The sequence below is a fragment of the Nomascus leucogenys genome, chromosome 22a, assembly GCF_006542625.1.
Source record: "Nomascus leucogenys isolate Asia chromosome 22a, Asia_NLE_v1, whole genome shotgun sequence".
Classification (NCBI taxonomy): Eukaryota; Metazoa; Chordata; class Mammalia; order Primates; family Hylobatidae; genus Nomascus; species Nomascus leucogenys.
Window position 1 is genome coordinate 71,521,539 of NC_044402.1, and position 107,194 is coordinate 71,628,732.

The 107,194-nt window shown below is 41.1% G+C and overlaps 1 pseudogene; it reads left to right on the forward strand.

The window, feature by feature from the left end:
• Positions 1-8,711: 8,711 nt before the first annotated feature.
• On the forward strand, positions 8,712-86,760 carry LOC115832284 (annotated as a pseudogene).
• Positions 86,761-107,194: the final 20,434 nt, after the last annotated feature.

Here is a 107,194-nt window from a genome sequence, read left to right on the forward strand (position 1 = left end):
GGAGTGGTGGCTCATGCCTTTAATCCCAACACTTTGAGAGGCCAAGGTGGAAGGTTCACTTGAGGCCAAGAGTTCGAGACCAACCTGGGCAACATGGTGAGACCCGCCCCCCCCCCCCCCCACATCTCTAAAAAAATAAAAATAAAATTAGCTGGGCATGGTAGTGTGTGCTACAGTCCCAGCTACTGCAGGGACTGGGGCAGTAGGATTGGTTGCCCCCAGGAGTCTCTCTCAAGTCAGAATCAGAACTGGCCAGATATACCCACCCCTTTCTCCTGAGCCACACCCTGAATTCATTTTCTTCCTCAATGAAGGTCATCTTTAGGCATCTCACATCAGCCAGGAGAGGGCCTTGGGAGGAAGCAAAGGGAAACTGAGTTTTAAATCATCTTACTTCTGCCACTGAAAACTAAAATCCCTGGTCCCACTGCCTTCCTAAGAACTCCTCTTTTTGTCATTGACCTATATTAGCAGTCTTTCTACCAAGACATAAGAAAGGGTTTACCCAGCAAGGCCAATACACTTTCCTAAATGTGTCCTGTAAACTGTGATCAGTTTAAAAACTCTGATCCTTTGATGTAATAAATTGAGGAGATGCTGAATACTGGAATCTTCTCTGAAGATTCCCAGTGCATAATAGCATCTTCAAGGCTTTGAGAGGTCCAGGTTTAATTCAGCATTTCCCAATCTAATTTGACCACACAATCCTTTTTACCTCAGAATACATTTTGAAAATTTTTGCTCTAAATAGATGAACACACATTTATTATTATTATTATTTTGGAGAAAGAGTCTCACTCTGTTGCCTAGGCTAGAGTACAGTAGTGCAATCTTGTCTCACTGCAGCTTTGACCTCCCGGGCCTAGGTGATCCTCGTACCTCAGCCACTGGGGTAACTGAAACTACAGGTGCACACCACCATGTTGGCTAATTTTTTTGTATTTTTTGTCAGACGGGGTTTTGCCATGTTGCCCAAGCTGGTCTCGAACTCCTGGGCTCAAGTGATCCACAGGCCTCGGCCTCCTAAAGAGCTGGAATTACTGGCGTGAGCCACCGGGACTGACGATTATTATTTTCATAATACAAGTGGCAACCTTCCAAAGGGCATTTGGATTTAGAAGTTATTGGTAACAGAGCCAGGCACAGTGGCTCATGCCCGTAATCCCAGCACTCTGGGAGGCCGAGGCGGCTGGATCACGAGGTCAGGAGATCAAGATCATCCTGGCTAACACAGTGAAACCCCATCTCTACTAAAAATAAAAAAAAAATTAGCCGGGCATGGTGGCACGTGCCTGTAGTCCCAGCTACTCGGGAGGCTGAGGCAGGAGAATGGCTTGAACCTGGAAGGCAGAGGTTGCAGTGAGCCGAGATCACACCACTGGATTCCAGCCTGGGTGACAGAGCCAGACTCTGTCAAAAAAAAAAAAAAAAAAAGAAGAAGAAGAAGAAGTATTGGTAACAAAAGAAATCAGTCTGAACCACTGGACTTTAAGGTGTCATGGCCAAAAGGTTAGAGATAGTTTAAGAGTTGGGGCCATCTGTACATGCTTCAAATTCCAACATCTTGATGATTGTTCTAGTCATTCATAAGAAGGGTCTTGAACCTGTTCACAAGAGAGTATTATTCTGGAAAATGTTGTTACTTGATCATGTTTCCACGCTATTATTCTCAGATTTGGAATTAGCTGCCTAATAGATCAATATACTTTAACGTAAGTACATTTTAGTTTTTAGTTACAGAATCTATTAAACGAGTATGCTGTAAAACCTGCTAATTTTCCTTGGTTAACAATAAAGCTGGTGTAAATCACTACAAGAAATCTTGTTGAAATTAGCTCTTTAAAACCTTCTGCTCAGGTACAGACTTATATAGTATTGGTAACCACACATTTGGTAAAAGAAAGCAATCTGTGAGCTCAACCATATGCTGACATAAATCAAATACATGAGGCCAGCAGCCACACTTAGAAATATCAATACTGGGAGAGAATGAAAAGTCTACTTTAGGAGGAGAGAAAATCACTTCCCCCAGGACTTCATAAACCTCACCAAAGCTGTTGTTTCTTAGATGACATAAATATGTCTCCATAGTGACTGTTAATTTTGTTTGTTTGTTTTTTGTTTTCTTTTATCACTTAGTTTTTTTGTTTTTTTGTTTTTTTGGTTTTTTTTTTTGAGATGGAGTCTTGCTCTGTCGCCCAGGCTGGAGTGCAGTGGCACGAACTCGGCTCACTGCAACCTCCGCCTCCCAGGTTCACGCCATTCTCCTGCCTCAGCCTCTCCGAGTAGCTGGGACTACAGGCGGCCGCCACCACGCCCAGCTAATTTTTTTATTTTTTCTTTAGTAGAGACGGGGTCTCACTGTGTTAGCCAGGATGGCCTCGATCTCCTAACCTCATGATCCGCTGGCCTCGGCCTCCCAAAGTGCTGGGATTATAGGCGTGAGCCACAGCACCTGGCATTTTTGTTGTTGTTGTTGTTGTTCTTGAGACAGGGTTTCGCTCTTGTTGCCCAGGCTGGAATGCAGTGGCGCAATCAAGGCTCATTGCAACCTCCACCTCCTGAGTTCAAGCGATTCTCATGCCTCAGCCTCCCAGGTAGCTGGGATTACAGGCACCCGCCACCTCATGCCCAGCTAATTTTTGTATTTATAGTAAAGACAGGGTTTCACCATGTTGGCCAGGCTGATCTCAAACTCCTGACCTCAGGTGATCACCTGCCTTGGCCTCCCAAAGTGCTGGGATTACAGGTGTGAGCCACCGCGCCCGGCCGTTTTTGTTTTAATAATGGGATTGCCCTTGTGTTAGCATGTCTAGTTCAAAAAATTTTTCCCTCTTAGGCTAAAAGCAAATGGCTTACACACCAGTACACGGAGGGCATAGTTGGGGCTTGCCATTGAAGAAATGTATTTCTTTAATCCTCATTCACATTAATCTGTGAACACAACACTTAGGAAGTGTAGAAAAATGAGCCTCAGCAATCAGGGTTGCTACATATAATTGTGCCGTTTGTGGACTGCACAACCCAAACAACTATAAACAGTCTTCAATGGGGACTGTAATTCCATTTTCCATACCTTCAGAAATAAATTGACTGAAGAAGAGAGGAATGCAAAGAAATCTTATGAAATCCTGTGATGTTTTTTCTCATACATGAGCAAGGTTGATCATTTATTATGTATCTTTAACTTCCCCACCATTTCTTATGAAACAAAGTAAAGTTTTGGGGTTGAGAAAAAGTTCCGTGAAATAAAATTTGAATAAAAATTAAAAGTAAAAGCCACTGTGAGCCGGGCGCAGTGGCTCATGCCTGTAATCCCAGCACTTTGGGAGGCCGAGGCGGGCAGATCACGAGGTCAGGAGATCGAGACATCCTGGCTAACACGGTGAAACGCCATCTCTACTAAAAATGCAAAAAACTAGCCGGGCGTGGTGGCAGGTGCCTGTAGTCCCAGTTACTCGGGAAGCTGAGGCAGGAGAATGGCGTGAACCCAGGAGGCGGAGCTTGCAGTGAGCTGAGATCCTGCCACTGCACTCCAGCCTGGGCGACAGAGCGAGACTCCGTCTCAAAAAAAAAAAAAAAAAAAGTAAAAGGCATTGTAATTATTTTTCATTAAGAGAAAAATTCATTTGGTTACATTAGAAAAAAGAGGGAGGATTGAAATACAAGGTTCTTGGCAATCACTGCACGAATCATTACTCTGCTCATTCACTGCTCCTTTTCTAACACAGCCCTTTCCTCAATCAGTTCAAAATGCAGAATGTCTGTGGCTGGCAAGTTGAGGTCAGCAGCAAAATTTCTCTGATATGCATTTTCATATACTTGCTGTCAGTAAAGATTCAACTAGTGAAATCCTTCAAGCCCTCAACCTTAAAGATGTGAAACACTCTTCACAACTGAAAACACCCTTTTCCTAACAAGATGTCAGACACTAAGAAGAATACAGTACTTGTATAAAACATAATCTGGCCGGGCGCGGTGGCTCACGCCTGTAATCCCAGCACTTTGGGAGGCCAAGGCGGGCGGATCACGAGGTCAGGAGATCGAGACCATCCTGGCTAACACGGTGAAACCCCGTCTCTACTAAAAATACAAAAAATTAGCCGGGCATGGTGGTGGGCGCCTGTAGTCCCAGCTACTCGGGAGGCTGAGGCAGGAGAATGGCGTGACCCCGGGAGGCGGAGCTTGCCATGAGCCCAGATCGCGCCACTGCACTCCAGCCTGGGTGACAGAGAAAGACTCTGTCTCAAAAAAAATAAAAAAAACAAAAACATAATCCACCATGGATAAGCTCTATATTTGAATATATATTATTTTCTACTGGGAAATAATGAAATATGTCCTTGTCTTTTGTTCCTGAAATTAAGTGTATTGATCCTAAATAATCAACGCTGTTCATTTTGTAAAATATTGTCTTCTTACATCTCATTTTGGTGGAGCATGTGGGTAAACACCTAAAATGATTACATTTATAAGATTTTCTGTTGAGATCCCAATGAGCTAAAAGGCATTGTAGGCCAGAAGCAGTGGCTCACGCCTGTAATCCCAACACTTTGGGAGGTGGAGGCTGGCAGACCACCTGAGGTCAGGAGTTCGAGACCAGCCTGGCCAACATGGCAAAACCCCATCTTGCCATGTTCGTGTACGCCTGTAGTCCCAGCTACTTGGGAGGCTGAGGTGGGAGACTCACTTGAACCTGGAAGGTGGAGGCTGCAGTGGGCTGAGATTGCACCAGTGCACTCCAGCCTGGGTAACAGAGTGAGACTCTGTATCAAAAAAAAAAGAAAGAAAGAAAAAGGAAGGAAAGAAGGAAGGAAGGAAGGAAGGAAGTAAAGGAGGGACATTGTAGCTGGTTTTTTTTTTTTTTTTTGAGATGGAGTCTCACTCTGCCTACCAGGCTGGAGTGCAGTGGTATGATCTCGGCTCACTGCAACCTCTACCTCCTGGGTTCAAGTGATTCTCCTGCCTCAGCCTCCCGAGTAGCTGAGACTATAGGTGCCCACCACTATGCTCGGCATATTTTTGTATTTTTAATAGAGATGGAGTTTCACCATGTTGACCAGGCTGGTCTCAAACTCCTGACCTCAGGTGATCCGCCTGCCTCGGCCTCCCAAAGTGTTGGGATTACAGGCGTGAGCCACCACACCAGGCCTTGTAGCCAGAAGTGGTGTGACCTTTTCATTTTATTTAAGTGTAATGTGGATAATTGTCTCCTGGTAATTAGAAAACATCAAACCCATGGGGATTTTTTTAAAATGTTCTCAAAAAATTGACATGGTTACTTGGCTTGCCATATATCTATGCTTTTCCTTTGTCTGCTCTCGCAACCCTTTCCCAGCTACATGGACGGAGGTTACAGAGAAGTCAGTGCAGAAGGATGGTGAGCTTGGGCATCCCTTCAATGGGCTCTAAAAACTAAGCAGTTTGCAAGGGAAATACAAAAAATGGTATGGTATCTGAAGGCAGCAGTCTGGAGGTCAATGTCAGCCTGGTTCTATGAGAGACTTCACAGTGAGTTAGCAAAGAAAGTTGAAGACAGATTGGGAGAACTATTCCATCAAACTTAAGCATTAGTTAGAAAAGTAACTATGCCTATATGAATATAGCTCTAAAAACTTAGTAAGGTTATTTTATATTTTGCTTTGCTTAAACTTACTTTCATAGTCTTTTTCAAAGTAATGGGCATATAGCTAGAAGCTACATTTCACGTAAGTCATAATTTGGGCCTTTAGTTGGACCAGAAAAACGAAATGTTTCTTTCCTCCTGGAAGCAGGAGAACCCTAAGTGTGGAGAAAGTACAAAGAAAAAAAATATTCAGTAGCAAACTTTGAAATCTAAACTTTTGTAAAGTAATAATATTATTGCAACAGTGTTATGTTTTGTGTTATGGTCTAATGGTGGTGAAAAAAATAAGGAAAATAGATGATAAACTTCTAGGTTTTTAGAAAAGCACTCATACATTAAATCTTCTTATACTTGACTGATAATCTCTGAATATGAAAAGATTTCTTATTTAAAAATGAAAGAGAAAAAAGCATTTGAGGAAAAGGAAACTGGTTAAATAACATTTTCTTTTATATAGCTTTTTACAAAAAACCCCGAAAATACCCCCCAAAAGATAAAATACAGAACTATAGGCACAAATATAAAACATTCAATAGTATTCAATGTGATGTTTTGAAAGTCTTATCAAGGGACTACCTGCATCAGAATCACTTGGAGCATCAGGTCGGGCACAGTGGCTCACGTCTGCAATCCCAGCACTATGAGAGGCGGAGGTGGGCAGATCACCTGAGGTCAGGAGTTTGAGACCAGCCTGGCCAACATGGTGAAACACTGTATCTACTAAAAGTACAAAAATTAGCTGCGCATGGTGGTGCACGTTTGTAATCCCAGCTACTCAGGAGGCTGAGGCAAGAGAATGGCTTGAACCCGGGAGGCAGAAGTCGTAGGGAGCCAAGATCACACCACTGTACTCCAGCCGGGGTGACAGAGTGAGACTCTGTCTCAAAAACAAAAACAAAAACAAACAAAAAACAATAAAGAATCACTTGGAGGACTTGCTAAAATGCAGATGCTTGGGCTCTACTCCAAACTTCTAAAATTAAAATGTGGGGTAACTAAGGGTTCCAGAATCTGCATTTTTGGCTAGTACCCTTATATGACTCTCATAAGAACACTAAATTATGAAACAACTGCACCAGACAACGTCTCTTGTGGGTAGACATGATGTGTCCATTTTTGTAACCTCAGTACCTACCCTGGTTTCTGGCCTAGAGTAGATGGTCAATAAATGTTTACATGAACAACTTGCATAGGGGAGATGGTCTTTCTCCTCTTAATCATAGTTTAAATCCAAGTATTTACTAAGGAAAGTATTCATCTACATTCTGTAGTTACCAGAGGTAAGCAAGAACAGAGAAAAAAATGATAAAGGCAAAGAAATGTGGGCTGGCCAGCTGGAAATACATTATAAATGTATTTGACGTGCATATTTAATGTGTGATATAAATGTGTAAGCGCATTTAATATTCTATAAATGTGTCAGCTCAATTAATTAGAGCATGAAGCTTTTCTGCTTAGAGGCATCATTTAAGAAATAGCAATGGTTCAACATGGCCACTATATCTCAATTGGAAAAATAATGTAAAATATTTGCGTCTTATGGATGAGTAGAACAATTTTCAATAGAAATATTAGCCCATTCAAAACTGCAACAAAAAAAATCCAGGAATGAATGTGACAAAGTAGAGGATTGGAGTGGATTTGGACAGATATATAAAAGAGCCATTAAAACTATTCAATTAGCAGGTTGTAAGAGCAGCTGGGACTAGATAGAGTTGGTGGTTGGGTTGGCAGTGATGAGAGTGGGAAGTTAGACAAGCATCCAAAGACGTGTTAGAAAAGAGGCCTGATTGACTAAAGGATGGAGATGAGGAATAATTATAAACGGCCTTTAAACTCTGCATGGTGAGGAAAATCTGACTCTGATAAATTTATCCTCCAATCTAGAAAAGCAAATGTTTGCTTGTTTTAGTTCTTTACTGATGATTATTTAAGACCTTTCCTATCTATTTACCTGTTGATCAATTTTAAAGTAAGTTTTATTTCTCATATAAGTACTTTATTTAATAGATTCAAATGAACAAAGCATGACTTTGACATCACCAGAATCACATTTTTGGTAATATATAACATGAATTATTAAAAGTAAAATTCAAGTCCTGTCCATCCAATAAGTTTCTAATGAAAGAACCATGTACCCAAAATTTGTTTTTCAAAAAAGTGAAAGGATTGTTTTCCAAAGAGCCATCTGTAACTAAGTTGTTTGCGGCTTGGAAGTAATTTATTTTAAAAGTAGTATTATATTAGGAATGTGTATGTGTATCTGCCAGATCAGTTTTCTAGGCTAGCCCATAAAATCATGCCAAGGTCATTCTGAACTCAAAACTCCCCAAAAGTATCAGGTGCAGTGGCTCATACCTATAATCCCAGCCTTTGCAAGGCTAAGGTGAAAGGATTGCTTGAGCCCAGCAATTACAGACCAGCCTGGGAAACATATGGAGACCCTATCTCTACAAATAATTTAAAAATTAGCTGGGTATGGTGGCATGCACCTGTAATCCCAGCACTTTTAGAGAAGCTGAGGCAAGAGGATCACCTAAGCCTGGGAGATGGAGGCTGCGGTGAGCCATGATCACATCACTGCACTCTGTCCTGGGTGACAGAGTGAGAACTGGTTAAAAAAAAAAAAAAATCAGAAACAAACCACAAAGCACGGAGTCTGTCTGAGCCTCTGAGCCTTGAGTCCTAAAGCCCAGAATCAGACTGAAGTTCGAGGGATCCCTCAGCCAGTGGATCTTCCTGTAAGTGTGTGTTTGGGATGGGGCACAGTCAAAGTAGTAAATCCAGTGGTCCCTTTTGCTGGGGAAAAACTTTTCAATTATGGAGGAGGTTCATATTACAAATTCAAATAGAATCTGAAAATTTCAGAGCCTAATTTACTGAAAAGTTTCTGCAAGGTAGAAATCAAGGAATATGATGTTTGATGTTTTCATGTCTTTGTCATACGGAATACTGGTGAGCAAATAAACTCAGATTTTGTTAGTATTTTCAACAGAGCAAGTGTAAGGTAAAAAAACAAGCTATCCCACAATAGATCATTAGTAACTGCTGAGCAGAGCGCACACCTTTGACATGGCTTACAATAATGGCCAATGACTCAAGAATTCCCTTTTCTGGAAAACAGGGAACCACTAGCATAAATGTGAGAGACTGGAAGGTGAGGCCAAGCAAGAGTTTTTTCCCCTGATTAAATCATAACCCATACTATTAGAAAATAAAGCCCTGTTTACATATAAACATAAGCAAATTGTGTCTTTGGAAAACACGGTAGAAATAGAAATCGTGGGGTTTCCACTTTCCCCTCCCATCAAGATACTATTTGTCAGCACTCCACAGTTATATTACATTATTTAAAGTGTGCTTTGCTTGTTTTTGCTACCCCCCCATCCTGTGTTGTTAAATTTCAGTTGCGTGATATCATTACTTAAAGGAGTTTAAAATTTTGGTCTGTGCAACAACAATGGTTTGGAATTATTTTTATCATATAACTATCTGGAAGCCATGGTTCCTTTCTTTGAACTGTTAGAATGACTTGCACAGCCCACATTTTACAGTCTTGCCGAAATGTATTGGGATCCATTAAGGTAGGCCTAAGTTTAGGAATTTAAAATTCAGGCAAGCTAAATAAAATTGGATCAAAATCAAAATTGTTTGGAATCTGGGGATGGTGGTGCATGCCTGTAATCCCATTTGCTCATGAGGAGGAGGAGGGAGGATCAAGCCCAGGAGTTCAAGGCTACAATGTGCCACGATAGTACTTGTGAATAGCACTGCACTGGGCAATATAGTGAGACCCCATCTGTATTTTTACAAATTATTTAGGAGATTCATATCAGGTCCTTTTAAGTCTTAATTAACATCAGAAATATATTAGGATCAATCAGATTTTAGTTTGTATTATTTTTATTCATCTAAATCATTTTAAAATTGCTCCTGACAAGTCAAATTAGGCACTTGGCTCAAATCCCTTCTTCTTTTTTTTTTTCTGGGACAGAGTCTCTCTCTGCAGCCCAGGCTGGAGTGCAGTGGCGCAATCTCGGCTCACTGCAACCTCCGTCTCCCAGGTTCAAACCATTCTCCTGCCTCAGCCTCCCGAGTAGCTGGGACTTCAGGTGCATGCCAACATGCCCGGCTAATTTTTTTGTATTTTTAGTAGAGAGGGGGTTTCACCATGTTAGCCAGGATGGTCTCGATCTCCTGACCTCGTGATCCACCCACCTCGGCCTCCCAAAGTGCTGGGATTACAGGTGTGAGCCACTGCACCCGGCCTCAAATCCCATTTTTTATATTATCTGTCTTCCTTACCCTAAGTTCATCACAAAAGTTTTTACACTCACAGAATATGTTTGAGATTAATTTTAAATTCATTTTATCAATGCTTGTTAATTAATTATTATTGAAATGCTATCTCATTATTTACAGATTTACACTTAATATTTTGTCATCAATCATTATGAAGCATCTTTGAAATTACTGGCTAGAGAGCTGCCATTTAGTAAGAGCCACACTATCAACTTGAACCCTGCCCGACCTCACTTCAGAGCATTTTTGAGGACATGTATCCAGCCACTCAACTAGGAAATCCCATTCATGACACATTCGATAGGTGATCATCCAGCCTCAATTGGCAAGAAGCTCACTACTATTTAGGTTTTCATTTACTGGCTCTATAGACTGCTCTAACCATTGAGAATTTTCCTCATATTGTGCTGAAAGCTGCTTCTAAGGAACTGTTCCACCTGGTTCCCATCTAATGCTCTGGTACAACTCTGAAGAAATCTCAGTGATTCTTTCACTTAAAGTTTTCTGTTCTTTAAAGGGAGCTGTTCCATCACCCTGAAGTCGTATCTCTTCACGCACGGTCTCTGCAGGTCTTTACTACAGCTCGAGGTGACCAACTGGAGAGGGCAGTGAGAACCTCAGCTCTGTGGGTCTAGACACCACTATGACTATGAACTTAGCCTAAGACCACTTTATCAGCTATCATCTATCTATCTATCTATCATCAGTCATATCTATTACCTATCTATCTAGGCAATTTGCCTTGCACAGGGAAGAGGGGCTCATGTAGAAACTGGAGTTGGGGACTGTTACTGGATTTTGTTAATGTTTATTGAGTTCTTACTATGCCTAAAACACACAGTTGACAGATGAAATACAGGATGCCCAGTTAAATTTTAATTTCAGGCAAACAACAAATAATATTTGGCTATAAGAATTTCCTGGCTCAGGCCGGACGCGGTAGCTCACACCTCTAACCCCAGCACTTTGGGAGGCCGAGGAGGACGGATCACCTGAGGTCAGGAGTTTGAGACCAGCCTCAACATGGAGAAACTCCATCTCTACCAAATATACAAAATTAGCTGGGCGTGGTGGTGCATGCCTGTAATCCCAGCTACTTGGGAGGCTGAGGCGGAAGAATTGCTTGAACCTGGGAGGCAGAGGTTGCAGTGAGCCGAGATCGCGCCATTGCACTCCAGCCTGGGCAACAAGAGCAAAATTCCGAATCAAAAAAAAAAAAAAAGAATTTCGCAGCCAGGCACAGCAGTGGCTCATGCCTGTAATCCCGGCACTTTGGGAGGCTGACACGGGCAGATCACGAGGTCAGGAGTTCAAGACCAGCCTGCCCAATACAGCAAAACCCTGTCTCTACTAAAAATACAAAAATTAGCTGGGCATGGTGGCATGTGCCAGTAGTCCCAGCTACTTGGGAGGCTGAGGCAGGATAATGGCTTGAACCGGGGAGGCAGAAGTTGCAGTGAGCTGAGATTGCACCACTGCACTCCAGCCTGAATGACAGAGCAAGACTCCATCTCAAACAAAACAAAACAAAACAAAAAAACAGAACTTTATATTTATCTGTTAAATTGTTAGATCTGGACTACTTAACAATATTTTTAGTTATTTCAAATCTTAATTCTGGCACATATAAATATCATTCTCATAGTTTTATTGGACAAAATATTGATCTAATTTCCAAAGTCCTTCTTGAAAATTTCCATTTCTGTAGAAGAATGGTTTTTAGCATCTTTTAGGGTCAGATATGTTTTTGAAAATTTGATGTAAACAATGGATTCTCTCTCAGTGGTGGGGGAACATACACTATATTAATATATTGTTAAGTATTGTTAATTCTTCCAATTAATTTCTTTAAAATTAAAAAAATAAAGCTAGTTGTTTTTTCTACTGCAAATGTAATTTTAGGAGAAATAAGTACCCCAGCCCTCTTGGTGAGAGCATAATTTTTAAAAAATGTTTAATTGTGGTTTAAAAAAAACCCACAATATAAAATTTACCATCTTTTTTTTTTTTTTTTTGAGACGGAGTCTCGCTGTGTCGCCCAGGCTGGAGTGCAGTGGCGCAATCTCGGCTCACTGCAAGCTCCGCCTCTCGGGTTCACGCCATTCTCCTGCCTCAGCCTCTCCGAGTAGTTGGGACTACAGGTGCCCGCCACCACGCCCGGCTAATTTTTTTGTATTTTTAGTAGAGACGGGGTTTCACCGTGGTCTCAATCTCCTGACCTCGTGATCTGCCCGCCTCGGCCTCCCAAAGTGCTGGGATTACAACCGTGAGCCACTGCGCCTGGCCTAAAATTTACCATCTTAGCCATTTTTATGGTATACAGAATGTATACTTCAGTAGTGTTAAGTATATTCATATTTTGTGTAAATAGTCTTCAGAATTCATCTTGTAAAACTAAAACTCTATACTCATTAAACAACAACTCTCCATACCCTTTATCCCCAGCCCCTAGCAACCATCTACTTTTTGTCTGTATGAATTTGACTACTCTAGGCACTCTATATAAGTGGAATAACATTGTATTTGTCTTTTTGTAACTGGCTTATGTAATGTGTCATGTCCTTCAGATTCATCCACATTGTAGAATATGTCAAAATTTCCTTCCTTTTTAAGGCTGGATAATATTCCATTACATGTATAAACCACATTTTGTTTATCCATTCATTCATTGATGGGCACTTGGGTGGCTAACACATTTCGGCTACTGTAAATAATGCTGCTAGGAGCATGAGCATTGAGACTGTTAATTTATACAAAATACATTGGAGGAAATTTGACAGTGTTAATACAGTTACTACAGGTTGGTGATCAATGAGACATATAAGAATTATAAAAGAAAAGATGGGCCGTGTGCAGTGGCTCATGACTGTAATCTCAGCACTTTGGGAGGCTGTAGCTGGTGGATCACCTGAGGTCAGAATTTCAAGACCAGCCTGGCCAACATGGCAAAACCCTGTCTCTACTAAAAAAATACAAAAATTTGCCAGGTGTGGTGGTGCACGCCTGTAGTCCTACCTACTTGGGAGGCTGAGGCAGGAGAATCGCTTGAACCCGGGAGGCAGAGGTTGCGGTGAGCTGAGATCACGCCACTGTACTCCAGCCTGGGTAACAGAGCAAGACTCCATCTCACAAAAAAAAAAGAAAAGATGATAAACTTATGGATATGTGAAAGGTTAAACATTTAAGTAAGCATTTTGTATAGAAAACAAATTTAAAACTTGTGATTAGATCAGAATTTAAAGGGATTTACAGTTCGATTAGAATATTTCTCCATTACACATGGAGAAATTGACATGAACTCAAGATTTTCAAGAGAAATGCCTTTTCCAGCTCTGCCATTAAATTGGCACCTAGCAGTGCTATCGTCCTGGCTACACTGATACTAAAATGGAACCATCTAAGTTGGAACCCCAGTGTGTGCCCAGATTTGGTCTTAAATTCTAGTAACCATTAAAAGTAGCTAATGCCATATCCTATGATAGGGAGAAAAATAAAGACAGACTTAGAAGATCTTAATGTTTTCAGGAAGCAAAGATGTTTTTAAAATGTCAGAGTAATGTTGAAAGGACAAAAGAGCCAGCTTAAAGGCAGGCCTGGTCAACTTGTGTCATTTTGTGTCATTTGAGCATCCCAAAAAACAAAACAAAACAAAAGATAGTTATGGCTAATTGAAATTATTTACATATCTGAAAATCTGTGAGTCTGTAAGCCACTCCAAAAAGGAAAAATCTACATGTTTTATATAAAAAGGAAATTGTGGGCTGGGCATGGTGGTTCACGCCTGTAATCCCAACACTTTGGGAGGCTGAGGTGGGTAGATCAGTTGTGGTCAGGAGTTTGAGACCAGCCTGGCCAACATGGTGAAACCCCATTTCTACTAAAATACAAAAATTAGCTGGGCGTGGTGGCTGGTGCCTGTAATCCCAGCTACTTGGGAGGCTGAGGCAGGAGAATCACTTGAACCCGGGATTCGGAGGTTGCAGTCAGAGCGTGCCACTGCACCCCAGCCTGGGTGATAGAGTGAGACTCCATCTCAAAAAAAAAAAAAAAAAAAAAGATTTTAAGTAAATAAAAAACAAAAGGAAATTATGATGTTAAATAAGGGTGAATGCAATGGAATATGCTATATTCTTTAAATGTATTTTTAATAGGTAGGTGTGGTGGCTCATGCCTGTAATATCAGCACTTTGGGAGGCTGAGGTGAGAGGATTGCTTGAGCCCAGGAGTTAGAAGTTACGGTAGGCCATGATCATATGACTGCACACCAGCCTGGGAGACAGAGCAAGACCCTGTCTCTAAAAATAGGAGAATGTTGACATTCATAGGTGTTCCATCTATCATCTATTAAATATATGACAGTTAAATTATAGAAATTATAAGATACACACTTATTGATTCTAAGACAGCTTTTTTTTTTATTTTTTTTATTTTTCCCAACAGGGTCTTGCTCCGTTATCAGGACTGGAGTGCGGTGGCACAATCTGAGCTTACTGCAGCCTTGACTACCCAGGCTCAAGCGATCCTCTCACTTCAACCTTCTGAATAGCTGGGACTACAGGCACATGCCACTACACCCGGCTAATTTTTGTATTTTTTTGTACAAATGAGGTTTTGCCATGTTGCCCAGGCTGGTCTCCAACTCCTGGGCTCAAGCGATCCTCCCACCTTGGCCTCCCAAAGTGTTGGGATTACAGGCGTGAGCCATGGCACCAGGCCAAGACAGCTGTTTTTCATATTTTAACACCTCTGAAATTCAGGTGGTTCTACAGTAGATGGCCTTTTAATTGCTGTTGGGTGGAGAGCAGCATGTTCACATTTGGTAACAGCTGTCCATTCTCTTCACTTAAGCTGAGTAATCTGCTTTGTTGTTTGTTATTTTACAGACGAGTTAAACCACTGTTTGAAATGTCTAAAAATAAAGGTTTCCTCTATAACTTTGGGATTGAAATGAAATATTATATACACAGAAAGGCAATAAAACAGAGCAGCGGAATGTACATTTGCTATTAGTGAGGCAAATCTTCATCTTTAGAGGAATGTCAACATATCTCCCATATTTTTTTCCAATGCAACAACTAAGTGCTTTATGGGACTTAGAAAGAAAGCTACCTGCAGTAAATGAAACTATGTTATATTTTGTTACTGAGATACATGCAAAAAGATTCTTATCACATGTCAAGAAATACAACTGAAGATGGGAAAAACAGCCAAGTCCCTCATAGAAAGAAATTTCAGAGCAATGAGAGGCTATTTTAACTGATTCCTCAACTATGTAAGATTATCAGTAAGACATTGTGTCATAGTTTAATTAGTTTTTGTTCTTTCCTAGAGGCACATAAAATAATGAAGCAGCTGACAATCAATAGCATCTTACATTTAATAAAATACAGCATGCATTTGTCTCTATTTGATTAAGAAAGAAAAGAGAAAGTTGTGAAATGGCGAGATAGCCAAATTATAATGAAAAACGGTAAGAACCCTACCAACTTTAGGATGGATGAGAGAGGAGAGGTAGAAAGGTGATGTATTAGCCAAATGTTCTAAAGAGGGAGGCTGGGCAATACAATCTCTACCCCTTGTCTGCATGGAGTTGAAACCTTTAAGGGGCCTATCACTTCTAGGGCCTAGAAAGGCATATACGGGTTCCAATAGTGCTAGACCAGGTCAATATTTAATGGGGACATGATACTGGTTTATGTAATGCTGACCAAGCAAATAAAAAGAATGCATTATTTTAGGAAAAGAGACCAGCTTGCTAGAAACTAAAATCTATGTAAAAGTGTGGACTGGACATGAAAAGTCCCCTTGACATGAGGAAAACCTAACTATAAAAAGGGACCTATCTCACCAAAGAAGATCTACAGATGGCAAATAAGCATATGAAAAGACGTTCAACATCATATGTCATTAGGGAACTGCAAACTACAACAACAATGAGATACCACTACACACCTATTAGAATGGGCAAAATTCAAAACACTGACAACACCAAGTGCTGACAAGGATGAGGAGCAACAGGAATGTTCGTTCATTGCTGGTGGGAAGGAAAAACAGTACAACTACTTTGAAACGGTTTGGCAGTTTCTTATAAAATTAAACATACTCTTACCATACAGTCTAGCAATCATGCTCCTTGGTATTTATCCAAATGAATTGAAATCTATGTCTACAAAAAACCTGCACATGGATGTTTATAGAAACTTTATTCATAATTGCCCAAATTTGGAAGCAACCAAGATGTCCTTCAGTAGATGAATGGATAAATAGTGGGACATCCTACAAGGGAATATTCTTCAGAACTAAAAATAAAATGAGTTATCAAGCCATGAAAAGACATGGAGAAAACTAAAATACATATCACTAAGCGAAAGAAGGCAAATTGAAAAGGTTACACACCGTATGATTCCAACTATATGACATTCTGGAAAAGTCAAAACGAGGGAGACATTTAAAAGATCAGTAAGTGCATTAGTGGGAAGGAGGGATGATTAAGCAGATCATGGAGAATTTTTAGGGCAGTAAAACCACTCTGTATGATTCTATAACAGTGGATATATGTCACCATAAATTTGTTCAAACGCATAGAATGTACAACACCAAGCGTGAACCCGAATACAAACTATGGACTTTGGGTGATCATGATACATCCATGTTGGCTCATCCATTGTAACAAATGTACCACTGTGGTGTGGGATGTTGACAGTAGGGGAGGTTGGGCATGTTTGGGGATGGGGGGATTAGGAACTCTTTGTACTTTTTTTTTTTTTTTTTTTTTTTGAGACAGAGGAACTCTATGTACTTTCTGTTTGATTTTGCTGTGATCCTAAAACGGCTCTAACAATAAAATCTATTTTTAAAAGGGAGGGGGGTCCAGACTAGTCCATGATACAGGATTGAATCACTTTCTTTTTGTCACCCAGGCTGGAGTGCAGTGGCATGATCTCGGCTCACTGCAACCTCCACCTCCCAGATCCAAGTGATTCTCTTCTCGGACCTCAGCCTCCCAAGTAGCTGGGATTACAGGCGTCTGCCACCACAGCCAACTAATTTTTTTGTATTTTTAGTAGAGATGGAGTTTCACCATGCTGGTCAGGCTGGTCTCGAACTCCTGACTTCAAGTGATCTGCCTGCTTCAGCCTCCCAAAGTGCTGGGATTACAGGCGTGAGCCACTGCGCCTGGCCAGGTTTGAATCACTTTCAAAGATACAAGCCTATCTCAACTAAATTAACAACCCAGGCTCTCTAACCTAAATTAGTCTGATTTAGTCTTCTTTTTTCTTTTTCTTTTTTTACTTTTAGATTTAGTAAAATTAATGTAATCCTGGGAAAGTATAGAAATTAGTATTATTGCAACCTTAGGAATGTATAAGAATAGGCTTTTTATAAAATAAATTGAATTCATGGTGTTGCTATTTTTAAATTGTAAGTATAAGTTTTATTCTCACTGTTGTTTAAGGCATTTGAAGAATTCTAAATAATCCTTCAAATTAAATTTGTAATTAAATTTTAAATCATTGAAGGGATTTTAATTAATTATGTTTAGGATCAATGTTTAAATGCTCAAGGAAACTGATTTTCTGAGTTTTGTTTATTAGCTATACAAACTTAGAGCATTAATTACATTATAAGAATGGAGAGTTCTCCTCTCCGTGCTTAAAAACCCCTGAGACTTCAAGAATCCTCAAAATAGTACAGATCAAAAGCCCTAAAAATGCATGTACTCCCAGAACAACATAATCAACTTTAAGAAATTTATTTTAAGGCTACAATTAAAATGAGCAAAGGTGTAGCTCTAAGGATATTAATCCTAGTGCTGCTAAGTGTAACAAAAGTACAAACAACTTAAACATTCAAAAATGAGGCATTTGATATTGACAACTATCCCAAAGTTTACAACTCATCCTCTTGGGGAAGCTGTGAAAAATTAGTTACTGTTCCCTGCAGGTGGGACTGCAAAATGATGCAAGCCCAGTGCAAAGTATTTTAGCAGTGTCTATCAAAATAATAAATGCACTTTGACTCAACAATCCCACTCCTAGGAATTTATCTTAGCAATACATCTGTACTTGTAGGAAATGACATGTATGAGTTTATTCTTTGCCCCTCTGTTTGTAACAGAAGAAAAATTAGAGACAGCCTTGTATAGAAGACATTGGTTAAGTAAACCGTGGTTCAGCTACACAACTGTATATTTTCTGGCTATAGGAGAGAATGGGGAAGCTCTTTACATACCGATAATGGAGAAGCTTCAGAAATATGTTGCTTTTTAGAAAAAGTAAGCTGCAGCACAGTGTAAATAGTGTGTTCCCTTTGTGTAAGAAAGTAGGGGAAATAAGAGCATGTATTTGCATTTGCTTTTATTTGCATAAGGAAACATTGGAAGAATACACGAGAAACTAATAAAAGGAGTTACTTATATGGAACAGGGGCGGGAAGGAAGTATTTACCTTTCTATATTTTTTTGATTTTGAACCATTTGAATGTTTTTCTTATTCAAAAAATTAAGTTTAAGTTAGGACTGCTAAATAAATTATTAGGTGTCTATGTGATAGAATGCTAGATAGTGATGAAAATTTATATTGTAAGTGTTTAAATATACACAGAAATGTTCAAATATATATTGGGTAAGGAAAGCAGGTTATAAGAAAGTAATATATATTCCTATAACCTAAGAAATTATATTTATTTCTTTAGTATAGTTTACAAAATCTGACTCAGTAATGTGTCCTTTTGTAAATCTATTTGTTGAAGTCCTACTTCCCATATCTCATAATGTGACTGTATTTGAAGATATGATCTTTAAGGAGGTAATTATAATGAGTTACAGTGAGGTCATTAGGTGAGCCGTAATCCAATATGACTGGAGTCCTTATAAGAAGAGGAAATTTGGACACAGATATGTACAAAGTGAAGACCATATGAAGACAGAGAGAAAATGGTCATCTACAAGCCAGGAAGAGAGATCTTGAAAGAAACTAACCTTGCCTACACCTTGGTCTTGGACTTCTAGCCTCCAGAATTGCGAGAAAATAAACTTTTGTCATTTCAGCTACCCAATCCATGGAACTTTGTTATCGCAGCCCTAGCAAACTAATGACAATACTGATACACGTTCTCAAAATTTCTAGGAGCTTGTAGAAACAGGCAGTGTATGGGAATGCCTGTTTTTTACCTCCTACTAGCTAACTAGGTAAATCAAAATATGGTGTCGTGTCTTCATTTATGTTTATTTACATTTTCCTTATGTTAAAAAGTTGTATTACTGTTCTGAATTTGAATGTCATTATAGTATCATGATCAGCGAAGCAACTGATTATTTTTAGATGAATGGAGCTGAACTGGAATGTGGCAACCAAGGTGTGTATTATAGCGGCGCCTCTGAAAGAGAAATAAGGTTATAATGCCACTCACACCTTCACGGTCTTTTTTATTATTATTTTTTTTTATAGGAGACAAGGGTTTCCCTATGTTGCTTAGGCTAGAATGTGGCTATAGGAGAGAATGAACTCCTGGGCTCAAGCAATCCTCCTGAGTAGCTGGGACTACAGGCACATACCACCACACCCAGCCATGGTCAGTATCTTCCGTTTAAGTGTAATAGCCCTGGCTGGGGCTGCTCCCCACCAAGACCGCATCTAGGCAAGTATTTGCGAAAGAAAAGAATTTCGGTTTCAGACATAATCAGAAAAATCTCGGACTAGTATATCCAATTAATACATCCAATGGGCTAAGCACCACAGTAAACAAAAACAATGCCCTGTGCAAAAATAAAGTCAAACAAAAAACAAACAAACACCCAGTCTTAATGTTCACGGACACTTCGGACTCTGACTCTTTTGCATTGTATTGCAACATCCTTATATCTGAACCATCTAGAGACTAAACTAAACTAGGACAATTTACAAGGGAGAATTTGCCGGCTAATTAAATTAGGGCAAGGTTAATTCATTGAGAGAATGCCGTGAAATGTTGAGAAGAAATCTAGGAACTGCTAACAGGATCTAGGCTTCTCTGACTGTTACCAGGAGGGAGAAAGGAAGCTGCATTTGAAGCTGAATATATCCAGGAGGCTGAGAGAGTAACTTCAGCCAGCAGGTATATACAGCTGGCTGTGCCAGGGACAGCAGTCATAAGCAGCCAGCCCAGAAGGCACTTCTTCAGATATGTCTACATTATCTCCTATGATCTTTGTGGTGACATCCTTTGGGCACATGAAAACCTTACTTCTGGTTGATTTCTCTGCTTCCTGCCCCATGTTACATTCTTAGAAACTAAAAATTGCTCTGAAGACAGATGCTCAACAATTCAGAGACCTTGAATCCTGCAAGATTGTTAGTGCCTGTAACACAGTTTACATTGCTGTAGAGCCTTTCATGCGACAAAAATTTAAACAAGCATTGTTTTATTACTTACTTTTACTGGCTCCCTTTCTATAACCGGTTTGGGTTGTAGGAAGCCTTTTGGTTTTCACCACGAATTATATCAAACCGTTTGTCATGGTAAGTTCACTTCCTCTTTCTTTTCTTGTGTAGTTGAACCCACCTAAGATGCATAGGTTACCCTATACTTATTTAATACACCAGAAATATAATATACAAAGATACTTCATTGAGGTGCACACAAAAGTTTAATTGTTCAATGCTATTGTGCACTGACTACACTCAGTCATAAATGTATCTAGTGATATCTGAGTTAAATGGATGCTTTTTTTTTTTTTGAGATAGAGTCTTGCTCTGTCGCCCAGGCTGGAGTGCAATGGCACGATGTCGGTTCACTGCAACCTCCGCCTCCCGGGTTCAAGTGATTCTCCTGCCTCAGCCCCCTGAATAGCTGGGATTACAGGTGGGCCCCACCACGCCAGGCTAATTTTTGTATTTTTAGTAGAGATGGAGTTTCACCGTGTTGGTCAGACTGGTCTCGAACTCCTGACCTCGTGATCTGCCCACCTCGGCCTCCCAAAGTGCTGGGATTACAGGCGTGAGCCACCGCACCCGGCCTCTTTTATTCTTTCGAGACAGGGTCTCACTCTGTCGCCCAGGCTGGAGTGCAGTGGCACAATCTCAGCTCACTGCAACCTCTGCCTCCCAGGTTCAAGCGATTCTCCTGCCTCAGCCACCCCAGTAGCTGGAATTACAGGCATGTGCCACTACGCCCAGCTAATTTTTTGTATTTTTGGTAGAGACAGGGTTTCATCATTTTGGCTAGGCTGGTCTCGAACTCCTGACCTCAGGTGATCCACCTACCTCCCAAAGTGCTGGGATTACAGGTGTGAGCCACCATGCCTGGCCTCCTCTCATTTTAAAGCTTGTCTAACAAGCCTTTCTGGACCTACAGAAATCAATTAGCATCTGCATAAGCTCAGCCTGGCCACTCCAGCAGTTGTTTTTTCATAGAGAAACATTCTTGGCTCCCCTGTCCCCACCATCACCCCTCGCCGCCCCCTCCTTCACCTCCCCCTCACCCCCAAGCTTCACTCCCTGTTATACTGCCTTTTTGCCACTTTAACCTGACACCCCCAATTTTCCCAACATCTCTTCAGTTAATGTTATCTTTATATCTGGTAATAGGTCCTTGATACTTGATTTCATTATACCTTTGCCTGGGTAAATAAACATGTTCCCCCTAAGGAAATAAGAGACATCCTTTAGACTTCCTTTATCAATGTCAGTGTAGTCTAAGGGAAAAGGATTTGGAACCAGGAGATAGAAGACTTCAGTTCCAGCACCGGCTCCTTTTAAAACTGGTTGTGTGACTTTGGAAAAGCAATTTAAGTCCTCTCTACCTCTAGCATGTAATTTCTTAACTGTAAAAAAAATTATAAACCCACTCTGTCCTCATAATTTTTATTATCAAAGGACATTTATTAAATGCCTACTTGGTGATGAGAGCTTGCATTTGGGGTAAGGCAGGCAGTCAGAGCCCCTGTTAATCAGGGGTCTTTAGCAGGACATTTGAGCTTCCTATGATTGTACACAGCGTTTTAGTTTTAGTGCTCTGTGCACATGAAGAAATAAGAGGAAAACAGCAAAAAGCATTTTGGGTTTTTTTTTTTTTTAAACAAGCAAAATGTATTTAACATAAAAAAAACTTGTCTGTTGTCCTAATTTCATATCTGATCTACATCTTTGCTGTAAAAAAAAGTCATCTCTTTTATGAAATTATGGCCAGAGTAGACGTTACTTTGTAAAATTGTCCTTCTTACCAAAATGAAAAGTTATAAAGCCTTTTCTAAAAAAATTTTTTTTTAGAAAAAATATTTTTATCTCCAAAAGGTTTTGCTAATGGGTGAATTCCATGTCTGGCTCCACTAGACTACAGGGCTCTATATCAGGTCATATCTTTCTTTTTCTTTCTTTTTTTTTTTTGAGACAGGGTCTTTTGCCCAGGGTGGAGTACAGTGGCATGACGATCATGGCTCACGGCAGCCTCAACCTCCTGGGCTCAGGTGATCCTCCCAACCTCAGCCTGCCAGATAGCTGGGACTACAGGCATGCACCACCGTGCCCAGCTAATTTATGTATTTTTTGTAGAGACAGTGTTTCACCGTATTGCCCAGGTGGATCTTGAATTCCTGGGCTCAAGCAATCCTCTCATCTCGACCTCCCAAAGTGCTAGGATTACAGTTATGATCCACCACGCCAGGCCTATATCTTTTAAAAAAAAAAAAAATGTTATTTTAGGTTGGGCCCAGTGGCTCATTCCTAAATCTCAACACTTTGGGAGGCTGAGGCAGGAGGGCAATATAGTAACAATTACTTTCTACAAAAACATGTAAAAAACATTAGCTGGGCATGATGGCATGTACCTGTAGTCCCAGTTAGTTGGGAGGCTGAGGTGGGAGGATCACTTGAGCCCTGGAGTTTGAGGCTTATATTTTTTTAGAGACAAGGTCTAGTTCTGTCACCCACGCTAGAATGCTATGGCATGATCATGGCTCACTGTAGCCTCAAACTCCTGGGCTCAAATGATCCTCGCACCTCAGCCTCCCAAGTAGCTGGGACTACAGGCACATGCCACCATGCCCAGCAATTAAATAAAATTTTTTTTTAGAGAAGGGGTCTTGTTATGTTGCCCAGGCTGGTCTCAAACCATAGCCATATCTTTCTTGAGGAGTTAGGAGCCCACCTCTGGCAGCCATCATCTTCTTTCAGAGTCTGGTGAATAGTTGTAGAAAATTTTTAATGAAAAAAAAAATTAACCAGGCATGGTGGCACATGCCTGTAGTTGCAGCTACTCAGGAGGCTGAGGAAGGAAGATTGCTTGAGCCCAGGAGCTCAAGGCTGCAGTGAGCTTTATCAAGCCACTGCACTCCAGCCTGGGCAACAGAGTGAGATCCTGTCTCAAGAAAAAAGACAAAAGAAAATTCTGAGCTGGTGGTCTCTGGGCAAGGTGGGACCTAGTGTCTTCTCTGCCTCTTAGTATCCACGTGGCTTGGGTAAGTCGCATAACCCTTCTGCACCTCAGCTTCTTAATCTGTACAATGGGGTCTAGATAAGGTCACTAACTGTCTATCTTTATCCTAATGGGACATCTGAGAATGACATGTGCACATGCATGGCTCTCTGTGCCCCAGTCCCCAGGCACTAGTTGTATACAACTTCACCCATTCATACTCCCTTCATAAAGCACACCTGAATGCCAGGTGTGTTAAATTGATACAATTTTAACAGTGGTTCTCAAACTGGAGTGGGCATCAGAGTCGCCTTGAGGGCTTGTTAATCATTGGTTGCCAGGCCCCACCCTACAATTTCTGATTCAGTTAAGTCTGCAGTGAGGCTGAAAAATTTGCATTTCTATTAAGTTCCCAGGTGATACGAAGTTGCTGGTCTTGGAAGAACCATACTTTGAGGACCAAGGTATGATAAGAACTTAGAATCCCCTGGAATTTAGTAATTAATCAATCAGTCATAAGCTGCACTTTTATTATTTCTAACAAATTACTTTCTACACTTTGGTTCAACTCCTGAATTATTAACCCCTCAAGGTCTTCCAGCTAAAGAATTCTGTGATGTTTAAGTGAGTCAAGACAATGGGCCTTGATTCAGCAACTGAAGCCTGACTCCGCCTGCAATCATGTTCTCTTTCAACTCTTTTCTTTTTTTTTGAGACAGGGCCTTGCTCTGTCTCCCAGGCTGGTGTGCAGTCATATGATCATGGCCCATTGTAACCTCTAACTCCCGGCTTCAAGCAATCCTCCCACCTTAGTCTCCCGAGTAGCTGGGACTACAGGTTGGCAACACCACGCCTGGCTAACTTTTGTATTTTTTGTAGAGGCAGGCACTTGCTATGTTGCCCAGGCTAGTCTCAAATGCCTGGGCTCAAGTAATCTGCCCACCTCAGCCTCCCAAAACGCTGGGATTACAGGTGTGAGCCGCTGCGCCCACTCTCTCTCTCAACTCTTTCAGTATCCCCTCCACCTCACCTTCCACTCCACCTACATAAAGACGTTAACGTTCAGTTTCATAGGAAACGAGGATGGCTTATTGTGTTTAGTTTTCAACACAAATACAGAACAGAGTGCTCTTCTCCAAGTCTTGTCAGTTGTGATGAGAATTTTCTCTTTTTCCTCAGGGATCTGAGGGAATCAAGTCTGCATCCAGGCTCTGCTGTGGCTGGAGTTAGGTCACACTAGGCAGAGCAAATCTGCTTTAAGAATGTCCAAGACAGGCATGGTGATAGATAGAGCCTTACAGGTCTTACTCTGATAGAGCCTACAGGTCATTTTAAGTTGAAATCCAAAAGGAACCAAAGGAAATTTAAATTATATATATAGGCTTCCCTAATAGTGATATATTTTCCATGAAAACATTTCAATCAATTGTTTTTCAGAGGTTGGTTGTCCAAAAGAAGAAATATTTCTCTGGGGGCTTTGGAAGTCTCTTGACTTTATAGTCTGTCAGAGGCCAAGAAAGGCAATTTAGTAGCATACGCAGTGAGCAGCTGCCCACTCCTTGGAAGTCCGGCTCCTCTTAGAAGGAGGCCCCAGTGGGTACATGCACAGAGTGGAACGCTTTATTCCCTTTAACAATATGCGCACCACCACCCCTTTTTAGTGGGAATTGATTACAAGAATAATCAACTCATGGTTACTCATTTTTAATAAAATTAGCTAACACATATCAAGATTCTCTTTGTGCCAGGCATTGTTCTAAGGACTTTCCTGGCATGAATTCACTTAATCCTTATAACAATTCCATAAGTTCTGTTATTATCTCCATTTTACAGACAGCAAACTGAGGCACTAGGAATTAGTTAACTTGCCCAAGGTCATACCAGTTAGTAAGAGGTAAAGATACTATTCAAACTAATTCTGACTCCAGAGTTGCACACTAACTACTACGCTGCCTTAAAAAACAAAACAAGGGCCGGGCATGGTGGCTCACGCCTGTAATCCCAACGCTTTGGGAAGCCGAGGCGGGCAGATCACGAGGTCAGGAGATTGAGACCATCCTGGCTAACACAGTGAAACCCCGTCTCTACTAAAAATACAAAAAATTAGCTGGGTGTGGTGGCGGGCGCCTGTAGTCCCAGCTACTCGGGAGGCTGAGGCAGGAGAATGGCATGAACCTGGGAGGTGGATCTTGCAGTGAGCCAAGATCACGCCACTGCACTCCAGCCTGGGCGACAGAGCAAGACTCCGTCTCAAAAAAAAAAAACAACAAAAAACAGAAACGAAACAAAAATGAAACAAAAAAACAGAGAACAACAACTTACTAGATTAATGAAATCCAGAATTCCAAGGTCTTATTTGACTTGTCTATTTGACAAGTAGAAACTATTATGGGTTGAATTGTGTCCCTCCTCACCCCCTAAAACATATGTTGAAGTCCTAACCCCTAGTACCTCAAAATATGACCTTATTTAGAAGTAGGGTCATTACAGATGTAATTAGTTAAGATGAGCTCATACCGGAGTACTGTGGGCCCCCAATCCAATGTAACTGATGTTCTTAAAAGACAGCCATGTAAAGACAAAGATACACAGGGAAAACCTCATGTAACAACAAAGGCAGAGATTGGAGTTATGCAGTTGCAAGACAAGGCATGCCAAAGACGGCCAGCAAACCACCAGAAGCTGGAAGAGCCAAGGAAGAATTTTCCTATAAGATTCAGAGGGAATGCGGCCCTGCCTTGATTTCAGACTTCTAACCCACAGAAGTATAAGGCGACACATTTCTGTTATTTTAAGCCACTCAGTGTGTAACAGTTTTTTATGGCAGCCCTAGGAAACTGATACCGAACTGATGCATTTATCCTCCCTACTTTTTCACTGTTACCTCCTACCTTCCAACAGCAGTGCTACAGAACAGGAGTCCCACTTGTTAGGGAAAGAAACAAAAACCCGAGTTGTTCATTCATTCAGAGCCTGGCATAATTGCTGCCACATTATAGATGCTTAATAAGTGTTTGTTGATTGAATGAATTCTTCCAACATTTATGAAGGGATTGCTTTTTGCCATGATTATATAAAAATGGGACAAACAAACTTACAAATCAAGAGTAGATAGTAGATACCATTCTCCCTCTCAAATCCACAGATAACTTGGTAGGTATTATTACTGAAGTTTCTTCCAGCATCCCTAACATAAGGAAAAATGACCATTTTAAGAACTGGTTTCTGGACCCTCCTGTTCCATTGATCTCTGTCAGTTTTGGAGTTGTATTTCACCTCTTTTCCATTTCCTTGCCCCCCTCTGGTGGAGGCACTAATGAATGGAGACGGGTATGAAAAGCAGACAGCAGGAGGCAGGAACACAACTCCCAAAGCTGATCATGAGGGCTTGGATAATTGAGAGGACACCACTGTCAGATGGCAGAGAAAGCACTCTGAACATGCTTCAGACATTAACATCTAATGAAAGCTTATAAAGGTCCTTTGAAACAGGTTTGCCCAAAGTCAAAGAGTGAAATGATTATTCTGAACACAAATTCAATAAACATGTTGAGTGAAAAGAGAGAACAAAGAAGAGTACGTGTAATATGGTCTTATTTTTATAAAGCAATAATAAAAATTCCTGCATAGATATGCATGAGTAAAATTGTTTGTGTACATTTATGAATATTTAAAGTTGTATGAACATGGACAAAGATGGGGAAGAATACTGTATTAGTTTCCTATGGCTGCTATAACAAATTGCTACAAACTTGGTGTATTAATATACCAAGTTTAATACACCGAGTTTGTAGCAATACAAACTCGGTGTATTAAAACAACAGAGTAAGGCCGGGCATGGTGGTTCATGCCTGTAATCCCAGCACTTTGGGAGGCGGAGGCGGGCAGATCACAAGGTCAGGAGATCAAGACCATCCTGGCCAACATGGTGAAACCCTGTCTATACTAAAAATACAAAAAAATTAGCCAGGTGTGGTGGCACACGCCTGTAGTTCCAGCTACTTGGGAGGCTGAGGCAGGAGAATTGCTTAAACCCAGAGGCAGAGGTTGCAGTGAGCCAAGATTGCGTCACTGCACTCCAGCCTGGTGACAGAGGGAGACTCCATCTCATAACAAACAAACAACAACAACAACAAAAAAACAGAGTAGTCAAATTCATAGAGACGGAAAGTAGAATGGTGGTTGCCCATGGGCTAGAGATGGAGGGGAATAGAATGTCGTTTAATGGGTATAAAGTTTCAGTTTTGCCAGATGAAAAGAGTTCTGGAAGACACTGGTTGTACAACAATGAAAATGTACTTAACACTACTGTACTATACACTTAAAAAGGTGGCGTCTTAGTTTGTTTATGCTGCTATAACACAATACCTGAGACTGGGTAATTTATAAACAATGGAAATTTATTTCTCGCAGTTCTGGGGTCTGGGAAGTCCAAGATCAAGGTGCCAGCAGGTTTGATGTCTGGCGAGGGCTGCTCTCTGCTTCCAAGATGGCACCTTGTTGCTGCATCCTCGGGGGGGACTAACCCTCATGTTAGTGTCCTCATGTGGAGAGGCAAAAGTGCAAAAAGGGGGCAAATACTGTGTGAAGTTCTTTTGAAGGAGCCTTAATCCCATTCATGACAGAGGAGTCCTCATTAACTAATCACCTCCTAAAGGCCCTACCTCTTAATACCTTGCATTAGACATTAAATTTCAACCTAAATTTTGGAGGGAACACAAACATTCAAACTGTAGCACATAGTAAATTTTATATTTTGTGTATTTTGCCAAAAAACCCACAATTTTTTAAAGCTTTACCTTTGAGGTAGGTACTGTTTTCCAGCCCCATTTTGGAGAAAAATAAGGTGCAAGAATATGCCCAAGATCACAATGATAGATTCAAATCCAGGACGATTTGACTCTAAAGGCCTTGCTCCTAACCATATCAAAAGTAAAATAAACAGTCTCCAATTATTAAAATAAAACAAAACCCCATAAAATTGTTTTCTTTCAGTTCTGGAGACCAAAAGTTTGAAATCAGCTTCACTAGGCCAAAAACAAGATATTGGCAGGGCTGCACTCCCTCTGTAGTCTCCAGGAATGTTCATTCCTTGCCTCTTTCAAATTATGGAGGCTGCTGGCATTCCTTGGCTTGTATTTGCATCACTCTAATCTCTGCCTCTGTGGTCACATTGCCTTCTCTTCTGTGTGAATCAAGTCTCTCTCTGTCTCTCTCTGTCTTAGTTCAGGCTGCTATAACAAAATACCATAGGCTGGTTGCTTATAAGCAACAGAAATGTATTTCTCATAGTTGTGGAGGCTGGGAGTCCAGCATTAGGGTGACAGCATGGTCACATTCTGGTGAGGGCCCTCTTTTGGGTTGCAGACTGCCAATGTCTTGTATTTTCACATGGCATAAAGAGTCAAGAGAGCTTTCTGGGGTCCCTCCCTCTACCTTTTTTTTTTTTTTTTTTTTTGAGACAGGGTCTTGCTTTATCACCCAGGCTGGAGTGCAGTGGTACCATCTTGGCTTCCTGCAACCTCCATCTCCTGGGTTCAAGCAATTCTCGTGCCTCAGCCTCCTGAGTAGCTGGAATTACAGGCACGTGCCACCACATCTGGCTAATTCTTGTATTTTTAGTAGAAATAGGGTTTTGCCATGTTGGCCAGGCTAGTCTCAAACTCCAGACCTCAAGTGATCTGCCCACCTCGGCTTCCCAAATTGCTGGGATTACAGGTGTGAGCCACCACTCCCAGCCTCTGGGGTCCTTTTTTAAGGGCACTAATTTAATTCATGAGTGTTCTAACCTCATGACCTAATTACTCCCCAAGGTCTCTAGCCCCCAACATTATCACTTTGGGGGTTAGGGTTTCAACATAGGAATTTTGGGAGGACACAAGCATTCTGTCCATTGTACTCTTTTTGAAAGACTCTGATTGCATTTAAGGCATACCTGGACAACTCAGAATAATATTTCCATTGCAATATCCTTAATTTAGTTAAATCTGCAAAGACCCTTTTTCCATATAAGATAACATTTCCATGTAAGATAACATTTACAGGTTCTGGGAATTAGGTCCTGCTATCTTTTGGGGACCATTCTTCAGCCTCCCAAAGATGTGTACTACATCATCAATATGAAGAGAGCAGCATGGCAGCCAGCCTTCAAGATGAGCCCTGGTGATTTGCCTCTTGATATTCACGCCTTTTTGAAGTCAGCTCCCACAATGAATGAGAGCTGTCTGTGTGACCAACATAATGTGGCAGAAGTGACAGTGTATGATTTCCAGACAAAGTCATAAAGGATGTTATGGCTTCTGCCTTGCTGTCTTTGGTAGCTTGCTCTGAGAGTAAGCCATCCTGTGGGGACACTCAAGCAGCCTCATAGAGAGACCCACATGGGGAGGACTATCGCCTCCCACCAACAACCAGCACCAACTTGCCAGTTATGTGAGTGTGACACCTTGGAAGTAGATCCTTGATCGTCAAGCAAGCCTTTAGAGGACTGCAGACTTAGAACTGCTCAACTATCCAGCCAAGCTTCCCCTCACCCATACAACTATGAAGATAGTGTTTGTTTTTGTTTTGAGTCATTAAGTTGGGAAGGTGATTCGTAATACAGGTAGTGATGTGGGAGAAGGAGAAACCAAGCCTCCTTCATTGCCCCTCTCACCCCCTAAAAACCCTATCCTAAACAAATAAATAAAACCTCCTCATCCTACCCACATATTTAAATAAAATTATATATTTCTAAAATTTCCACAGAGAGGCCAGGCTCACGTCTGTAATCCCAGCACTTTGGGAAGCTGAGGTGGGAGGATCGCTTGAGCCCAGGAGTTTGAGACCAGGTTGGGCAAGATGGTGAGTCCCTGTCTCTACAAAAAATTTAAGAAACAAATTTCCACAGAGAAAAATTGGGGCTTATATGTTAATAATCTCTGGGAATAAGTAATGGACTTGAGTGGCACACAGCATTCCACATTTCTGGGAGCAGAGAGCACATTTCTGGTTTTGTCATAGTTACCCTTTATTTTCTTTTACCAGGAAGTGTAATGAATATCTGTTATCATTACTTAGACACTGTCCATTTGCTTTTCTTCTGGTAACAGTGGCCCACTTTTCATGTGGGGAACTATCCTGAAAGGACAGCGTAAGGAACAAAAAAATGAAAAAGAACTAGATTTGGGGTCAGAGCTGGATGCTCGGCGTGTGACTTCAATAATCCTTATGAATCAAACATTTACAGGAGTGCCTATTGTGGTACCGCCCTGTGCCTCACCGAAACTTCATGAACACCTTGGAGGAAAGAAGATGATGCATTGCTTTATAAGCTGTGTTCTAAAAATCCAAAGCTTTCCATTGCCTAAAAATTAAACATAGATTAATTTAAAGCATTCTACAATATGGTCCAATCTATTTTTCTAGTCTTCCCTTCCTCTTCGTGGCTGACACGTATTACTCAGCTCGGGCTGCCTTAACGAGATACCTCAGACTGAGTGACTTAAACAACAGACATTTATTTTCTCACAGTTCTAGGGGCTGGAAACCAAGATCAAAGTGCCAGTCGGGTTGGTTTTCGTTAGGACCTTTCCTCCTGATTTGGAAACAGCCACCTTCTCACTGTGTCCTCACATGACCTTTCCTCTGTACACATGCAAAAAACACATTTCTGGGGTCTCTGTCTCTTTTTATAAGAGCACTAGTCCTGTCCGGTTAGGGGCCTACCCTTATTGGGCCTTATTTAACCATTATTACCTCCTTAAAGTCACCATATCCAAATACAGTCACATGGGGGGTTAGGGCGTCAGCATATGAATTTTTTGGAGGACACATTTACTGCTCACCAAATACCCATGCGTTCCTCAACATTTCCCAAGCCTCTTATAGTCAGTCAGGATTATGTGACTGGTTCTGGCCAATTAGCTGTTGACAAAAAATACATATGTCCCTTTGAGGGAAGCTTTTAAATGCTGATGCATGATCCTTCAGTTCTCCCTTCTTTTCTCATGGCAACCTACAAGCCAGCTATAAAATGCTGTAGACTCCCTTATCCTGAGTCTGTGAATGGCTATGTGGGAACACAACCCCAGTCCACTTGCATTGGACATGCATCACAAATTAGAAAGAAACCTTTGTGGTGTTAAGTCTTTGGGATTTCAGGGTAAATTTGTAATTAAGCAAAACCTACTATTTCCTAATTCTTATTTATTTATTTATTTATTTATTTATTTTTGAGACAGGATCTTGCTCTGTTGCCTAGGCTGGAGTGGAGTGGCACGATCACAGCTCCCTGCAGCCTTGACATCCCCAGGCTCAAGCCATCCTCCCATCTCAGCCTGCCCAGTAGCTGGAACCAAAGGCGCACATCACCATGCCTGCCTAATTTTTTTTTGTATTTTGTAGAGACAGGGTTTTGCCATGTTGCTCAGGCTAGTCTTGAACTCCTGGGCTCAAGTGATCCACCCGCCTCTGCCTCCCAAAGTGGTCTTTTTAAATTTTTACGTCTACATAATAGTTTACATATGTATGGGGGACATATGAAATTTTGATACAACCATATAATGTGTAATGATCAAATGAAGATAATTGGATATCCATCACCTCAAGCATTTATCATTTCTTTGTGTTAGAAACATTCCAATTCTACTCTTCTAGTTATTTTGAGATATACAATATGAATTATTAACTATAGTCTATTTATTTATTTATTTGAGATGGAGTCTCGCTGTGTCGCCCAGGCTGGAGTACAGTGGTGCAATCTCGGCTCACTGCAACCTCTGCTTCCCAGGTTCAAGTGATTCTCTTGCCTCAGCCTCCTGAGTAACTGGGATTACAGGCATGCATCACCACGCCCAACTAATTTGTGTATTTTTAGTAGAGACGGGGTTTCACCATATTAGCCAGGCTCATTTCGAACTCCTGACCTCAAATGATCTGCCCGCCTCGGCCTCCCAAAGTGCTGAAATTACAGGCATGAGCCACTGTGTCTGGCCTAAGATATCTCTTTGATATTCTGATTTCCTTTCTTTTGGCTATATACCCAGAAGTGGGATTGCTGGATCATATGGTAGTTCTATTTTTAGTTTTTAGAGGAACCTCCATACTGTTTGCCATAGTGATTGTACTAATTTACATTCCCACCAACAGTGTACAAGGATTCCTCTTTCTCTTCATCCTCACCAGCATCCATTATTTTTTGTCTTTTTGCTAAAAGCCATTTTAACTGGGGTGAGATGATATCTTATTGTAATTTTGATTTGCATTTATCTGATGATTAGTGATGTTGAGCATTTTTCTTTCACATACCTGTTGGCCATTTTATGTCTTCTTTTGATAAATGTCTATTCAGATATTTTGCAGGTTTTTTTTTTTTGGAAGAACTCTCACTCTGTTGCCCAGGCTGGAGTGCAGTGGCGTGATCTCAGCTCGCTGCAACCTCCACTTCCCAAGTTCAAGTGATTCTCCTGCCTCAGACCCCTGAGTAGCTGGGATTATAGGCGCTCACCACCATACCCAGCTAATTTTTGTATTTTTAGTAGAGACGGGGTTTTGCCATGTTGGCCAGGGTGGTCTTGAACTTCTGACCTCAGGTGATCCGCTTGCCTTAGCCTCCCAAAGTGCTGGGATTATAGGCATGAGCCACCGCTCCCAGCAGTGCACATTTTAAAATCTTTTTTTTTTTTTTTTTGCTGTTGAGTTGTTTGAGCTCCTTGTATATTCTGGTTATTCATCGCTTGTTAGATGGGTAGTTATATCTTTTCCCATTCTGTGTTGTCTCTTCACTTTGTGGATTTTTTTCTTTGCCGTGCAAAAGCTTTTTAGTTTGATGTGATCTTATCTGTCTATTTTTGCTTTTGTTGTCTGTGCTTTTGAGGTCTTACTCAAGAAGTCTTTGCCCAGACCAATGTTATGGGGCATTTCCCCATTTTTTTCTAGTAGTTTTATACTTTGAGGTCTTAGATTTAAGTCTTTACTCCATTTTGATTTGATTTTTTTATATATGAGAGATAGGGGCTTGGTTTCATTCTTCCACATATGGCTATCCAGTTTTTCTAGCAATATTTTTTGAACAGACTGTCTTTTCCTCAATATATGATCTTGGCACTGTTGTAAAAAATCAATTGGCTATACATGTGTAGACTTATTTCTGGGTTATCTATTCTGTTCCATTGGTTGATGTTTTTATGTCAGCCCTGTGCTGTTTGTGTTACTATAGCTTTGTAGTATAATTTAAGTCAGGTAATGTGATGCCTAAAGTTTTGTTCTTTTTGCTCAGGGTTGCTTTGATAATTCTGGGTCTTTAAATTTTAGAATTTTTGTTTTCTCCAAGCAAAATGCCACTGGTATTTTGATAGGGATTGCATTGAAACTTTAGACTGCTTTGTATAGTCCTAATTCTTAAACCTTATCCTTCTATTATAGTAAACTACTAAATAAATGGACAGATATCCCATGTTCATGGATCTGAAGTCTTAATATCATTGAGGTGGCAATATTCCCCAAGTTGATCTACAGATTCAACAAAATCCCTATAAAAACCCCAGCTACTTTTTTAATTTTTGCAAAATTTGACAAACTCATCCTAAAATTTATATGGAAATGCAAGAGACCCAGAAGAGTCAAAATGATCTTAAAGAACAAAACTGTGGAAGAGTCACATTTCTCAATTTCAAAACTCACTACAAAGCTATAGCAATCAAGACAGTGATACTGGCTTAGTGATAGACGTATGTGTATATCAATGAAATATAATTGATAATTCAGAAATAAATCCTCACATTTACAGTTAATTGATTTTTCAACAAGGGTTTCATGACAATTCAATGAGGAAAGAATAGTCTTTAAAAAAATGTTTCTGGAACAACTGGATATTCATATACAAAGGAATTAATTTATTATAGACCCCCACCTCACATCATATATAAAAATTAACTCAAAATGAATCAAGTATCTAAGGCAGGCACTAAATATGACCCTAAAGGCACAGGTAATGAGAAAAAATACATTGGATATCATCACAATCAAAAACTTTTCTGCTTCAAAGGACATCAGTAAGAAAGTGAGAAGCAACCCACAAATTGGGAGAAAATACTTGCAAATCATATGTCTAATAAGGGTCTTGTATGCAGAATATATAATAACTCTTACAATTCAACAATGTAAAGAAAACCCAATTTAAAAACAGGCAAAGGATCTGCACAAACATTTCCCCAAAGAAGACACACAAATGGCCAATAAGCATACTAAAGATGCCTAACATCATTAGTCATTAGGGACTCAAAACCACAATGAGATAGCCACCCACCAGGATGACTATAAGGGGAAAAAAAAGGAAAAAGGCAAGTGTCAGCAAGGATGTGGAGAAGTTGGAACCTTTGTACACTGCTGGTAGGAAGGTACAATGGCATGACTGCTTTGGAAAACAGTCTTGTAGTTCTTTAAAAACTTAAACACAGAGTTACTGCGACCCAGATTTTCCACTCCATACATAAAAGAGAACCGAAAAGTATGTCCACAAAAAAGACCCCTAATGTTTATACATTATTATTTATGAATGGATGTTCATACATCATTACTTATAATAGCAAAAAAAGTGAAAACAATCCAAATGTCCATCAATTGTTGAGTGCATACACACATCATTTTCAGTTCCTTAATGTGTCTTTATTTTCTGAAACAATCTTTCCCTGACCTAAACTGAGAATAAGCCATTTTTCCAAGGTGCCCTGATTTCTTTCATCGTTGCTGAATGGAATTTAGAAACCAACATCTAGGTGTGCTTATTGTCATGGGCTGTAGTTGCTTCTAGGAACTATCAGTAGACAGAGCTAGATTTTCTGGTATTAGGTTTGTTTTTTTTTAAGCATCCTAAATTATAAATTGATATAATACTCTCTCACCACCCCCCTAATATTCTCCTGTGAGTATTAATGGATTTCCCTTGGTGGAGTCCCATGTACTAGAGCCCCAAGGAAATAAATTGCATGTTAATCTATGGAAAATGGTGAAACATGTAGTGAGAATGAGAAATAAGGCTTTATTGTAAACCACTGATATTCAGGGGCCTTTGTTACAACCACATAATCTAACCTATTCTGACTGTTATAGCATAAAGCACTGGGGTAGGTACAAAGAGACATTTTAATATAAATAGCAAGTAGTATTAGGAAATTAAAATCTTGTTTGCCTTCACATAAATCAGTAAAGCATCAAAAGAGCAGAAGACCTATTGGAAATTTCAAACTGGCCAAATTTCCTAAAAGGCATCTGGTACTCAATCCTGACATAATAAGGGCCAGTCTCCACAAAACAGAGGCTGAAAACCCCATAAGAAACAGGGTAATGAGGGCCATGTTTTCCATCTAAAAATCACTTCATGAGAATATGAGGACTCCATGTCACTGTACAGATTTATGAAGAAAACAGAATTCTTAATAGAGCCTTGGGCATCTGCTCCTATCATGGAGGGAAAGCACTTCCAGAAGCAAGTAGACAACATTTGCCTAGAACCTGCTATTATTACACTCTGTGCATATGGTAGCTAAAAACTCATTAGTTTTATAATTCTGGCTGAAGTTGGCAAGCCACCTCCAGAAATATTTCATACAAGCAAAGTGACAGATGGCAATTTCCTTTGTTATAATAGGATGGTTAGGGTAGTGGTCATGCATACAAAAATCATCCAGCTAGAATGAAACTACTCTTATGTAAAATAATCAATTTATTTGCAGCTTCTGATAAGTTAATTTTCATGTAGTTGGCCTCATTTTTGTCATCCTAGAATACATTCTCAAACAGATTTACATAATTTTTTTAAATGGAATTAGAAAATAAATTTCAGCGGCTACCATGAGGTAGATACAAAATCATTTTGTAGCAGCAAAACAATCATAGAATAGTCATTTTGTTTTAACTTTTCCCCTACAGCTGCAGTTCCTTCTGCAGGGACTGTTTGTTTAATGCCTCTCTGGCATATCATCCCCACCCTCTTTCTATTGGTAAAAGTGTCCCAATCAAGCTTTGAGACTCCCTACTACCCCTCCATGTAGTTCAGGTAGAGCTGACCCTTACCCTAGCCCCAAGCTCTAATGATAAATAGATGACCCAGCCCTGGCTAATCAGAATAGCATATCTCCTGACCTCATGATTGGTTCAGAGATGGGCATGTGACTCAACTTGGACCAATGAGAAACTTCCTCCAGTTTTTTGCTGAAACTATTAAGAAAGAGATGATCTCTTTTCAGTGAATAGAATGAGAGCCTGGAGTTCCTTCTGGAATATTTGCTACAACTGCAGGAGAGCTTGTCTAATAATGCATCCATGCAGGAGAAAGCATGACCAAAAGCTTTCTGGTTTTGACTTATGTGTACCTGAATCCAAATAATCTGGAAGTCACCATAACCCTGGGCTTTTTCATTTACATCAGTTAGTAAATCTCCATTTTTTTTTTTTTTTTTTTTGTTTAAGCCAGTTGGAGTTCTTTCACTTGCAACTTGTAAAATTCTGACTAATTCACTCCCCATTTTAGAACAGTCAAACAGCCAGAAAAATATTACAGCCCTCCCTGGTCTTACCTCTACAACTTAGTAAACCAGAAACACAACACAAATAAACTTTCTTTCCAGTATAGTACATTTTCCCAAAGAATCTGAAAGCACTTACAAATTTCAGATAACAATACCCTGGAGTATATTAGACACCTTGGAAGAACACTGCTAACTCTTGTTGGTATAGTTAAAAATAGCATTGAAGTCAAGGCGCGGTGGCTCACACCTGCAATCCCAGCACTTTGGGAAGCTGAGGCAGGTGGATCACTTGAGGTCAGGAGTTCAAGACCAACCTGGCCAACATGGAGAAACCCCATCTCTACTAAAAATACAAAAATTAGCGAGGTGTGGTGGCACACACCTGTTATCCCCGCTACTTGGGAGGCTGAGACAGGAGAATCACTTGAACCCAGGAGGTGGAGGTTGCAGTGAGCTGAGATTGTGCCACTCCACTCTCGCCTGGGTGACAGAACAAGACTCCATCTCAAAAAATAGACAAATAAATAAAAGAACATTGACCTTTTCCTGAGAATAGGCTATAGGCCAGGGACAAGGCATTTTGTAGATGTTACTGTATTTAATATTCACAACCTGTTAGGCATGCCTGTAATCCCAGCTACTCTGGAGTCTGAGGCGGGAGGATCACCTAAGGCTAGGAATTAGAGACCAGCCTGAGCAACATTGAAAGACCTCATCTCTGAAATAATTTTTTTAATTAGCTAAGCATGGTGCACACCTATAGCCCCAGTTACTTGGGAGGCTGAGATGGGAGGACAGCTTGGGCCCAGGAGTTCGAGGCTGCAGTGAGCTATGGTTGTGCTACTGCACTCCAGCTTGGACGACAGAGTAAGACCTTGTCTCTAAAAAAACCCAAAAATAAATAATATTTAGAACTCTTTTATTAAGTAGGTATTATTATGGTCACTTTACAGATGGGAGAGTTGAGGTTCAGATTGATTAATTTTTCCCAAGTGATTCAGTTCAGTTGACAGCATTTAAACTCATGTCTTTCTGGAGTTGTCTGTGTTGTTCTGAGCAATACTGACTGTCTCTTTTTTAGCCTATGTTATTAGATAATGGTTGTTTGGATCTGTGAAGGTAGCATTTTGTACTCTGGAGATATATTTTACTAAGCTAGTGGTTGAACTGTAATTAAAAAAAAAATTCTGTGTTGCATGCAGGATAACCTTTCTGTCAATGCCTGCCTACTCTCCTCTGCCAATTGGCCTCCCTGCTCAGGAGGTCCCAGCTGCATGGACCAGAATTGGACATCTGACCTGGTCAAGCTAATTAGATTCATGCACTTGGGAATTTCCACTCAGTGGTAGATTCTTGAACTGAAAGGGCATATGCATGTCCTATAAGACACCTCCATCTTAGGGAACAATATGGTCTTACATCTTTTGTTTTCCAATATTTTACTCAAGTCATCACATGTTCTTTTCCAGGACCTGCCCAGTGAGGCCTTCCCACTTAATTGTCCAAAACTGTCAGGGGCTTTCTTGGTGCAAAAGAATTGACCCTATCAAACCTCAAAAAGGAAGGAACTGGAAATCTCATGAGCTCACAGCAGTATGAGTCTGATCCCTGCCACACAGCCTCAACATTCAGTACCAGTCTTGTGCAGGCTAATGGATATTTGCCTGTCTTCCTCAGCCCAGAGTCTAATACTTGGCCTCCAAGATCAGAACTTTTTTGACTTGCACTCACATATTCAACTCAATGCCAGGAGAGCTGGGCCTCAGAGAATCCAACTGTTGGCATTTTGTGTTTAGTCCAAGCTGCCAGCTTAAACTCACTCTTCCCTCTGGGTGCCATCCCTTTTGGAAGCTGTGGTATCCTGTTCTGCCAGAGGACAGAACCACTTTGGTTGACCTGATGAGCTACTGGACTTCAATTCTAAGGAAAAATGGGTAGAATCTCTGTTCTTCAGTCCTAGGCAGTCCTTTCCTCAAGAGAAAGGGTGAAAACTTTGCATTTGCACAACTAAGTAGGAGCATTCAAGAGAGCCCTCTCATAAAAACAAATCCTTCCTCCTGGCTTAGGTATTGTCTCCACCTAAGAACACAGACACCTCTCAATCAATTTTTAAAAATCGTACCTCACCAAGCATGCTGTGCCATCTTGGGCCATTGGCATAGCGAGTTGGCAGACGAAGGTGATTGAAAGAGAGAAAGACTTTCTGATTTTGCACAAAGCTCCAGGTTCTACCATGCACAAGGCCTTGCTGTTCTTGCCCTTCCTTAGGTTCCACCCATGTTAGTAAGGTACTAGCTCTGTAGGAGGAGTTCCCATTGCAAGTCAAAGGTACTAGCTCTGTAGTAGGAGTTCCCATTGCAAGTCAAATTTATATTCCAGGAAAATGCAGATTACAGTAAAAAAAAAAGACTAATAAAAAGTGATTACTTCCAAAATTATTCATTTGAAAAGCTAATACTTATTTCCAGAAGCCCACCATCTAACTCTTTTTATCCATTAACTGCTACAAAATACATTAAATGACACTTCGTTGCTTTGCACAAATAACAAAGAAATAATAAAAGACTTTGCAACTGAAGCCATCCTCACAGAGTTAACAAGAATCCTGGGCAGAAATATAGTTACAATTAAGCATTAGTCAGACCATACTTTGACCCACTTCCTTGCAACCAAAAGCTATGTAGCTCCAGATACTGCCCATTTGCATCCCCGCTGTCCCCCAAGATAAGATCTGTGACATTCGAGTCATAAGACTTTTAAGACTTGCTTAAGATGTTTTCCAAATTCCAAATTCCAGTGAAATAGCTGACACCACCCAGTCTGAAGGCCCCTATAGAGGAATGGAATCCGCAAGAGAATACAGTTTCTTCATCCCCCTGTCCCGACACCACCCTGCACTCTTCCACCAATCAACGATCTCCACACTTTGGACCACTCTAAAACCCTTAAACACCCTAGCCCCAGACTCCTCAGGGAGATAGATTTGAGATTTCCTCCCATCTCCTTGTTCAGCAGCTGTACAATTAAACTGCTTTCTTTTCTGCAACCTGGTGTCTTGGCATATTGACCTGCCCTATTCAACGGGCAACAGACCTACTACAGTAACATAATCATTCTGGAAAATGTTGATTCTGGGCTTGATGTCAGAACTTTTGAACATGCTATAGAGAACACCAAAAGCCAAGACTCTAGCAACTCTTTGGTAAATGGCCAGAGTTAGGCAAAGGAGAAAATGGAACAGAGAACTGACTTCACTTTCCACTATCAAGTGTACCTGTGTATCTGGAGCCAAAAGCAGCTGAGAGACGTTAAAGGGCATTTTACTGCAGGTTTACACCTGCAAACCTCCTCCTCGGGTATTTCAAATATGGAGAGAAATACAGAAAACAACACACATAAACCTCCCAGGTTTGACATATATTAACTTTTGTTACAGCAGCTCCAGGAAAGAAATACAATATTGCAAATTACCCCAAATTTGATGGCTTAAAAATAACAGAAATTTATTCTCTCACAGTTCTGATTCCAGAAGTCCAAAATCAAGATGTCACCGGGGTTGGTTCTTCCTGGAGGCTCGGAGGGAGAGTCTGTCTGTTCTGTGCCTCTCTCCTAGCTTCTGGTGGCTGCTGGCAGTCCTTGGCATTCCTCAGTGTGCCTTCTCCCTCTCTTCTCTTCTAGGACACTGATCATTGCATTGAGAGCCCGCCCTAACCCAGTATGATCTCATCTCAAAACCCTTAACTTGATTATATCTGCAAAGACCCTTTTTCCAAATAGGGTCATATTCACAGGCTTTTGGTGGACATAGCTTTTGGAGGACCACCATTCCACCCACTACAAGTATTTACTTTAACCCTCACAAATAAACAGTGACAGATATTGAAATTCCCTCCTCAAGCCCCTCCCATCTACTTCCCTTCATCCCCAGATATAGTAACTATCCTCAGTGTCACTGTCATGCATGTTTCATACTTTTACTACCTCTATATCCACAAGGAACTTGTAGTTATTTTTATACAAATACCACCTTTATAAGATGAAAATATTTTTATAAGTGATATCACCTTGTACATTTTCTTTTGCGACTTGTTTTTTAACTGATCTTTAATAGTTAAAGATTTTTCAGGCCGGGTGCAGTGGCTCACGCCTTTAATCCCAGCACTTTAGGAGGCCAAGGCGGGTGGATCACCTGGGGTCAGGAGTTTGAGACCAGCCTGACAACAGGGAGAAACCCTGTCTCTAGTGAAAATACAAAATTAGCTGGGCATGGTGGTACATACCTGTAATCCCAGCTACTTGGGAGGCTGAGGCAGGAGAATCGCTTGAACCCGGGAGGTGGAGGTTGCAGTGAGCCGAGATGGTGCCATTGCACTCTAGCCTGGGCAACAAGAGCAAGACTCCAAAAAAAAAGAAAAAAAAAAAGAAAAAAGATTTTTCTATGCTGATACATATACCTCTGATTTATTTATTTTGACTATGATATGAATATCCCATAATTTACTTATACGTTTCTTTATTGAAGGACATTTAGTTATTTATGATTTTGGATATTATAAACTTTCTGTTTATGAACATCCTTGGATATTATCTTCCTATCCTTATATACATGTGTGAGAATTTCTGTAAGATTGATACTTTGAAATGAACCAATAATTTCTTTTCTCTATCTTTCTATTCTTTGGAAGACAATAAGGTAGGTATAAACTGTTATTTCTTGAAGGTTTGCTAACACTGGGTTGTAAACTGAGTGATGCTGTTTGGGGAAACTTTTTTTACTATAATTCAATTTCTTTAATGATTATAAGTATATTAAAGTTTTAAAATTTCCTCTTTGGTAAATTTTTGTCATTTATCTGAGAAATTATTCACTTTATGTTTTCAAATGTTAGGACTTATGATTTTTCATATTAACATCAAATTGCAGTTTTGTGAAGTCAAAAGGTTGACTATCAGCAATTTAATGTTATTCAACATAACAATTTCTGTGGTTTAAATTTTCCTTCTTTATCTGTAATTATGAGCTTCTTTCATTCCTAATATGATTAATTGTGCCTCCTGTATATTTTGGTTTGTCACCAGACACTTCTCTATTTTATTAGTCTTTCAAAACATAAGATTTATCTTTATTGTTTATTTTTTATTTTGTTAATTTCTACTTTTGTTTTTCTTTCTTCTTCCTGCTACCATTTTTGAATGCACTCTGTTGCTCCTTTTCTAACTTTCTTAGCTGAATATTGATCTTATAGATTTTTAATACTTTTAAATTCTGATGTACCTACATTTAAGGCTTTAACTCTCCTAGCTGTATCCAAATTTTAATAAGTAGTCATTTTACTGTCATTTAGTTCAACATGTTTTTATTTCCATCTGATTTTATTTGAAAAGTAAATTATTTAAAAGTGTACCTTTTAGTTTTTATAAACAGGGTTTTATTTAGCATCTTTTCAATAATTCATTTTTAATTATATTACATTTTGTTCAGAGATAATATACCAATTTTTGGTATTTCTCTTCTTTTATGGCCTAGTATGTAATTCATTTTTAAAAAAATTCATGCATGCTTAAAAAGTGAACATACTATTGCATATTATATTATTGGTGGTAGGGTACTATTTATATATGAAATTGATAATTGTGTGGTTAGAATTTTCTAGAAGCTTACTGATTTTTTGACCCTTTAATCTATCAGTTTTGGATAGAGGCACTAAAATCTTCTACTATGACTCTGGATTTGTAAAATTTTCTCATGTTCCCATTTGCTTTTGCTTTCTATATTTTAATGTTTGCTTATTAGGCATATAGAAGGATGACAGTGATTTTTTCCTAGTACTTTTAAGGTGTTCATTGCTTTTGTGCTTCACCTCTATTTTGTTGCCTGTTGATCCAGTATAGACAATCTGCCTTTCCCTTGTTTGTTTTAAGATTTTTTCCGCTTATCTTTAATGTTATGTTATTCATTACGATGTTCTAGGTAGATCTATATTTATTGACCCTGGACTTGAGATTCTTGCAGAGTCCCAGGGCTGTGTGGAGGCTGCCACTCAGCACCCATCTCATAGGGCCGACATCTGGGTTTGGTCTTCCCCTGAGCTATTGGTAACTCCTGAATCTTACTACTTTGGCTGTGAGTTTTTGCTTCATTTCTAGAATGGATTGCTTTATTTCTCTTACCTTTTTCTTTCTTCATTTCTTCCACTTAAAAAATGATGTAGTAATATTTTATCTAGCATTTGTATGTGTTTATATTGGGAAGAGGTTCTGTGTCAGCTCTGTCCTCCATAGTGACGAATCAGAAGGTCCTGAATCCTCTTTACTCTTCTGTGAGATCATGAAGAAGAAATGAAGAGCCAACTGCTTTCCACCGAGAACCTAGCACTAAGAATCAAGGAATAACATTCTCTTCCAGTCAAAATCCCTGTGTGACTTAAGATCAGTGTGATTTTAAAATGTGACAACTTATAGAATAAAATGTTATATAAAAGTGAGTGATGCCAGTTTGAGAAGACACGTTAGTATTCACATTTTATAGACGAGAAACTGAGGCTCAGAAGCAAAGGAACTTGCCCAAAGTTGCAAAGCATTAAGTGGCAGAACCAAGATTTTAGGCTGATTCTGAGGTCTCAAAGCACATATTTTCTCTACTATGTGATCTCGTCAGAAATTGTAACAAGAAGAGACATTTTAAAAAGGTAAAATGAAAGAATCAGAGTGTATTTAAGGACCAAAATGAAAAACTATAAAAGGAAGCTATCAATGTGGAGTGTGTGTGTGTGTGTGTGTGTGTGTGTGTGTATCTTCATTCCCACAGAGGGAAACCAAATAGCTGCTTGTCAGTTGAATGTATTCCTTACAGATAGAATTACCTGTCGAGCACAGTTTTGGAGGAGCTCAGCAGATGGCATTCCAAATGAGAGACGCCCACACGGACTGTGACGGCTATAATGCATTTCAAATGCCTATGTCTGTCTCTGGCAAGTGACATTGCTTTGAAAAGGTAGAAATGTATTTTCAAGGCTATATCCATGTATAAAGAGATGCACATCTGCCTTGTTTGTATTTGATCTAAATCTATGTCGACGTCAGATTATGGGTGGCAGCTGACCTAACAATATTGGGTGATTCTAAGGTTAGAGGTGCTCTAGCTGGGTTTAGAATTCCTAATATTCCCATTCTTCATTTCTTCCTCAGATAAAGAAATCTGATTTTCCAAAAGATATGCTATTTCCTGATGCAAATCTGATGATAAGTGAGGTCCCAGATTTCAATTCTAACTCTTTTCGTTGTTTATAACAGTAAACTCAGCTAAAAATGGGTTAAACGGTAAGGAATATATTTTTCCACTTAGGAATTCTGGAGACAGAGTGATTTCCAGATCAGTTAATTTAAGAAATTGTAGGGGCAGGAAGGTGAGCTATTTTTCCTCACCCACCATGATGGTCACAGCTGACACTCTGCTAGCAAAAGATTGGTTAACAAAAAAGCATAGCCCATTTATTTAACCGTCAGAAATGAAGACCCAAAGACTCAGAGGAAACTGTCTCTTTCTACATTTAGTTTCCATGAAGAATAGACAGCATGTAGAAATGTGGCTGGACAATCTAATGGTAACAGACTGATAGGGGAAGCCCCACAAAGCCTGTCTGTTCAGATTCTTCTCGGCCTGTCTGTGTAGTATTCTTTCCTCCCGGGCATGGGGCAGAACCCTCTGGAATGAGGGTTTCAAGGGAAAATGGAGAGAGTGACCTTTCTAGGCGTCATAGCTTGCTTTGAGGCAGAAGGGTTCTAGTTTCTATGACTCACCTTAGGAAAGAGGAATTTGGCTTCTATGCAGGAGATAGGAGGACAGGAGACAGTCAGGGACACCTTGCTTCTGGGGTCTTTACAATGTCCCTCAGTTGAAAGTACTCAGCACGCCAAGATGCCATACTTTGGGATATCGTGCTCTGAGCCCCAGCAAGCTCGACAGCGCCATCAGGGATTCTGTCTCTCGCCATGTTTTCTTGCTCCTATCCCCAGTGTGCTGGGTTTTGTCCCTGGGTTATCTCATCATGGTTGCAGGCTGGCTGCCCCATCTCCAGGCAACTTCTTCTCATACGGCAATGTTGAAACATCCCAACAGGGCAGTTTGCCCTCCCAATTGGAGGAAAACTTTTTCCAGAAGCTACTACTTATCCCAGAAAAATTTCTTTCAAGTCTCATTCTCTAGAATTACCTCACATGCTCATTCTAAAGAAACAATGGCAGCTGGGCGTGGTGGCTCATGCCTGTAATCCCAGCACTTTGGGAGGCTGAGGCAAGTGGATCACTTCAGGTCAGGAGTTCGAGACCAGCCTGGCCAACATGGTGAAACCCCATCTCTACTGAAAATACAAAAATTAGCTAGGTGTGGTGTCAAGCACCTGTAGTCCCAGCTACTTGAGAGGCTGAGGTGGGAGGGTGGCTTGAGCTTAAGAGGCGGAGGTTGCAGTGAGCTGAGATCACGCCACTGTACTCCAGCCTGGGTGACAGAGCAAGACCCTATCTCAAAAAAAAAAAAAAAAAAAAATCAATGGCAATAAAAATGGAATTGCCACTATAGGCTTTGCTAACAGAGACTCACCCTTTGATGCTGAGGAGGGGCTCCTTCACTGAGCACGTGGCCATGGTGAGGTCACACCAAATCGGGATTCTGTTGATAAGCAACATGGGAAGAACTGGCTGCTGACAGGCGGTCAGCAATATCTGCCACACTTAAGTCCTGTTGGACTGAGGAAATATGCTAACAATTATTACCTTGATCAATTGGTTAAAGAACGGGGAACTACTATCATTATTTAACCATCAAACTGCTATGAATGACCGTTGTTTTTACCAGAAAAACTTTATCTTTTTCAGTACTTGAAGCTTGAGCCTATATCTCTAAAGACTATAGCTTTGTTTGCCTAGAACAGCATCCCTCATGTTTTTGGAAAATCAGAAGTTTCACCATTCTACACAAGTGAATCTTTTGGGCACTGCTAATCACTGTACCCACTCCTCCGGCAATAAAGGTGAGCATGTAGCCCAGGATGGGCCAATTTTTCCTACCTCTTTGGCCACACTGATTATTCTATAGATAAGCACATGACTCAAGTCAAGTCTTTCTCAAGGCTTTTCTAACTGGAGATGAAAGGAAATGAGACTTTTTTTTTTTTTTTTTTTTTTGGAGAAATGGATGTGGTTTTCCTCCCAAGCATAGAATTATAAAGGCTGGACACAAATGTGGCCATGATTCTAGCTGCACAGTTATAGAAGACATGAGACAATGAAGCCACGCACAGAAAAAAAACAAAAAACAAACGAACGAAGAAAACAGATGCAAACCACAGAGGCAATAACAGAGGAAGCAGAGAGAAAAGAAAGACGGAGACATAGATATGATAGTGTTTGATTCTCTGAACCCACCATTCCTGTCCTTTCATGCTCTTAACCAATAAAGTACTTTTTGTTTAAGCTAATATGTATTGGATTACTCTTAATTGCAGCAAGAAGAGTCCTCACTAAACAGAGTATTTCAATAATCTAAACTACATAGTTGAGGAGGGCCAACATTTAAATTGTATGATACAGGTACTATTTAAGTCAAGGGTCAATCTTGAGGCAGAAACCACACAGTAATTCAAACAGGTGAAGTTTATTTATTTATTTATTTAATTATTTTTTGAGACACTCTGTCACCCAGGCTGGAGTGCAGTGGTATGATCTCGGCTCACTGCAACCTCTGCCTCCCTGGTTCAGAGGCAGTTCTCCTGCCTCAGCCTCTCGAGTAGCTGGGATTACAGGTGCCTGGCACCACGCCCAGCTAATTTTTATATTTTTAGTAGAGGCAGGGTTTCACTCTGTTGGCCATGGTTGGCCAGGCTGGTCTCGAACTCCTGACCTCAGGTGATCCGCCTGCCTTGGCCTCCTAAAGTGCTGTGATTACAGGTGTGAGCCATTGCACCTGGCCTCAAACAGGTGAAGTTTAATATAAAGAATTAGTAACCGTAACTGAAGATTGGAGTAATTAGAGAAGTCTAGTAAGAAGTAAAAAAAAAAGTTCTAAATAATATAGGAATATTAGATAGAAGTAGCAGCCATTACCTCTAGGGCTGAAATAAAGTCACTGAGGAAGAGTCCCCCTGCCCTTCTAGTCTGAGAGTCAGACCTTGTTAGGGAGGGCATGGGCATGTGACTCCCTGAATGGAGAAGTCAGTGTGGTGCCAGGTTAGTGTAACTTGCTGGAAATTCACCCTGCCAAGGAAAGCTGTTAAGGGGGAGGTGTCTTGCTAGAGGTGTTCTACTACAAAACCATACAAGAGGGGTGCCGGGGAAGTTGCTGGCTTCTGGTACTGCTGACCACCCCTGTGCACAGCAGGAGCCCAGTGATGGAGAAACCACATGCATTACCAGTTGTCAGAGAAGCCACTTACACTGCAGGAGACGGCTACAAGACACAGACAAACAGGAACCAGGAAGGAAACCCCGTTCATCTTGCAGTATCTAACCAAAGACTCAGTGACAAAACTTACCATTTACCAGTTGGAAAAGGAAAAATATTTAAAGGGCCCAGTTCCGTTTTTGCAGAGCAGGCAATGAAGAGTGAATTTGGAGCTGTGAGGCAATAAATGGAGAACTTGCAAAGGCACCTTATTGGAGTGTCTTGAGAACCTCATAATGTGTTGAGTCTGGGGTAAAATAAAATCTGCTTTACTTTACCTCAAAGAAACATACAACTTTAGAAATGTTATTTCAGGATAACTGTTCCTCAAGCAATTTCTTTCAGCAAACAAAAATACTCGACCAGGGTCATGGTTGTTTCATAAACAAACTGAACTCCAGCAGAAGATTCTGTCATAGCAAAGCTCAGGTTGGATATCCTGGATATCTTATCCCTTGCCATGAAATGTTGTACAATTTATCGTAGTCATTTGGTAACTTTGTAAGGTTAGGGCTTAGAAAACAATTCTCCTTTACAGCAGGGGTCCCCAACCTGCAGGCCACAGACTGGTACCAGTTAGGAACTGGGCCACATGGCAGGAGGTGAGCTGCAGGTGAGTGAGCATTACCACCTGAGCTCTGCCTCCTCTCAGATCAACGGTGGCATTTGATTTCGCATTGGAGCACAAACCCTATTGTGAACTACACGTGTGAGGGTTGCACACTCCTTATGAGAATCTAATGTCTGATGATCTGAGGTGGAAGAATTTCATCCTGAAACCATCGTCCCCACTGTCCATGGAAAAATTGTCTTTCATGAAACTGGTCCCTGGGGTCAAAATGTTGGGGATGGCTGCTTCACAGGGAAGAGAATATTGATGGGCAATGTGCAGCTACTGGAGTTGTATAATCTGAGTCTGAGGTTTCATTTGGCCACTTGCCATCTACCATTTCCTTCCCTATTTTTTTCATTTATGAACAGAATAATAATAGCCTGTTCCCCAATGATAGCTCTTTCTCTCTCTCTTTTTCTCTCTCTGCCTGCCCGCCTTCTTTCCTTCCTTCCTTCCTTTGCTTTCAGCATGTTTTCACTCTTGTCACCCAGGCTGGAGTGCAGTGGGACAATCATGGCTCACTGCAGCCTTGACCTCCTGGGCTCAAGCGATCCTTCCACCTTAGCTTCCTAAATAGCTGGGACTAAAGGAGCATGCCACCATACCCAGTTAATTTTTTTAATTTTATTTTTTGTAGAGACAAGATCTCTCTATCTTGCCCAGGGTGGTCTTGAACTCCTTGGCTCCAGTGATTTTCCTGCCTCAGCCTCCCAAAGTGCTGGGATTACAGGCGTGAGCCACCAGGCCCAGCCATTCATGTGCTCTAATTCTCGATACCTTTCTCTACCAAAAGATCTCTTCTGAGTAAAATGAAGAGAGAAAGAGAGAGAAAGGAAGAGAAGAAAAGAGAAGAGAGGAGGCCAGGCGCAGTGGCTCACACCTGTAATCCCAGCACTCTGGGAGGCTGAGGTGGGCGGATCCCAAGGTCAGGAGTTTGAGAGCAGCCTGGCCTACATGGTGAAACCCCATCTCTACTAAAAATACAAAAATTAGCCAGGCATGGTGGCATGTGCCTGTAGTCCCAGCTACTCGGGAGGCTGAGGCAGGAGAATTGCTTGAACCCGGGAGGTAGAGGTTGCGGTGAGCCAAGATTGCACCACTGCACTCCAGCCTGGGTGACAGAGCAAGACTCCATTCCAAAAAAAAAAAAGAGGTGAGAGAAAGAAGAGAGACAGACTATGAGCCCCATTCAAGTGTTTTCTCAGTCCCTCGGTGAACAAGTGGCCCGTTTCTGCTCTATTTTCCCATGCTCCAGATTAGGCTCTACTTGACTAAAGAATCTAACATTATTTGATTTCCATAGTGAAGGGCTAGGTCAATGGCAAGAGGAGTCTGTATCCTCTTCAGCTGGCACTTTCTCGGAGGAGAGAGAAGCTCTGTTTTGATTGTATTATGTAACAGATGATTGATAAAGTGAGGAGTCATTGTGCCAGTTTAAATTATGCCCTCTGTCCTGACCCTAGACAAAAATTTGCAAAACGTCCTCTGTTCAAATCACTATGCTCAGAGGAGAGGTAGCTTCCCCACGAGGCTTTTCCTCATGTTGCATTTTGGACAAAACCCAACAGTGGGACTGGAGAGAAAAGAGCCTGGGTAAAGAAAGGCCCATGGCAGTGCAGATGGAGCCCATTTGCTGATTGAAATAAGGAAGCAGGTCAGGAGCGGTGGCTCACACCTGTAATCCCAGCACTTTGGGAGGCTGAGGGGGGTGGATCGCCTGAGGTCAAGAGTTCAAAACCAGATTGGCCAACATGGTGAAAACCCGTCTCTACTAAAAATACACAAAAAGAAAGAAAAAAAAATAGCCGGGCATGGTGGCATGCGCCTATAATCCCTGCTACTCGGGAGGCTGAGGCAGGAGAATCACTTGAATCCAGGAGGTGGAGGTTGCAGTGAGCCGAGATCTCGCCACTGCACCCAAGCCTGGGCAACAAGAGCAAAACTCCATCCCCCGTCCCCCACAAAAAAAAAAAAAAGAAAGAAAAGAGAAAAAGAAATAAGGACGCAACTGATTGTGTGAACTCCAGGTAGCAGAACAAAGACGCAGGAGTAGAAGTGAGAGGCAGATTTGTGTATGTTGGTTCAATATAAGGTAAAGTTTCCTAATAGAGTTATTCTAAAACAAGATAGGCTGCCATACTAAGAAGTAATTTCTCCAAAGTAGACATGTTCAGGCACAAGTAACAATATTGTAGAGTGAATTCCTGCCTTGGTGGGGAAAAAGGACTAGGTGACCTCTAGACTTTCCACAATCCCATGGCATTCGATGGGACTAAGGGAGAGCTGTGCTCTGACAATCAGTGCTGTAGACAAAATGTGCTCTAAATGTGCTCTAAAATCAGTGCTCTGGACAAATCAGTGCTCTAAATGACAAAACTGTCCAAAGACTCAGGAGGAAATCAGTTCTTCCTGGGGTATCTGGGCCCACCAGACATTGTCAAGGCTTTCTTTCCATTATCGAATCCTCTCGGCAGGCTAGTATCAATTATTGCTCTGCCTTTACTAATTAAGAGATGAGGCTCAGAGAATTTACGTTACCAGTCTTAATTATAATACAATCCAGTCTTGTCTGTCTTGAAGACTGTGTTCTTAACCATTTTATTACACTGAAACACTGATCACAAATGTATCAACATATTTAGGCACTATATAAAATCAAACTTTTAAAATAGTCAAACAGGTCTTGACATACATTTTCGTTACTATGTCATTTAGTTGCCACTTCAGAACAAAATCTTGATTTTTCTCTTCTAGTTTTCAAAAAAACCCTTCTTTTTCCCTCCGTTTTAAAGCTTCCAGGCCTGTGACATGCTAGGAAGAAATCACTCTTTAAAAGTCCTAATAGACATTACAGGGTTTCTCCCATTGTACGTTAATTCAGAATCTTGTGGAGTATGACTTCCACGTCCTTAAAGGCAGTAGTCTTTCTCCAATATCTCTTTTCCTTGCTCTTTCTTCTTTCTGTTCAGGAAAAATTATTCTCCCCTCACTCTCCTTTTTTCCCTTCTACTACTATCTGAAGTCTCTGTCTAACCACTTTGTTTCCTTTCTTTTTTATTTATTTTAATATATATTTTTAAAAACTTGTTTTCTTCTTTTCCTTTTATTTGGAGACAGTGTCTTGCCCTGTCAACCAGGTTGGAGTGCAGTGGCATGATCGTAGCTCACTGCAGCCCCGTGCTCCTGGGCTTAAGTGATTCTCCCACCTCAGCCTGCTGAGTAGCTAGGACTACAGGCATGCCCCACCATGCCCAACTAATGTTTTAAGTTGTTTTTGCAGAGGCAGGGATCTCACTATGTTGCCCAGGCTGGTCTGGAACTCTTGGCCTCAAGCAATCCTCCCGCCTCAGCCTCCCAAAGTGCTGGGATTACAGGCATGGGCCACTGTGTCTGGCACTGTTTCCTTTCAATGAGAAAAAATTTACTCTAGTAACTAAGTTACTAATTCATTCAATTAACCTTCTCCTTAATCACTTCTCAATTGGCTTAAGTGATTTCTTTGCTAAACCCTGCAGTTTTACAATCTGCTCTGGCCAACCTGCATCTTCAGAGAAACTTACAAAAAATCAGGGGGGTCTCTCTGGATCTATTCTGGTTCTGGGGCTGCCCAATTAAAAAAACAAAAAGAAAATAATCAAAACACTTTAAATACTTTTTGTTTTTTTTTTTTTGGAGATGGAGTCTCACTCTGTTGCCCAAGCTAGAGTGCAGTGGTGCAATCTCAGCTCACTGCAACCTCTGCCTCCTGGGTTCAAGCAATTCTAGTGGGTCAGCCTCCTGAGTAGCTGGGACTACAGGTGCCCGCCACCATGCCCAGCTAATTTTTTTTATTTTTAGTAGAGACAGGGTTTTACCATGTTGGCCAGGCTGGTCTTGAACTCCTGACCTCTGGTGATCTGCCTGCCTCTGCCTCCCAAAGTGCTGGGATTACAGGTGTGAGCCACTGTGCCTGGCCAAGGATTTTTAAAGGAAAAGAAGAGACACTTCCTGAGTTGGTTACCAAGAATTTCCATTCTTTTTGTTGTTGTTTTTAATCTACTCATCAAAAAGGAAAATAATTTCTATTCAAATAACATAAGTAGGTTAGGCATGGTGGCTTATGCCTGTAATCCTACACTTGGGAGGCTAAGGTGGGAAGATTGCTTTAGCTCAGGAGTTCAAGACCAGCCTGGGCAACATAGTGAGACCCTGTCTCTTAAAAAAAAAAAAGAAAAAAAAAGATAAATAAAATAAGCTATTGATTGGCTGTATACTGTCCTTGGCATCATGAATTCCAGGAACATGAAGACGGTAGGTGAGGCAGCTAGTTAGGAACAAAATGACTTTAAACAATACCCCCAGGCATGAGTAGGGGATGACTGCAAGCCCTGCACTCTGTCTCTCTGGGCCTGCAAACCTCACAGAGCTGAGAGCTCTTTGAGCTGTTTTTCTTTTCTTTGAAGCATTTAAACATAAGTTATACCATGATAAAAACATAGCCATAGGAAGTCCATACAACTCAATTGATTTATATTCTCAAAAATGGTGTAATCAATTAAAATGATGTAAATGGATCTGATTTTCCCTTTTGAACCTGTAAGAAGGAGATGAAGTGTCTAAGGCCCTGAAGCCCAAGATTTAATGAATGCTGGGTATTTATTAAAATGAAAGAAGCAAAAAACTGGAAAGAACTTAAAGATCATCCAGAGACTCCAATTCTTCTATTTGACAAATATGGAACAGCAACCGCATACTCTATAGTCAATAAATTATATATCTAATGCTGAATAGTGTAATCTAAATAGTAATTAATCACACACAACTTCAAATTTCATGATAACAACTTATGCATACACTATAGGAAAGTCTCTTTTAATATTCTTCATAAGTTTTTCCTTGTTTTGATTGTAGCAAAGCAAAAATGAAAGGATTGCTGCAAGGAATCTTGGGCCAAAGAACTGAAAATAACTTTTTTTTTCTTTGAGATGGAGTCTCGCTCTGTTGCCCAGACTGGAGCATGATGGCGCTATCTCAGCTCACTGCAACCTCTGCCTCCCAGGTTCAAGCGATTCTCCTGTCTCAGCCTCCCGAGTAGCTGGGATTACAGGCATGCGCCACCACGCCCAGCTAATTTTTGTATTTTTAGTAGAGACAAGGTTTCACCATGTTGGTCACGCTGGTCTTGAAGTCCTGACCTCATGATCTGCCTGCCTCGGCCTCCCAAAGTGCTGGGATTACAGGCATGAGCCACTGCACCTGGCCAAAAATAACTTCTAATGGAAATTTTGACAAAGCTTCTTGGGGAAGTAACTTTGGGGGAAATTTTGGGGGTGGTCTTTGGGAACATGGTTCAGGAAAGTTTGTCTCACTGTCTAACTTCATAGCTTTATAAATCAAATTAATGGTGTTGAGTTGTGGTATAATATAGTTGGTCTTTATTTGCCTCCAGTTCCTGGCACAGAGCTCCTAAATTCTTGGAATTTCTTGAGGGATAGGTGTATCTTTTGTTATTCATAATGAGCCCCTTTTGACCATACTAGAGTTTATGTTAATGAGGTGACTTAGGGTGGCCTTAGATAGATTCAGGCTGGGGACTGGTCCCCAGAAAGACCAAACATGGGATCAGAGGGTTGAACATTTAGCCCCACCCTCCAACCTCCGGGGAGGGGAGAAAGGCTGGAGATTGAGCTCAATCACCAATGGCCAATGATTTGATCAATCACACCTATGTAACAAAGCTTTGATAAAAACTCTCGAACAATGAAATTTAGAGAGCTTCTGGGTTGGTAACATTGATGTGGTGGGAGAGTGGCACCGTGGAAGAGGACATGGAAGTGTGACTGTAACAAGTTCCTTACCTAAAGCATGGCAAGTCAACACACTGACTTCAAGGATTGCAGCAGAGAAAGAGTTTAATAATCATAGGGCATCTGAACAAGGAGATGGAAGGAAACCTCAAATTTGCCTCCCTGAGGAGTTTGTAAGGGGTTTGGAGTGGGCTGAGGTGTGGGGATTGCAGGGTGAAGTCATGGACTGGAGAGATGAAGAAACTGCATTCTCATGTTGATTCAGCTCTTCTGTGGGGATCCTCAAACTGGTTGTGGATGTCAGCTATTCTGCTGGAATTCAAGATCTGAAGAACATCTTAAGCAACTCTTAAACAAAAGCCTCATGATTCCAACATCTATAGATACAATGTGGATGCAAATGGTCAGTATCCAGTGCTATGTGACTTTCAGTTACAAGTAAGTAGGCCAAAATGCAGCCTATAATTAAGCCTCATGCTTAATTATAACTATACTTCTGTCCGGAACCTGGCATGTAATTCTTGTCAACTCTGTGATTGAAACCTCCTTTGCAAGGATTATGACAGTGAGAGAAATCTAACATCGCTGACTCCATCTTGCTTCTAGTCTCACAGGCTGGCTGTCTTTGCTCATTCCTGGGGCTAGGCCAAGGTAACTGTGGGAGGAATATAGTTCATAGTTTAAAGCAAGAATGAGAAGGGTCCCTCCCTAAAACAGATCCCTTGTTTGTTCAGGGACTGAAACTGCCTTTGTAATGGGAGGGGCCTGACTTCTGCTAAAATGTAGGCATAATTTCTGTAATCTCTTACTGCTCAGGAGTCATGTGGCCAGAGGTCACAAATCTTGTGACTTCCCCAATTGCTCCTGTAGGAAACATCCCTGTTGTGGACCTAAGATTGGCCTTTTGAGATGTTTTTCAGACTTTTGCATTCAGGCAACTGATTAATTCCAACTGGACTGGTGACTTATGACTCAACCAATCCTGTAGCCCCACCCAGAGGCAGACTCAGCACATAGGGACTGTTTTCCACACTCTTATGCTTTTATTCCCCAACCAATCAGCAGCACCCATTCCTTAGCCCCTTCCTCCCAAACTATCCATAAAAACCCTAGCCCCTGAGTTCTTGGAGAGATTGATTTGAGTGATAACATCAGTCCTTCTGCTTGGCTGTCTTGGGTTAATTAAGCTCTTTCTTTACTGCAATACCATGGTCTCAGTGAATTGTTTTGTCTGTGTGGCAAGCTGGAAGCACCCATTGGGTGATTGTACAAGGACAGTTTCAGAAGTTCTCCACTTCCCTTCTCCCGCAGCCTTGTCCTGTGCATCTCTTACATGTGGCTGTTCCTGACTTGCATCCTTTATAATAAACCAGTAATCATAAGCAAGGTGCTTCCATCAGTTCTGCAATTAGTTCTAACAAATTATCAAACATGAGGGAGGGTCGTGGGAACCCCCAAATTTGCAGCCAAATAGGATAGAAGTGTGAGTAGCCTAGAAACCCAGGACTTCTACTCAGCATCTGAAGTGGGGGCAGTCTTGTGGGACCATGACTTTAACCTGTGGGGTTTGCACTAACTCTGGGTAGTTAGCGTCAGAGTTGAATGGAATTGAAGAACACCCAGTTGGTGGGAGATAACTGGTGAATGGGTGTTGGAACAATGTGTTGGAAAAGACACTGTAACCACCCAATGGTTTCACTTTGCCCACTGCCTAGACAGAGCCGATTTCTAAAGACAGGGGCATTGTAATAGAGAAAGTGTAATTCACACTGAGCCGGCTGTGTGGGAGACCAGAGTTTTATTATTACTCAAATCAGTCTTCCTGAGCATTTGGGTATTCGGGGGTCAGAGTTTTTAAGGACAACTTAGTGGATGGGGGGAAGCCAGTGAGCTGGGAGTGCTGATTGGTGACGTCAGAGATGAAATCATAGGGAGCTGAAGCTGTCTTCTTGTGCTGAGTCAGTTCCTGGTGGGGAGGGGGCACAAGATCAAATGAGCCAGTTTATCGAACTGGGTGGTGCCAGCTGATCCATCAAGTGTAGGGTCTGCAAAATATCTCAGGCACTGATCTTAGAAGCAGTTTAGGGAAGGTCAGAATCTTGAGGCCTCCAGATGCATGACTCCTAAACTATAATTTCTAATCTTGTGGCTAATTTCTTAGTCCTACAAAGGCGGTCTAGTCCCCAGGCAAGAAGGAGGTTTGTTTTGGGAAAGGGCTGTTATCATCTTTGTTTTAAACTATAAATTAAGTTCCTCCCAAAGTTAGTTCAGCCCATGTCCAGGAATGGACAAGGACAGCTTGGAGGTTAGAAGGAAGATGGAGTCAATTAGGTTAGATCTCTTTTGCTATCCCAGTCATAATTTTGCAAAGGCGGTTTCAACACCACACATGTGGTGTCAGAAAAAACCCACACATGGATATATGCAAGGTTAGGATCAATTTTTCCCCAGTTGGTTAGATGATGCCACGTTGTAGCACTTGTCACACTATGTTGAACTGCTTGTTTCCTTGTCTGTCTGTTCTATTAGACTGTGAGCACGTGGAAGACTAACATGGGCCTTAATGCAACTTCATTCACATACCAGGGGGAAATCCAGGTTCTGCAGGCCTGAAGCTTACATAGTTTGGGGAAGGAAGGATTTTTCAAAAGAATACAAAATTAGGTATAAAGAGATCACAACAAATTACAAGTATAAAAAGCTAATAAACACCACAACATCTATGAAAATGAAATGTTTTTCTTTATTAACTGCCTGACATATCTCTATATTTTTCTTACTTTTTTAGCTTGTACTCTTCGATTACCTCTTTCTTTTTCTTTTCTTCCTTTTTTTTTTTTTTTTTTGAGACAGAGTTTCACTCTTGTTGCCTCGGCTGGAGTGCAATGGCTTGGTCTCAGCTCACTGCAACCTCTGCTTCCTGAGTTCAAGTGATTCTCCTGTCTCAGCCTTCCAGGTAGCTGAGATTACAGGTGTGCACCACCACACCCAGCTAATTTTGTATTTTAAATGCAGACGGGGTTTCACCATGTTGGTCATGCTGGTCTCGAACTCTTGACCTCAGGTGATCCACCCGCCTCAGCCTCCCAAAGTCCTGGGATTACAGGCATGGGCCACTGGGCCCAGCCTTCAATTACCTCTTTCATATGACAATAATTTATAAGATCATTTCCTACATTGAATAGAAAAGTTGTTCATGCTTTTCTCTAGCATGGTTGATCAACATGTTTTCTAATATTTCCTAGAAAAGCTTATTTCAGTTCCCCAATTCATTATTGCTAAGTCACGCAAATTTTTACAAATGCTATCAAATTTTGGAAACCTCTACCAAGTGTCTTACATATATGGGTTATAACATTTCAGGGCATTTCAAATTACGATACAGTGACTAAACTTAACTGTTCTTTGTATTGACCATACATACTCCTATTAACCAGAGTATCATCAATGCCCTGCACCATCAGGTCACAACATCAGATGATTTGTCATGTTGAAGAGTAGAAATATTCCTACCAGCCATTCCTAAGCTGGGATGGCCAGCATATTTTAACTACTTACAGAAATGGCTGCCAAACACATAAACGTATCCCACTAAAGCCCAGCTAAATGTATTCCTAGCCCAAATTACCTTAGAAGAATCTCAAAATGACTGTGAATCTCCAATGCCACTAGACACAAGGGAGAACTGTAGTAAAGGGGAAGTCAAAGTGGAAAGAGATAGTAATCTTAATCAATTGTGGTTAGAGTATCTCACCTCTGCAAATTTTGCAAAAACATATGACCACATAAATATATTGCTAGGTGCCTTCTTGGAAGAGGTGCATGACACTGAGGGTCTTTGAAGCTGAAGCCTTACTGGCTTCATGTCTGATTCCTGCCTGCCTCGCACAGTACTAGTCACAAAATAGGTACTTTACAAGTATTTGCAGAGTGCAAGAATGAGAATTCATCTGTGTGCAGCCTGTTGAAGGGCAGTAATGATAGCATGGGCAGGGAAGGAGTGAGTAAGTGCTTTGAGTCCATTACTCTAAGTCAGGGACTGCCTGTGTGCTTTCCTTTTAAAATTTGTTCCAATGTAGTAGAAGAAATAAAAGGTTCCTCTGGTTAAAAACAGTGAAATGATTAAATCTTTACAGCTCTGAAAATAACTTTTGCAGCACATACCTCATAGTCTGTCCTTGCTGCCTAAAAGCAAAGGGAGGGCTGGCAGATCCACTGGGCAATAGGGAGGTCTCCAACCTCCCTGCTGCCTTCCTTTTGAATATCCGCCCCCCAACTCCGCCACCCCGCAAGTCACTTTGCCTCAATACCCTGACGAGCATCTTGATCATTTGGGGGCATTCTTTAGAAACTTTGGTATGAAAAGGCCTTTCTCATCTTCAGATCAGTGCTTAAGTTCTGCATTTATCAAATACAAAAGTGAAAAGAAGCTTTTAAAAATGTCATTGGCACTCACAGGCACACCATCAGGAGAATGCTTGCACAAACTGTTTAGGGAACATTTCTGATAATAAGAAGCAACATTTCCAAAATTTGAAAGAATAACTTTAAGAGTACATAGAAAAACACATTCCATTCTAATAATTTGGGCTACTGATGTCCTTCCTAAAGAAAAAAAGCTATTTGCTAATTTCACGGAGTATGGTAGAAGTCAACATTGCTGTGTGGCTTATTTTTCTCTTATAGTTTCAATTCTGAGTTGTGCCCCAAGTTGGGAATTATGGAAAAAGTGTTGTGACTTAGCTGGGAGTCAGAAGTGAGCCTCAGAGTTGGCTAGCAGAAACAAATTTCACAAAGTTTGAGAAAACTAAGTTCATAGAAATAGGTTATAGAATGGATAAGGGATCACAGATAGGAGTGCCAGAAATACACCCAGGGTAGGGGCCAATTGTGTTGGATGTATATTTGCAGTTTCTCCAATATTAGGTAGTCCCCCATCCAACTAAAAATTCCACGTAAGAGATATTTATTATTCTTGGGGTACTACTCAGCATCTGAAACTTCTTCCTATGTTTGGGGAATCCTACTTTATGAGTCTTAGTGGGAAAAAGTGCCTGCTTCCCACTTCAGAAGCAGAAAATGCCAGATCTTCATTCCCCAGCTCCCTTACTGGAAGGTGGTGTTATACAATGTGGGCAAAGCCAATTAGAAATATCTGCCTTTGACTTTGAATCAATGACACAGGACATAGATACTGCAGAGAATCCTTTTTTTTTTTTTCCATCTTAAATCAGCCAGAATTAGTTTCTGTCACGTGAAACTTGTGACCAAATTATAGCTTCTGACACCTTGGTCACAAGTAACATGCTATTTTAGAGGGCTTGAAGGGCACTTTGAAATCCTGAGTAGTTCCCTTTAAGTATTCAAATATGACTTTGGGCTGCATTTTAAATTTTAGGCTGGGTGCGGTACCTCATGCCTATAATCCTAGCACTTTGGGAATGAGGTGGGAGGATGGCTTGAGCCCAGAAGTTCAAGACCAGCCTGGGCAACAAAACAAACTCTGTCTCAACTTAAAAAAAAAAGCCATGTGTGTTGGTGTGGGCCTGTGGTCCCAGCTACTCAGGAGGCTGAAGCAGGAGGATAGATTGAGCCCAGGAGCTGGAGGCTTCAGTGAGCTATGATTGCACCACCACACTCCAGTCTGAGTGACAGAGCAAGATCTTATCGATATCTGTTGGGATCATTGATCTTCTTAGTAACAGTGAAACTAGAGCAAGTATTAGGAATCTAATTTTACAGCTTAGGAAAATGAGGCACAGAGAGCCAAAATGCCCTGTCCAGGTGACAAAACTCATTTAATGGCAAAGCTGGGGATGTTGATGTCCAGTCCTGTGATCTTTCTCTTCTTGCCTTCATAAATCTTTTTTTTTTGGAGACGGAGTCTCACTCTTGTCACCCAGGCTGGAGTCAGTGGCACGATCTTGGCTCACTGCAACCTCCGCCTCCCGGGTTCAATAGATTCTCCTGGCTCAGCCTCCCGAGTAACTGGGATTACAGCTGCCTACCACCACACCTAGCTAATTTTTGTATTTTTAGTAGAGATGGGGTTTCACCATGTTGGCCAGGCTGTTCTCAAACTCTTGATCTCAGGTGATCTACCTGCCTTGGCCTTACAAAGTGCCGGGATTACAGGTGGTGAGCCACTGCGCCCAGCCTCCATTGTAAATCTTTACCATGCAGGCAAAAGAAAAGCAGAGAGAAAGGTGCATGAACAGAACTCAATTTATATAAAGATCAGAAAGGTAGGCCGGGCGCAGTGGCTCACACCTGTAATCCCAGCACTTTGGGAGGCCGAGGAGGGCGGATCACGAGGTCAGGAAATCGAGACCATCCTGGCTAATATGGTGAAACCCCGTTTCTACTAAAAATACAAAAAAATTAGCCAGGCGTGGTGGGGGGTGCCTGTAGTCCCAGCTACTTGGAAGGCTGAGGCAGGAGAATGGTGTGAACCCGGGAGGCAAAGCTTGCAGCGAGCCGAGATCGCACCACTGCACTCCAGCCTAGGCGACAGAGAGAGACTCCGTCTCAAAAAAAAAAAAAAAAAAAAAAGATCAGAAAGGTCATCAAAATGACCTGATGCAGCTCCCAAATCTCAAAAACAGGACCTGGAAGCAGCAGAAAAAGGCTTTTTGAGTCCCGTGCTTTTTTACTGCTAAAGAGACAAACCAAGAGATTCCTCCTTCTTCTATTGGCCAGCTTAGAGTGTGACCAATGGTGAGGGGCAGTGACAAACTAATCGCTCATCAATTTTTCTCTGTTTAAGAATGACCTGTGTGAGGTTAAGAGGAGAAATTACTGCTAAAATCACAGAGAGTCGTAATCAGTCGTAATTTTACTTTCTCTGGTAAAATTCCCAAAGGAGATATTTGTACTGAATAACACACTTAAAAGAAACCTGTTCTGCAGAACCCATTTCAGATTCCTCATAATGCTTCTGCTTCATGTAAGAATTCAACTCTGTACAGAGTAACTTGAACAATCATCACTCCCAGGATATCAAACCCCGAACAGTAATGTGCATTTAATGAGAACTTCAAGGAACATTCCTTAATTTGGAAGAGGTTCTGTCTATAGGCAATGATGGTAGTTGTTACAGGCAACCACTGAGAGTTCAGCTGTTGTGTTAAAAATAAAAGGTCGAATTCAGTCTTGCAGTTTCTCACAGATTATGTCCTATTCTCATTGACAAATAACAAAATGCTTTGGAAAGTTATTCTTTTGTGTACACTATTTTAATTCCAATCTTTGTCTAGATTTGGTTAAAAAATGTTTGGTTAATCATTTATGTCCTTTATTACCCAGACACAGACAATGGATCGCAGACTGAGCTCAGTGCAGAGTGAATCTCTGGTTGTTTGTGGAAGGCTAGGGAGTAAGTCTAGCCAAAAGGAAAGGTCTACTTTTTTTCTTTCTAATAAGCTTATTATTTTAAATCAGTTTTTGATTTACAGAATTTTTGTAAAGATAGTACAGAGAGTTCTTGTATGCCCCAATTGCTAACATCTTACATTAGAATAGTACATTTGCTACAGTTAATGAACCAATATTGATGCTATTATCAACAGAAGTCCAGAGTTCATTCAGATTTCCTCAGTTTTTTCCTAATGTCCTTTTTTTATTCCAGAATCCCATCCAGGACAGCACATTACGTTTAGCTGCCGTGTCTCTTTGGCTGTAACAGTTCCTCAGTCTTTCCTTGTTTGTGAGGACCATTTGAGGAGTACTGGCCAGGCATTTTGTGGGATATTCTTCAACTGAGATTTGTGTAAAGTTTTCTCATGATTAGTATAAGATTATGGGTTTTGGGGAGGAGGACCACAGAGGCAAAATGCTGCTTTCTTCATATCATATCAATGGTACATACTATTAACATGACTTATTACTGTTTATGTTTGGGAGCCCCTTTTTTCCTCTCAATCTCAGGGACCTTCTTCCAGGTCCCCAAATAAAACTGACTTCTCTCTCTTTGTGTGTATGTATTTTTTGTTTTGTTTTGTTTTGAGACAGAGTCTCACCGCCTCCCGGGCCCAAGCGATACACCTACCTCAGCCTCTTGAGTGGCTGGGACTACAGGTGCGTGTGCCACCACGCTTGACTAATTTTTTTTTTTTTTTTTTTTTGAGATGAAGTCTTGCTCTTGTTGTTGAGGCTGGAGTGCGATGGCACGATCTCAGCTCACTGCAACCTCCACCTCCTGGCTTCAAGCAATTCTCCTGCCTCAGCCTCCCAGGTAGCTGGGACTACAGGTGTGCACCACTATGCCCGGCCAATTTTTTTGTATTTTTAGTAGAGACAGGGTTTCACCATGTTGGCCAGGCTGGTCTCAAACTCTTGACTTCAGGTGATCTGCCCATCTCGGCCTCCCAAAGTGCTGGGATTACAGGCGTGAGCCACCATGCCCAGCCACTTGACTAATTTTTGTATTTTTTGTAGAGATGGAGTTTTGCCAGGTTGCTCAGGCTGGTCTTGAACTCCTGGGATCAAGCAATCCACATACCTTAGCCTCCCGAAAAGCTGGGATTATAGGCGTGAACCACCATGCCCAGCCTTTCTTTCTCTTTTGATTAATTATTGTAATTTTGAAAGTGAAATTGGAGATCAAATATTCAAAGGTGGAGAGAATTCTACAAATTACAAACATAACCAAAGAGAAGCCTCCTTGTCTACCTCAGCCTCTGCCTTCTCATTGCTGCCCTGAAAAATCAAATCATCTCGGACTGACAAGACTCTTCTCATATCAGAATATAAACCAGGTGATACTGTCAGTAAAGGACAGGAGGAATTGCCAGTTGTGTCAATCACATTGTCCAGTACATTTCTAGACAGCTTTGGTTTGGCTAAATATAGTTGTAATGCATTTCTGTTGCTAAGCGCCATATTTTTATTAGCCAAGGTACTCTATTTGAAAATGCAAACAGAGCCTGGGTCTTGTAGTGAAGTGCCTGGGTAAAAAGGGACAGAGTCTAAATGTCATTGACTTTGGTCAGTGTGAACTTCCAGAATGGTGTGGTACAGTTTCCTAAATCCACCTTACAAAAGAGTCCAGGGAATGACCTGCTTTCATCTTGCAGCCTACTTCATTTTATTTCCATGTCTGTGTGTCTTATTTCACATATCTTTCCTGTCAGTTACAGAAAGGCTGAGCTACAGCTATGGCCGCTGAGCTGTATCTATCCACAGTCATGTGGTTCAGGTGACAACGAAACAAATAGCTCACTCAGATGAGCATAGGCTCTCCAGGGCAAGGTAATCTATAGGAGAGGAACAAAAACTATATATTTCAAATCTTTCCTTGTGAGGAGATTCTGGGGTTATATCAGACAGTTCAAGGAGCCTATGAGTTGCTAAAAATTGCAGCAGGTGACCCATGGAGGTTTATGTAAAAAATTCTTCTCTGGCAGTTGAAGAAAAGCAGAATGAGTGTTTGTCTTTCTCAGTGGCTTAAGAATAAACTTCTCCCAAAACAGGCATAGACTAAATGTATTAGTCAGGTTCTTAGTTGCAAATCAGAAGCCAACAGTAGGTCATTTAAGCAGAAAAGGCATGTTTTTGCAGAAGTCAGCAAATGTGACCTGGCATTTATTTTTGTATGGCCCACAAGCTAACAATAATTTTTACATAATTAAATAGTTGGACAAAGAACATTTTAAAAGATGGATATTCATGACCCATGAAAAGTATATGAAATTCACATTTCAGTATCCATAAATAAAACGTTATTGGAGCACAGTCACACTCGCTTGCTTAAGTACTGTCTCTTGTTGCTTTCATGCTACAGTGGCAGGATTGAGTAACTGCAGTGAAGATTCTCATATATGGCCTACGAAGCCTAAAATATTTATTAATGTCTTAGTTGGCTAAGGCTGCTATACTAAAATAACATAGACTAGGTGGCTTAAACAACAGAAATATATATTTTTCACAGTTCTGGAGACTGGAAGTATAAGATCAAGATGTCAGCATGGTTGGTTTCTGGTGAGGGCTCTCTCCTTGGGTTGCAGATGACCGCCTTTCTGCTGTGCCCTGCACAGCAACGACAGAGAGAGAGAGCAAACTCTGTTATTTCTTCTTATAAGGGCACTAATTCCATCATAAGGGCCCCACCTTCATAACCTCATCTAAACCAAATTGCCTACCAAAGGCCCCATCCTCAAATACCATCACATTAGAGTTAGAGTGTCAACATATGAATTTGGGGCAGACTCAGCTCAGTCCATAGCAACTAGCTAACCCTTTACAGAAAAAGTTTGCCAATTCTTGTATTAAAGAATATTAGGACACATGCAGACTCTCCAAGGGGACCGGAAAACTAGTCTCAGAGGAAACAGAGCCAAGAAACTCATAAAATTACACTTCACACTGCTGATTCAGGAAGACTTCACTTGTACCACCCAAGGTCCTCCCAACATCAGGCACTGGACAGGACTGCAGGATCCTTGGCATTGCCGCCTCTATAAACTGGAATGTCGCTTTCCACCTTACCAGAATGGATTCAGCCAGCACCTGCTACTTGTATACAAGCTTTGGATTCTGGTACTGGTGGATCTGATAGATGAATCCCAGATCACGTGTGTGTGTGTTACAGCTACACAAGGAGGCTGGAACAATGAGTGTCTGGCTTTTGCAGTGATGGGGTGGGAACCCATAATGTGAAGAATTCCCTATATATGTAGAGATACTCTCTAATAGCAAGTCACAGTGTTAAAATAACTTGTTCCTACATTGTTTCCCTTCCACTATTTTCCCTGAGAATTGTTATCATAACTGCCCTGAATGAACACCTGCTCTCTTTGGGAAGTATAGCCATGTGGCATCCCAATATTGAACAAGCCTTCCTGGGTGAAGAGACTGTTCTTCATAAAATGGGCAAAGGCCGGACTTAACGATTAGGAACCTCCCTGCAGTGGCATGACATGATTGGGCATGGAGAATGATGCCCCAAAGTATAAAGCTTCAGCTTGCTGAGCACTTTTGAGTTAAAAGAAATTGGAAAGCCTTAGAAGCTGCCTCAGAACCAAGGACTTTCTAACCTTCTCTTGTCTCCTCCCCTCAAGTGCAGGGAGAGGCTCTCTCTGGACATTCCCTTATCTGAGGAAAACTTCTTCCAAAAGAAATGTAATTGTCAGGCCTGGCGTGGTGGCTCACACCTGTAATCCCCGCACTTTGGGAGGCTGAGGTGGGCAGATCATGAGGTCAGGAGTTCAAGACCAGCCTGGCCAACATGGTGAAACTCCATCTCTACTAAAAATACAAAAATTAGCTGGGCGTAGTGCTGTGTACCTGTAATCCTAGCTACTCAGGAGGCTGAGGCAGGAGAATCACTTGAACCCAGGAGGTGGAGGTTGCAGTGAGCCAAGATCGCACAACTGCACTGCAGCCTGGGTGACAGAGCAAGATGCTGTCTCAAAAAAAAAAAAAAAATGCAATTGTCTTAAGACCAGAAAAGATGAACCACTAGAGAAGAGAAAAGACTAAAAGTCATCATGCCTATGCAGACTCTTCATCCATTCTTCTGAGGGCACTCTGAGAGAATACTTGGGAGACTTTATCTACATAATAAGATAGCCTTTGTTCACAGTGAAGTTCCACCTCTCATCTTCCTGCCACCTCCCCCAGAGCTCAGAGGAACTTTGTCCCAAGCCATTGTCTGTTTTTTGGACTCATTCATTTCCCTTGAAAATAACTTCTGCCCTTCATAATTGCCTACATTTCCCATTTCTCTCTTCCCTGTGAAATTGGTGCTATCTAAGCTTCAGCTACTGGGCCTTTGAATCTCATATTTATGGGACTCCCATGTCCACGTGCATGTTAATGAACTTGTATGCTTTTCTCCTGTCAATCTGTCTATTGTCTGTTTATTTTTGGCAGGATGACTCAATTATTGAACCTTCAGAGAGAAAGTTTAAATTTTCCTACAATATATTTCCTACAATCTTTCTCTTGCTAAATTCTCTTCTCCAGAGATGTGCTCTTACCAGTCTTTCCCACTTTGAATTTTGAATTTGCCTCCTCTCTCTGGATTTGAACATACTTTCATTTTTTTTAAATACTATCTTGGCCGGGCGCAGTGGCTCATGCCTGTAATCCCAGCACTTTGGGAGTCTGAGGCAGGAGGATCACAAGGTCAAGAGATCGAGACCATCCTGGCTAACATGGTGAAACCCCATCTCTACTAAAAATACAAAAAATTAGCTGGGCGTGGTGGCGGGCACCTATAGTCCCAGATACTTGGGAGGCTGAGGCAAGAGAATCACTTGAACAAGGGAGGCAGAAGTTGCAGTGAGCCAAGATCGCACCACTGCATTCCAGCCTGGGGCAACAGAGCGAGACTCTGTCTCAAAAAAAAAAAAAAAAAAATTATCTTTGTGTGTGTGTGTGTGTGTGTGTGTGAGAGAGAGAGAGAGAGAGAGAGAGAGAGAGAGAGAGACAAGATCTCATCTCACTTTATTGCCCAGGCTGGAGTGCAGTGGTGTGATCTCGGCTCACTGCAACCTCTGCCTCCCAGGCTCAAGTGATCTTCCTACCCAAGTCTCCTGAGTAGCTGGGATTACAGGCGTGAACCACCATGCCTAGCTAATTGTTGTTGTTGTTGTTGTTTTGTTTTTGAGAAGGAGTTTCGCTCTTGTTGCCCAGGCTGGAGTGCAATGGCGCGATCTCGGCTCACTACAACTTCTGCCTCCCAGGTTCAAGCGATTCTCCTGCCTCAGCCTCCTGAGTAGCTGGGATTACAGGCATGCACCACCAAGCCCAGCTAATTCTGTGTTTTTAGTAGAGACGGTGTTTCTCTATGTTGGCCAGGCTAGTCGTGAACTCCCAGCCTCAGGTGATCCACCCGCCTCGGCCTCCCAAAGTGCTGGGATTAGAGGGGTGAGCCACTGCGCCCAGCCAATGCCCTGCTAATTTTTGTATTTTTTGTAGAGACAGGGTCTCATCATGTTGCCCAGGCTGGTCTCGAACCCCTGAGCTCAAGTGATCTGCCTGCCTCAGCTTCCCAAAGTCATCCTATTTGCTGTCAAATACTAGATCTTATTCATTCTTTCAATTTTTTAATACACATTAATCATCCCCACTTGCCCCCTACTCCTCCCAACTACCCTTCCCAGCCTCTGGGAACCATCATTCTATTCTCTATTTCCATGAGTTCAATTGTTTTAATTTTTAGCTCCAAAAACAACCATCTCATGAAACTTAAAAGCAAGATGCAAAATGTTCAATGTTTCCAAATAATTTAATTGCATCCCAGAATAAAGATCAGGAATATTTATAAGAACACAAAAATATCCTGCACCCAATAGATTAAAATTCACAATATTATGCATTGAAAAAACTCGCCAGGCATGCAAAGAAGCAGGAAAATATAACCAATAAGGAAGAGGAAAATAAACTAGTTGAAACTGATAAAAAAACTAACACAGATATAGGAATTAGTAACAAGGATATTTAAATAGTAGTTATTATTATATTCCAGATATTTGAAAAGTTAAGGAGAGACATGAACTATTTTAAAAACATAAATCAGATTTCTAGAGATAAAAACTATAATATCTGAGATTAAAATTACACTGGTGAGATTAATGGCAAAAGAAAAGATTAGTGAATCTGAAGACATAGCATTAGAACTGATCCAAAAATAAAACACAAAGAGAAAAAAGAATTAAAAACAAGAATGAAAAGAGCATCAGTGAGCTGTGGGAGAACTTTAAGCAGTTTGATTTGTATGTAATTGTTGTCCCTAAAGCAGGGGGAGGGACAGAAAAGCTATTCAAAGGAATAATAGCTGAAAATTTTCTAATTTTGATGAAAACTAAAAACCTAGAGGTCCAAGAAAGTCAATAAATCCTGAGCACAAAAATATGAAGAAAATGAGTACACTAAGGCACATCAGAATCAAACTGCTCAAAATTAGTGATGAAGAGATAATACTAAAAGTAGCCAGAGAAGAAAAGACACATTATGTACAGAAGACCAAAGATAAGGATGACAGAAGACTCCTCATAGGAAACAATGATACAGGTGATAAGACAGTGGAGCAACATCTTTAAGCTACTGAAAGAAAAATAAACTGTTACCTAGAAATTTAAACCCAGCAAAAATATTTTTTAAAGATGAAGGTGGAACAAATACTTTTTCAGATATACCAAAGCCAGAATAATTTATCACTAACAGATCTGCAATATAAGAAATGTTAAAGGAAATCTTTCAGGCAGAAGGAAAGTAACACCTGATGGAAATATGATTATACAGAAAATTCACAGCAACAAAAATGATAACTACATGGGCAAATATGTAAGAATTTTTCTTTTATAATTTGAATATCTTTAAAATATAATTGATTGTTTAAACAAAAATAGTAACAATGTGTTGTGGGGATTACAACATATGCATAAAGAAAACAGTAGCCTAAATGCTGAGAGGGAAAAGTGGAGTTATGTAATTATAAAATTCTGTGGCCTGGCGCCGTGGCTCACGCCTGTAATCTAACACTCTGGGAGGCTGAGACAGGTGGATCACTTGAGGTCATCAGTTCAAGACCAGCCTGGCCAACATGGTGAAACCCCGTCTCTACTAAAAATACAAAAATGAGCTGGGTGTGGTGGTGGGCGCCTGTAGTCCCAGTTACTTGGGAGGCTGGGGCAGAAGAATCATCTCTACTAAAAATGCAAAAATTAGTTGGGCATGGTGGCATGTGCCTGAAATCTCAGCTACTCGGGAGGCTGAGGCATGAGAATTGTTTGAACCCAGGACTTAGAGGTTGCAGTGAGCTGAGATGGTGCGACTGCACTCCAGCCTAGGCAACAGAGTGAGACTCCATCTCAAAAAGAAAAAGAAAAAAAGGCCTGGTGCGGTGGCTCACACCTGTAATCCCAGCCCTTTGGGAGGCCAAGACAGGAGGATCACGAGGTCAGGAGTTCAAGAACAGCCTGGCCAACATAGTGAAACCCCATCTCTACTAAAAATACAAAAAATCAGCCGGGTGTGGTAGCAGGCGCCTGTAATCCCAGCTACTTTGGAGACTGAGGCAGGAGAATCGCTTGAACCCGGGAGGTGGAGGTTGCAGTGAGTGGAGATTGCGCCACTGCATTCCAGCCTGGGCAACAGTGCAAGACTCTATCTCAAAAAAAAAAAAAAAAAAGAAAAAAAAAAGAACAAAAGGCTCAATAATAAGAAAACAACACAATTAAAAAATAAGCAAAAGAATCAAACAAACATGGGTGACAAATAAGCATATGAAGCACATAAAAAGATGCTCAGCATCATTAGTCATTAGGAAAATGCAAATTAAAACCATAACTACTGAATGGCTAAAATTAAAAAGACTGACCATACCAGGTGTTGGTGAGGAGGTAGAGGAACTTGAACTCTTATACCTTGCTGGGGAAAGTATAAAATAGTACAACCACTCTGGAAAACAGTTTGTCAGTTTCTTAGAAAGTTAAACATAAACCTACCATTTTATCCAGCCGTTCACTCTTAGGTATAAGAGAAAAAAATGCATCTATATAGAATTATGCATAAATATTCATAGAATCTTCATTGGTAATAGCCCCAAACTGGAAACAACCCAAATGTCCATGTACAGGTGAAACAAACTGGTATAGCCACCTGATAGGATACTACCCAGCAATAAAAAGAAATGAACTATTGATACATTCAACAACACGGATGAATCCCCAAATAATTAATGCTGAGCAAAAGAAGCCAGACCAGAAAAAGAGTATGCACTGTATGAGTTCATTTATATAACATTCTAGGAAACGCAAACTAATGTATGGTGACAGAAAGCAGATTAGTGGTTTCCTGGTGGATGAGGAGATGTGGAAGAACAGGAAGAAAGTGTTACAAAAGCAAAGAAACTTTTTGAGGTATTTTCACTATATTAATTGTGGCAAAGGTTTCATAGTTGCATATGTGAAAGGAAGATAAAATCTTGGAACCCCAAATTCACGATGCCAAAAGGGAAAAGTTAAGCTTGGAAGCTGAGTCATGAAAAAAAACCCCAAAACTGCCTTTATGTTTGTTCCTAAACTGATAGCTACAGATAGAAGGCCACAGGGGGCCTCCCTTACCTTGACAATGTAAATGAACAGCTTATCTTCATGGACTTGGGGGTGGACGGGTGAGGGGAAAGAGGAGATTCAAAATCCCCTTCCATCCTGAGCTGAATGCATGTTTGACTGCTTCTCTACTCTATGTTTATTTTACCTTACGTAAAAGGGTAAAAGGGCAGATTTACTGAGTGTGAGTCAAATACATAATTGATTTTTCCCCTACCCCTTCCTTTTCATGCACAACATGTGACTTCACAAGAATGTGACCATACCATTCCTCTTTTTTTTCTTTCCCCTTTCCCCTCCTGCCCACTTTTCCGCTTTAATATTGAAGCCCCCAAAATTCTCTGCAGAAAAAATAAAGGCCACAGATCCTACTGTGGCTTGTGTTTCTTTTTTCTGGGTGTGTATTCAACCTCAGCAAAATAAACCTCTAAATTGATTGAGACCTGTCTCAGATACTTTTTTGGTTTACATATACGTATGTCAAAACCTGTCAAATTGTACATTTCAACTATATGTTATTTATTGTAAGTCAGTTATACCCCAATAAAGCTGTAGAAACATAAATATTAGTTATTTTTAAAAATCAGTGCTAGGGTCCAGGCATGGTGGCTCACGCCTGTAATCCTAGCACTTTGGGAGTCCGAGGCCGGCGGATCACCTGAGGTCAGGAGTTCGAGACCATCCTGGGCAACATGGTAAAACCCCGTCTCTAGTAAAAGCACAAAAATTAGCCAGGCTTGGTGGCATGTGCCTGTAATCCCAGCTACTCAGGAGTCTGAGGCAGGAGAATCGCTTGAACCCAGGAGGCAGAGGTTGCAGTGAGCAGAGATTGTGCCACTGCACTCCAGCCCGGGAAACGAGAGCGAAACTCCATCTTAAAAAAAAATCAGTGTTAGACTTTACCACACTCTGGCCTTATGACTCTTTGAAGCTGAGATTCTTTTAGTCATCAACATGGTTCAGGCCTAGGAACTAGTAGTTCTTCTGTGGAGTTAGGGAGTAGATAAAGGCCTGTTCTTCTACAGACAAGTTCTTTGCAAGCCATCCAAGGTGATGGAAAGGAGGTGGGGGCCACAGAGTTGAGCTTTTTTCTTTCTTCCAGGAAGAAATTAAAGACCCTTGGGGTTTTTCAATCACAATTCTCTTGACCTACTTGAGTCACTATGGGGCAGGATGCTTTGTTTTATTTCATAGAAACAAAGAGTGAGCATAAATTCTAAACAAAGTAATGTATTTGTAGATGGTCTTGTCTCTTGACGCAGATATAAAGCCTATCTTCTGAGAGAGGACAAAGGGATTAGTATGTGCCTTGCTTAAGAACAATAGACAAATGTTACAGCCTGTTAACTCCATCTGCTTCCCAAAAGAAGAAAGAATTTTTACAATGAAGTGTCAGAGGGTCTTCAGGCCCCATAAGGGAGATTTTCCCAAGGGAAGCCCATAACAACCTTCCTGTGTATTTAAGCCAATATGTTCCAGCTCCTAGAGCGGGGCTCCTTGTCCCTAACTGTGGAATAAAAGGCTTTGTCTTATTGAAATAATTTGAGGCCTAGGGAGAAGGGGAAGTATTTTGCTTGGTGGGGAGGGAAGTCACAATGTTGCATACTTTCCTGGCTACGATGGAATCATTTGTGTAGTGAAGAAACTGAATCATCCAAAGGAAAGTATCGTCAGCTACCATATTCCAGAATTTGCTTTCCTGAGGCACTGGGTGACTGAAGCAGATACATTGCAGGCACATGCCTATAAGAGCCAAGGAATTCAACTTTTTTTGAGACGGAGTCTCGCACTTTCACCCAGGCTGGAGTGCAGTGGCGCGATCTCGGCTCACTCCAAGCTCCGCCTCCCGGGTTCACGCCATTCTCCTGCCTCAGCCTCCTGAGTAGCTGGGACTACAGGCGCCCGCCACCACGCCCGGCTAATTTTTTGTATTTTTAGTAGAGATGGGGTTTCACCGTGTTAGCCAGCATGGTTTCGATCTCCTGACCTCATGATCCACCCACCTCGGCCTCCCAAAATGCTGGGATTACAGGCGTGAGCCACTGCACCCGGCAGGAATTCAACATTTTTTTTTTTTTTGGAGTCAGAGTCTCGCTCTATCCCTCAAGTTGGAGTGCAGTGGTGTGATCTCAGCTCACTGCAGCCTCCACCTCTCAGGTTCCAAGCGATTCTCGTGTCTCAGCCTCCTGAGTAGCTGGGATTACAGGCACCTGCCACCACACCCACCTAAATTTTGTATTTTTAGTAGAGATGGGGTTTCACCATGCCAGGAATTCAACTTTGTTTTTGTTTTTGTTTTTTCGAGATGGAGTTTCACTCTCGTTGCCCAGGCTGGAGGGCAATGGCGCGATCTCAGCTCACCACAACCTCCGCCGCCTGGGTTCAACTGATTCTCCTGCCTCAGCCTCCCGAGTAGCTGAAATTACAGGCATGCACCACTATGCCCGGCTAATTTTTTTTTTTTTTTTTTTTAGTAGAGACGAGGTTTCTCAATGTTGGTCAGGCTGGGCTTGAACTCCTGACCTCAGGTGATCTGCCTGCCTCGGCCTCCCAAAGTGCTGGGATTACAGATATGAGCTACCATGCCCGGCCAGGAATTCAACTTTGAAGGCCCTATTTCTCCATTCTTTCTTTTCTGGGTTTGTGGGGCTGTATTTCCCTTTCCTCTCTTTCTAATATAACTTTCCATACCTCAGCTGCCTCCCTGGCACCAGGGCTGCCATCCCAGCAGGCCAAGAGGCGGGACACTCTGCAGCGTGATGTGTTTTTTATGATGTTTCTGGCCATCTTTCTAGTCTTCTGCACAAGTGCAGTGTGTGAGGGGAACCCCTGCAGGGGAGTTACTCAGGACTGCAGACTCTACTCTTGGCAGGTTGCCCTGCTGGGGAATCAGGCATTGGTCTCAATCAGCCGGATGGGGCTGGGATCTATTTTCTATTTCCAGGTTCCCAGGGTGCATATTCTTGTTTCCTGATGGTGCAACACTGAGGCTCAGCTATATGGCTGGGGAGATCTGTGAAATAAATGTGGGCATTGCATGTCATGCCTGGAAATTCCTATGGAACTCTGGAGAGTGCCCCCAAAGTGAATAAAAATCAACATAGTCCTCTAGTAATGTATTCTGTCCTCATAGGAAACACCTCAGAGAATATTTTCAAACAAAGGTAAGATCTGAATAAAGTGAAAAGTGCTACTTTTATGCCCATTACCTGATGGGCAACATGAGGCTATCCTTTTCTTTAGAGACTGCTCACCAGTTCCAGAAGTCCTCCAACTATGGGAACACTGTCATGAGAACATGAAAATAAACCATACTGATTAATCTTGAATGAAACCTAACTCTTAAGTTTTGACCCCTCCCCCTCAAAAAGTACCTAGTGAATTTGAGCAAAAATAAAATCAAAATTTAATTTAATTGAGAAACAAATACATAAATATGAAAAAGGTTAGGCAAGAAAGGGGAATACAGGCCGGGCACAGTGGCTCATGTCTGTAATCCCAACAATTTGGGAGGCTGAGGCAGGAGGATCACTTGAGCCCAGGAGTTTGAGACCAGCCTGGGCAACATAACAAGACCTCCATCTCTACACAAATTAAAAATTAAAAAAAATTAAAAAAAAAAGAAAGAAGAATACAACGAAATAATTCCTCATCTAATCTCTGTCCCCTATTCCCTTGTTTCTCTCCAGGAAGTATTGTTAACAATTACTTAAGTATCTATACATGGCACTGGCATACACATTATATATATATATATATATACACACACACAGGTGGTATGTGTATATATATGTATGTATATATGTATATGTCACATATCCTTTTTATTATTGTGAATGTCTTTATACATAAAAGAGACTCTATTGTATAAGTGATGAACAAAGATTATGACTAACATGAACATTGTTGAATGTCATGGTCCTAGAAACAGAGGGCATGGGGAAACTGAGAAGAGTTTAATAAAATGACTATTTACAAAATTGCAGGCAGGTTTACATAAATCAATAAAGGATAGTGCAGTAGTCAGACACTTATCCAGATTTTGTGGGACCTAATGAATATTCAGTTTTTAGAAACTTCTTTAAGAAAAAGCATGTACTTCTTTAAGAAAAAAATGCAAAATTATGACACAAAAGTAGGTGCAAGAATAAAATTAAATAGCTGGAGGCCGGGCGCCGTGGCTCACGCTTGTAATCCCAGCACTTTGGGAGGCCGAGGCAGGTGGATCACGAGATCAGGAGATCGAGACCATCCTGGCTAACACGGTGAAACCCCGTCTCTACTAAAAATACAAAAAATTAGCCAGACATAGTGGCGGGCGTCTGTGGTCCCAGCTACTCTGGAGGCTGAGGCAGGAGAATGGCGTGAACCCAGGGGGCGGAGCTTGCGGTGAGCCGAGATGGCGCCACTACTCTCCAGCCTGGGCGACAGAGCGAGACTCCGTCTCAAAAAAAAAAAAAAATTAAATAGCTGGGCACAGTGGCACATGCCTAGAGGCCCAGCTACTCTGGAGGTTAAGGCAGGAGGATCACTTGAATCCAGGAGTTTGAGACTGTAGTGTGCTATGACCACACCTGTGAATAGACACTGTTTTCCAGCCTGGACAACACAGCAAGACCCCATCTCTTAAAAAAAACAACAAAAAAAGAATGAATTAGAATGAGAAAGCACATCAAACCAAATTTCTAAGACTGTAAATATCAAAATTGTCATAAAATATCATAAAGTATCAAATACGATAAAATCTAGATAGTATCATATCACGATTAATCACCTCTCTTTAATACTTTTTTCCATATTATATATATATATATATTTTTGTTGTTGTTGTTTTTGCTATGTACTTTTTTTTTCTTTTTCGAGACAGAGTGGAGTGCAGTGGTGCGATTATAGCTCACTGCCACCTCAATCTCCTGGGCTCAAGCAATCCTTCCACCTCAGCCTCTTGAGTAATTAGGACTACAGGTGCATGTCACCACTCCTGGCTAATTTTTTATTTTTTGTAGAGACAGGGTCTTACTATGTTGCCCAGGCTGGATATGTACTCTTTGATCATTGCTTTACATGACATCGATATCATTCTCTATAGAAAGAATGGCAAGCTAATTTAGTCTTTCCTCTAGATGGTCTTTTTCTGGATTCTCTATTCTGTTCAACTGGTCTGCAAATATCTCCCTACAAGAGAATGAGAATAGTTCAGAGGAACAATTGGAAAAACAAATCATAGCACATATACTGCTGAGCACTGGTCAGAGGCACCATTTTTTAAGTGCAAAGATTAGGGCATTTTACAAAGCTAAGCAAACTCCCAGTACACCTTCCACGCATCAGAATGATTTTGTTGTCAGGGTCACAGCTCCTGCCTATAATCCCAGCTACTTGGGAGGCTGAGGCTAGAGGACCCCTTGAACCCAAGAGGTCGAGGCTGCATTGAGCCGTGATCGCACTACTGCCCTCCAGTCTGGGTGGCGGACTGAGACCTCATTTCTAAAAAACAACAAAAAGAATGTTTTTTTCACTTCCTTATTACCAAGTACTTCAGTAGCTCCTGATCCCTTCAGATAAAATCTAAACTCCTCTTCATGACAAATGAGACTCTCCACCCTCTGATTTCTTTTTACCTGTCTGGCCTCCTCCCTCACTATTTTCCTACCACCACACCGCCACCTGTTCCACACAAGTTTTGCTCCAGTAACACTCAGCTATCTGGTTCGAGAACGTGCTATGCTCAGTCCCATTCCTGAAGCTTTGTATACAATGTTCTCTCTACTTGGAACACCCTCCCCAGCTTGTCCACCTGGCAAACCCACCCCATGTCTTCAAGTTGCAGATAAAATACTGCTTCTTCTGTGAAGCCTTTCTTGATCCCCTCAGACTCATTCAGGTTTTCTTCTCCTTTGTCACAATCCTACTGAAGCAATAATCTTACTGTAATGCAACTGTTTGCAGGTCTGTCTCCTCACTAGTCTATAAATTTCTGCAGATCATGAACTGAGACTTCATCCTCGTATGCCAGGCACTCAGCACAGGGCCTGGTACACAGTAGGCACTAATAAGTATGTTTTAAATGAATGAGCTTAAGCAACTTACATATGCTTACTACTATGCTAAAATGTTCTCTCATGTTATGCTTACAACAACCCTATGAAAAAGTATTATTCTTATTTTGGGGGCAGTGATTAGAATATGCTACCCCAAAATATGCACTTTTGCATAAGGATTATTTTGAGCTGAAAACAGTTGAGAAGTGGCACATGCCAAGAAGTATCTCTGCCCTCCTCCCTACTTGCCTAAAAGTAGGACGTAAATTTCCATTTGTGCCAGGTTTGGTGGCTCACACCTGTAATCCCAACATTTTGGGAGGCTGAAGCAGAAGGATCACTTGAGGCCAGGAGTTTGAGACCAGTCTGGGCAATATAGCAAGACACCCATTTCTGCAATTAACAATTTTTTTAATTAAAAAAATACATTTGCAAAGGCGTCTCTCTCTCTCTCTCTCTCGCATACCAGGAAGAGGAAACTCTTAGACTCATAATCACTAGAGACGAGAAGATAACTCTAGCCCAGAGATGGCACCAAAAGGTACCTACATAGTAAACCCTAATAAAGTAACTCCTATTTTCCATTAGTTTCTCTCCACATATTTACCTCCCCACAATTTGTCACTCCAAAAGCTTAAACCCCTTTTCCTTTGTTTTGCCACATCTCTACAAATACACCATTCTTTGTTACAATGCTACATAAGCCCCAAGTTCCAACTACTCCTGCAATTTACTCATCACTGAGTTTCTCCCACATGCATGTGCATTGCACACATTCATAAGCTCTGTTTTTCTCTTGTTAGCCTGTCTTTTGTCAGTTCAATTTCTAGGTTCCTAACTGCAGAACCTAGGAGAATAGAAGAAAAGTGCTTTTTTCCTCTGCAGTTTACAGATAAACAAACTGAACCTTAATGAGTTTAAGTAATTTGTAGAATTTCAACCCAGTTCTGTCTGATGCTAAAAATTTATGCTGTTTGCTACATTGTGCTGTTTTTCTAAGCAGGTAAATTGTGTCGTTTCAGTATCACTTAAACTAGCTGCATATAGCATGGCTGATCCAACTTTTTCTGAAATAATAGACTGCTCTTCTTTCCCTGAGAGATCAAAACCCCCATTATGTGTCTGCCCCATCCACTCCCACTGAAATTGTTCTTTTCAAGGTCTCAAGTGATCTCTTTGCTGCCAAATCTAATGACCATTTTTCTCTTATCTTTTTTGACTCTCAACAGTTTCCCACAAAGTTGACCGCTCTCTTTGTTCTGGAAATAATGTTCTCTCTCAGCTTTTGTGACAAACCATTCTCTTGGTTTTTTTTTTTTTTTCTTGCCTCCCTGGGCACTCTGTCTCAATTCCCTTTTCTGGCTCTTCCTTCTCTTCCCTACCTCTAAATACTGGGCTTCCTCAGAATGAGGTCTTGAACCAGCTCCTCTTCTCTGTCCACCTCCTGCTGTAGGTGATCTCACCCAGGCCTGGGAAATTAAATGACATCCATATGCTGTTTGCCATTGGTATATCTCCAGCCATGAAGTCTGCTTACACTCACATGTCCAACTAACTACTTGATATCTCTACTTGATTGTTTCATTAGTACATCTTTAAAATCTCATTGGGAACTTAATTTCTCCTCTTAAAGATGTCCCTCTCCCAGTGTTTCAGTTACTATTGCTATGTGACAAACCACTTCCAATCTTCATGTGTCAGGACCCCAGACAGGGTACAGTGGGAATTACTTATCTTGACTCCATAGTAGCTGAATCCTCTGCTGGGAAGACTCGGAGACTGGGGTTGCCTTAACAATAGGGGCTGCAATCATCTGAAGGCCTATTCGTTCACACTTCTGGTGGTCAATGCTGGCTGCTGACCGGGACCTTAGCTGGGACTGTTGAATGGAACATTTACACTTCATGTGACTTGGATTCCTTCATAGCAGGGCAGCCTCAGGATAGGTGGGCTTCCTTATTTTTATTTATATGAGGTCTCACTCTGTTGCCCAGGCTAGAATGGGAATGCAGAGGTGTGATTATGGCTCCTGCAGCTTTGAACTCCTGGGCTCAAGTGATCCTCTCTCCTCCGACTTCCTAGTAGCTGGGACTACAGGTGTGAGCCACTGTCCCCAGCTGAAGTGGACTTATTTTTTTTTTTTTTAAGATGGAGTCTCGCTCTGTTGCCTCAGGCTGAGTGCAGTGGCAAGATCTCGGCTCACTGCAACCTCTGCTTTGAGGGTTCAAGCAATTCTTCTGCCTTAGCCACCTGAGTAGCTGGGATTACAGGCACGTTCCATCATGTCCAGCTGATTTTTGTATTTGTAGTTGAGACAGGGTTTCGCCATGTTGGCCAGGCTGGTCTAGAACTCCTGACCTCAGGCTGGAAGCAGTGGCTCATGCCTGTAATCCCAGCACTTGGAAGGCTGAGGTGAGTGGATCACCTGAGGTCAGGAGTTCAAGACCAGCCTGGCCAACATGGTGAAACCCCATCTCTACTAAAAATACAAATTAGCCCAGTGTGGTGGTGCGTGCCTGTAATCCCAGCTACTCAGGAAGCTGAGGCAAGATAATCACTTGAACTTGGGAGGCAGAGTTTGCAGTGAGCTGAGACCGCACCATTGCATTCCAGCCTGGGCAACAAGAGTGAAACTCTGTCTCAAAAAAAACCCCAAAAACTCCTGGCCTCAAGTGATCTGCCCACTTCAGCCTCGCAAAGTGCTGGGATTACAGGTGTAAGCCACAGCGCCTGGCCTGAGGTGGACTTCTTATGTGATAGACCATGCAATGTCCTAGCAGACAAGGCAGAGGCTTCCCATGGCCTTTTATGGTCTAAATGTGGATGTCTCAGGGTTGGTTCCACTGCTACTCTATTGGTAGAAGCAGCCACACGCATGCCCAGAGTCAAGAGAACAAAGTGTAGAGATTCCCTCTTGGTGGGTGTATTAGTCTCTTCTCACACTACTATAAAGAAATACCTGTACCTGAGACTGGGTAATTTATAAAGAAAACAGGTTTAATTGGCTTATCGTTCCACAGGCTATACAGGAAGCATGGCAACATTTGCTTCCGGGTAGGGCTCAGAAAGCTTCCAGTCATGGCAGAAGGCAAAAGGCGAGTGAAGAGCTTCACATGGCCAGAGCAGGATGAAGGGCCGGGGGTGGGGTGGGAGGGGCGGGCAAGGTGCCACACAGTTTTAAACAAGTAGAACTTATGAGAACTCACTCACTGTCAGGAGAGCAGCGCCAGGATATGGTGCTAAACCATTCATGAAGGACCACCCCCATGATCCAATCACCTCCCACAAGGCCCCACCTCCAACACTGGGGATTACAATTCAACACAAGATTTGGGTAGGAACACAGATCCAAACCGTATTAATGGGATAAACAGCACAAGTCACTATCACCTGGTAACAACTAACTGGTCTTACTGCTTCCGTATTTGTCCTCCTCCAATACATTTTTCATGTAACAGCCAAAGTGATCTTACTAAAATATGGATTATTTTAGTAAGTGGCTTAAAAGCCACTAATGATTTCCCAATACACTCAGAATAAAATCTTAATTTCTTGTCCCTGCAACCTCGTCTACTATCACTCTTCCCTTGACTCAACCACATTAGAGCATGCCTCTTCTTTTCCACTTCATAGGTTTGTACTTGCTGTTCCCTTTAACTGAAATACTCTTTCCTTCCTTGTCACTGCTTTCCATCCGTAGGCCTAGCTTTTTCTCACTCAAGGCTTGCCTCTCATGGCCTGACCACTCTGACTAAAGGGACCTTTATTCAATTTAGTCACCTTTTCATTCACTCTTCATCACCCTCCTTTTTTTCTTCAGAATTCCTCAGAATCTGTAAGTATAATATTTATCTGTGTACTTGTTTATTTGGGACTCTCTCATTAGAATGTAAACTCCGTGAGGGTCTTATTAACTAATTTTATCCCCAGCACCTACCATAATCCCTGGCATATAGTAGATGCTGAGAAAATATTTTTTGAATATAACAGATAGATAGATAGATACATAGATAAATAGATAGATAGATAGATAGATAGATAGATAGATAGATAGATAATCTAGTCATTCAATGGCAGCAAAAGAAAAGACATTTCCTCCTTAGTGTCTCTGTAGCCAAGAAAAAAAATTTCCCTTAAGAAGTCCTCCCCCTTGAGAACCCAGTTCTAATTCCCAGTCTTTTTGGGATTCCGGACATCTGATTCAGGCCCTGAAATGGACCTGGCATCTTGCATCACACTGTCCCTGGAGGAGGCATGTTCATCAAATTATCAAAACAATGTCACCTGCATTCACTTAGAGGCAATGACATAATTAACCATGCTGGTTTTTGAAGCTCATAGAGGGCTGTGATGGGTTTCCTAGGATCCCCGTTTTCTTTCAGATATCCATTTGCAGCCAGGCCTGACCATCCACTTGTAGGTCATCCTTTCTGCAAGCATCCTGCAATTCCAAACATTCAAAGACACAGACAATGGTTTACAAACACTTTGGATTTGTTACAACACCACATTCATGCTTTTTCGTACCCCCTCATGTATGAGCTATAGGCATCATCTATTTGATTTTGCTCATCTAAAGAGAATCACAATGAAGTGATTTTGAAAGCATTTTGAGACTTTTGCCAATTTCTTTAAGCTTAGTAAACAGCCTCAGGTGTCAAAATGCCAGCACTCCAAATCACCCATCTAAAGATCTCTTGACAATCTCATTAATACTAAAGGTTGGTTTACCATTTCATATGGTCTTATCAAGATGTTATTTTTTCCCCCTTTTATTCACACTGGATCTTCAGCCAAGGAAATGTGCTCCCAGTTTCCCTTCAAGGAAGATCTTTCTTTTGTTGTTTTTCACTGCACTTCTTTTTCGTCGTTTATTTTTTCTTTTCTTGCTATAGCTTGCCATGTTGCCTCTATGTTTTATTCTTAAGATGGTATTTAAGCCCTTTATATCATGCTACCTTTATGGATGGCAAAATGGAAGTTTATGTGTCTTTTCCCCTTGAAACTCAGGAAGGATTTGTCAAGTGTGACTTTTTAAGAAAAAAAAAAAAATCAACTGTATCTGTTTGGCAAAGATTCGTCACCACACTTGCAATTCTCCTCTCCAGTACTTTCCTGGGACTGACAGTTTTTTGGTCTATTTCACTGGCTGCTGTAACATGTTCCCTTATACTGGCTCATTCCCAATGGTTTGGTAGCAAGTCAGATGAATGAGTCATGGTGAACTGGGAAGTAGTGTCAACACTCAGAGCCCTTCTCACTCTCCCTCCAGCCTGGCATAGGCCACCTCACATTCTTTACATGTTACAAACAGCCAGGTGACTGATTCTAATACCTGTTCACCCATCTACAAGTGGAAATTGTGCAACCTCTGTGAGCACACAACAGGGCTGCCACATCTGGAGTTTTTCTGCTATTCCTTTCCCCTTGGAGAGTTTACACTGTATTAAATTTAACTTTTCCGATAGCTAAAGAATAGTTTTAGAGTGAGGAAAAAGAGAGAATGAATGTTAATGAGCAATATTTTTACCAGTTCTCTCCAACATTACCCAAATCATTCAACTATCTTATTGCTAAAGAGAATTCTACCAACTTTTCAGGTGGAAATCCTTTGGACTGGTGCCTAATACGCCAACTTTGAGAACAATTTAATGTGACTGGGTTTTATTGTTTTCAGTTCCTTCAAAGAAAGGCAAATGTTTTTGTTTGTTTGTTTGTTTTGAGACAGAGTCTCGCTCTGTCGCCCAGGCTGGAGTGCTATGGCGCAATCTCCGCTCACTGCAAGCTCTGCCTCCCAGGTTCACACCATTCTCCTGCCTCAGCCTCCCAAGTAGCTGCAACTACAGGTGCCCGCCACCACGCCCGGCTAATTTTTTGTACTTTTTTTAGTAGAGACGGGGTTTCACCATGTTAGCCAGGATGGTCTCCATCTCCTGACCTTGTGATCCACCTGCCTCAGCCTCCCAAAGTGCTGGGATTACAGGCGTGAGCCACTGCGCCCAGCTGGGGCAAATATTTACTACATCAGATACTTTGTCTTTAGTCAACCGATTTTTTTTTTGAAGACAAGGTCTTTTTGAACATTTTATTTTCTTCTAAGTACTCTCTGAAAGTATTCTGTTTTGCAGTGTTCTTCATAATGCTCCATCTGTCCTGGATTTTTAGAAGATTTTTTTTTAAATCCCCTCAGAAAATTCAATGAAAAAAGGTAAAGGCTTTACTGCCAGTAGATTTTTGTTTCTCTTCTTTCTGGGAAAGAGCCAGTTTGAGCTTAAAAATAGACCTGAGAAATATCTACAGCTTGAGAATCATTCAACCCTCTAATATTTGCTCTAGAATAAAAAGGAGAGTTGATACATCTGATCTCAAATGATCCCCATCATTATCACCTTTTTATTTCAGATCAAATAATTCACCATAGCAGCCTCCTGGTGAAGCAAATTCCATTATGTTAACCACCTGCTCTCTCTTATTTTTAATTTATACTGACAAAAGAGAGAATGTGGGAATTTAGGTCATTCTAAGTGTCTTATGTTCAACATTCATCAATTGATGCTGTTTATTATTTATTACCAATGGCAGTTACTGCGATCCTAACACCAGATATCCACTGGGATAAAAATAATGTGGCAATAAAAAGGAATGACTTATTTTTAAAGTTTTCTTTTTTAAAAAAATTATTGATTATAATTGACATAATAAAATTCACAATATTTAAGTGTACAATGAAAGGGTTTATCATCAGCTGATAAATCTGGAAGTGTTGCTGCTTGAATTTTTAATGACAAATTAGAGTTGTTGATATGAATACATTGGTATTTGGATGTACTTTCAGGGTCAATGTCAAAAGACATTTTAATATGATTTGGATGTTTTGCCTTGGAAGCAGTTCATCTATGCATACAAAATCAATCCTTTTTTGTTTGTTTTTAGAGACGGATCTCCCTATGTTGCCCAGGCTGGCCTGCAGTGGGGTTATTCACAGTTATGACCATAGTACACTACAGCCTCAAACTCCTGGGCTCAAATGATCCTCCTGCTTCAGCCTCCAGGGTAGCTGAGACTATAGACACACACTACTATGCTGGGCCAAAATCAACTCTAAAGAAACTGCAGGTAAATTTCTTTTTTTTTTTTTTTTTTTTTTTTTTGAGACAGGGTCTCATTCTGTCACCCAGGCTGGAGTGCAGTTGCACAATTACCACTCACTGCAGCCTCAAACTCCTGGGCTCAAGCCATCCTCCTGCCTCAGCTCCTGAGTAACTGGGACTATAGGTGTGTGGCACCACGCCCAGCTAAATTTTTTTTTTTTTTTTTTTAGTAGAGGCAAGGTCTCACTACATTGCCCAGGCTGGTCTTTAACTCCTGGGCTCAAGTGAGCCTCCTGCCTAGGCCTCTCAAAATGTTGGGATGATAGGCGTGAGCCACTGCACCTGGCCTCACTCTCCTTCTTAATAAGTTTTTCCTCTTTTCCTTGGTAACTTAAAGTTTTGATGTAATTTTATCTTTAAATTTTCATTTTTATTTTAGATTCAGGGGGGTCTATGTGTAGATTTGTTACAAGAGTATGTCATATGGGGCTGGGGTTTGGGCTTCTTTCTATTGGTCCCATTACCCAGATAGTGAACATAGTCCCCAGTAGGAAGGTTTTCAGCCATGCCCGCCTCTCTCCCTTCCTCCTTTTGGAGTCTCCAGTGTCTGTTGTTCCTGTCTTTATGTCCACATGAATCCAATTATGTAATTTTAAACTTACAGAAAAGTTGCAAGAATAGTGCAAAGAATTCCCATATACTCTTACTCAAATTTACCAATTTTTATTTTTACTCCAACTTAAATAAATTTAACATTTAGGTTTTTTATTTGAGAAAAAAAAATTAAGGTCTAGCTCTTTCCAAAGTTTGTATTTCCATTTATCTCTAGCCTAACTGGTAGAAAAATAGCAATTAATAGCACTGTTTTACAGCAAGGGAGACTGAGACACAGAGAAGTCTAACAGAACTCTGGGGTCCAGCATCGCCTATGGCCAACATAAGGAAGCCAGTCACCACTCAGCTCTGCAGTCTAGCTTGGCAACCTCTAGCCTGACCTCTTCCTGGGATCCCTGGCTCCTATACAAAGCCCTTGCTCCTGACCCTTAGTTTTGATGACTGACATTACCCTTATTGTCCCAATCTTCGATGCACCTTTTGCCTTTGGCCATTCTGGAGATCACCACACACTCAATTCAGCCCACTAGGGACCTTACCCTGTCTCAGCCCTTAACAGCAGGCAACTTAAAAAGCAGTAGTATTGTCAAATATGCACAACTAGGGATACCAGGTGTCCTAGCACCTAGAATCATAGAACCGAGAAACACTGGCACTGACGTGACCATGAAATCATTCGGCACAACTCTTATATCAGATGAGGACACTGAGGCCCCAAGAGATTTAATATTTTGTCAGGGTCACATAGTGAAGTGAGCTGGTAGCAAAGGCATGGCTAAAATTCTAGTTTCATGATTTTTTAAACAACATACTGCTGCCTTCTTTTTATTATTATTAACAATTAATCACATGTAAAACAGTATGGCAGTTACTCCAAAAATTAAACATAGAACTACTAGCAATTCTACTTCTGGTATATACCCCAAAGAATTGAAAGCATGGCTTGAACAGATGTATTTCTACACTGTATTTATTTATTTATTTTGAGACAGGGTCTTGCTGTCACCCAGCTAGGGTGCAGTGGCATGATCACAGCTCACAGCAGCCTCAACCTCCTGAGCTCAAGCAATCCTCCCACCTCAGCCTCCTGAGTAGTTGGGACCACAGGCACGTGCCATCATGCCCGGCTAATTTATTTTTGCTTTTTGTAGAGATGGAATCTCCCTGTTTCCCAGGCTGGTCTCGAACTCCTGGCCTCAAGTGATCCTCCCACCTCAGCCTCTCCAAGTGCTAGGATTACAGGTGTGAGCCACTGTGCCCAGCCTGTGCACTGCATTAATCAACTCAGACTGCCCATAAAAGCCACCACAGTCTGGGTGGCTTTAACAACAGAAATTTATTTTCTTTAAGTTCTGGAGGCAAGAAGTCCAAGATCAAGGAGTTATCAGGGCTGGTTTCTGTTGAGGACTCTCCTCCTGGCTTGTAGGCAGTTACCTCTTGCTGCGTCATCACATGGCCTCTTCTCTACACTTGTAGAGAGGGAGAATGACAGAGGGGTGTCTTTTCTCTCTTTTAAAATAAGGACATCAGTCTTATTGGATTAGGGTCTCACCCTTCTGACCTCATTTAACCTTAAGTACCTCCCTAAAAGTCCTGTCTCCAAATACAGTCATTTTGGAAGCTAGGGCCTCAACATATAAATTTTGAGAGGACATGAGTCAGTTCACAACAACTACCTCCTCAGTTTTTTTCGTTTTTTTGTTTTTTTGGTTTTTTTTTGAGATGGAGTTTCGCTCTTGTTGACCAGGCTGGAGTGCAATGGCGTGATCTCAGCTCACCGCAATCTCCGCCTCCCGAGTTCAAGCAATTCTCCTGCCTCAGCCTCCTGAGTAGCTGGGATTACAGGCCTGCGCTACCACATCTGGCTAATTTTGTATTTTTAGTAGAGACGGGGTTTCTCCATGTTGGTCGGGCTGGCCTCAAGCTTCCGACCTCAGTTGATCCTCCTGCCTCAGCCTCCCAAAGTGCTGGGATTACAGGCCGAGCCACTGCGCCCGGCCTCTTCTCAGTTTTTTGTAAATCTAGAACTATTCTAAAAAATAAAATATATTAATAAAAAATTTAGATTCCCTAAGCAACCTAAGTGTCCATTAACAGACAAATGGACAATGAAAATGTGGTACATATACACAATGAAGTATTATACAGCCATGAATAAAGAATAAGATCCTGTCATTTGCAAAAACATGGATGGAACTGGAGATCATTATGTTAAGTGAAATAATCCAGGTACAGAAAGACAAACTTCACACAGTCTCACTGATTTGTGGAAACTAAAAATTAAAACAACGGAACTCACTGAGATAGAGGGTAGAAGGTTGGTTAACAGAGGCTGGAATGGTAGTCAGAGGCGGGGTGGAGTGTTGGCATGGTTAATGGGTACAAAAATATAGTTAGAATGAATAAGATCTAGTATTTGATAGCACAATAGTGTGATTACAGTCAACAATAATTTATTGTACATTTAAAAATAACTAAAAGAATATAATTGAATTGTTTGTAACACAAAGGATAAATGCTTTAGGTCATAAATACCCCATTTACCCTGATGTGAGTATTATGCATTGCCTGTCTGTACTAAAATACCTCATGTATCCCATAAATATATATATATATATATATATATATATATACCTACTATGTACCCACAAAAATTTAAAAAAAAACTTTAGATACCCAAACCAAACTTTTAGAGATAAAAATACATCTGAGATGAAAATACATTGGATGTATTGTGCCATTGGATGGGAATGTAAGTGCCATTGCATGGGAATAATGGCAGATTAAACAATGCAGAAGAAAAAATTATGGATTTTGAAGACACAGCAATAGAAAGTTCACAAGGAGCCGCCTCCACCGTAGGCCTGTGAGAATCGAGGCCCTCGCCAGTGTACCCATGTATAAAACCAGTTCACAGCCTGGTACCAGTGGATGCTGGTGGTCTATGGGATTGGTTGGTGATCTATGGGATTGGCACCTGGTCTCTGGTGGGCTCAATGCTTTACTTTGGCCAGAAAATGGCAAAGTTGTCAGGTGATGAAGTATAGCAAAAGGATGGCTCAACAAGTGAAGTACCCAGTGAACTATCTGAACCCCCAAAAGGGTTTTATGTGGAAACAATTGTCGCATATAAAGAAGATTTTGTTCCAATTACTGAAAAGATCCTCAACTACTGGAAATCACGGACTGGTGGCCCTGGTGCAGAACCATGACTGGCTACTGAATTCTGAAAACTAAGACTTGGTTCAACATTTAAATTTGATAGATGCCTTGATTCCCATTTTGTGTTTGTGAAAAGCACCTATATTGAATTTTGCTGTAAAACATAATCACTAATAATATGCAATAAATCTTTTCTTGAAGGAAACTAAAAAAAAAGAAAGAAAGTTCTCAATGAAACAGAGGGAGAAAAAAAGTCTAAAAAAAAAAAACAGTTTCAATAAGCAGTGGATAACTTCAAGTAGCCTAATATATATGTAATTGAAGTCCCAAGACAGAGTATACTAATTTGCTAGGGCTACCATAACAAAATACCACAGACTGGGTAGCTTAAATTAAAATGTATTTTCTCATGTTTCTGGAGGCTGGAAGACTAAGATCAAAATGCTGACAGGTTCTGTTTTTCCTGAGGCCTCTCTCTGTGGCTGGTGGACAGCCACCTTCTTGCTGTCTCCTTTCATGGCCTTTTCTTTGTGTGTGCCTCCCTGTTGTCTCTACCTCTTCTTATATGGACACCAGTCATATTGGGTTAGGGCCCCACCCTTATAACTTTAACTTTAATTACCCCTTTAAAGGCCCCATCTTCAAATGCAGATTGAAGGAGGTTAGTTTCAATGTATGAATTCAATCCATAACAGACAGGAAAGAGATAGGAGAACCAAATTTTTTTGAAGAAATAATGGCTGAAAATTGTCCAATTTTGATGAAAACTCTAAACCCAGAGATCCAAGAAGCTCGACAAACCTAAGCACAAGACACAAGAAGAAAACTATCCCATGGCACATGATAAACTGTCCAAAGCCAGAGATAAAGAGAAAAACCTTAAAAGCAGCCAGAAAAAAAAAAGGGTTTATTATGTATGGAATAAACAAGGTAAGAATGAAAGTAGAAAGGTAGACTTCTTGTCAGAAACAATGCAAACCAGAAGAAAGTGAAGCAACATCTTTAAAATACTGACGGAAAAAAAATTGTCAATGTAGAATTTTATACCCAGTGAAAACCTCATAACGACTTCTTCAGACATATAAAAGCTAAAAGCTTTTCACTAGCAAATCTGTACTATAAGAAATGTTAAAGGAAGTCCTTGAGGCAGAAGGAAAATGATATCAGACGGAAATCTAGATTTACACAAAGGAAAGAAGAGAATCAGAAGTGGTACCTATTTGAGTAGTAATAAAAGACTCTTTTGTTATTTAGAAAAATCTCTTTAAAGTATAATTGACCATTTAAAGCAAAAATAATAAGATATTGTAGGACTATAATAAGTACAGTTGACCCTTGAAAAACACTAGTGTAGACTGTGTGACTCCACATACACAGATTTCTAAAAATAAATGTATTGAAAACATTTTTGGAGATTTGAGACAATTTGAAAAAACAGATGAACTGCATGCATATCTAGAAATATTGAAACAATTTAAAAAGGTATATCATGAATGCATAAAATATATGAAGATACTAAGCCTTTATCATTTACTACCATAAAATATACACAAATCTATTATAAAAGGTTAAAATTTATCAAAACTTATGCACACAAACACAGACCACATGTGGCGCCATTCGAAGTCAAGAAAAATGTAAACAAATATAAGAATGCAGTATTAAATCATAGCTGCATAAAATTAACAGCAGTACATACTGTACTACTGTAATATTTCATTGCCACCTCCTGTTGCTATTGTGAGCTCAAGTATTGGGAGTATCTGCTTAAAACACCAAGCGACCCTAATCTCCTTATGAGCGGTTGTCTCTTCAGTAAATTGCACATTGCAGTAAAAAGTGATCTCCCCCGGTTCTTGTGTATTTTTCATCATGTTTAGTACAATACCATGAACCTTGAATAACATCATGGGACCCACACAAAGTGCCACTAGTGATGCTGGAAGTGCTCCCAAGAAGCAGAGAACAGTCATGACATTAAAAGAAAAGTTGAATGGCTTGATATGTACCACAATTTGCGGTCAGACACTGCAGTTGCCACCATTTCAGACAGATGATATATCTTGTAAATGGATGGCGTGAACTTCCGGTATGGATAAATACAGTACAGAACTGACAATGTATGTTCTCTTCTTTCTGATTTTCTTAACATTGTCTTTTCTCTTACTTACTGTATTGTAGGAATATAGTGTATAATACATATATAAAATACGTGTTAATCAATCGTTTAGATTATCAGTAAGGCTTCTGGTCAATAGAGGCCATTAGTAGTTAAGTTAGTTAAGCTTGGGAGAAGTCAAAAGCTATAGGAGAATTTGCTACTGTACAAGACGAAGGGGGAGGGCAGTGCCCCTAACCCTTGCATTGTTCGAGGGTCAACTGTAATTATAATAAAAATGAGTTCTGAGTGTTGCTACGGGATTAAGCTGAAGCTGTGGGATAGGGATTGCGACAGCAGTGTTAACTGAAACTGCTTATTTCCTCAGAGAGCTTACAGAGTCAAACCATTTCTTACTTTTTCTGCATTAATTTGATCAAAAAGTAAGATGATTACTGCTTTATCTGATTTTTACCACTTGTGGTCTTAGTATAGTAATATCTAAGCTCACAATTCCTCCAGTTATAAGATCCCTTTATAGTATAAAGATCCCTTTAGTCTGTCTGGGTTGAGTGTGGTGGCTCACGCCTGTAATGTTAGCACTTTGGGAGGCCAAGGCAGGCTGATGGCTTGAGCCCAGGAGTTCAAGACCAGACTGGGAAACACGGTCAAACCCCGTCTGTACAAAAAATACAAACAATCAGCCAGGTGTGCTGGCACGTGCCCGTTGTCCCAGCTACTCAAGAGGCTGAGGTGGAAGGACACCTGAGCCCAGGGAGGTCAAGGCTGCAGTGAGCCGTGATGGCGCCACTGCACTCCAGCCTGGACAACACGGTGAGACTCCGTCTCAAAAACAAAAACAAAAAAAGCCTGTCTGGGCAGCCTGGCGGGGCTCAGAGTCCTGTCTTTACTAATTTCAAACATAGTCATTTAAAATAAGTTAAGACTTAGCTTCTGCCACAACTTGGATAGGACTCTCCTTTTTGGGAAAATTAGGAAGAAGATGAGGTAAAAGTGTCTTCTTAAAAGTCAGAGGCAGAAATTTAACCGGAGGATCATAGATGGGCATAGCTAACTCAATAGGCCCTTTCTCTACCAGCTCGAGGTAGAGAAACACAAGAAAAACTCAACACCATAGGTTGTGTCATAAATAGGATAAAGGGTTTGGGTTTGTAAAATGGTCTGGATATTTCCTTATTCCCACATTTCCTTATTCCCCCTTATTAAAAACACCACTTTGGGTCACTTTTTAATAGATTTATTATTTTTTTTCAATAATATACTTCTCCAGTAGAAGGCCAACACCTTGACGGCAGGGCAGCTGCTTTGGGTTGGGAAAGTACAAGAACTAGTCTCTGGTAGGTGTGGCACAATGGAGAAGGAGGAACGTGCTTTATATTCATGCAAACATAAATCAGTGAAAAGCAATTGCCTGTAGGGATCAGGCCTGAGGGTGGGAGAGCAGTTGGGCAGAGATCAGCTACCATCTGGTATGATGACCTACATTTATTAATAGGAAAATGCACGTATTATGTCGTTGAGTAAAACAACAGGTAACAAGATAGTGTGTAGTGTGCAAAGATAAATACTTGACAAGCTGTGCTGTGGTGTGATTTTAGATTAATTTTATTTTTCTTGTTTGTTCATTTTCATGTTTACTTTTTTTTTTTTTTTACACAAGATACATGTTTTACTTACTAAACTACGGGGAAATAATACGAGTTTTTAAAAAATTGAATAAGATTCTGGACCCTCACTGAGAATTCAGATATTCAAGAGACTTTTCAAAATTCTCACCTGTCTTCAGTGGCTTAGGCTGTTCTTACTTGGGGGACAGGGATTCAGGCACAGTCCCTTCAGTAGAAAATTAGACACTCTTCAAACAGCCTGGACAGCTCTTTAAAGTACAAGGCTAAGGCATTCTCTGGAAACCAACACAGCCCAAGTACAACCAACGTTTCTCAAGAACATTGGAAACAACCTAATGGCCCAATATTATGTGATCTTTAAAGTAAATTATGGGACTGCCAGATAATTGGAATATTTGCAGCCATTAAAATCTATGGTTTATAAAAATATTTAATAACATGGGAAAATGCTCAAATTGTAACATTAAATTTAAAAAGTCGTATGTGGCGTTATGCTATTTCAAAAGAGAATTATATATGCAATTTAATTTCCAAAAGGAAATAGACCCAAATGTTAATAAATGTTATCCCTTGGTAATAAAAATATAAATAATTTCAGTTTCTTTACCCCTTTCTCTATTTTCAAAAATTCCTACCATGACTTAGTTTTATAATTAGAACACAAAATGTTATTATTATAATTATTTTAAAAGAAGTTGGCTTATAGAACTGGAGAGAGGTTCACGACACAGGCTCTAAAGCAGACAGCATAGGTAAAAATCCTGGCTCCGACAAGTCAGCAAGCCACTGTCCCTCTCTGTGGCTCAATTTCCTTTTCTTTTTCTTTCTTTCTTTTTTTTTTTTTTTTGAGACAGAGTCTTGCTCTGTTGCCTAGGCTAGAGTGCAGTGGCATTATAATGGCTCACTGTAAGCCTTGACCTCCCAGGCTCAAGCAGTCCTTCTGCCTCAGCCTCCCAAGCAGCTGGGACTATAGGCACAGGCCACCATGCCTGGCTAATTTTTTAAATTTTTTGTAGAGACAGGGTCTCACTTTTTTGCCCAGGCTGGTCTCAATCTCCTGGCCTCAAGCGATCCTTCCACTTTGGCTTCCCAAAGTGTTGGGAATACAGACATGAGCCATCGTGCCTGGCCTAATTTCCTTATCTTAAAAAAGAGATAATGATAGTACCTATTTCTTAGGATGACTATAAGATTAAATGAATCAATTCATAATAAAGTGCTTAAAATAATGCCTGGAATATAGTAAACGCCTCCCAAAGTTATTATGATTGCTATTATTATTATTGTAGGTTGAAAGTTCTAGCCTCCTACCTATTCATAAGTTTAGCTTTTCAATAAAAGCTGTTTTCTAAACATAATCACAGACCTCCAAGATAAAGTGGAGCCTGTATACAATATTTATTGCAAAAAACTCTTAATAATTTCCTTTTGGATCAGGTATTTAGCTTGCTGAATTAGGCAATGAAGAGCAAACCAGTTAGAGAGCCAGCCTGTGGTTGCTTTTTTCTTTCTCTATGGCCTTGATGCTGTAGATGTGATCACTGAGTTATACCTGTTTATTCAAATAACAGAGGAGTAAAGAAGAGTTCTCTAAATTTTTCCTTGGTGCACTCCAAATTTATAGTTGTATCTCACCTCTCGGAATTTGGGTCCAAATTTGAGTGAAAAGTCAATGCTCAAGATCACCCAACTAATAAGAAGTAGATCTGGGATTTGAACTTATGTCTATCTGGTGCCACATTTTTTTTTCTTTTTGAGATGGAGTCTCACTCTGTCGCCCAGGCTGGAGTGCAGTGGCACAATCTTGGCTCACTGCAACCTCTGCCTCCCGTGGTTAAGCAATTCTCCTGCCTCAGCCTCCTGGGTAGCTGGGACTACCACCAGGCGACACCATGCCCTGCTAATTTTTGTATTTTTAGTATAGATGGGGTTTCACCATGTTGGCCAGGATGGTCTCAAACTCCTGACCTCAGGTGATCCACCCCGCCTTGGCTTCACAAAGTGCTGGGATTACAAGCGTGAGCCATCACTCCCAGCCTGGCACTGCACTTTAGTGCTTAACCTATATCTTTTTTTTTTTCTTTTTGAGATGGAGTCTCGCTCTGTCACCAGGCTGGAGTGCAGTGGAGCGATCTCAGCTCACTGCAACCTCCACCTCCCAGGTTCCAGCGATTCTCCTGCCTCAGCCTCCTGAGTAGCTGGGATTACAGGCGCCCACCACCACACCCAGCTGATTTTTGTATTTTTAGTAGAGACGGGGTTTCACCAAGTTGGCCAGGATGGTCTGGATCTCTTGACCTCGTGATCTGCCCACCTCCGCCTCCCAAATTGCTGGGATTACAGGCGTGAGCCACAGCACCCAGCTTAACTTATATCTTATGACACTTTCCAAATGAAAGAAGAAAAACTTCAAGAGGACCACTTTATCTATCAAAACCCAGTAGTGGGAGATAGAGAGGATCAGTTTGTTTTCCACTTCTCACTCCTAAATCTCATCAGCACAAAACAAATAAAGATCTAGCATGGCATCGGTGCAAAGATCAGCTCCCGACTCTAAAACAGAGCACAGAGCAGAAGGAAACTGTTTGCTTCATAAAACCAAGAATGGGTTATAAGTGAGACCCCAAGTGCAGCATGAATTGGGCTAGAAATCTGAATCCCAGTGTCATTATTTCAGGGAAACAGAGCTTCTCAGACGAGCAACTACTCTGGGTGAATGCTTGGGAAGCAACTGGTAACATGGTGCTCTGAGAGCCTTGGGGTTTGGCCAGCATCTATAGCACGAATGGTCTGTGCTGTCAATCCCTATCTCTCTGTCATCTGTATCCCTGCCTACCTAGTAGTGATCTCTTTCACCTGTGTTGCTCCTGCTTAAAAACTAGAATGCCACAACCTCTTCAAAGCCTGCCCCTACCCTCTGGGGACAGTGAACCATTCTCTCCTCTACTGAGCTCACTGGCTCTGGGTCTTTTCCTCCATGGCATTCCTTCTTGCTGTGGAGTGATGCTTTCTGTCCTGTCACGCCCCAGTGAACGCCTTGAGGTCAAAGCATACAATCTTTTTTTAAAAAAAATTCTTTTAGGATTGATGGAAATGCATTGAGATGATGGAGGTAAAATGATGGACAGTGCCTGGTGCACAATAGGTGCTCAATAACTGTTCTTCCACTTTATTGGTTCTCCCACTTAGTGTTCCCAGCACTCAGTGTGATTCCTGAAAGGCCATGGTTACTAAACAGATTTTTCGTGACTAAATAAATAAATAAATAAATGAACACATTCTACCTCCTGCCTCAAGGGCAGGTGTCATGTCTCCTGCTGAGCTCCAGGAATATCTTCTCATTTTCATTTATATCTCTGAAATCTGTATAACAACACTGGTCATATGGCTGGGTATAGTAAATAACTTAATTGATTTTCTTTTGTTGCAAAAGATGTTGGTAGATTTAAATTTTACCTCTAAGGCAGCTATAGGAAAGATGTGTTCTCCTATCTGTTTCATTTTGAGTAGAGTGAGATTGCCAGGGGTCTTATATACAGAGATTTAGGTCTCTCTAGTAAAACTTGAGCTTAACCCACTTGCCAAATAGAGGGTTGTTTTCCTTTCTTGATTTCTTTCTAAACAGTCAATAACTAATATAAACTCTAGAAGAATAAGCTCTCCAAAAGTGGGGACCCTGGTGAAATCCAAACATTTACTGCTATGATCCTAAGTAAGGGCAGGGAAGTCTCATTTATTTCCATATCCCTAGTGCCAGCCTAGTATTTAATGCATAGTAGAGACTCAAAAAATATTTCTTTGATAAATGAAGTTGCTTTTAAGGCAGTAAAGAGAAGGAAATTTATTAAATCTGCAGTGGAATTTTGTGATTGTCTATGGCTTTAGAGTCACACAGTACAGAGATGAAAAAATAATAATTTGCATATCTGGATAGAATCGTACAATTGAAAAAAGTTTTATCATATATTGTATAGTATTATTTACATACCATTCATTGAGCCTCTACTGTATAATAGGTGCTTTAAATATCATTGTATCTAATCCTGACAACACATCTTGAAATGTTATAATATCCATTTTACAGGTGGAAAAAACAAGCTTAGAGGGGCTAAATGATTTGCCCAAGGCCACAAACTAGTATTGGTCCCCACATTAAAATGTGAGCTTCATGTAGGCAGCATCTGGCACCAAGAATAGCACCTGGCATATAGTAGATGCTAAATAAAGATTTGTTGAAGAATGAACCAGATCTGGCTGACTCCAAAGCCATCATTCTTTTCATGACATCATTTGCTACTCTGTAAACTGTCTTTTGAAGTATCAGAGCAAGTAGCACACTTCTTTACATCCCTGAGGACCTGAGGTCCAGGGAAATGAAGTTAATTTTTCTACATTGCACAAGAGTGGCTGGGCCAGGAGTGGAACTCAAGTTTTCTGATAGTATTATTTTCTTTTTTCTAGTCTGCATGGAGACCATGAGGCAGAGATAGGTTGTGGGCCACTTCTTTCCTCAGGAAAGTTCAGGGGTCTGGCCTGTAGAGGAACATTTCAGAAGGAGTTATATCCAAAACTTTCCACCTAGAAAACCGATTCAATGCTGGAGGAAAGTTATGTCCCCCGATAGAAGGATGGACTACTGGGGGATGCTTTCTTATTCACAACACGGGAATCTGATGTTTTGAGACAGGGCTAGTCCTGTGGTGAAATCTAACCAGGCAGCTGAAACCTGATAGTGGCTACTTCATCACACAATTGTATTTCTCCTAATCATATCACTTAAAATGATCACAGGCCTTTAACTTTTTAAGGAAGAAATTGGTGTTAAATCTTAAAGTCATCATGATTTTTTTGGCCAAATAAACCATTTCTTCTCTTTTTTCATTGCATTTTTAATATCAAAAAAATCGGGGCCGGGCGTGGTGGCTCATGCCTGTAATCCCAACACTTTGGGAGGCTGAGGCGGGTGGATCACCTGAGGTCAGGAGTTCAAGACCAGCCTGGCCAACATGGTGAAACCCCATCTCTACTAAAAATACAAAAATTAGCTGGGCTTGGTGGCAGGCGCCTGTAATCTCAGCTCTTCAGGAGGCTGAGGCAGGAGAATCGCCTAGGAAGCGGAGGTTGCAGTGAGCCAAGATCGCACCATTGCACTCCAGCCTGGGCAACAAGAGCAAAACTCCATCTCAAAAAAAAAAAGAAAAGAAAATGGCTATGAACATCCTACTGTTAGTAGTAGTTTGTAGCTATGGCAACTCATATATCTATTTGTTAAGTACCCAACTAGTTGTGTCTCTATGCTAGGTGTACAGTTAAATAAGTAAATATATACATAAATAAATAACTACAAATTTACAATATTCCACACAGCATTAAAGAGACCACATAAAATTGAACAAACATATACCAGGCCCAGAACCAAATTAACCAACTATCTGAGATCATGTGCAATGAAGTCGTTATAGCTACACAGGTCAAGAGACTAGACCATCTAAAAGTCATTTCTTCCTTGCTTTCAAGTTCTCCATCCTTCTTTTCTTTTTCCATTTGTTTGTTTTTAATCTTTGAGTATTTTGCCTGTTAATCTTTTCAAATCATCAAAGTCTGAGTGAAGATAAACCAGAGCCTGTTCTAGTTACACCCACCTCAGGAATCCCCAAACCTAAACTCCCAGCAATAGCTTGCAGAAAAGCCATACAAACCATTCCTGGTTGGGAAAGAAGTCATCCTCATCAGCAGCTCATATGCTGACAAAGCCCAACAAAGATTACATGTGGCCATAATAACTGCATGGATATGCTTATCACAGCTGACATGTCTCTCCCTTCCTGGATTCTCACACTGTGTCTGGTACATGCCCTGGCAAAACTCACTCCAAAGACGCCACAGAGTACTAGAGCTAGGTTTTCCTTGTCTCTTGTTCCTCCCCTCATCTCCACACTTAATAACTCCACATTGCACAGTGGAACACTTGGCAAGGCAAGAAAGAAGTCAAGCCTGGATGCTAGGGACAGCTCCTGTCATGAGAAGGATCCATGATTGTCTCTTGCCCTTTTCTCTCCTCCTCAGCGCACTTCTGCTTTCCCCTAATTTTTCCATCTTATACGTCTTTTATTGTTTTCTAAATATAGACATGCTAAAATCTCCGTGGAAAGACATCTATTGAAACCAGAGTGATAGCAAGTAATGTGCCCAGCAGGCAAATCGCAAAACAAATAGAGGGTGCACTCAGCACTTTTTCTTCTGCTGCACAAAAGAACCCAAATAAGGCTCCTGGAACCATGGGTTGAGTAATCAAGTCCTTTTCCTGGATGTACAACAGCACAGCTTTGGGAGATAACTAATTCAGCTCGTGTAATTGTACACCCGTCTAGAAGAGGAAAAGGAAGCACAAAAAGAGAGAAAAGGAGAACAGGCCAAACTTTTGATGGCTTGCCCTCCTTCTGCACCTGCCATGACTTGCAAGCAGAATATTGTGTCCCAGCTGGCCACTTGTCCTGAATCTGAGACCCCAAGATACCCATTGCCCTTGGAATTAAAGAATTATAAATGGAATTTTTGCACCTGCAAATTTAAAAAAGAAAAAAAGATAGTGAGAAAACTTGGAAAGGTCCCTTGAAACATTTTTATCACCCTTGTCAGGCTGTGTTTACTGCCCCTGGTGAATGCTAACCAGACACACGAGTAAGGACTCTTGAGGACCATTTAGCTGTTTTACTGAAATTAATTTTTGTTCCTACAGATTACCATAAAGACATGCACTAGCTGCAGGTGTGCCAAAGCCAGCATTCGGAGAAAACCCAGCAAATTTTGTGGAGATGGTTAATGACTCCTGCAAAATTAATTTAAATTGAAATAGGATAAGAACACATGGAAAGAATCAATCATTCCTCATTTTGAATGAATGTTATTTTAGCATGCATAGATTTCTGGTATAATTTTCTTCCTTTCCCTTAAGGGTCAAGAAGTACTCAAACACTAAGTCTTCTCGCAAAAGAGATTTTTTTTTTTCTCCAAGAAAGAGGAGAAACGTGTTTCATAAATCTTTTTACTTGTCTAATGCGGAAATTTACATCTGGGGCTCCATAAACACTGCTCAAAGCCCTCTCAGAAAACACAGCTCTGCTCTTGGGGTAATTATTCTTTCCTAATGTCTGGACACTGGCTCTGGCTTCCATTTAGAATAAGATCTGGGCCCACTTGTTATGCATGTCCACATTAACTGGACAAGTCATAGAATTTAAATGTGATATGAGGCGAGAACACAGAGGCAACAGCAATAGAATAGGATTAGAAAAGTCTTTTTCAACTGTTTGGAAGGAAATTACTACGTTAACAAAATCCCACAGCCACATGTTCACACTCTTGCACCCCCATTCCATGTGCAAAGCCATCTCCAGAGTTCTCTCTCCAGGGGAGTGAAACAGTGGCAGGCGCACCTATCTTAAGCGGGGGCTCCCCTGGCGTTAGTGCCACCCATGATGTTTCTTCTCTAAGACCTTCTTCTAATCCCATTTATAGTTTATTTACCCAAGTTATTTACACTTTGTTCCAGAAAATAGTTAAGACAACATTAACAATGTAAATCCTCATCCACATCAATCACAGATATCAGCTGTCTAGTCTTTACTTATTCTTCATTCAACAAATATAGATTATGGTTTTGTGCCGTATCAGGTATTATTTTAGGCACAGGGCAGGAGAGAATATAAAGAAGAAGAAAAACTAGTCCCCTTATTCTTGAGGACCATATAATTTAGGGGTCAAATGGATGCATAAACTTCTAAATAAAAACATAGCAACATTGTTCATGCAAAAATCATCTACTAATATTTTTCTCTCTTTTCACTTTGCATTTATTTTCACATATATTTATTGTAAACCTATTATGTGTCAGGCAGTATGCTAAGAATTGGGGATATAACTCTGGATACAAAAATCCAAAGAAGAATTTCAAAACAACATTCCACAATTCCAGGGACAGCAGGAAAGAAGTCACAAGACATCTATTTGTAATGTTTGTGCCAATGGAGATGGAGCAGAGAACTGAGAAATTTTTTTTAAAAAGCCATTTCTACGTGGGTTGGGAAGAAATCCTAAATTTTGTGGAAAGCAAGGAAATAGGGAGTGGTAAAGAACTAATGACTGCCTAGTTCAGCTTTCCTTAGGCTAATGTTACAATTAATCCCTGTTCCCTGAGCATTCATCATTCTCGGGAGTCGGGGGCTGATGGTGGAGGATTAAATCCAGATTCCAGCAGTTGGGGGGCCAAGCATTAATTGTATAAAATTCACAAAAGAGGTCACCTGGAATTGGTTGTATAAATAATTAAAAAGTAGGAAAAAAAGGGAACATGAGATAGCCAGAAAAGAAAGTCTTTGAGAGAAAAGGAAAGCTGAAGGAGGATACAATAAAAGACAAAATGAGCCTGTAACAGGCCAAAAGGGTAATATCTTTCCTCTGGTCCTGCTGACTAGAATCCTGGTTCAAATCCTTGGCCAATTAATTGGTGTAATCATTAGTTTATGTGCTCCATCTGCCTAGCATCCCTAGAGGACTGTGACCGTGTTCTGGTCATCCGTGTCTCCAAACCTCAGCACAGTGTCTGGCCCAGAGTTGGCCTTCAGTAAGTGTTGCTTAAATACATTTTTTAAAAAAGTGAATCATGTGAAAGAGAGGATAGAAATAAGTTAAACACACACGTATGAGGAGCTCTTCAAAAAAATTCATGGAAAATGTGTATTATCAAAAAACTATGCAGAGAATTCAAAATGTTTGCACTAAAATAAACTCATACTACTTTGTTATAGCATGTCTGAACAGGATCCAGTTTGGGGCACTAAGAAGGATAAGACATCAGTTTGAGAAGAGCCCCCATCAGAGCAACATGAATTCTGCTATTAATAAAATTGAAGCAAGAACTAATGTCAAGGCTGGGCACGGTGGCTCACACATGTAATCCCAGCACTTTGGGAGGCTGAGGTGGGCGGATCACCTGAGGTCAGGAGATCCAGACCAGCCTGGCCAACATGGCGAAAACCCATCTCTACTAAAAATACAAAAATTAGTAGGGCATGGTGGCACGCACCTGTAATCCCAGGTACTCAGGAGGCTGAGGCAGGAGAATTGCTTGAACCCGGGAGTTGGAGGTTGGAGTGAGCTGAGACCATGCTACTGCACTCCAGCCTGGGTGACAGAATGAGACTCCATTTCAAAAGAAAAAAAAAAAAAAAAAGACTGCCTTGACGTGGTTACGTTCCCAGGACCCTACGTTCTTTAGGAAAAGACTAAATGGCTGGTATCATTGTTTACAAAAGAGTCTTGGACTTGATGGAGCTTATGTTGAAAAATAAAGCTTATATTTTTCATTTTTATCTCAATTTAATAATCTTCCATGAACTTTTTGAAATCCCCTCTATTCTGTACGCAGGAGGCTTCAGTTACATCCCCCAAGTTTTGGTATGTTGTGTCTTCATTTTTCCTCCTTTCAAAGTACTTTTTGCCTCTCAAATTATTTTCTGATTTCTCTTTTGATTTCTTCTTTGTTCTTTGACCCATGGGTTATTTAGGAGTATGTTGTTTAATTTCCACATATTGTGTTTCCCAGCATTTCCACAGGGAAATGACAGTGTTAAACTGGGAGGCCCAAGAAGAACACCATTTGGAGAGGACAGGACATAGATTAGAATGAGCAAAAGGTTTCCTGGTGACCTCTGCTAAGAATGAACTCATCTACATACACCCGCCCTCCAGCTCTCCACCCAGAGAACACAGACGTGCTCAGCAAATACTTTTTTGTTGTTTTTTTTTTTTTGAGATGGAGTCTTGCTCTGTTGGCTGGAGTGCAATAGCATGATCTCAGCTCACTGCAACCTCCCCCTCCCAAGCAATTCTCCTGCCTCAGCCTCCCGAGTAGCTGGGGCTACAGGTGTGCACCACCATACCCAACTAATTTTTTTGTATTTTTAGTAGAGAGGGGGTTTCACCATGTTGGCCAGGCTGGTCTTGAACTCCTGACCTCAGGTGATCCATCTGCCTTGGCCTCCCAAAGTGCTAGGATTACAGGCATGAGCCACTGCATCTGGCCCAGCAAATATATATTCTTCCAACTCATGGATGAGAAATCGATGTCCACGCATGGTCTGAGACAAGGTACCATGTAGCACGTAGGAGAATCGGAATTCCAGGCAGGTGATAGGGCAAGATGGTTAGGAGGATAGGTTCAAATCTTCATTCTGCCATTTTTGGGCTGGGTGATCTTTGGAAAGGTACTTAATTTCTCTAGGTCTCAACTCATTTGTAAATTGGGATAATAGTACCTACCTCATAAGGTTATTGTAATAGTAAAAATAATTCACATAACCCAGCACTGTGGGAAGCTTTCAAAAAATGTTAGCCTGGTCAGGCACAGTGGCTCACACCTGTAATCCCAGCACTTTGAGAGGCCAAGGTGGGCAGATCGCAAGGTCAGGAGTTCAAGACCAGCCTGGCCAACATAATGAAACCCCATCTCTACTAAAAATACAAAAAATTAGCCAGGTGTGGTGGTGGGTGCCTGTAATCCCAGCTACTCGGGAGGCTAAGGCAGGAGAATGGCGTAAACCTGGGAGGCGGAGGTTGCAGTGAGTGGAGATCATGCCACTGCACTCCAGCCTGGGCGACAAAGCAAGACTCCATCTCAAAAAAAAAAAAAAAGAAAAGAAAAGAAAAAAAAATCCAGTGTTTTTGTTAGCACTTCGGGACCTGGAGCTGGAAACCTTTAATATTAACATGCTGCTGTACTCTTGGGCCCCCACTGATTCCTGGGTTTGAATCTTGGCTCTCTCATATAATAGCTTAGGAGACCTTGACCAGGCCACTTACCCTCTCTGCATCTCAGTGTCCTTGTCTTTCAAAGGGGCCCTCACAAGGTGATTGTGAGTAGATGAATGAATATGGGTAAAGCTCAAATAGTCCCTGACCCATGCTAAGTAGAGACCCCATCCCTACACTGATGAAATTTAAATTCTTGCTAGGGAAACAGGCAAAAACCAATAAAGAGGTAATTACGCAAAACAGTTACCAATTGTGGTAAGTGCTATGAAGGCTGAAATAAGGCTTAAAGAGAGAATGGGGAGGGGAACCTACTTAAGTGATTAGGTGGTCAGGGAAGCCTTTCCCAAGGAGGAAACGTTTCAGCTAAAAGCTAAAGGATAAAAAGGATAAATAGAACTAAGGAACATCTTAGTCTCAGCCTTACCAAGAGCTGAAGGAAATATCTTCAAGGCATAGGGAACATCAAATGCAAATGGCCAGAAATGCATTTCAGATTGAATTCCTACAATATCTGCTATTGTAGAATTCCTTAACATGAATGTATCATTTTTACATAAACATGATAGCAAGTGAGATACATGATGAGACATGAACACGTGTCAAATACACATTCCTGAACATTGCTCAGCATTTAATTGACCTGTGCCCATGTGTTACAATGGTATACTAATGTGTGCAATTTTATATAAATGGACACATGTCGACCTGAATTTTTCTAAAAGACTAATGCAGACCTAAACGTTAATTAGTGACACATTTAAGATATTCAATTAATGGATAAGCAGAGGCTGACTAGAAAAATTAAAAGAATAAAAAATGATATTCAAATAAAAGCACAAAAGGGACAGGAGGAACTCTTGTTTTTAGGCTTGCACAAAAATTCACCTGGCAGCACAAGTTGACGTGTGACCTGTTTCCCATGTGTTAAAAATTTTGATATATAACATGTTTGGATGTGCATGTTCCTGTCCTTTAGCCAAGTTTATTTATTTATTTATTTATTTATTTTTTGAGATGGAGTCTCGTTCTGTTGCCCAAGCTGTAACACAGTGCTGCAATCTCAGCTCAATGCAACCTCTGCCTCCCAGGTTCAAGCAATTCTCCTGCCTCAGCCTCCCGAATAGCTGGGACTACAGGCATGCCCAGCTAATTTTTATATTTTAAGTAGAGATGGGGTTTCACCATGTTGGCCAGGTTGGTCTCAAACTCCTGACCTCAAGTGATCCACCGGCCTTGGCCTCCTAAAGTGCTGGGATTACAGACGTGAGCCACCGCACCCATCATCGAGGACAGTATTTTAATAGTTAGAAATATACATATTTAGAACAAGAAAGAAATGTCTGTGGAACCCCTAACATAATTTCACTGAACTCTTCAGTGTCACAGAACAGTTTGAAAAGCACTACTGCAAAATAATTCCAGATGGGAAAAAGTTAATTTTCCACCGTCCTCCATTCTCTCCTTAGTGACTAGTTTCATTTCACTCATTCACCGAACAAATGTACTGAGCTCTGTGCTCATTACTCTTTATCCCATGCTCTCCTCCTGCCCTCACCTATTCTCCATTCTTCTCTGCCCAGGGTGGTGGGAGTGGTCCCCTAAGGGCTGCATCATCCAGGATCTCTGCCCTCCAGCTTCTGATTCCCTACAGCCAGTGGGAGCAAGGCATGGTTCCAGCAGTGACGGGAACTAGAGCTCCTGCTGGGTGCTCCTCTTAGGCACCTCCAGTGCTCACCAGCTCTAGTAACGGCTTTTCCTCTCCTTTGTAAGCTAACTGCTCCCCTCTTTTGCTAGTCTCTTGGTGCTTCAGCATCCTCTGTGGGTTTCCTTAACCTTGCCCACACTTCTGTAAACTGCCCCTTCATTAACATCTCTTCAGAATCTAAAATGAATGTATTTTCTTTTGCCTGCTAAGACCCTGACTCAAGCCTCTACTATGTTCTAGACCATCCCTGTCCAATAAAAGGATAACAGGAGCCATATATATACTTTTAAATTTTCTAGTAGCCATGTAAGACAGTAAAAAGATGCAGATAAAATTAATTTTAATAATATATCCTATTTAACACAATACATCCCAAACATTATCATTTTAACATGTAATCATTATAAAAATTTATTAGTGAGATAGTTTACATTCTCTTTTTTTTTTTTTTTTTTTTTTGAGACAGTCTCTCTCTGTCACCCAGGCTGGAGTGCAGTGGTGAGATCTCGGCTCACTGCAACCTCCGTCTCCTGAGTTCAAGTGGTTCTCCTGCCTCAGACTCCTGAGTAGCTGTGTATATAGGTACCCACCATCACACCTGGCTAATTTTTGTATTTTCAGTAGAGATGGGGTTTCCCCATGTTGGCTAGCATGGTCTCGAACTCCTGACCTCAGGTGATCCACCCACCTTGGCCTCCCAAAGTGCTGGGATTACAGGCCTGAGGCAGCACGCCCGGCTCTCTCTCTTTTGTTTTTCGTTGAGACAGAGTCTCACTCTGTTGCCCAGGCTGGAGTGCAGTGGTGTTATCTTGGCCCACTGCAACCTCTGCATCTCAGGTTCAAGTGACTCTTGAGCCTCAGCCTCTCAAGTAGCTGGGATTACAGGCATGCACCACTACGCCTGGCCAATTTTTTGTAGTTTTAGTAGACAAGGTTTTGCCATGTTGGCCAGGCTGGTCTCGAACTCCTGGCCTCAAGTGATCTGCCTGCCTCAGCCTCCCAAAATGCTGGGATTACAGGTATAAGCCACTGTACCCAGCCTACATTCTCGTATTCATACTAGGTTTACAAAACCTGATGTGTATTTTACACTCACAACAATCTCAGTTGGAATTTATCACATTTCAAGTGCTCAATACCCACATATAGCTGGCAGCTACCATACGGCACAATGTAGTTCTGGGTACTGATTTAGGGCTGGAGATAGATGCAAAATACAGTCCCTAACATTTTAGAGTTGATGGTCCAGTAAGAAAGATGGACACACAAACCATTAGAAAACAATGCAGCAAATGCATAATTAATGCTGTGTACAAGATGCTGTGGGAATACAGCTCTTTCCATCAATGGGGTTTACAGAGAGATAATAGATATTAACATTTGAGCAGATCCTGAATGATCAAGGATTCTGCCAAGAAAACAAGAGGGTGGTGAGGACAATGCAGGCAGACAGACAGAATCTTCACCTTTCCATCTACCCTCGCTGTATCAGCTCTTCTCTGACTATGCTCCTGAGACAGGCACCCTGCACACAAAGGGTGCACTTGGATCTCGCTAGTTACTGTGGTCCAGGTTTGGATGGACCTCTGCAGTCTTAGCACAGTCTTGAGAAATATAAGTTTTCAAAGGAAACACAACTAGGAAATAAGGGTGAGATATGAATGTGGGGAGAATGCCTATAAACAGACATGCTGAGAGAGCCTGGAGCCATTTTCCTAAGGTAATGGAACTCTGGTCACTGATAGGCTTCATTGGCTCAGGTTCCTGGGCACAAAGCCTAACCTTATTTTCCTCATCTAATCTGTTTCCTTTGCTATTCAGAAAGCATTGTCACTGGCCAGGTATTAAAGCTCATTGTTTCTAACCTTTGGCAACATTTTTGTTGTTATTGTTTTTCATCTTTTCCCCTTATATGAGCCCATTCCTCTAGTAGTCCCAAGGACTTGAGGACCAGCACTGACCTCCCTCTAGATTGTCTCTCTCACATGAAAATCCTACTATTTTTAGTCAAATATATCTCTCTTTTCCCATTTCAAAACTCAGACGCCCTATAGAATAGCTAAAAAATTTCTTATTTTGGCCAGGCATGGTGACTCACGCCTATAATGCCAGCACTTGGGGAGGACAAGGTGGGAGGAATGGCTTGAGGACAGGAGTTTGAGAGCAGCCTGGGCCACATAAGGAGACCCTGGCTCTACAAAAAATTTAAAAAGTAGCCAGACGTGGTGGCATGCACCTGTAGTCCCAGCTATTTGGGAGGTTAAAGTGGAAGGATTGCCTGAGCCCAGGAGGTTGAGGCTGCAGTGAGCCATGATCATGCCGCTGCACTTTAGCCTGGGTGACAGAGCGAGACCCTCTCTCAGAACAAACAAACAAACAAACAAACAAAAAAGAAGTTATTTTTGTCTCAGAGGGAATGTTTGTTCTCTACTCCCTGACAGGAGGTTATAACTTAAGTGACCCAAGGCCAAGGAATGGTCACGTATTTTCCGCTCTAACTTACCTTCTCAGCATACTTTGTTAGATATTTTTGGAAGATTCACTTCACTCTTCTAAATCCTCCAAACCTCAGTTTTCTAACATAAAAGTACATCACACATATGAGAGCAACAAAATAGAGCTGCTCACCTTTCAAGCCTAGGGCCTCCTGTGAGGTTCTCTGATCTGCTTTGGGAAGCCATAAAGTTCCCTGCAGACCTCTTTGCGTAACTCCATGATACTTAATAGCTGGTGAGGATTTTTAAGGATACCCAAGCAGTAATGGGAGAGGAAAGGAGGATAACTATTCTTAGATACTAAAAAAGAAGTATGCACTTAACTCAGACAAACATTCTGGCGCCTTTCTGTATGAGCAGAATCCTGATTTCCAGGAGGTTGGAGAGCCATGGCTAACTGTTTACATCCTTGGTCTGCAGCAGTCAGATGGTATATACTGTAGCCTTATTTTCCTTGTCTCCTTCTTAAATCAACCATAAATCATGTTCAATGCCAAGCTTTCTGCAAAAATTCCCTGTGGCTTCTTTTAGTCTCTCACTCAAACTTTCACATTGTGATTCCCATTGGCAATAATGTCGGCATCTGTTCTCCATACCAGCACTATTTGCAAATACTTTGAGACCATGCCCTTGATTACTACTCAAAAGTTCAACTTCTGTTTTCTCAGAGCCAAAACACATACTGTATTATCCAGTTTAAATAGTTTCCAATCCTCATCTGGGCAGCAGGCTTCATCAGTTCCTCCCATTACTCATATTGTTTTTTTTTAATGCTTTTAATTCTTTTCTTTCAATTGACTCACGTAGAGATTATTAACTTTGGTCTTGAACATTGCTAACCTTCCCACTCTGAGCTGTGCTTCATTCCCTCCTTAAGCATCTCTTCCATCCATGATGTCGTGGATTCTAAGAGGTTCTTTTACTCCCCAAAGCAGTTTATTAATACCACCTTTTTGTTTTTCCTCTCCATGGTCTAAATTAGATCTCAGAAAATAAATAAATAAATAAATAGGATCTCAGTATGCTAGGAATTAGGCAACAATTGTATATAAAGAATCAGTTACGGCCAGGGGCGGTGGCACATGCCTGTAATCCTGGCACTTTGGGAGGCCAAGGCGAACGGATCACGAGGTCAGAAAATCGAGACCATCCTGGCCAACAAGGTGAAACCCCGTCTCTACTAAAATACAAAAAATTAGCTAGGCGTGGTGGTGCATGCCTGTAGTCCCAGCTACTCAGGAGGCTGAGGCAGTGGAATCGCTTGAACCCGGGAGGAAGAGGTTGCAGTGAGCCGAGATCGCGCCACTGTGCTCTAGCCTGGCGACAAAGCAAGACTTAGTCTCAAAAAAAAAAAAAAAAAAAAATCAATTATTCTTAAAGAGAAATAATTTATATGGTTTACAATTTCTTTTATCTCTCTGGCTTAAAACATTTTGTTTGTAATGTGCATGTGTGTATGTGCATGGTTTGGGTTTGGTTTTGGTTTTGTGAGTGTGTGTATGTATGTGGTTTGCTTTTGCTTGTTATTTTTCTAAATGATTTGGTTGAACAGTTATTCAACAGAGATGACTGCACCATTCTGAGCACTGTCAGGCAGTCAACATTTTTATGAGCTGCCCCTTTGGCATAGACTCTGTGTTTCTGCACTTGTGAGAAAATACTACTCGTACACTCATATGTGCATGTCTGAACATACACGCAAAACCAATACAGAAATTAAAACAACAGAGAAAGACACTTAGCCAAACCCAGCAGACCAAATGATTACATCTATGTCATATAAAGACTTGTCTTATAAGTTAA